Source organism: Daucus carota, chromosome 5, assembly GCF_001625215.2.
Source record: "Daucus carota subsp. sativus chromosome 5, DH1 v3.0, whole genome shotgun sequence".
In the NCBI taxonomy this organism is placed as follows: domain Eukaryota; kingdom Viridiplantae; phylum Streptophyta; class Magnoliopsida; order Apiales; family Apiaceae; genus Daucus; species Daucus carota.
In genome coordinates, this window is record NC_030385.2 from 13,600,460 (window position 1) to 13,744,638 (window position 144,179).

At 35.0% G+C, this 144,179-nt stretch overlaps 10 protein-coding genes, 2 long non-coding RNA genes and 3 other non-coding genes across 26 annotated transcripts; 10 read left to right on the forward strand and 5 right to left on the reverse strand.

Annotated features, from left to right (window-relative positions):
• Window positions 1-2,978: 2,978 nt before the first annotated feature.
• Window positions 2,979-14,343, forward strand: LOC135146823 (uncharacterized). 2 transcript variants are annotated; one of them, XR_010283912.1, is made up of 3 exons: window positions 2,979-4,079; window positions 6,918-11,208; window positions 14,044-14,343. It is a non-coding gene; the product is annotated as an uncharacterized LOC135146823 (long non-coding RNA). The 2 variants fall into 2 exon arrangements; XR_010283913.1 differs by lacking the exon at window positions 14,044-14,343 and adding an exon at window positions 12,996-14,023 and having other exon boundaries at window positions 2,981-4,079.
• Window positions 14,344-14,502: 159 nt separating this feature from the next.
• Window positions 14,503-15,147, reverse strand: LOC135152745 (uncharacterized). The gene has a single exon (XM_064093833.1). It carries the CDS (start codon window positions 15,145-15,147, stop codon window positions 14,503-14,505), a length of 645 nt encoding a protein of 214 aa, XP_063949903.1.
• A 1,129-nt stretch (window positions 15,148-16,276) lies between these two features.
• Window positions 16,277-16,383, forward strand: LOC135146925 (small nucleolar RNA R71). The gene has a single exon (XR_010284018.1). It is a non-coding gene; the product is annotated as a small nucleolar RNA R71 (small nucleolar RNA).
• Window positions 16,384-22,057: 5,674 nt separating this feature from the next.
• Window positions 22,058-25,519, forward strand: LOC135146716 (acidic leucine-rich nuclear phosphoprotein 32-related protein). Its single transcript, XM_064092828.1, has 2 exons — window positions 22,058-23,446; window positions 24,868-25,519. Exons 1-2 carry the CDS (start codon window positions 22,331-22,333, stop codon window positions 25,162-25,164), a joined length of 1,413 nt encoding a protein of 470 aa, XP_063948898.1. The 5' UTR covers window positions 22,058-22,330; the 3' UTR covers window positions 25,165-25,519.
• A 215-nt stretch (window positions 25,520-25,734) lies between these two features.
• LOC108222633 (uncharacterized) lies at window positions 25,735-26,429 on the forward strand. Its single transcript, XR_010291786.1, has 3 exons — window positions 25,735-25,875; window positions 26,039-26,123; window positions 26,200-26,429. It is a non-coding gene; the product is annotated as an uncharacterized LOC108222633 (transcript).
• Window positions 26,430-27,040: 611 nt separating this feature from the next.
• On the forward strand, window positions 27,041-31,748 carry LOC108222631 (uncharacterized). 6 transcript variants are annotated; one of them, XM_064092826.1, is made up of 7 exons: window positions 27,121-27,177; window positions 27,641-27,735; window positions 29,248-29,342; window positions 29,436-29,570; window positions 29,656-29,778; window positions 29,939-30,061; window positions 30,298-31,748. In XM_064092826.1, the coding sequence occupies exons 3-7, from the start codon at window positions 29,265-29,267 to the stop codon at window positions 31,522-31,524; spliced, it is 1,686 nt and encodes a 561-aa protein (XP_063948896.1). In that variant the 5' UTR covers window positions 27,121-27,177; window positions 27,641-27,735; window positions 29,248-29,264; the 3' UTR covers window positions 31,525-31,748. The 6 variants fall into 6 exon arrangements, with proteins under 6 accessions (XP_017252009.1, XP_063948897.1, XP_063948896.1 ...); XM_017396520.2 differs by lacking the exon at window positions 27,641-27,735 and having other exon boundaries at window positions 27,041-27,177; XM_064092827.1 differs by lacking the exon at window positions 27,641-27,735 and having other exon boundaries at window positions 27,041-27,177; window positions 29,948-30,061.
• A 475-nt stretch (window positions 31,749-32,223) lies between these two features.
• On the forward strand, window positions 32,224-36,146 carry LOC108222630 (putative proline-rich receptor-like protein kinase PERK6). Its single transcript, XM_017396517.2, has 9 exons — window positions 32,224-32,360; window positions 32,734-33,384; window positions 33,790-34,287; window positions 34,543-34,626; window positions 34,737-34,807; window positions 34,894-34,970; window positions 35,136-35,283; window positions 35,421-35,582; window positions 35,692-36,146. Exons 2-9 carry the CDS (start codon window positions 32,844-32,846, stop codon window positions 35,866-35,868), a joined length of 1,758 nt encoding a protein of 585 aa, XP_017252006.1. The 5' UTR covers window positions 32,224-32,360; window positions 32,734-32,843; the 3' UTR covers window positions 35,869-36,146.
• An 8,779-nt stretch (window positions 36,147-44,925) lies between these two features.
• Window positions 44,926-47,269, reverse strand: LOC108221366 (protein FAR-RED IMPAIRED RESPONSE 1-like). The gene is made up of 6 exons (XM_017395249.2): window positions 46,926-47,269; window positions 46,314-46,590; window positions 45,949-46,222; window positions 45,660-45,856; window positions 45,365-45,544; window positions 44,926-45,279 (listed from the first exon to the last, which is right to left on the reverse strand). The coding sequence occupies exons 1-6, from the start codon at window positions 47,267-47,269 to the stop codon at window positions 44,926-44,928; spliced, it is 1,626 nt and encodes a 541-aa protein (XP_017250738.2).
• Window positions 47,270-47,331: 62 nt separating this feature from the next.
• Window positions 47,332-49,613, reverse strand: LOC108221367 (protein FAR1-RELATED SEQUENCE 5-like). The gene is made up of 4 exons (XM_017395250.2): window positions 49,574-49,613; window positions 48,309-49,179; window positions 47,696-47,972; window positions 47,332-47,604 (listed from the first exon to the last, which is right to left on the reverse strand). The coding sequence occupies exons 1-4, from the start codon at window positions 49,611-49,613 to the stop codon at window positions 47,332-47,334; spliced, it is 1,461 nt and encodes a 486-aa protein (XP_017250739.2).
• A 4,628-nt stretch (window positions 49,614-54,241) lies between these two features.
• Window positions 54,242-57,980, reverse strand: LOC108220473 (formate--tetrahydrofolate ligase-like). Of its 2 annotated transcripts, XM_064092864.1 has the most exons (8): window positions 57,684-57,977; window positions 57,088-57,138; window positions 56,661-56,814; window positions 56,236-56,554; window positions 55,637-55,804; window positions 55,142-55,516; window positions 54,992-55,054; window positions 54,242-54,713 (listed from the first exon to the last, which is right to left on the reverse strand). In XM_064092864.1, the coding sequence occupies exons 5-6, from the start codon at window positions 55,740-55,742 to the stop codon at window positions 55,158-55,160; spliced, it is 465 nt and encodes a 154-aa protein (XP_063948934.1). In that variant the 5' UTR covers window positions 55,743-55,804; window positions 56,236-56,554; window positions 56,661-56,814; window positions 57,088-57,138; window positions 57,684-57,977; the 3' UTR covers window positions 54,242-54,713; window positions 54,992-55,054; window positions 55,142-55,157. The 2 variants fall into 2 exon arrangements, with proteins under 2 accessions (XP_063948934.1, XP_063948935.1); XM_064092865.1 differs by lacking the exon at window positions 57,088-57,138 and having other exon boundaries at window positions 57,684-57,980.
• A 785-nt stretch (window positions 57,981-58,765) lies between these two features.
• On the forward strand, window positions 58,766-65,061 carry LOC108223222 (U1 small nuclear ribonucleoprotein 70 kDa). The gene is made up of 10 exons (XM_064093209.1): window positions 58,766-58,953; window positions 59,465-59,579; window positions 59,843-59,922; window positions 60,630-60,705; window positions 60,805-60,869; window positions 60,959-61,021; window positions 62,889-62,970; window positions 63,061-63,223; window positions 63,711-63,776; window positions 64,553-65,061. The coding sequence occupies exons 1-10, from the start codon at window positions 58,852-58,854 to the stop codon at window positions 64,872-64,874; spliced, it is 1,134 nt and encodes a 377-aa protein (XP_063949279.1). The 5' UTR covers window positions 58,766-58,851; the 3' UTR covers window positions 64,875-65,061.
• A 3,058-nt stretch (window positions 65,062-68,119) lies between these two features.
• On the forward strand, window positions 68,120-76,504 carry LOC108223987 (ATP-dependent DNA helicase DDM1). 4 transcript variants are annotated; one of them, XM_017398491.2, is made up of 17 exons: window positions 68,126-68,256; window positions 69,486-69,760; window positions 70,014-70,114; window positions 70,399-70,656; window positions 70,746-70,832; window positions 71,191-71,537; window positions 71,716-71,905; window positions 71,995-72,170; window positions 72,715-72,784; window positions 72,871-73,060; window positions 73,330-73,425; window positions 73,502-73,596; window positions 73,683-73,802; window positions 74,571-74,690; window positions 74,880-74,978; window positions 75,070-75,180; window positions 75,964-76,504. In XM_017398491.2, the coding sequence occupies exons 3-17, from the start codon at window positions 70,043-70,045 to the stop codon at window positions 76,201-76,203; spliced, it is 2,271 nt and encodes a 756-aa protein (XP_017253980.1). In that variant the 5' UTR covers window positions 68,126-68,256; window positions 69,486-69,760; window positions 70,014-70,042; the 3' UTR covers window positions 76,204-76,504. The 4 variants fall into 4 exon arrangements, with proteins under 4 accessions (XP_017253983.1, XP_017253980.1, XP_017253984.1 ...); XM_017398494.2 differs by lacking the exon at window positions 69,486-69,760 and having other exon boundaries at window positions 68,120-68,256; XM_017398495.2 differs by lacking the exon at window positions 69,486-69,760 and having other exon boundaries at window positions 68,129-68,256; window positions 69,985-70,114.
• Window positions 76,505-76,830: 326 nt separating this feature from the next.
• TRNAE-UUC (transfer RNA glutamic acid (anticodon UUC)) lies at window positions 76,831-76,902 on the reverse strand. The gene has a single exon. It is a non-coding gene; the product is annotated as a tRNA-Glu (tRNA).
• A 611-nt stretch (window positions 76,903-77,513) lies between these two features.
• LOC108220350 (uncharacterized) lies at window positions 77,514-91,268 on the forward strand. Its single transcript, XR_001806727.2, has 3 exons — window positions 77,514-77,849; window positions 81,550-81,805; window positions 90,811-91,268. It is a non-coding gene; the product is annotated as an uncharacterized LOC108220350 (long non-coding RNA).
• Window positions 91,269-102,062: 10,794 nt separating this feature from the next.
• LOC108220768 (cholesterol 22-monohydroxylase CYP90B51) lies at window positions 102,063-108,410 on the forward strand. Of its 2 annotated transcripts, none has more exons than XM_017394624.2 (8): window positions 102,063-102,550; window positions 102,820-103,144; window positions 103,233-103,385; window positions 103,555-103,821; window positions 103,913-104,005; window positions 104,644-104,722; window positions 104,860-104,966; window positions 107,983-108,410. In XM_017394624.2, the coding sequence occupies exons 1-8, from the start codon at window positions 102,351-102,353 to the stop codon at window positions 108,259-108,261; spliced, it is 1,503 nt and encodes a 500-aa protein (XP_017250113.1). In that variant the 5' UTR covers window positions 102,063-102,350; the 3' UTR covers window positions 108,262-108,410. The 2 variants fall into 2 exon arrangements, with proteins under 2 accessions (XP_017250113.1, XP_017250114.1); XM_017394625.2 differs by lacking the exon at window positions 107,983-108,410 and adding an exon at window positions 106,608-106,799 and having other exon boundaries at window positions 102,200-102,550.
• The last annotated feature ends 35,769 nt before the right edge of the window (window positions 108,411-144,179 follow it).

Below are 144,179 nucleotides of genomic sequence, written 5' to 3' on the forward strand. Positions count from 1 at the left end.
AATTTTAATATAATATTGTTCGCACAAAATCACGCAAGTGTACGTGGTCACAAGTAATATAGAATATAATTCAAGTTCGTTCCCACAGAGACTGGTGTATTCAAAAATATGCACTTATGCACCAATGTATGATTATTATTCAATGCTTAGACAAGTATCAAATTGGGTTTTGGTTTTCTACTTAACTAATTCGATTCGAATTATGAAACTAAGAATTATCAACTAAGAGAATAATAATTTACTAATGAGAATAAAACATGGGATTCTAGCTTCATTAACAACTTCATTCAGAGTCCTACCTTTATTCGATTGTAATGGTTGATAACTAATCAGATAACACGAGACTGATACACGCTAACTGTCGTTATACGTGCACCATACTGCTACACATCCACAATTAAGATAGAAGGTAAACAGACACCAATTATGCTTAGACCCTATATGTCTATAGAATTTGAAAACATAATGATTGAAGAGCAAGTTATCTATCAAGATTACATAAGGCGATGCAAGATGGGTAAAATCACATCACAAGTCATGTTATCGAACACGAAACCTATGCTCGCATGGCAAGTTCTAAATCAATATATTCACTGTCGCTTAAATAAAGATTAACAAGCAATTCTAGATGTTAGCTACGCATCCAAGACGAATAAGCACAACCAATACGAGGAAATCAAACCATCACATATGAACAAGGCAAATTAACTACTGAAATTCATCGATAAATCCGCTAAAATCCCATGACAATGATTAGTTCATAATCGAACTTCTCATCATCATGGGAATAAGAGTAAACATGGTACTGAATAGTCTAAACAATATCAAAAGAGTAAAACAAGAGTTTCGAAACAAATCCGAATGAGCATCCAAAGGTATCACCTAATTGGAAGAAGACAAAAGAAAACTATGAATCTAGATCTTCTCTGTAGCCGTCACGTGCTCCTTAGAATGTTTCTAGGTTGTGTTTTAAGTCCCCCAAGCCTTCCCTTAAGTTTCCCAGCAAACGGGCCTTCAAACGGATCAAAAACGGGCCAAAATTCCCGCTCAGGTCGTGGGGCGGCCGCGCCAAAGTTGGGGCGGGTGCGCCAACGGGGTGGCCGCGCCAAAGTTGGGGCGGCCGCGCCAAAGTGGCATCCCCCCCGTCCAGGAGTTGGGGCGGCCGCGCCAGAGTTGGGGCGGCCGCGCCAACGGGGCAGCCCTGACATCCAACCTTTACGCGTCCGTATCTTTCTCCTCGAGCATCCGATTGCTTCACCGTTTTTTTTCAATGAAAGCTATGATTCTCCTCTTCGTTCTCCTTCCAAAAAACCTACACAACACAACACTAAAACATATCAAAAATATCAAAAGCTTGAGGCCATTCCATCAATTTAAGTCAAAGCGAAGGCTTCCAAGTGGATATAAAATCCACTTATCACACCCCCAAACTTAAACCGATGCTTGTCCTCAAGCATAGACACACACACAAATACTACTAATGCAATGCATGAATGCAACTAAATGCCTACATCTAATCGAATCATAAAGTGTAATCCTTGTTAACATAAAATCCTCAGAATATGCAACATTCTCGGCATTCATCTCTTTCACATATTAGCCATGTATTCTTCCACTACAAGTGTGAAGTGCATCGTGTGTGCTAGCATGCTCTCTAGTGAAACAAAACAAAGACTATCAAACTTCAACAGATTCCTCACCTTGAGCCGTTAATCAGAATAAGGTTTAAACACTTATTTACTAAAGAGCCAACTACAATTTAGGGTCACCAAAGTAATTCTATGCCTTTCCTACTTTTCTATTTTTTTTTCTTTTTTTCTTGCTAAGTCTAAGGTTGGGACGCTTCTCAGTGTAAGTAAGTCACGACCGCCATTCGACTTTGCTTATTCTCTCTTTTTTTTTCTTTTTTTTTAATCAAGTAATTCTCCAGTAATCAAAGGTTGTGAAAAGTCACCAAGAATTTGCTTATTCTAATACATTTGCACTTAATACCAGCACAAGTACATGGATCGTCCCTTTCACATGACATTGCATTCTACCCATTGATCTCAAAGGAGTATTTGATAATTTTTTTATTCCTTTTTCCCTTTTTCTTTTTTAGAAAGGCATATTCATCCTTTAACTCCCCCAAACTTAAGATTTACAAACTCTAAGTTCAAAAAGGGAATAATCCTAACTCTACGCCCAACTCAACGCAAGGACTCAAGAAATAAGTTAGTCTAAGTCTTATCTCTAGAGCATAAGTGTAATTACAATTTCCACACAAGCAGTTTCCAAGCAAAAGGCATCACATATAATCAAGACTACTAGCCAAGACATTATGCACATAAACTCATCATAGGACATCAACTTGGAACACAACTTCACGATTCATGTAAATTCAACTATATGAAACTACTAACACATACTAAACACAAGTATATATAAAAAAACACGTAGTAATATGCAAACAATATGAGATGATATGTTAAACTATATGCATCATGCAACCTATATGAACACACACTACTACTACTAATCCTTAGATTACCACCCCCAAACTTAAAATATTCAATATCCTCATTGAAGGTGATAATAAGGATAGAATGTACCTAGATGTCGGGAGGATCACCCTCCTCGGGTGGAGGATCAGATGGTGAATATACCATGCCATCTCCAAACCCTGGCCAATCAACCTCAACACCAATGGCTCGAAAAGCACTCCCAAGAGCTTGAGTCAAATCCTTTGCAAAACGGCGATGAATGTCATGCATGTCATCTATGCGCCGTGACAACCTTCTAAGCTGCACATCACTTAAGAGATCCGGTGGTAGTTTGAGTTCGATTATGGGAGCTTCTTCAATAGATGGTTTAAGATGCTCCTGAAAATTTCTAAGCTCTTCTACTCCTTCATCTTCGAAATCAGAATCCCCTGTTAAGACGCTCTCTAAGGTACATGGCCTTCGCTTTTGCTCTGTAATAACCCGGATTTTTAAAAATATTTTTCTTAATATTATAAATGATTTTCTTAAAAAGAAAGGAATAAGATTTAATATTTTATTCCAGTTTAATGAGTTTTCAAAGGTTTATATTTAAACCCCGGGTTATTGTGTTATTGATAGATAACTGTATTTTCAAAATGGATTTTTATATATTATTTTGAAAATTCGGTATGAATATTATGTGAATATATGTGTTATGTGATGAAGTGGTAGTGGTGAATTTGTTTGTTAATTAGTTATGATTAATTATTAATATTATATGATTAATATATGAATTTTTGTGAATTTTATATTATCTAGTTTATTGAGCTGAATGCTCGTATGTGTTCGTAATTGAGATATTTCAATTTCTATATGCTCAGGAGAAAATATAGTTTATTTGGATATTTTTATATTGATTTATGGAATGTTAGATGATTTTATAATCGATTTACGGATTTAATTGCGTATATTTATATTTATTTATTAATTATGTGACTTCCGTAAAACCGTTCACTCGTAACGAGGTAGCAAATTTTCTTCCCGGAAGTTTCGAGAAAACTCACCATTAGCCTAATATCAATATTCCGGACATTTTTCGTGTTTTGACTTTTTCGATCCGGAGTACGGTTTTCCCTGGAGCCGGTCCGGCGGAGCTTTTCGGTATTCGATAATTATCCATTTTGTCTCGATAAACGTGAACCGAGATATTTTCTTCATCCTTATCATGTAATAATTGCAATGGGACCCGCAGACCAATAATTGAGTTAAAAAGCCCCGTTTTGATGATTATCTTGAAAACTAGTACCGATTGGACCCCACTTTCTTAATATAAAGTTATTAAATACGTATTTTCATGCCATATACGATCCAAAGGGGTACCAATTATTTGTAAATATAAATATACCTTTCTAGAGCTGATTTTCACCCGTAAAATCATTTCACCAGTTTCTCTGCACGAATACCGAGAGAAACCGAGCGGTGTTCTTCGTGTTCTTCATATTCAAACGTGGATTTGAAGGCGTTATTGGAGTCGGAATCAAGCGTGCGAGTAGTCAAATCGAAGATATCGAAGAGTAGAATCCATATCAATGATCAAAAACAACATGAGATTCACAGGTAGGGAGTAATTGAGGTTTTAAAATTCGAATTAATATGATTTAAATAGTGAATTTTTGCAAACGTGATTGTTTGATTGTTTTGATGATTCCATGTTGTAGAGCATGTTTTTCTCGTCGTTTTGGTATATCATATGTCCATTTTTGAGTTCAATAACACCTCGAAAAGTCAGTTTAATCTTTGAAATTGAGTGTTCTTGGTGTTCTTGCGTTTTTCGCCGGAAAATATTGATTTTTGGCCGGAGATTGCGTTCTGTTAATTCTGGGTATGCATGGCTTATACCATTAGAAAGAGTGTGAAGAGAGGAATCATTTGGTGGTCTCAAAAAGTATGGAGGTTTCGTTTTTAAAGCACGCCGGAGCTTGAAAGCTCGCCGGCGGCGAAAGAACTTTGGCCGGATTTTACGGCCAATTTATACCTTGTTTGATGATTTTGATTTCAGAAACGAGTTGTGGGTAGCATATAGAGGTTATCTGGAGGTTTTGGTGTCGAATGGACGCCAAGAACGCCGAGTCCGGCGAAGTTAGTGGTGGCCGGCGGCAAATTGCCGTTTGGCCACCCAACTTATGAAGATGGTGAAGTTTGAGTACTGAGGTTTTGAAACTTACAAAACACCCCCTGGAACTTTTGGAAAGTTACACTTTAAACCCTGGACAAAACTTTCAAAAGTTTACAAAATAAACCTTTTGATTTAATTTTCTAAAATTGTTTTATTTAATTATTTTAAATTCCAAAAATAGTTTTTAATTATTTCTTTATTCAAAAATAAATCTAAATTAGTTTATTAATTAATTTTAATTAGTAATTAATTATTTTAATTAGTCAATTAATTTAAATATTAATTGATTAATTATTTTAATTAATTATTAATTGATTTTAATTGATTAATTAATTGGATTTAATTAATCCTTTTTGATTTAAAAATTCCGAAAAATAGTTTCGAGCTTTAAAATATTTTTCTAAATTATTTTCAAGGCTCGATAATTGTTTATGAATGATTTCAAGTCCAATTTCAAGTATTTGGGACTTGATTATTTATCCGAAAAGTGATTCTTTTATCGATTTTAATTCCGAAAAATGTTTAAAAATTCCAGAAAATTCCCGAAAAATCATTTTTAACCCAAGACTTGATTTAAGATCAATTGGGATGAGAAACCTTATGTGTTGTGTGTTGTCTGCTATTGGTTGGATGTCTTATGTGTTGATATAAGAGTGAGAAAACGGTTTTGGTCATATCTTTTGATCCGTAAGTCGGAATCGAGTGAAACGAAAGAGAGATGAAAGCTTATAAAGTCTAGTTTGATATGTCATAATAATATGATGGAGTTGAGAATGTGAATAATTGTGGTTAAATGTGCAGAATGTGATTATATGTTATTGGATTGTTATTAATTAATGATTACGTGATATATATGTCTATTCCTGATATTATATACGTGATAAATGACTTATATGACATAGTGTCATGATTTGATTAATATTGGATAAGGACATATGGATTATAGTGATTGGATCTTGTTGGTTGATTGTTGATTGAGATAGGATAACAGGTGGATAGTCTAATAAATAGACGAGACGATGTCGGATTTTCGATAGGATTCATATGATAAGTGATTGGTAATATGTTATGTGGAATATGACTTGACTATATGGTAGAGTCAAAGCATGATTACGTGTTAAGTGATATGTGATAAGTTTAAAGGGGTATATAAGTGGGTATCGATATACGTGATATGTATATGCGATATATTGTTTAGTGACTATAGCATTATCTTATTCTCGTAAAGGATTTGGACGAGACGTGTACGCTCGAAGACGTCAGAAAGTCAGAATGGTATTGCAAAGCGAATAAGGGATGATTGAGTAAGCGAAGCGAAGTGGCGAATAGAGTATAGCTAGAGATGGTCTAGAGATTACGAGATGCCTAGATTGTGAAAGTGGAAAGATGAGATAGAGATGTGAGACTGGAGTCAGATTTAAGGCAAGTATCCTAAACCTTTCTCTTGGATATATTGCAAATACTCTGATCCATTCCTTTGGTATCTGTTGCAAGAATTTGTACCTTCCCTTTTTATATTTAAAAGTGCATGTGTTCAGATCCATTCTTTCTATTCTTCAAGTTTCTAAAGAATTTTCGTTTTATTAATTAATTCGAAGTTCAGATTGTCATTGAAGCATGTGTTGCTCAGTGATAGTTAGAGCTTTGAATGAATTGGGATCTTCTTGATTATTCAACCCGCCATTGTCATGCTGGTTTAGCAGGCTAAATTCAGTTGCTTAGCCGATAATGGAGGATACTGAATAGTTGAGGATTTCCTGAACTGTGATTTATGAAATGATGGATCATAATTTATGAATAGATTATTATCAAAGTTTGATTTGGAATTATTCTGTTGTTGATGATATTTATGATGATGTTCTGTTAATTTACATTGGCTTCTTGAATTGAATTATAGAATTGGATTATTGTTTTTATATAAACCTGTGGACCAGATTCGTGGTCATGTTAGGCCAATGAGTGCCTTGGATCTAGTGATAGAGCATGGCGGGGCCTGCTCGGGGTTAGTGCGGAACTGATCAGCTGCCTAACCTTGGTTTTAATTAAAATGTGATAGTCCAATTCAATAATTCTTTTGGAAAAATTGAATTCCTCATTATTCAATTGCTGCAAGGTATTGTGAACTTCTTATACGATACCATGAACTCATGAACTCAGGTTGAATTCTCTTATATCTTGAACTCGTGAACTTCTATTATATAATTTCAGAACTATCATTGTTTATTATTACTTGCTGAGCATTGTTGCTCACCCTTGCTATTCCTTTCTAAACATTTCAGAAAGGCTTAAAGGTGAGATGATTGATTGAGATTGTGGATAAGGCTAATGCTAGGCGAGGAGACAGAGTTGAGGATCCAGTGGTCAGGGAGTGGTGAGGAAAGTTGATGAGGTTGGTGCAAGCTGGAATAGTTGACAGTGATTCTTCTTATCGAAGATGATCTGACTTGGTAAGAAATATTGTATAGTATTAGTGGTGGATTCTAATTTCAATACTGTAACCTGGAAGCGATCCTGTTGTTTTTGGGGGTTAAAATGTTCTCTTTCGAGTCACTTATTGAAGTTTAAATGTTCTCTGGAAATTCTTTTATGATGATTTTCAAATTTAAAAGTCAGGTTTTGAAATCATTTGATTTATGTTCTCATTCAAATCCTTTATTTAATGTTTTCAAGTTTTAAATTCTATTGGATCTTCATTAATAAAAATATTGCAGGTTTTTAAAGTGTTTTAAAAATGGGTTTTATGTGGTGACGTCAGAATCCAGACCCCCGGATTCCTGGACTGTCACAGTTGGTATCAGAGCAACAGGTTATAAGTATTTGAAATTAGAATATAGATTTTAGTTTTAAGTTCTATTGATGAGGAATGTTGTGTGACCTCATGTAGAGGTATTGTGAGACTATTTAAAAATAGTCTAGAGATGCGATAGAGGTATAGAATCTGGTTAGATGATCAAGTTGAGTGTATAGGTTTAGAGAGATTTTGATTCTTAAGTTTAGACATAGGATTTCTAGTATGTTGACTAATTGAGATGATGAATTGTGTGAAAGGTCAAGATTAGACCTAGATAGAAGAGCTTGATAGTGAATGATTGTGTTGAGAATGGTGAAAATGCAGAGTTCAGAGTATTCTGATTATACTGCATAGTTGAAAATTGGATTATTGTATTGATTAGAGGATGATATAAATGCATGGTTCATAGTATGTTGACCATGTCAGATATTTGGAAGATGTATATTATTTTGAGTGAAGATATGAAGAGTAAGTGTAGAGTATGAGTTGTATTGGATTAGAAGGAGAGATTGGTAGATAGAGGTTGATAGGTGAGAAGTGAATGATAGAAAGTATGTGGAATTGAGTCCAGTTATTAGAGATGATGTCTACGGTCAAGTTAGAACGTTAGTCCTCGACGACGACGCTTTAAGTAAGCGGGACGAGGTGGGCCATAACCCACAGGGCGATGATTCAGAAAATCGAAGATATGCTACGTGTTGTGTTATGGACTTCAAAGGCAACGGGATGAAGCATGAGAACGTGAACTACTTGGGCCAGAGTTATTACGGACGATAACGTCTACGATGACATCTTACGAGGCTAATACGAGTCAAATCGATTGATCATCAAGAACGTTGAAAAGAAGACATATATCGTACAATGATTTATTGAAGTAGAGTCGGAATCTGAGAAGACCTTGGCAATACCTCTATTCAACTAAAGATTCTTTTGATGGTTTTTTTTCATCAGTAAGATATTATCATGATATCTTTTCTACAAAAGTTTTGATAAATGAGATCTTCAATTTCTCAAATTCTACGATGACATTGATATTGATTATTGGTATGAGTTGGAAAGCAAAGATGTGTGATAAAGGTTTGTTGTGAAGAGATAGTGATGTTCCTTGATATTGTTTGACATTTCTTGATATTCCTTGATATTCTTTCATCATCCTTGATATCCCTTGATATTCTCGAGATTCTTTGATATTCCTTGATATTCTCTGAGATTCCTTAACATTTCTTCAATTTGACTGGGATGAACAACCCTATTTATAGGGGACACAAGGTATACCTGTCTGTGTGATAGGAGTTGGATGGGACGCCATCACTTGTGTGTGTTGTGATTACAAGAAGGTTAACAACCTTTAGTAGTGTCTAATGTGGACACGCAACACCAAGTTCATTGATCATATAGATCTCTCAGTCACTCCTTTATTCAAATATGATCTACCTTGAAAACATCTTGTTCTGTTCAAAAATTTCCAAAGATGGATTCGTGGGAAATGAATTCTGCAATTGTGAAAGTTGATTCTCAAATTTCTTTAAAGTCAAAGGTATGCCAAGGCCGATCAAAGGTGAATGATGATACGTTATTACGAAGCGTATAGTGGAATCTTACAAGTGATACGTTTGAGTTCTCTTTGCGGATTCCGAGGACGGAATCCTTATAAGGGGGGTAGAATGTAATATCCCATATTATTAAATTCAGATTTGATTATTATAAATCTATTCGTCTAGATATTATTGTTGTCTCTAGTGGAATATTGATGTGATTATGTGAATAGTGTGTATGTGATTATACTTGTTGTGTGGATTGATATGGATTTTACAGATTATGCGTCCTCCTTCTTTCTCTGATTCCGAGGACGGAATCCCTATAAGGAGGGTAGATTGTAATAACCCGGATTTTTAAAAATATTTTTCTTAATATTATAAATGATTTTCTTAAAAAGAAAGGAATAAGATTTAATATTTTATTCCAGTTTAATGAGTTTTCAAAGGTTTATATTTAAACCCCGGGTTATTGTGTTATTGATAGATAACTGTATTTTCAAAATGGATTTTTATATATTATTTTGAAAATTCGGTATGAATATTATGTGAATATATGTGTTATGTGATGAAGTGGTAGTGGTGAATTTGTTTGTTAATTAGTTATGATTAATTATTAATATTATATGATTAATATATGAATTTTTGTGAATTTTATATTATCTAGTTTATTGAGCTGAATGCTCGTATGTGTTCGTAATTGAGATATTTCAATTTCTATATGCTCAGGAGAAAATATAGTTTATTTGGATATTTTTATATTGATTTATGGAATGTTAGATGATTTTATAATCGATTTACGGATTTAATTGCGTATATTTATATTTATTTATTAATTATGTGACTTTCGTAAAACCGTTCACTCGTAACGAGGTAGCAAATTTTCTTCCCGGAAGTTTCGAGAAAACTCACCATTAGCCATATTATTAAATTCAGATTTGATTATTATAAATCTATTCGTCTAGATATTATTGTTGTCTCTAGTGGAATATTGATGTGATTATGTGAATAGTGTGTATGTGATTATACTTGTTGTGTGGATTGATATGGATTTTACAGATTATGCGTCCTCCTTCTTTCTCTGATTCCGAGGACGGAATCCCTATAAGGAGGGTAGATTGTAATAACCCGGATTTTTAAAAATATTTTTCTTAATATTATAAATGATTTTCTTAAAAAGAAAGGAATAAGATTTAATATTTTATTCCAGTTTAATGAGTTTTCAAAGGTTTATATTTAAACCCCGGGTTATTGTGTTATTGATAGATAACTGTATTTTCAAAATGGATTTTTATATATTATTTTGAAAATTCGGTATGAATATTATGTGAATATATGTGTTATGTGATGAAGTGGTAGTGGTGAATTTGTTTGTTAATTAGTTATGATTAATTATTAATATTATATGATTAATATATGAATTTTTGTGAATTTTATATTATCTAGTTTATTGAGCTGAATGCTCGTATGTGTTCGTAATTGAGATATTTCAATTTCTATATGCTCAGGAGAAAATATAGTTTATTTGGATATTTTTATATTGATTTATGGAATGTTAGATGATTTTATAATCGATTTACGGATTTAATTGCGTATATTTATATTTATTTATTAATTATGTGACTTCCGTAAAACCGTTCACTCGTAACGAGGTAGCAAATTTTCTTCCCGGAAGTTTCGAGAAAACTCACCATTAGCCTAATATCAATATTCCGGACATTTTTCGTGTTTTGACTTTTTCGATCCGGAGTACGGTTTTCCCTGGAGCCGGTCCGGCGGAGCTTTTCGGTATTCGATAATTATCCATTTTGTCTCGATAAACGTGAACCGAGATATTTTCTTCATCCTTATCATGTAATAATTGCAATGGGACCCGCAGACCAATAATTGAGTTAAAAAGCCCCGTTTTGATGATTATCTTGAAAACTAGTACCGATTGGACCCCACTTTCTTAATATAAAGTTATTAAATACGTATTTTCATGCCATATACGATCCAAAGGGGTACCAATTATTTGTAAATATAAATATACCTTTCTAGAGCTGATTTTCACCCGTAAAATCATTTCACCAGTTTCTCTGCACGAATACCGAGAGAAACCGAGCGGTGTTCTTCGTGTTCTTCATATTCAAACGTGGATTTGAAGGCGTTATTGGAGTCGGAATCAAGCGTGCGAGTAGTCAAATCGAAGATATCGAAGAGTAGAATCCATATCAATGATCAAAAACAACATGAGATTCACAGGTAGGGAGTAATTGAGGTTTTAAAATTCGAATTAATATGATTTAAATAGTGAATTTTTGCAAACGTGATTGTTTGATTGTTTTGATGATTCCATGTTGTAGAGCATGTTTTTCTCGTCGTTTTGGTATATCATATGTCAATTTTTGAGTTCAATAACACCTCGAAAAGTCAGTTTAATCTTTGAAATTGAGTGTTCTTGGTGTTCTTGCGTTTTTCGCCGGAAAATATTGATTTTTGGCCGGAGATTGCGTTCTGTTAATTCTGGGTATGCATGGCTTATACCATTAGAAAGAGTGTGAAGAGAGGAATCATTTGGTGGTCTCAAAAAGTATGGAGGTTTCGTTTTTAAAGCACGCCGGAGCTTGAAAGCTCGCCGGCGGCGAAAGAACTTTGGCCGGATTTTACGGCCAATTTATACCTTGTTTGATGATTTTGATTTCAGAAACGAGTTGTGGGTAGCATATAGAGGTTATCTGGAGGTTTTGGTGTCGAATGGACGCCAAGAACGCCGAGTCCGGCGAAGTTAGTGGTGGCCGGCGGCAAATTGCCGTTTGGCCACCCAACTTATGAAGATGGTGAAGTTTGAGTACTGAGGTTTTGAAACTTACAAAACACCCCCTGGAACTTTTGGAAAGTTACACTTTAAACCCTGGACAAAACTTTCAAAAGTTTACAAAATAAACCTTTTGATTTAATTTTCTAAAATTGTTTTATTTAATTATTTTAAATTCCAAAAATAGTTTTTAATTATTTCTTTATTCAAAAATAAATCTAAATTAGTTTATTAATTAATTTTAATTAGTAATTAATTATTTTAATTAGTCAATTAATTTAAATATTAATTGATTAATTATTTTAATTAATTATTAATTGATTTTAATTGATTAATTAATTGGATTTAATTAATCCTTTTTGATTTAAAAATTCCGAAAAATAGTTTCGAGCTTTAAAATATTTTTCTAAATTATTTTCAAGGCTCGATAATTGTTTATGAATGATTTCAAGTCCAATTTCAAGTATTTGGGACTTGATTATTTATCCGAAAAGTGATTCTTTTATCGATTTTAATTCCGAAAAATGTTTAAAAATTCCAGAAAATTCCCGAAAAATCATTTTTAACCCAAGACTTGATTTAAGATCAATTGGGATGAGAAACCTTATGTGTTGTGTGTTGTCTGCTATTGGTTGGATGTCTTATGTGTTGATATAAGAGTGAGAAAACGGTTTTGGTCATATCTTTTGATCCGTAAGTCGGAATCGAGTGAAACGAAAGAGAGATGAAAGCTTATAAAGTCTAGTTTGATATGTCATAATAATATGATGGAGTTGAGAATGTGAATAATTGTGGTTAAATGTGCAGAATGTGATTATATGTTATTGGATTGTTATTAATTAATGATTACGTGATATATATGTCTATTCCTGATATTATATACGTGATAAATGACTTATATGACATAGTGTCATGATTTGATTAATATTGGATAAGGACATATGGATTATAGTGATTGGATCTTGTTGGTTGATTGTTGATTGAGATAGGATAACAGGTGGATAGTCTAATAAATAGACGAGACGATGTCGGATTTTCGATAGGATTCATATGATAAGTGATTGGTAATATGTTATGTGGAATATGACTTGACTATATGGTAGAGTCAAAGCATGATTACGTGTTAAGTGATATGTGATAAGTTTAAAGGGGTATATAAGTGGGTATCGATATACGTGATATGTATATGCGATATATTGTTTAGTGACTATAGCATTATCTTATTCTCGTAAAGGATTTGGACGAGACGTGTACGCTCGAAGACGTCAGAAAGTCAGAATGGTATTGCAAAGCGAATAAGGGATGATTGAGTAAGCGAAGCGAAGTGGCGAATAGAGTATAGCTAGAGATGGTCTAGAGATTACGAGATGCCTAGATTGTGAAAGTGGAAAGATGAGATAGAGATGTGAGACTGGAGTCAGATTTAAGGCAAGTATCCTAAACCTTTCTCTTGGATATATTGCAAATACTCTGATCCATTCCTTTGGTATCTGTTGCAAGAATTTGTACCTTCCCTTTTTATATTTAAAAGTGCATGTGTTCAGATCCATTCTTTCTATTCTTCAAGTTTCTAAAGAATTTTCGTTTTATTAATTAATTCGAAGTTCAGATTGTCATTGAAGCATGTGTTGCTCAGTGATAGTTAGAGCTTTGAATGAATTGGGATCTTCTTGATTATTCAACCCGCCATTGTCATGCTGGTTTAGCAGGCTAAATTCAGTTGCTTAGCCGATAATGGAGGATACTGAATAGTTGAGGATTTCCTGAACTGTGATTTATGAAATGATGGATCATAATTTATGAATAGATTATTATCAAAGTTTGATTTGGAATTATTCTGTTGATGATATTTATGATGATGTTCTGTTAATTTACATTGGCTTCTTGAATTGAATTATAGAATTGGATTATTGTTTTTATATAAACCTGTGGACCAGATTCGTGGTCATGTTAGGCCAATGAGTGCCTTGGATCTAGTGATAGAGCATGGCGGGGCCTGCTCGGGGTTAGTGCGGAACTGATCAGCTGCCTAACCTTGGTTTTAATTAAAATGTGATAGTCCAATTCAATAATTCTTTTGGAAAAATTGAATTCCTCATTATTCAATTGCTGCAAGGTATTGTGAACTTCTTATACGATACCATGAACTCATGAACTCAGGTTGAATTCTCTTATATCTTGAACTCGTGAACTTCTATTATATAATTTCAGAACTATCATTGTTTATTATTACTTGCTGAGCATTGTTGCTCACCCTTGCTATTCCTTTCTAAACATTTCAGAAAGGCTTAAAGGTGAGATGATTGATTGAGATTGTGGATAAGGCTAATGCTAGGCGAGGAGACAGAGTTGAGGATCCAGTGGTCAGGGAGTGGTGAGGAAAGTTGATGAGGTTGGTGCAAGCTGGAATAGTTGACAGTGATTCTTCTTATCGAAGATGATCTGACTTGGTAAGAAATATTGTATAGTATTAGTGGTGGATTCTAATTTCAATACTGTAACCTGGAAGCGATCCTGTTGTTTTTGGGGGTTAAAATGTTCTCTTTCGAGTCACTTATTGAAGTTTAAATGTTCTCTGGAAATTCTTTTATGATGATTTTCAAATTTAAAAGTCAGGTTTTGAAATCATTTGATTTATGTTCTCATTCAAATCCTTTATTTAATGTTTTCAAGTTTTAAATTCTATTGGATCTTCATTAATAAAAATATTGCAGGTTTTTAAAGTGTTTTAAAAATGGGTTTTATGTGGTGACGTCAGAATCCAGACCCCCGGATTCCTGGACTGTCACATGCTCCATCTCAGACTTTTCAACAGCTTCTAGTGGCTCCACCCTAAAGCATTCTTCTTCGTCGGTTGGAAATTTCATTGCGTTGAACAACTTAAAAGTGACACTCTGATCTTGAACTCGCATTGTAAGCTCTCCTTTTTGCACATCGATCAAAGTTTGTCCTGTAGCTAAGAACGGTCTTCCCAAGATGATGGGAATCTTCTTATCCTCCTCAAAGTCTAGAATGACAAAGTCAGCAGGGAAGATGAGCTTATCCACCTTAACCAAGACATCTTCCACTATACCTCTCGGGTATGTAATGGACCGATCAGCCAGTTGTAAGTACATGTTTGTAGGTTTCGGCTCTGGCAAACCAAGTTTCTTGAAGACAGATAATGGCATCAGATTAGTGCTAGCTCCCAAGTCACATAAACACTTGTCGAATGACAACGGTCCAATGGTACACGGTATTGTGAAACTTCCGAGATCTTTAAGTTTCGGAGGCAATTTCTGTTGCAGCACCGCACTGCACTCTTCCGTTAGAGCAACAGTCTCCAAGTCCTCAAGTTTCAGCTTCCGAGATTGAATATCTTTCATAAATTTAGCATAACTCGGCATTTGTTCTAGAGCCTCCGCAAAAGGTATGTTGATTTGTAATTTCTTGAAAACCTCTAGAAATTTAGCGAATTGCTTGTCGAGCTTATGCTTCTGAAGTCTCTTCGGAAAAGGTGGAGGTGGATATACTTGCTTGGCCCCATTATCAGTTTTCGGGCTAGACTTTTCGGCTGAATCCTTGCTTGCTTCCTCGTTGATTTTATTCTTGTCAGCTTCAACAACAGCTTTTTCACTATCAGACTGGGATGAGAGCACGGGTGTTTCAACCTGTTGATTACTCTCTTCCTTGTTTCGCTCTGTTGTTGATTCTTTTTCCTTCGTAACCTTTCCGGACCTCAAGGTGACAGCCTGTACCTGTTCCTTCATCTCTTTCTTACCCGGATTGGCCTCGGTATCACTAGGAAGAGTTCCTTGTGGTCTGTTTATCAACGCGTTAGCAATCTGCCCAATCTGATTCTCCAAAGTTTTGATCGACACCGATTGGCTTTTAACCATTAGTCTTAATTCTTCCAATTCCGATCTTTCATTGGAAGATTGTCCAGCCACCCCATGATTTTGTTGCGGGAATCTGGGTGGATGGAATTGCTGCCTCGGTGCAAACTGTTGTTGAAAACCAGAAGGGTTAAAAGGTCTAGCTCCTTGCTGCTGAAACTGTTGCTGCTGTTGTGGCATATAGTTCTGATTATTGCTCCAGCTGAAATTCGGATGATTCCGATTATTGGGATGATAAGTGGCCGGAGCTGGCTGTTGCGACCTCTGAAAGTTGCTCACAAACTGAGCGGATTCGCTCGATATAGCACACTGATCCGAAGAATGTGCTCCAGTACAGAGCTCGCAGACTGAAGGTGGCTGCTGATTTCCTAGATTTACCAAAGAATCCACCTTCATAGTAAGAGCCTTAAGCTGAGCAGCTATGGCTGAAGTAGCATCAACATCTAGAATTCCTGCTGCTTTGCCCTGATGAAGACGCTGAGTAGGATTCTGATATTCATTCGCAGCCATCATCTCGATCAACTCATAAGCCTCATCATAGCTCTTAGCCCATAGAGCTCCACCTGATGCTGCATCGAGCATTGGCCTTGATTGAGGACCCAAACCAATATAAAAGCAATTAATAACCTTCCAATCAGGCATCCCATGATGTGGGCACTTTCGTAGCATCTCCTTGTAGCGTTCCCAAGCTTCACATAAAGTTTCACCAGACAGCTGTGAGAATTGAGTGATAGCATTCCTGATTGCAGCTGTTTTAGCCATAGGGAAGAACTTAGTGAGAAATTTCTGAGCCAGATCCTCCCATGTCGTAATAGATCCTGCAGGAAGAGAATGCAACCATCCTTTAGCTTTATCCCTCAGAGAAAATGGGAATAGCCTCAATTTGATGGCCTCATCAGTAACCTCATTGAACTTGAAAGTGTCGCAGATCTCAATGAAATCCCGAATATGCATATTAGGATCCTCTGTCGGAGAACCCCCAAACTGCACTGAGTTCTGTACCATCTGAATAGTGCTCGGTTTGATCTCAAAAGTGTTGGCCTCGATCGCTGGCCTAACAATGCTCGACTGAATATCATTGATTTTAGGCTCAGAGAAAGCCTTAAGAGCCTTAGTATCATTCGCTGGTGGTCGATCACCCATTGTAGTGTTCACTATCGTTTCTTCCTTAACCAATGCTTCCTTACGAGCCTGAGAACGTGTTCGCATACACGTCACTCAAGTACCTGAAACACACACAACGAACTAAAGTGAGAAAAGAATCCAAGTCACTGAACTTTAACGACCACTAATGACAAGCACATAAACTAAAGTAAACACCGAGTCCCCGGCGGCGGCGCCAAAAACTTGTTCGCACAAAATCACGCAAGTGTACGTGGTCACAAGTAATATAGAATATAATTCAAGTTCGTTCCCACAGAGACTGGTGTATTCAGAAATATGCACTTATGCACCAATGTATGATTATTATTCAATGCTTAGACAAGTATCAAATTGAGTTTTGGTTTTCTACTTAACTAATTCGATTCGAATTATGAAACTAAGAATTATCAACTAAGAAAATAACAATTTACTAATGAGAATAAAACATGGGATTCTAGCTTCATTAACAACTTCATTCAGAGTCTTACCTTTATTCGATTGTAATGGTTGATAACTAATCAGATAACACGAGACTGATACACGCTAACTGTCGTGATACGTGCACCATACTGCTACACATCCACAATTAAGATAGAAGGTAAACAGACACCAATTATGCTTAGACCCTATATGTCTATAGAATTTGAAAACATAATGATTGAAGAGCAAGTTATCTATCAAGATTACATAAGGCGATGCAAGATGGGTAAAATCACATCACAAGTCATGTTATCGAACACAAAACCTATGCTCGCATGGCAAGTTCTAAATCAATATATTCACTGTCGCTTCAATAAAGATTAACAAGCAATCCTAGATGTTAGCTACGCATCCAAGACGAATAAGCACAACCAATACGAGGAAATCAAACCATCACATATGAACAAGGCAAATTAACTACTGAAATTCATCGATAAATCCGCTAAAATCCCATGACAATGATTAGTTCATAATCGAACTTCTCATCATCATGGGAATAAAAGTAAACATAGTACTGAATAGTCTAAACAATATCAAAAGAGTAAAACAAGAGTTTCGAAACAAATCCGAATGAGCATCCAAAGGTATCGCCTAATTGGAAGAAGACAAAAGAAAACTATGAATCTAGATCTTCTCCGTAGTCGTCACGTGCTCCTTAGAATGTTTCTAGGTTGTGTTTTAAGTCCCCCAAGCCTTCCTTTAAGTTTCCCAGCGAACGGGCCTTCAAACGGATCAAAAAGGGCCAAAATTCCCGCTCAGGTCGTGGGGCGGCCGCGCCAAAGTTGGGGCGGGCGCGCCAACGGGGCGGCCGCGCCAAAGTTGGGGCGGCCGCGCCAAAGTGGCATCCCCCCCGTCCAGGAGTTGGGGCGGCCGCGCCAGAGTTGGGGCGGCCGCGCCAACGGGGCAGCCCTGACATCCAACCTTTACGCGTCCGTATCTTTCTCCTCGAGCATCCGATTGCTTCACCGTTTTTTTTCAATGAAAACTATGATTCTCCTCTTCGTTCTCCTTCCAAAAAACCTACACAACACAACACTAAAACATATCAAAAACATCAAAAGCTTGAGGTCATTCCATCAATTTAAGTCAAAACGAAGGCTTCCAAGTGGATATAAAATCCACTTATCAAATATATATTAGTGATAAATTAATTAAGATTCTACCGATAATAATAAATATAATGATAATTAAGAATAATATAATTTAAACGAGGAAAACACTTAAAAGAATCTCAATAAAATATTTATAACTCTATTCATTAAGGGGTTCTTTAAAATTTTTCATTCGAATTATATATCTATTTCAAAAGCTTGTGCACAATATCTTTTTCAAAGGTTTGTGCACAATATCATTTGTTATTTTTCAAATATAGTTTAAAATATAAGGTTTTGACGAAAAATCTATGATTAAAAGTAGTTGAAGATTATAATTTGGTTAAAGATGGCAAGGTATAATTGAGAGAGATTCGTTAAAGTGTTCGTGAATGGAGTGTTAAGAATTATGCATTTTCATTTAATTTAAGTTGAATTATTATTTTTATTTTTTAAATACATAATACAACCAATAATGTCTCTTTACCATCCGTTAAAAGTAGATAATATTTTTCTTAAAATTTTAGATATTGACGTTATTAAATTTTAAAAAATAAATACTTCAATAGATATTCAAATTAATCTCTCATAAATTTATTATTATTTAAAATGTGAGAAAAATTATCTGGACTTTTTTGGGAAGGTGAATAGAGATTTGAAAAAGTTTGTATTAAGGATTTAATGTTTTAATTTATATGGAGATTTTATAACGTGTTCGTGGAAAGTGATAAAAATAATTATATATTCTAATATTAAAATTTACAAATTTAAAATTAAAATAATATCAATAAGGTCTACTTTTAATATCTGCAAATTCTTTTGTATTTATTACTATTCTGAGTTAAAGAAGAAAATCTCATTCTTCCTTTACTGTTGTAGTATATTTTACCTACTAATTTATATCTTTTTAATATTAAATTACTAAGTTATTTTTACAAGATTCTTTCTGGTGTTCCTTAGATACATGATAACAATTTCATGATCAAAATATCCAATTTTATTAAAAATTGGATGACAATGTATAAATATTTTAAATTATTTAAATAAAATTTATATTAATGCATGAGTTCTTCACCAAAAATGTAACATATCTTATGGAATAACTTATTTTTTCAAATTTTTTCTTACTGATTTCATAGATATTCTTTGAGATGTTACTTATGAATACGATAAAAATTGCACCTTTGTATTTTATTTAATTTTAGATGATAAATTTAAAAACAAATAAATTAATTCATTAAGTGTCCTGCTAATTTAAAATTCTCAAATATTAATTCAATATCTTCTTTCGTAGAGATTCTTTAAGGTGTTGCGTATCCATATAATAAAAATATATAGTTGTGTTTTTTTAAAATTTATTACTTGATTAATATGGAGATTCATTAAGGTGTTCTCAAAAATACTAAAGTTGTAATGAGAGATCTAGAAACTTTTTTTGCTCGTAATATTTAGGTTTGTGCATAATATATAAATTATTCTAATATAAAATTTAATATAATTTTTTTGAGTAAATATTGTGAATTTTCAATTTTATACAATTTTCATATTTGTTTATATTTTCACTTATTTTATCATGGATTCATTTTAGTGTTCCGGTGTAAGATTAAATATTTGAATATTGTAGTATAAGATTGAATAACCTCTATTCAAGCAGTTTATGTACCTGCAGACGATTTGACCAACCCTGCGCCCGCTACGACATTTGCACATTTGGATGCTACTACTGTACTATCAAGAGGATTAGCCGCCAAAGGTATCTATCCAGCAGTAGATCCTTTAGATTCAACGTCAACTATGCTCCAACCCCGGATTGTTGGTGAGGACCATTATGAAACTGCCCAAAAAGTTAAGCAAACTTTACAACGTTACAAAGAACTTCAGGACATTATAGCTATCCTTGGATTGGACGAATTATCCGAGCCTGGCTTCTGAATCAGATTAGTGAGGAAGAGGAAGGCAGAGTCATTAAAATAGCTACTGTGCTCTGGGGAATATGGTTTGTCAGAAACAAGAAGCTTTGGGAAGGTAAAAGTATTACGTCTGCTATTACTGTGAAGTTGATCAGTTCGACACAAGTGGAGGACTGGCAGTCTGCAATGCACAGGAAGGAGCTTTATTCTGCTGGGTTTAGTAGGACTGAGGAGCAAGATTGTTCCAGGTGGAGTCGGCCACAGGAAGGCTGGGTGAAACTAAATGTAGATGCTTCTGTTTTTAATGGTGTTGACTCATTTGCCGTAGGAATGGTGTTGAGGGATGATAAGGGCGAGTTTATCAGGGGTAAAAACTTGCGGCATGCAGGTACGGTAAATGTCATGGAGGCAGAGGCTATTGGTCTGCAGGAGGCACTAGCATGGCTGGAGGATATGGGTGTGCAAAATGTAGTCATCGAGTGTGATTCACAACTTGTTACAGATGCTGTGCAGTACAACAAAGAATATCAACTTGAGGTTGGTAATGTTCTTGAATTCTGTCGTGCCAAGCTTCGTCAAAGAGCTGATTTCATTCTCCAGAATATTAAAAAGCAAGCAAATAAGGTGGCTCATTACATGGCTAGGATTCCTTGTTTGGTTGGTTGCTACAACATTTTTACGTCTCCTCCGCAAGATGTGTTGGAATCTTTGTATTCGGATATTTCTCCTATTTAATAAATTATCCTTTCCTCAAAAAAAAAAAAAAGATTGAATATTTTATTATTTGAGAATAATAATTCTATTAAGTTTTGTAATTTTTTTCTTTTGAATAAAAATTTGATGTTTGAATTTTTATACACAAAAAAATCTCAAAAATAAATTACGAAATTATGTTTTAGAGTCTTAAAATGTGTGTCAAATTGTGAAAAAAACTGTAAAGAAATGAGGAAAAACGTATAGGGGATATCTTTTTATAATTTGGCCTTTTCATTTGTGATCAAATTATCTCATGATTCGATTCTTTGCATGGAGTGAACAGAGAGAGTGACTTTGCACTCGGCAATGTCTCAGTGTGCTAAAAAGTCAAACGTCCTATATTAAAAAACAGAAGAAGTACTTAGGAAATTAGGAAATTAGGAAATTACTGTATCTTTTTTTTCAACTTCATCTAGGTTTTTTATAAACTAATTTAAAAAGTTTGTTTAATGAATTATAGTTACTCAAAATAACTTAATAGAATTGGGGAATTATATACGCCGTCTTATATAAACACATATTTGATACTCCAAGTCTGCAACCAATATATAAATAAAAAACAAACTTTTATTGGATATATTATCCGAAAGAAGGAGTTCCATCAAGACAGATTTCCAACCAATTATCAAAAAACAAAGGCATCGAAATGTGAAATGGCCCATGGCCCAGATTACTGTGATGGGTCAGGTGGGCCTCAACCACTCTCAACAATCTTTGACGGTCAAACAAGATAGTGGCATGTATGTAATAAAATCCAAATCCAGTGGCTATACCCTTTTCTCTCTTTCTCGATTTTCAAACAGAACTAGGTGACGTGTCCTACTCACCCAGCACAAGAAACTCTACGTCCTTCTCAAAAACAAACACACAATCCTCCAATCCCGACCGTCCATTCATCCACGTCATCGATCCGCGCCTCTCCAATCCAACGTTCCAAATCATACCCCCTAACACAAGTAGACAAATAAACTAACCCTGGTTCGGGTTAACCAACCCGGAATAAACCCTGGTCACATAATTGACTCGGGCTCGAGTTAACTCGCCCCTTCAATATCTAGATATAGAGAGAGAAGTGAACATAACCTGCGTTTTTAGAGAGAGAAAGTTCAGAGAGAGATAGCATTGTTGGTGAATAATTCACATATCAAGTTAGGGTTTTAGCTGCTATCAATTACAAATTTACAAACTTTAGGGTTTCTTATCTTCTACATATACACAAAAATATAATTTTATTTATGTTTATTTAATTATCGTTGGTTGATTATACGTGCATATACTTTGGGAGTGTTTATCGGATATATAAAGGTGTGATTGATGGATGAGATCTGGGAGAGAGCGGTTGAAACGGCGCTGGATGGGCAAAACGACGTCGCGTCGGTACGAACCCTAACCCTAGATGGCGCGGTCAAGTGTGTGCAGGGGCGCTTACCCCCACCGCCGCTGTTTGAGAAGTTTGTGAACCTGAATCATCTTTCGATAGCGAATATAGGGGTTTCGTCGTTGGAGCAGTTTCCGCGGTTGAGGAATCTGCAGAAGTTGATTTTATCGGATAATCGGATAGCTGGAGGTTTGGAATTTTTGGTTGAGGCTGGATTGGAGTCGTTGAGGGACCTGGATTTGTCGAATAATAGGATTCAGGATATTGATGATCTTAGGCCTCTTGCAGAGCTGAAGCTTGCGTCGCTTGATCTTTATGAGTGTCCGGTTACCAGAGTGAAGGATTATCGATCTAGGGTTTTTGGATTGGTCAAGTCGTTGAGGTATTTGGATAAGATGGATGCGGATGGGAATGAGAGGCCAGAGTCTGATGACGATGAGGAGGAGTCTGGTGATGAGGAGGGGGAGGAGGATGAGGGGGAAGATGAAGAGGAGAATGAGGATGAGGATGATCCTGGGAGCGGGGAAATTGACGGGGAGGATAGGTCAAATAGGATGAGTAATGGACATAGTGTTGAGAATGATGGCGTTGTGGATGTCGATGAGGATGAGGAGAGTGATGCTGATGAGGAAGAGACAGAGACTGTTAGGAGTGGGAATGGGTTGAACGGACACTCGAATGGGTTTCGTGTTGAGCCTGTTGGTGGAGAGGAGGATGAGAACGAGGAGGATGGAGAGGAGGAAGAGGAGATTGATGAGGAGGAAGACGATGATGATGATGAGGATGTGATTGAGGTGCATGAGATTCTGGATAGTGATGAAGAGGATGACGGTGTGGAAGATGAGGATGAAGACGAGGAGGAAGTGGACAATGATGAAGGGGACTTTGCAGAACCTGAGAGCACCGGAAGGATTACAAGTACTGAAGGCGAGATTGATGCTCATGAACAGGGGGAGGACGATGGAGATGATGAGGATGACAATGGAGAGACCGAGGAAGAAGAGATGGGGGTCGAAGAAGGTAATTATGAAGAAGAGGAAGCTGAGGATGAGGTAGTGATTTCCTTCCTTTACTTGATATATATGTGTGTTTATATTGCTACTAATGACTGGATATATGTTTTTTCGTTTCTTTATTTGTGTGTTTATATTTCTTCCTTGGATGCAAATTTGATGCATGTAACTTACATTGCTGGAACTAGTAGAGTTTTTTTATCTGTCGAATTTCTGCATATGTTTTTAGTAGTGTTATTGATATAAGTAGACAATTTAAGTGCACAAATTGCTGGTTGTAGATTGAAGTCTTTTTGAAACCCTATAATTGGTGTGCTTGTTGTTGTATATTTTTTTTGGGTATTACAGTCTCGGATTTGCATGTTTTTTGTTAAATTATGTGTCAAACAAATTCGTAGTAAAATTAAGTATTTTTTAGTTGTAAAGCTTGTGTTTTTATATCATTATTGTTGGATGTAGAATCACCTGATGTTTTATGTATGGTTAGCTGGTAATAACATTGCCAACAGATTATCCTAGCTGCAGGTCTGGAAAGTCCATGATTATGTGCTTGTCTATTATATTTGTGTTTATTTTTATAAGTTTTGACTTGAACAAATAGAACTTTGTTGCAATTATATCTGTAAGTATGGCTGTTGGGCAAAATAAATGTGCTCAACTCCAAATTTCTAGTACTTGAGTTGTTCCCTAGCTTATAATTAAATGCTCTGTAAATTTGTATCTGTAAGTATTGCCGTAGGGCAAAATAAATGTATGTTTTTTGATAGGTTTGATTTTAATTTTTTCCAAAGTGTTATTCAGACTGAAAAATGAATTCTTGTTTTTTTGCTCTGTAGATTTGTTTTTTGATCGACTTGGTGATTTGTAGTCGCTAAGTTCTTGCTTCTTTTTTTGTTCTGTGGGGAGTGTGCTTTCTTTAATTCTAGAATTTTGTTATCTTTATAAGTCTCTAATTGTGTGTGTGATTTTATATTTTTTCAGACTTGATAATATAGTTATATGTGCTGATCAATTATTTTGTGTTCTTGTGTAAATTATGTGCTCTGCCATGACATAATCAGTTTATAGTGTCATTTGGAGCCATTTTGTTGTATCTGCTTCACTGTTTGTAGATATGGTTGCTGATGGTGGTTTTGGGGGTGGGTAAGGTGTGAGATTCAGTTATGATGATAATAGCTTTCTGTTATATGTATCTATGTGGAATGTGTATCATGCTGTGATTGGAGGAAAGATGCAAGTTTTGATCATGTATTATGGATTGTAGGATGCCTGTCTTTTTCTGAAATCTGAATTATTATTTTACACTTTTAATTGTGTTAAGATTTCTATTTGCTGGAGTTGAGAGAATGATCAGCAGACTGTTTTGAAAGTGTTAATCATATGTTGTTTTCTTTAATATTGTTAGATGCTCTTTAGTGAGTAGTAGTATTGAAGCTGAAATCTTGTGTTTTGTTTGTCAGTGGCAGGAAGATGACGACAATGGATACTTGCTGCAACCAGTGGTTCAGCAGGTGGAAGTAGATGCTAATGAGGGTAGTGATATGGATGCAAATGAAGATGAAGAGGATGCTGAATTGGAGGAAGAAGTTGAAGATGAAGAAGAGGAGGATGATGATGTTGGAGTACAGGCATCAACTTCTTTGCACAAGAGGAAAAGAGATGAAGGTGAGAGTGATGGTGACAGTGATAGTAACGAGGAAGATGATGATGAGGATCGTGCGTCTAAGTTGAGCAAGTCATCGAAGCCTCATTCGTAGGTATAGTGATAGTAGATGTTTGGGGTGGTTGATGCAAAGGATGATGGAAGCTGGAAGAAAGAGAGTTGTGCTTCCACCACCTCTATATTAGTTAAATTTAATCTTGCACTGGACAAGTGAAAATGGAGGGAAAACCTGTTATGGAAAATGGATGATGATGATGTTTGAAAAGTGGTTAGAACAGAGAGAATTCCCGCTGGGTAATGGCTGCCTTACTACTACTTCTACTTGGGTTTAGGGTAGCCGTTGCTTTGTTATTTGAATGATGATACTTTGTGAGTCGTAGTAACTCAGTGTGTCTGTCTCGTTTTGCTGTTGGACTCAGTTTTTTGAAATGTCTGCTTTTATTTTACAAGTGGGTCGAACACTCTGGTGAACAAAGGGAAAGTAGTCGAGTAAACTCTGGGAAAAAAAGAAAAAGAAAAGAAAAGAAAAGAAATATATTTGAATATTTTTTTTCTCTTGTTAAGACAATGCTGTCCGGAATAGAATTTAATTGGCTAGTGAAAAAGGCTGGCTTGCTTGGGTGATGCATGCGTCGTATCTAATCAAAACTGCGGATGCATACTTGAGCCACTAGTGTCCCTTAACCTAATTCAAGTCGCGTGTCGATCAACGCATCATCAGATCTGGCATATAAATGATGATTTCTCTATTTACAAGTGGGGATGGGAAGAATATCACTTCTTAAGCATCGTCGCGTCGCGTAGGGTGTGTACCGTCCTGTTTCTCATGTCGAATATAGTAATAAAATTTACTATTAAAGGCAAAATATGTTTCACAAAAAAATTATATTATTATTATTATTATTGACTTATTGCCGGTACCAATTAATTTATTTGTACTTGTTTTTGGCTTTTTTGTGATTGGTCAGGAGGCTTACATAGCAAATATCGGAGGCCCACGGCACGTGCATGAAAAGGAAAAGTTTAAAAGAGTTGAAGCTTGAGATAGATAAGGTTTGTTTAACTGGTGTTGATCATACCCTGTTTCAATCAAATAACCTGTTTTCCTTGCTTTGCTTTGAAATTGCAGATACAGATCCATCACATCCCCAGGACTCTTCCAAGGAAAAAACAAAACACATCGAGGATCTGGTTCATCTGGGCCTGGTGTTGAAGCCAAACAACAGTCGCGATGAAGATGGATGTGGCATTGCAGCTACTGAGCTAAATAGAATTATAGGATGATTGTCATTTCCAGCCACCCTTTTGAGTAGTATTTGGTTTTCATCTCTTGAGGAAGAAGAATGCTGCTTTCCATTAGCAACCACCAGCAGCTTAGCTATCATGTGCATTTTACACCATTATCAGTCTTTTTCATTACCACCACCTACCATGTGCATTGTCTTTTTCTCAGACGCTCACCACTCTTTTTCACATTTCTTTTTACTATTTTTTGTTTCTACACCAATTGGCTGCGTTAACAATTTTTAACTACCCTCCACAATTAAATCCAAAGTTCGAAATTTTCCGTTGCCTTGAAATAAGTTAAATTTGTACTATATGCATTTGGAGTCTTTCTGACCAACTAAAAGTATTTTGTTACTAAGGTAAAGCATCATAATTTAATAAGATAACCTATCGACTTTGTAAATCATTTTTTAAAAACTTAACTTATCCTATTTACTTCAAGTTAATGCGCGAATTAATTCTCTAAACACAAACCAAATTCTCAATAACTGTAATTCCAAACGATAAGTAACTCATAGGCGTTTCTTGGCCACCAAGCTACAATTTATGTGCTCACAAAATAATTAAATTCCTGAAACTATACAAAAAGAAAATAGACTTGTCCGAGTAATAAACTAATAATATATGCTTGACCTGAGTAAACTCGTGATCATCCAATACATTTCAACGAAAAAAAGACGAAAGGTCCTTTAAATTCTATACCACTTTCCACGTCTCTTGTAATCACCACGCTACTTTCACTCAGTAATAATTCAAGTACACGTACATACAATTATCTCTCCCAAAGCACATAAACTCTCTCTCTCTCTCTCTGTGAAAGGTACATAATTTCCATTTTTATTCATCGTTGTGCGTTGTAGTTTGTATAGTTTGTTTGTAGACACTGATAGTGTGTCTATGTTATCACTGTCTCAATGATCGTATGCACAGTGTACTAGGGTTTGGTTGTGACTTGTGAGTCTTAACCATATTATTCATCTCTTCGTGTTCTGTTTTGTTTAACTTTGTTTCCTAATTGCTTTTTTGTTGTTCATCGATCATGTCTTGTCTGATTAGTTGACTCATTGACTTCACTTTTAGTTTCTTCACTTAAACAAAATTATTGTCTTGTTGTTATTGATTATTTTATGTCATTACATGATGTGTGTGCGCGAGCGCATATGTTATATACTTGTCGCGCGTATAATTAAGTTCGAGCTCTTGATCACTTCAGTTGTTTGCGTCTACTTTTTGTTTTGGTTATTATATTCTATGTTTTCATTCTGTGTTTTGGTTTCGTATAGTGTGATGAATTCGTTATGTCAAGTTGTAAAGACGAGTACTCTTTCTTTATGGATGAATTTTATTGCGCGGAGGTTTTGTTAGTCAGGGGATGAAGGTATACAGAGCTATGAATTTAGGAGCGAAATAGTCTGTGTGTTGGGAGGGAAGTTTCTATATGCATTATTGCAGTTTTGTTTCGTTAGTGTCAATGTCACAATTATTTGTTTTAGACATGTAACACTGTCCACAGGCACCTTTGCAACTGCAAAGATTTTTTTTTTTTTTTTTTTTTGCAGTTTTTGTTGAGAGCCATTAACATTGGTTTTAAGGCCTCGGCTTTTGGCTCAGAATGTGACATGAGTGAAGCTGGAATCTGACATAATGATACAGATGTATCGTTTGCTCTTTATAGAAAGCCTTTTATGGAACTACCCATAATATTCTTTTATGGATGAGCAACTTGACATCATATTCCTCTTCCCAAATTTTGTGAGAGAAATGATTTTGGATTGTTGTTCAGTTTCCCCTCTTTTCATGGTCTAGCATTGCATTTGCATTACGATAGCTGCAAACTTAAACCTTTGATCGGTTGATTATGTTTGAAAGATTCATTTGAATTTTGAACTGGCTTCCTTCCTGGCTAGCCACCAAGCTCACATCAGATGAGTTACAGCTGAACTACAACCTTGAATGAGGCTCTAATTCTTTACTCTGGAAACCAATTCCAGGCAATATATCAATTTTATTCTATGAGTTTACGGAGCACTAATCTTAAAGACATTTCAGTACTTTGTGGACACTGTATACTTATATATATATAAAAAAAAAAGAACAGTATATCTTCCCCAACTAGACACTTCCATCCACACAAATAGATATCGTGAGTAGTGACACACATTTTGCTTGCACTCTAAAATGATGCTTTTTGTAAGCACATAATGGCATACAGATCCTAAAGGGATTGAAGCTTTTGTTGTATATTATCCCATTTGTGTATGGCAGCCTTTAAAGTTGTCACAGTTTCCATTTAATGATACATTATTCATCATGTGAATGAAGTCTCTTCTCAATCCTATACCCTGTGCGCTTCGATCAGTATGTCAAGCAGAATATCTTCAATTTGACTCCAGATTATAATATTGAACTGAAGCGCTTCTAGTATGAGATATCAGTCCTCATACATTACAGTTTTAGCATCTCTTTGCTGAGTTAGACTTTCTCTATTGAGCTGATTGATTGTATATTTTTCTTTATCTCGCACTACAATGGCTAGGATGTTCTGAAATGTAGCCTCTGTTGAATTATTTATCTGTTAATTGCTAGTTTATTACATTCACATTCATATATTTTCTATTGCAAATGAGGAAGTCATAGGATCAAAATATCTGACTAACATATTCTTTTTAGTATTAGCCTATTAGGCTATTAGCTCTCTAGTTGAAGTGTATTATGCATGACTAGTATTATACTTTTCACCCTTTAAGGGTCCAACTAAATTTGCAACTGCAGTAACAGACAGCTCCTTGACAGCATAGATGTTTTAGTGTCCGTTACCTTCAGTTTTATTTGTTTTGTTGGATGTTGATGCTGATATACATTTACCTTCCAAAATATATACTGGTTTTAGTTTTAGTATCAAGGATAATGGTGTTGCAGCGCGAGATGGATCAAAGTGATGATGATGACTCGTTTGAATTGGTGGGATCTGATGATTTGCATATGGTTTGTACCAGGACCTTGTTTACATTTTTCTTTAATTAAATATTTCTAATAAAAACTCTGTGACTAATAATCTTGTGTATAATACTGTGTCAGGACCAAAGCGAACATACCGATAGTGAGTCTTTTGAAATTATTGGTTCTGAAGAGCTGAATTTTGTAATGAAAAATATGAAGGAAGTGGATATTGGTATTTTAGATACGGGCGGGGGCTGTGATTCTTCTCAAAGCGTATGATTTATGATCTTTAAGTACTCGTGTTTAGAAGCTGTTTTTTCTTGGGGGATTAATGATGTCACAACCTATATTTTTTCAGGATGAGCAGCAGTTAGACAGCGTGAACAGGTACTCCGATAAATCAGTCGACTGTAAGCAAGGATTTTCTGCTGGAAGCACATATCCATGGGATTCATTATCCATTAATGAGCCGGATGATAAGGTGTGCAAGTAATTTACTAATGTGACTTAAATCTTCATACTGGGACACTGTGTTTATAGTTCAGATCCATGAGAAAAATACCTACCAAATATTTCGGTAATCATGTTTGAAGCTTTTTTTTTTAAAGATTGATGTTGTAACAATTTATGATTTTTTTTAGAATGAGCAGTTGTTGGACGACCTGGATAGGTACTCTGATAAATCACTGGACTCTGAGCAAAGTTTTTCTGATGGAAGCACGTATTCATGGGATGCAACACCCATTAATGAGCTGGGTGATAAGGTGTGCAAGTAATTTAGTTTGGTACATAGATAACAATGATCTAAAGCTGTGTTAATTTATAGCCCCCCCACCCCCCAAAATAAAAAAATCTTCGCAATGGGCAATTTGTTTACAGTCAAAATTCTTGACAAAAAGTACCTGCCATATTTTAGTAAGATTGGAAAAAATATAATTACTGAATTTTGATGTGGCTATCTATATGACTCCTTATAAGCTCTATATTTTTTAAATGGCAGCACAAAGGTTCAAAACGTAGAGATGTGGTGTATGATATGGATGGAACAGCATATGTGTTCCGTCCAAATATCACGGTGAGAAAGGACATGGAAATTAAAGATGTGGCAAAGGACTATATTTTGCCTTTCCTCCCAGCAAAATCCCTTGTGAGATTTAGGGCAGTTTCAAAAGACTGGGATAGTTGGATATCACATCCATTCTTAGCTCATATGCAGACTCTTTGTTTCCAGGACATGTCTGGTTTCTTTTGTCAGGATGGTTTCAACCAATTCTTTGTATCTCTCGACCATGATGCATATGGGATTCCTGAATCTTCTTTGTCATTTCTTCCATGGACGGTTAAGATCAAAAGTTCCTGCAATGGATTGCTTCTCTGTCAAGGAGTAGGTGACACAGATAGTGTAAATGAATACTATGTTTGCAATCCGGCAACTAGGGCTTTCCATGTGGTGCCTCGATCTACTTACTATCATGGGCCTGAACCGAATTTAATACTTGCCTTTGAGCCCTCTCTATTGAACATTGGGGAAGATTTTAAGGTAATATGTGCCTTTGACATTTACAATGGTCCTCCGATGCTTTGCTTTGACATTTATAGTTCAGAGACGAGGTCCTGGACCTGCTGTAATGCTGTCTGTTCTGAGCTTGGGGCGCCATATTTGAAAGATAATGGCATATACAAAAATGGGGTGGCATACTGGGCTACCTCAACAGGTGAATTGCTAGCTTTTGATACTGTTAATGACATCTGTGGAGTTCAACCCATATGTTCTGATGTTAAAGATGGATGGGGTATTTTGACATTGATTGATGAGGAGCTATCTTATGTTCAGTCCTACATTGAGCCTTCTTACCTTCAGACTAGCATGCGGATTGGTAATTTTTGTGATGGGAGCGAGACTGGAATGTTTGGTGGTGTGACAGATACTAATATTTTTTGTGATGAGATTGAGGATGTGAAGAATAAGTGCATAATTGAGATCTTTGGGGGTGTTAATATGTGCTTGAAGCGTCGTGATGTTGTTGGACTTGATATGAATATTTGCAATGCGTGGTCCTTTAAAGTGTTGTTCGCTGTTAAGCGCAATCACTTCATTTTCAATATCGATGACATCTTATATTCCTGCGATGTGAAGGAAGAGAAATTTGAAGTGATTAGGAGAGGGAGGATCAAACCGAGTACAACATATGTCCCCTATGTGAACAGCCTCGTATCTTTGCCCTGAGCAGTCACATGTGTTTGCCGGACAACCTCATCAAATTCCATCCACTCATTGCGCCAGCTTTTACTCCCTTTTTATTCTGTAATATCTAGTCTGTCTTTATTGAGCAAGAACAGGATGCTGTTATACTAATATTTCAGTTTCAGTATTACTGTGAAATGTGGATGTTGGTTCAGTTATTTGAACATGTTACTTTACTTATTGTAAATACCTTATTTTACTTTGTCTTTGTTAGTGTTACAGTCTTTCCTCTCCTATGCACGGTGCTTCCTGATTTTTTTTAATGAGAAATAAAAAAAACTCTCTGAAGATGATGAATTTGCTCTGTACTTAATTTACTAATATCGTTGTTAATGGCAAATTTATCTGTTAAAAGGCAGCTGGAATGTTGTTCAAGTCAAATATTAATATTTCAGAAAACATCCGGACTGCGCTTTGACAACTGAGCACCTTTTGGACAATTGGAGAGTGAAAGAAGCTCAACTGTGGAAAATACACCAGCAATTGCGAGGTATGTATGTATGTATGTATGTATGTATGTATATTATATTTACTAAACATAGGAGTTGATTGAAGGCAAGAATTGGATGAAGCAGCGAAAAAAGATACGAGAAGATGGAAGAGAAAGAGAAGCATGTTTGTAGGAAGGGAGATAGGCAAGTGGAGGAGGGAGAAAATGAAGTGCAAAATTCAAAAATGAAACTCCTTTTCTCTCTCTCTACTTTGAGAATTGACATTCTCCCAAATTTTTTCTTTCTTTTATTATCAGAACCTTTTGTATGCCCTGCCCTGTCTCTCTCCCCAAACCCTAATTTTATATCACCCGTACGCAGATACAGGTTAGTTTTGTCTTCCCTTTTTATTTTCTTCACATAAAATTAGACAATTCATGGAACTTAGAAACTGTTTAACGTTATGTGCATGTAAAATGTGTGCATATATATATGATAACAACTTTGATTGTGTTCCATTGGATGAGGTTCTTGAAATATATGCATAATTAAGAATCAGATGGATGCAGGTTACATGTATCTGATATAACCCGAAAATACATGATGTCATTGATTAAATTCATGCAGTTGCAACAAATGTGATGACCTGCAAAACAAATTTGCATATAAGCTTCATTTAAGCTTTTATTGTCATGATGATTTGACGCATTATAACTGTAGATATCTATGTGTTTATATTGTCTGGCATTTTGATATATAGGGGTGCTGAATTGAAGTGGCGCGTGGTTAGGGGAGAGCTGTGTCAGGTTAATTTCCGGCCTGTGTCAAAGCCTAATACTTGGCCGGAATTGAGATTTATATATTTTGCAAATGGCTTCTTCCCCTGACTCTGCTCCCTCTGGTAATAATAGCACTAAAAGTTCACCACCACCACCTTCCTCGGGAAAAAACTCTTCTCCACCCCCATCTCCACCATCTTCACCACCACCACCATCCTCGCCGCCACCATCATCACCCCCACCAAAAAGTCAATCCCCTCCGCCATCAGATTCCAAGTCCTCACCTCCACCCGAGGGGAAGTCACCTCCACCATCAGGGAGAAGTCCATCGCCTCCAGCTGCTGTCATGTCTCCGCCTGCACCTACCACCCCGGAAGTGCCTGGTGTTTTTTTTCCCCCACCTCCAATAGGTAATCCTGCACTCACACCAACAGATGGACCGGCTCGTAGGTCACCATCCAGTGGGTCGAGCTCACCATCGAGTGGGTCGAGCCGTCAAAAATCATCATCAAATGACAACGCAGGAAGTATTACAGGCGGAGTTCTTGGTGGTTTAGTTATTCTGTCTGTTCTAATGATTGCTTGTGCAGTGTGTTGCAGGAAAAAGAAGAGAAAATCATACCCCCCTAAAGGTACATATGCTACTTACTGTGTTCTCAACTATAAAGCACATTTGGAGTGTTCATGATATGAATGGACATCTTAAAATATCTCAGCATGAAAACACGCCTGACATATTTAATTTGCAATACAATTATGAACCTGAAGACTTTCATGTTGAACAATGCATTTACCACATGTTTGTCACAAGAAAAATTGTGAAATGTGATGATTCTATGTCCAACTATTATATATTGTTGGTGAAGAAAGTTTCATTCTAGTTTTGACTAAAGTTGTGTTCTCTTTCGTTTACCGGGGATATCATTATAAGTATATATTTCTTGCTCTTAAACTTCTATTGCAGAAAGTAGAACTTTTTGTCATATGTCTTCACGAGATTTATTCAATATTCATGAAATATATTTAAATTGATCCAGGATCACATGTTCAATATTACCAAGGTCGCCAGGAGTGGAATGGTCCTCAAGACCATGTTGTGAAGCTACAACAACAAGCTAATGCAGGTGGCTGGGGAGCACCGCAGAGCGGTGAGCACAGCTCCAACTATTCAGGAACAGTTCCAACACCCCGTGGACAACATCCTGCAAATATGAGTTTAGGATATAACCAGAGCCAGTTCTCTTATGAGGATTTAGCCTCAGCTACTGGTGGATTTTCTGAAGATAATATGATAGGACAAGGTGGGTTTGGTTATGTTTTTAAAGGTGTGTTGCCTAATGGTCGAGAGGTTGCGGTGAAATGCTTAAAGACTGGGAGTGGGCAAGGCGAGAGAGAGTTCCAGGCAGAAGTTGAGATAATAAGCCGTGTCCACCATCGCCATCTTGTGTCACTTGTTGGATATTCAATTGCTGATACAGAGAGGATGCTAGTTTATGAATATGTTCCCAATAAAACCTTGGAACATCATCTTTATAGTAAGTTGGTTTGTACAGTAATTAAGTCCTGCAATCTATCTGACTAATTCATTATTTCCTTTTTCAGCTCGGACTGTTTATTTACATCGGATTAAAAAGTGTTTGAGATGCAAAATATAATAATGCTTTCATGTCGACTCTGATAGTAGGACGTGTCAATCCTATAAACTCATAACATTGGCTTTGTGCCGGTTTAGATAAGTTTATATGTGATTTTTTCAAAACTTTAAAGAAATTATTTTATATGATTCCCAGAGAGCGGAACAGTCATGGATTGGCCAAGCAGGCTTCGCATTGCCGTGGGATCAGCAAAAGGACTTGCTTATCTCCACGAAGACTGTATGTATATTTATGCTTATCGAGCACTATTCTGCCACATTCTAATTCTATCTGAAATCCTTCCTCTTTTTTTCCCCTTTCAACTGACATAATCTTTTGGCTGCTTACAGGCCACCCTAAGATTATTCATCGTGACATCAAAGCAGCCAACATACTCTTGGATAACAACTACGAAGCTATGGTAATATACTTTGTTTGGGAATTAATTTCATTATTTTGTACAAGCTTATGTATAATTTATGCTGAACATATTTCACTCTGCATCAGGTAGCTGATTTTGGTTTGGCTAAACTCTCTTCTGATAATTTCACTCATGTATCCACTCGCGTGATGGGAACTTTCGGGTATTAAAGCAAGTTGTAACTTTGTTAAATGTAGTGAATACAAGTGATACACATAAAAATAATTCATTATCTCTAGAGATCGAATGTTAAAAATAAATGCCATTGAACCCTTGAATCCGCATAATTTTAGGGTTGCCATCATTGTTATTTGTTTGGAAATTGCAGGTACTTGGCTCCAGAGTATGCACAAAGCGGAAAGTTAACAGATAAATCTGATGTTTTTTCATTTGGTGTCATGCTCTTAGAGCTCATAACCGGAAGGAAACCATTTGATCCGGCAAGCAAATATTCGGATGATGGTTTGGTAGATTGGGTGTGTGTTAATATATATGAATTCAGATTCTAGTATATTTAGATATCAGAATATGCTGGCATTTTATACTTGGTATTAGCTTTCATAAAAGAAACTTGAATAAAATTATATATGTTTCATGTTAAATGTTGAAATAGGCGAGACCACTTATGGCCAAAGCATTGGAAGATGGCAACTACAGTGAATTGGTGGATCCGCGCTTGGAGAATAACTATAACCCTCAAGAAATGGCACGCATGGTTGCCTCGGCTGCTGCCAGTGTTCGCCATTCTGGTAAAAGACGACCAAAGATGAGCCAGGTATCATTAAAAAACAAATTTTATGACAAGCAAGAAAAAGTTGACATTCTATCATCTTATAGAAGAATGAATAAGAAATGGTTATAATTGGCAACTGCATTGATAACAGATTGTTCGTGCACTGGAAGGAGATTCGTCGTTAGATGACTTGAGCGATGCTGGCTCGAAATCTAGCCAGAGCTCCACATTGACAACAAGTCAGATTTACGACACTGGTGCCTATAATGCAGATATGTTGAAGTTCAGGAAAATGGTACTGGACAGTGAAGAATTCACCAGTGACTAGGCATCAACTCTTGTAAGATTCTGGGAAGATGAGAAATTAGATCATGTTTTCGTCGATTGCTAAAATCATTTTTCATTATAGCGGTTGCTGCTATAATTTGGTTGACAAACGAAAATCATGGACAGGGCACAGGTACTGGCTACTGGTACTAGATATAGAGTCATTGATTGTATTATTTTGTGTACTAATTTTTTCTTGTTCCAGAAAAAAAAAGACACGGTTGTAACATTTTATTACGGAGGGAAAAGAGTTGGTCGAAGATTCAGATGCATCTATTATCTCTGTACGGAGTATAATTTATTAAAGAACTTGTTAACTAGTTAGGTTGTCTAGCTTTCCATTATGAACCGGGAAGAAATATAAATTGAAAAAATGCGTGCAATGCATAATTAAAAAAAAAAAAAAAAATTCTTGCTTATAGTTGTGCGAAAAAATATAAAAAAAATTCTTGCTTATAGTTATACAAAATAATAAATAATGCCTTATTTTAAAAATTAAATAAGCCCACCCGAGATGGTAATCTGGAGGCTATGGAAACTCTGTGCTCCGTCGATACGGGCCACTCTGAAAAGTTCTGCAAATGCTAAGGCTGATGATGGAATGTTTATTTTCAGGAGATGCTCCAGTTTCAAGCTGGGGCACCAAATAGACCATGCACATGATGTTGAGGACGCCAATTAATTTCAAGGCTGAACTATAAGATGCTCGCATCATTCACCCTACACTAACATTACAAAATTACGTTAAAATTAGATTGATTAGATTACTGAATATTTCAAAGATATTACACGATCGGCTATATTTGGAAAAGATTAGAATTTTCTGATTTTTTTTTACTTTTAAATCTACGTCTACTAAATTCGGATTAAATGTACTAAAGTCCTAATATATATATATATATATATATATATATATATATATATATATATATATATATATATATATATATATATATATATATATATATATATATATATATATATAGGGCATTGCTCAAAACAGAACACCCTTAAAAGAAGAACAAAGAAGAACACTTTAGAATCGAACATAGAATCTCATCTAAAACTTGAATTAAATTCTAACTTTAAGCTAATTAACCATTTATTATGAATAATAATAGTATCTAACATGTTTAACAACAATTATGGATTAAATATAACATGAATCTATGTGATATTAATCATGTAAAGAATATATACATGATTCTATTATGGATTCTGTTTTGGATTCTGTTCTGGATTCTATAATGTTTCATATTAATAATTTGGATAGATTTGGATGTTAGATTTTCATATATTAAGTTTAGTTAGTGCTTAACTATGTAATTATAATCATAACAAATCATTTTTTATAAAAGAAAAGGTGTTATGATAGTGTTCTGTGTTGTTCTTTTTTTAAAGTGTTCTGTGTGGAGTGCAACCCTATATATATATATATATATATATATATATATATATATATATAGTCTTACTCCAATAGAAACCTCCTTATCCTAGAAACTAAAAACCAAACTAAAATATCACTAAATCATAAAGCAAATATCACTAAATTCTTAAACAACCTCATCTCCATCTTCATCTTCACCAAACACACCTCCATCTTCACCAACCCCATCTCCACCGCCACCACCTCTGTCGTCGCCTCCTTTATAACCACTACCACATCTATGCCGCCCGCCCCCTCCATAACCACCACCTCCATCTCCACCTCCACCTCCATTATTTCTCTAACAACACAACCTCCACCTCCATCTTCACCAGCCCCATCTTAATCGTTGTTTCAATCTCCTTCAGCCCCGTTCATACTTCTTTCTCCACCTCGACTCAACTTCAAACGCGGAGCTGCCATTATTCCGGCAACGCTCCGACCTCCTAGTTCAAGCCGCCCAAACCTCCGCTACAATCATCTTTTCTTCATCTCCACCTTCACATCCACCATTTCCACCACTATCACCACCATCTGAATCGAAAACGTGAACAGATCTGGAGATTTTAAGCTGGAACATATCTGGAGATTAAGTTTTCACTAATTCGTGCAACACAGATCACTAAATCCTAAAGAGAATATCACTAAATTGTACTGAGAATATCACTAACTTGTATTGGTTTCTAGTTTTTATTTTAAGATCGGTTTCTATTTGATCATGAGCCTATATATATATATATATATATATATATATATATATATATATATATATATATATATATATATAACTACTCTAATACAAATCAAATTAGAATAAAAACTAAAAACTAAAAACCAGCAGCCCGGTCCAACAGATTTAAAGCCCAGCCCAAAAAAATTACAAAGCAGCGTCTTTTTTTTTTATGAAAATAAAATTAAAAAAAAATTATTACACACGATACACATGCACCCGTTACTACTCTCTCTCTCTCCACTCTCTCCACAATTCATCACCAACGAGCTTCAGGTACTTTTTTAATGGCCGATTTGTGAAAGTTTAAGCAACATTCCGACTCTAATTCATCTTTAAACAGCTTTTTTGAAGAATACAAAGGCGACATCACTAAATTTGAATCTGACATTCAAGCTGAGCGAAATCAACAGTAAAATCTTCGAAAACAGGTACGATCACTTAGTTCGTAGCAAAATTTCTACTAAAATATGTTTTATGCATCTCGTTTAGTGAATGCATGTTTGATTTTTCGAATTTCTAGGGTTTCATAATATTTTGTACTAAATACTGACATTCAACTACTAATGTTCTTCATAACAGCTATTATATAAGTTTATTCACTGTCAAGCTACTTAGAAATGGGTAAAACTAGAGGAGGTATGTTAATTTAGGGTTTTATGTTTTTTTCTAAGGTCTGTAATTTTTAGTGATATTTGTATGTTGATTTGATGATTATATACTTGTTTATAAGTTAATTTTATGTTGATATGTTGATTTCGGTTGTGAAGGTGATTTCATGATATTATGTTGATTTGTATGTTTTCATTCAGATTTGCTTATAATTGTTGATATGATGTTAGCATTATGATGGTAGTGATGTTAGTAAAATTAGTGATAAAATTAGTGATGTTAGCATCATGATTTTAGTAAAATTAGTTATAAAATTGTTGATATGATGTTAGTGATGTTTAAGCTGATTTCGTGATTTCATGATTTTAGAACGATGCAATTAGCTAGTGTTTTCATAATGCTACTAGTGGTCCACTAGTAGCATGAATTGTTGCTCAGACTAGACTTTAGCTAGTGTACAACTTCTTGTGTTAGAACGATGCACTTAGAATGACTAGTTGATTTTAAATGATGCAAGTAGCTAGTGTTATTGATGTCACAATTACCAGCTTAAGTTATACTAGTGCTTAACTTAACTTAAGATGAAGTGATTATAAGCTTATTTTACATGTCAACACATAGATTTTATTTAAGCTTATCGGATATTTCTATATATGTTCTTATTAGAGTAATTGCAGTAATTTAAGCTAGTGTTCTCATTGGAGTAAGTTTATATATCACATAAACTTTTGGAGAATTGTCTATATAGCTCCCCTGTAGTAAGTCATAGATACCACTAAAATATAGCTGTAATTCCACTAATCCAAACTAGTGTTACTACTACATCATACCAGGTATACCACTAATTTAAACAAGTTATATAACATAATTTAGAACATGTATCACTAAAAATTTGATTCTACCTGCAGTTTCCACAAATTTATCAGGAGCACCTATTATTACTCATAGCTTTTTATCTATTAAATGTTAAATGATAGATTTTACATGCATTTGGAAGTATTGCGAAAAATGCAGGTCACCTAATTCAAGTTCGCAGAAGTTCAAGAATCCGCCAACAAAGTTTTCCAAAAACAACTTGGTAGACTCTGACAACGAAAACGAAATGAATACTAATCCAACACAACAAAGGAACGATCGTGTACGAGCGTATCCACTCTCTAATAACAGAGTAAAGATAACTACTGGAAGACCAACTAGTAGTGTATGTTTCACACTATTTACTTGTTACTTTTGCTATTTCTTATATGTTTTAAAGGATGCTTTTGCAGCCTAAAGTAACAAATTTTTATTTCAAACATTTTAAAGGTTGAATCTGAGGAAGAAGACCAAGATCAATATGAGGATGAAGCAAATCAAACTGAAGGACAAACAAATCAACCAAATCAGTCTCAGGACCAAGAAGAAGATGAATCTGAGGAAGAAGAATTTGAGGAACAAGCAAATCCAGCTCAGAATGAAGAAAATGAATGTGAAGATGGAGATCAGGATCAAGTTCCCAATGATCAACCAAAGAAGAAATTTACTAAATTCAAAAGAAATAAGATATAATAACTAATTCTCTTTGTAATTCATAAAAGATTCAATTGCACTATCTACTATGATAGACAATTAAAATATTTACTTAACAGGAAATTGCATTAGAAAATGGACAAAGAAAAAGGAAGGCAGGAACACTTTATCCAGGTTTCAAGTATTTGAAAAAGGATGTTCAGGTATCACATCACTAAACTTGCTCTATTATTCCTAAACATCTTAAACAATTGAATGTTATAATTCACTAAACTTCCTCCATTATTCACCATATTATTCACTAAACTTTCTGTCAATATTCACAAAAACAAGAAGGAGCAAAACATATTCATAAAGAAAAAGATGAAGTTAAAATCAGGATTTCCCCAAGACATCTTTATGAGATGATATACTTTCTCACACCAGAGCAAAGGCAATGGGTTAGGAGAACTGGTTTTGGATTTCTGTTGGATTTTCAACTAGAAATGTTGGCAGCAAAACTTGCCTACAATGTCCTACAAATATTTGATCACAACACAGTCTCTTTGAATCTTAAGGATAATGATATTGAAATTCAAGAGCAAGACGTGTGTGACGTGCTTGGCTTACCATATGGAGGATCGCGAATTATATTCGATTCAGATGAAAAATATTTGGAAAGAACAATCAACTGGCATGCATAATTCAACACTCACAAAGATGATGAGCAAATCACAACTCAAATGATTGTTCAAGTGATGAGAAATCAAGAAGTTAATGATAATTTCAAATTGAACTTCATTCCAGTAATGGAAAATGTTCTTATTGGAACAAGAGGGGCTTAATATATTGACAAGCAACTACTGAAGATAAATGATAATCTTGACAATCTGCAGAAGTACAATTGGTCAGAATATCTTATTAGTTATCTTGTAGTAGCTACTGAAAGTTGGAACAACACAACAACAACTTTTTTTAGGGGATCTCTCATTTTCCTAACTGTAAGATATCATTTTCTTAAACTATCTTTTTCTTGATATCTTTAATTTATGATTAATAAATTTCCCTATTTTATTTGTAGCTCTTCTATGTTGACCGTGTAAGACCCAAAGCTATAAAGCTAGTTGAACGACAACTTCCTTCTTATATTGGGTGGACTGAAGAAATTTTGAAGGAAAGACAAGCTATTGAAGTTTTTCATGGTCCATTTGGAGTTGGATCAATTGTACCTCCACTTAGAGAGTTTATACGTCAAACTGAAGCTCAAGAAAGCAAGGTATAATTTTGTATAGCACATTATATATATACCTACATATTATATTCATATGTGTATATTCATATTAAATGCATGTCTTATTAAATGACTGAATTTCTTGAGAGTTTATACGTCAATGTCTTAATTTTTCTTAATTATTGAAAAAGGATAAGAACAATGATGAGTGGAATAATGATGACACTTGGAGACAGATTGATGAACTTGTGGAGAAATACAGTACGAAAAAGAAATCACCATCAACAGATATCCCACCAGAGCCTTCTATTGATGCAGCGTATAATTCTCCACCAAGAGAGGGTGAACCTTCAAATGATGCTGCATATCATACACCACAAAGAGACGCTGAGCCTTGTACTGATGCTGCACATCATACTCCACCAAGAGAGGCTGAGCCTTCTACTGATGCTGTACATAATACTGCACCAACAGAGGCTGAACCATCATAGGAGGCTGAACCATCACAGGAGGTACATACTTATTCTACAATATTATTCACTATATTATGAAATAGTATTCAGTAAATAATATGTAATAATTCACTATATTTTGCAATAGTAATCACTAAATGATATATGTAATAATTCACTATATTATGCAATAGTAATCACTAATAGTAATAATTCACTAAATAATATGTAATAATTCACTATATTTTGCAAAAGTAATCACTTATATAAACTATATATATCACTAAAATATTTCCATAACTATTCGTTCTTAATGACTAAATTTTTACTATATTCCTCAGGATATAGTTGAGATCTTGCGTAGAAAAGCACAAGATCTTTTGACAGCAAAGTTTGAATTTGATGATGAGTTGAAGAAAGCAAAAGAGGAATTCCCTGATAATGAGGACATCAAATCAATTGATGAAATGATCAATGAGAATCTCAAGATCAGAAAAGATGATGATTTTGTTCATCAGACTTATTTTGATGTGGAAATGACAAAGAAAACACTTGTTTATGTAGACCTCGTTGAATATCTGCAATCAACACGCCCAAAGAATAATATTTTTGATACTACCGAGGATGACAGTAGGTATATACCATCTTTCTCACTTGGATTTGAGGATGGAGGAACTCGCGATCCTCAAGATTATGTAACTCCAGAGCCACAAGTTCGAGAAAAAAGCAAGCGTCTAAAGAAAGTTGGAACTTTTGCAAAATCACCATATCTTAACCGAGTGATAGATATAAAGTCAAAATTGAATAATTTTGACTTTGGTTTATGCATGTTTCCGGTGCGAAATCGCGATGATTTGTTGTAAGTATACAATTAATTTCCTTTTTGTTCCGCATTGTTTTCCCTATTCTATAAATGTTAATAATATCTATTTACAGGGAGCCTGTATTCAAATGGAAAGAGGTGCAATGCATCAAGGAGCATCTACAAACACTTAAGCCAACATCATCCGTCTATTACTCTGTAATAGACACATGGGCTACAATGCTTAACGACACAGAAAAGTACAAATCTGACAAATCGCCATTGAGACTTTTCTGCACTATTGGAGATTTGGTAATATATACTCTTTCATAATATTTTACTATATTCAACTAAATGTATTCCTAAATTTGGACTTCATTCAACTGATATAATTTTTTAAATATCATAAAGATTTTCAGCCTTGATGAAAAGAAAAGATTCCCTGAGACTTTTCATTCTTTCTCGGACAAAATTCTTGAGACTTTCTCTATAGACAAAATAGAGAACACAGACATGGTAAATGTACAACATTTTCTTCCTTAGATTCATATTAATATAACATGAATAGTGTATAAAATATGTACTTGCATGCTTATGGGTCTTCTTCCCAATTAACAAGTTTCAGCACTATTACTTGATATGCTACCATCTAAAGCATCAATCTTATTACTTAATCGACAACATTAAGCGTGATGGAGACCCCAAGCCATACTACAACACGGTACCAGAAGTATTGGTAAAATTTTGTATAATATTGCCCTATAACATTTGTTTAATATAAATATAAGGTCATATTAACATATACTGATTATTTCCTAATTTGTTGTAGCACTCACACTTCTGCAATTATCTGACTGATAAAGTGAATGCTACTTTTTCAAAAAGAATCCGGAGACTTAAGCCTGTTTATTTGACAATGCCATGGCAAACTGTGTACAATTCAACTGATTGTGCGGTTTTCCTTATGCGGCATATGGAAACATTCAAAGGCGATCCGAAAAATCGGAATACTGAGTTGTCAGTGGAAGGGGTAAGAATTTAATGAATTTATAATTCCTTCTCTCCTTAGCATCTATATTTAACTGTCTTCGACTTGAAACTATAACCTCATAGCACAAATTAATAACAAAAAATCATTAAAATTATACATTGATCTCTAAGATTCATTCATGTTGTGCAAATTCGAGATTTAATTCCTTAAAGAAACTAGGCTCCTGACTACTAATTATACTATATTTCGATCTAATATCCTCAATACTATTTCTACTTACAGGCCCATCAGCACAATTAACTTATGAAGATGCGAGTAAAGTTCATTACAGCAATCCTCACATCACACCTTAATGAACTCAGAGATAATATTATCCAAGAAGCTTCTGGTATGTTTGTAAAAGCAGCATAGATGAATCTTATCAATTTGGTAATATCTGCAACACCAGGAAAACAGCTATAAAAAAACACACCAGGATCAGGAAAGAAATCTGTGCATTTTGCAGAGCCATTGATTTGTTCTTTTCATGAAGTCGCAGTGGAGGTCTCTCAATCTCAAGAAGATGAACCAGAAACTACTGAAAACAATGCTAATGAAGGACAGTAGATGAATTTAGATAATCATTTTACTACAACTAGTAATCAATTATTGTTAAAATTGTAAAAGTGTTGCGATGTGGAAGTTTAATTGTTGCAGTTGGATTGAAATTGAACAACTATTGGCTTTTGGATAGTTTGATTGATGTATCTAGATTGGTGGTTCCAAAGATTGGTGGTTTCAAAGATATATATAGATTGGTGTTTTTCAATTGTTTTTTTTTCTTAACTTTAAATTCTTTATATATAGTATTAAATGTTGTTTGTCTTCCTTTCATATATAGATTGGTGCTTTCAAATGTTTATAATGCTTCACATATAGATTGGGTTTTTGTTGTCTTAAATATGGATATTATACAGGGAATACTACTAAATTGACATGGCTTTTCACTAAAAATAACATTGCATATCACTAAATTGTACATTGGCTATCACTAAAATATACATTCAATACTACTAAATTTTGCATACTAAATCTCTGAAAATAAAAATTCAATACTACTAAATTTTGCATACTAAATCTCTGAAAATAAAAAGAAAAATCACTGTACTAACTAAACTTTTAAATTGTATGACATATAATAAAATCATATAACATGTACTAAACTTATAAAATGTATATCATCTACTAAAGTTCATAACGCAATTCATTACTAAACAACCTTAACAAACAAACACATTGATATTTTTCACACACTATCATATAATACTATGCATCTTCAATAAAAAATCAAGATTGGTTCTCAGCTCTTGCATCTGTGCTTCCTGTCTTCTTCCTCGGACAAGTTCTTGAATCATGATTCGTGCCCGAGCATTCCTTACACCTTCGGATCCTTTTGTTCGCTTTGTTCAATGCTTTCTCTCTCTCTCTCTCACTAATAAGCCGTTTAAAATAATTTTCCTTATTCTTGCAAACATTCGGCACAAGTATACTTACATCTCCAACAGGCTGTTCACCAACCATGGCAGCAATATGATCTCTCTTACTAAAATCAGCACCATCTCCACCAGAATTTTCGAGATCAGAACTAATCTGCTTTATGATTTTACGCACATAATCAAGCTTATCCATTTGAACTCCAGCCTTGTTAAGAGTTTGCCGAAAATCAAACCAAAAATTAGTCAATTTCAATGACACTTGCTCCATTTTAAAAAAAATCAGAAGATACCGCAACTGATTGAGATAAAGTCCCGCACTCTACAATCTTCATCCACCGATTAAGCACAAGACTTCGAGGAAATTTTATGACACCTATTTGCTTCAAACCACAAAACGCATGTCTACAAAGAATTCCACACATAACAAATTTTTTGCATGAACATACAGCATGTGTTTTGCTAACAGCTACCTGAAAAGGCAAATTAACAACAAATTTAGATAATCTATATTATAATGAACTACACAGAACACATTATCTTTAACTTACTACACATATGCAAGTTTTTAAGAAAGTTTCAACTTACTTTGAAAAGTTTATCTTTAACTTTCACGTCCTTTATATCCAATTGAGTTACACCATCAACCTCTTCACTCATCCTCTTAATTTGCATTTCCAAGCAAGACGCCAAAATCTCTTCTTGTACTTTGTAAAAGATTGTCCGTGTAAACAAGTCAGCAGCATCATCTTCAAGAAACCATCTTGACAAAGTATTTGGTTTGCCTGAGTTGACTCATGACCTAGCCGTTCAGTCTCATTCCGCTGCCTATGCATTGCACTCTCAAAACGTAACCAGAATTCACATAATGTATCACCTTGTCTGTGAAACTGTCCAAAGAAGAAATTTTCACTTTCGGACCTTGAAGTAGTTCCCATCAAGCCAAACATAGAATTGTCCCTGAAATATGAAGGAATCCAAGACTTCCTTATTTCATACATATCAGCCAACCATTTATTATCTTCCAAATTAAATTCTTTTATAACTGATTGCCATCCATTTTCAAATTCTTCAATTTCCAAATTTGACGACCATATGTACTTTTTCATTTTTTCCATGAAATCTGTTTCTTTACACAATCGATTGACAACCTGCAATTTTATAAACAAATACATAAATCAAATGGCTACTATAATATGAACGTAATTGAAATAAAATGTAACAAAAAACATAAATAACTACCTTGATTGGAAATTTTTGCATAATATGCCACATACAAAGGCGATGTTTACTCGGAATCAAATCATTATCTCCACAAAATGAAACCGACACAGCTACTTTCATTGCTGGACACTGATCAGTAATAAACACAACGGGATTTCGTCCCATAGCTTTGACAAATTGTTTAAAAGCCCAATTATAATGACAAATATCTTCTTTTGATAACAAACAAGCAGCAAATGTGACACATCTATCATGTTTGTCAACACCAGTAAAAGGAGCAAAAATCATATTATACCTGCAAAACATAACACATAAAAACAGTAAACTACAAAATCACTTATATAAAAGGGTAGTATCACTAACATACATAGTGCATATCACTAAAGAATACACCACATATTACTAAAAAAAACAAACTATACATGAGTCTCTGTGAAGCCAATAATAGACAATTGCTCCTAACTTAAACATAAACATCATCAAATAAAAAGGAAATAGTATACATGAGTCTCTGTAATTATATAGTGACCAGATGACATATTATATTACAATAGCAGATACACAGCATCAAATGTTACAATAGCAGATACAATAGCATAGTATAGTCTTTAATATTCAATATAAACTTACTTGTTTGTATCAAATGACACAGCATCGCCATAAATTTCAAAGTTTCTCCTCCCAACTGCATCAGCCCAGAAAAGCATAGTTAAGTGACCCTCAGCATCAACTTCATGAGCAAAATAAAATGATTTGGATGTCTCCTGCATTATTCTAAACTCGTCAATCAACATCTGGCCATCCCTCTCTCCAACAAACTCATTTAAATCCCTGTCAAAATTCCTAAAATCGCGTAATGTAGCACCAACATTAGCATAGCCACCAGTCATTTCCTTGACCAAACTAAACGTCTTGCTGCAACCAATATTAACCTTTGCAGCATCAAATACTATACTCCTCAAACCAACTGTCATCTCTCTACTAGCCCTCAGAAATTGCCTACTAGTTTCACTCTCCGACGTATGATTGTGAAGTTCTACAAGCCAAACATAGAATTGAAGTAATTTTCACTTTTGGACCTTGAAGTAGTTCTCATCAAGCTAAACATAGAATTGTCCCTGAAATATGAAGGAATCCAAGACTTCCTTATTTCATACATATCTGCCAACCATTTATTATCTTCCAAATTAAATTCTTTTATAACTGATTGCCATCCATTTCCAAATTCTTCAATTTCCAAATTTGACGACCATATGTACTTTTTCATTTTTTCCATGAAATCTGTTTCTTTACACAATCGATTGCCAACCTGCAATTTTATAAACAAATACATAAATCAGATGGCTACTATAATATGAACGTAATTGAAATAAAATGTAACAAAAAACAGAAATAACTACCTTGATTGGAAATTTTTGCATAATATGCCACATACAAAGGCGATGTTTACCAGGAATCAAATCATTATCTCCACAAAATGAAACCGGCACAGCTACTTTCATTGCTGGACACTGATCAGTAATAAACACAACGGGATTTCGTCCCATAGCTTTGACAAATTGTTTAAAAGCCCAATTATAATGACAAATATCTTCTTTTGATAACAAACAAGCAGCAAATGTGACACATCTATCATGTTTGTCAACACCAGTAAAAGGAGCAAAAATCATATTATACCTGCAAAACATAACACATAAAAATAGTAAACTACAAAATCACTTATATAAAAGGGTAGTATCACTAACATACATAGTGCATATCACTAAAGAACACACCACATATTACTAACAAAAAGCAAACTATACATGAGTTTCTGTGAAACCAGTAATAGACAATTGCTCCTAACTTAAACATAAACATCATCAAATAAAAAGGAAATAGTATACATGAGTCTCTGTAATTATCTAGTGACCGGATGAAATATTATATTACAATAGCAGATACACAGCATCAAATGTTACAATAGCAGATACAATAGCATAGTATAGTCTTTAATATTCAATATAAACTTACTTGTTTGTATCAAATGTGGCATCGAATGACACAGCATCGCCATAAATTTCAAAGTTTCTCCTCCCAACTGCATCAGCCCAGAAAAGCATAGTTAAGTGACCCTCAGCATCAACTTCATGAGCAAAATAAAATGATTTGGATGTCTCCTGCATTACTCTAAACTTGTCAATCAACATCTGGCCATCCCTCTCTCCAACAAACTCTTTTAAATCCCTGTCAAAATTCCTAAAATCGCGTAATGTAGCACCAACATTAACATAGCCACCAGTCATTTCCTTGACCAAACTAAACATCTTGCTGCAACCAATATTAACTTTTGCAGCATCAAATACTATACTCCTCAAACCAACTGTCATATCTCTACTAGCCCTCAGAAATTGCCTACTAGTTTCACTCGCCAACGTATGATTGTGAAGTTCTACAAAATTTAACACATAATATCTATTTTGATTCGTAATCTTAACAACAAATTTGGCTTTACATCCACATCTACGTGTTACAGTACGTCTTCCCCTAACTCCTTTAGCTACAACTTCATCTGAATTTCCAAACTTAACATCATTAAAACCTTCTTTACTACAAACAAATTGCTTCAATATTATCGTACCATCAGAATCTTTCTTTTCGGTTGCTTTTCGTACATCAAAACCACCCAATCTGCCATACTCCTTGTAAAACCGGTAAGCCTTTTCCAAACTATCAAATACCTGATTACAAACTTGAGTATCAACTGCATCAACACAACTAGGTATATAATACCTCACACCACCAGGTGAAACAGTGTAATCTACCGAATCATTACTTCCAGTTGAACAAACAGCACGAGAAACTTCTACAACACTAATATTTGATGAATCACCACAACTTGATCCTGAACAATAACAATTAAGCACAAAATCAATAACTAAACACATCACAATTCTGAATAATTGCTCGCTAAATACATATAAAACTGAATTACAACCTATATCATTATAAAACACATTACAATGACTAAATCACAAAATTGAATAACTGCCTAAATCATTACAAAACACATCACAAAATTGAATATCAAAAAGTACGAACCGCATCATATTTGCTACTCAACAAGGATGAAATCAGAAATCTAAATATGAATTATAAATCGAAAGCAACAAAAAACATAAATCCGAACATATTCAAAAATAAATCGAAGAGATGTAGATGTACAACAACGAACATCATAATCAAACATTAAAAGCAACTAAAATATACAAATTAGCCAAAAAAAACCGAATCTTTACCTTGATTCTCACTGATTTTAGATAAATCCGATATAATCATCTTCAATTCAAAATCGAGCTACGAGATGATGCAATTTAATGACTAAATCACTGATCTCGGATGATGATTTTGTCGATAAGCTGCTCAAGAGAAGCTAGAGTGAGAAGCTGGAGTCGACTGATTTAGAGAGAGAAGTTGTCGAGAAGTAGTTGAAACCGTTGTAGAGAGAGAAAGTTCTAGCCGTTATGAGAATCAAAAACAAAATCCTTGTCTTTTTATATTTTATTAATTTTACTAAACGTACGGCTGTGGTTAAAGTAGGGGTCATTATTTTAGTGGCTAGGATTAGTTCCTAGTTTTTATTTTAGATGAGGTTTGTATTTGATCAAAAGCCTATATATATATATATATATATATATATATATATATATATATATATATATATATATATATATATAGTAAAGTTCTATGGAGACCACTTTTATTGGAGACCGTAGAGACCACTTATGTTCTGCAATCAAAACACTATAAAATACATTATTTTGTGAAGTATGTTCAACAATATCATGTATTTATTAAATCCCATTGATTTTGGTGGGATTTCAAAAAACTTAAAATACACCGAAGAATGTCACAAAATCCATCATTTTATGAAATCCAAAAAAATCCATCAACATTTGAATACCATCAGATTTTAATGGATTTTAAACAATCTCAATTGAATACCATCGGATTTTAAAGTATAATTTAAAATCTCAATTGAATACCACCAGATTTTATAGCATAATTTAAAATCCCAATCGAATACCTCAAGATTTTAATGGATTTCAAACAATCCCAATCGAATGCCCTCGGATTTAATGAATGAAAAAAAATGTTTTAGAATCTCAATCCAATACACCCCTCTAAAATTGACGAAATTATTGTTATAAGATGCTCCCATCATTGACCCTACACTAAAATTGACGAAATTATTGTTGTAATTTAACATCAAAAGATGATTTGATACTAAAATATTATCATGATTAGTTTCAAATCTTAATTTTTTGAATCAGTATTTTGAATCACACTTGGAAGGAACAGCTAATGAAAAATAGTTTTAAGTCAACTTTACAAATAAAATGCATGTATTTTTAAATTTGAAGTAATCATCATATCAACCCAACCAACCACCTTGCAAAAATTGTCAAGTTGAGGACAAGTATTTCATGCATTGAATATAATATAAAAAATGATGTGTCTTATCCCAACTATATATTTAATATTTTATTATTAAAAATGTTCTTTCATCATAAAAGGACCATATAAAGTAGTGAGAGAAAAGGGATGTGTAATAATTTATTATAAAATATAGGATATGGCAAGGAGAGAGAAGCCTTTAAAATAAGGCTCGAAAATGTTGTTCTAGTGATATAAGGCAACACGGGGACATAATTGGATCAACTTTTCTTGTCAAATGTCCTAAATCTTAACGTAGGATATCATATAAGGCATATAAAACATCTCTTGTACTTGCTCTAAAGGCCCCTTTTGCATATTACAATTTGAAAAAGTTAAAATCTATTTGATAAATTTAAAATTAGTTTTTTCAAAATAAACTGATGTCCCTAGATGTTTTTAGAAAAAAATATTTTTTAATTTTTACAAAAAGTTATCATAAATTTATATATTAAATCTTACTAAAAATCTTTTATATTATAATTTAAAAGTATAAATATCAAAAAAAATATCAGAAAATATTCTGATTATTGCATGAGTATTTTTTTAACAAGCATATATTTTAAGAGCACATCAATTTTTGGATAGCCCTCCTAAACAAACCCCATGACCCCCTAAAATTCTACTCTATATAGTTTCTCGTGTTTTTCTCCATACGAAAAACTGATATAAGCAGAGATCACATGTCAATAGCATTTTTGTGTATTAATTCTTTATTAAATTTCTAGACATTTTTTTAAGAATTAAAATTTCTCATTATCAAGGATATTTTGTAACAACATCTCCAACAATTAATTCAAAGGAGACAAGAAACAATTATAGCTATTTAATAGACAGGAAACTCTAGTCATAAGGTGAGCAATCTTGGTTGTTTGCTTTTTGATGTGACATATGGTTATATCAGTCCTATGTTTGAGCTTCGACTTGCAAAACTCTAGGATATGACCAATCTCCAGATAGCATGTGAATTGCATTCTCAAACAATTCTGAGTCACATTATATGTTTATTTGAGTTACACCCATTTCCTCAATCCAATGAAGCGTCTCAAGAACTCCATATGTTTCAGTCCATAACTGTTGCAACCCCCATATTCTCATATTCTTTTACTTTTTTGCATCCTGTCATTCGACCACTTGTTTTGTGTTGATCTCCAACGTCGCCAGGGGATTAATTTGTTTGCCCTCCCACACCTTATTCCCAGTAAACCAAATGTCATATAATAGAGCAACTATCTTTGAACTCTCTTTGATGATATCGTCGAGTAGCCATTCTAAAGCTGATTCAACATCTCGCATTTTAAAATGTAGCCCGACCTTTTGCCAACATGCAGTAGCAAACTTACAGTCGAAAAAGAGATGTAACATGTGTTCAACTCTTTATTCCCTCACACACCAGACAAATTATTGGAGTAGCCACTCCTCTAACCTTGAGTAAATTTCTGACAAGAACATTGTTCTTACAAAATCTCCACATGGAAGTTCTGAACTTAAGAGAAAGTTGCACATTCAAAAGTCTTTTCTAGCCTTTTGAATGTGAAGCAAAAACAATATTATCATTTCGTTGAGCCCAGAACTGATACCCTGTCTTTACTTCTAAGCTCATGTAGTCAACTCGAGCCAAGCAACTTTATCTTTGCCATTACATTGAGATATTCTCAATTGGAGAATGAGTTGAATATCATCTTCATGAAAATTGTGTTGAACGTTTTACACGTCTCAAACTTTGCCATTTGGACAGAAGTAATCGCATACATTTTCATTCCTGATGTTACTCAGATGATATTCTCCATGCAGTAATCACGTTTCCCTCAAAGCCAGAGATCCTTAAAAATTGATGAGATACACAATGATTTTGAAATAAGGAAACAAGACATACTATATGATGAGATAAATTGAGCCACGTTTCTAACCATAACAAATTTCCCAGGTTTTGATAAAAGTTTATTTTTCTGGTCTTAAACTTTTCGCGAAAATCTCTCTTTGACAAAGTTAAACACTAATTTCTTTGACCTACCTATGAGCAACGATAAGTCCAAATACTTGCTATCTTTCAAATCATTATCGACCTCCAAAATGTTCTTGATATCATGTTGTTTGTCTCTTCTAACTGCGCTAAAGAAGATGCCATACTTTTGTTAATTGATGACCTGACCTGACCGACTCATGTATTCATTTGCCAGAGTTATCACTTTTTGTAGCTTTAAAGAATAAAAAGCTATCATCAGCAAAAGAAGGTGTTTTATTTTGGGACGTTAAAACAACCTGGCATCTTGTTACATTACCATAAACAATAGCTTTTATGATCTTGTCAGACAGCACTCCAACACATAACAAGAACAAGTAAAGGGACAGTTGGTCGCCTTGCCTCAGGCCTCGACTAATTATAATTGGACCAACTGATTTGTCATTAAACTACACCGTGTAGCTTACTATCGTAACGCATAACATAACCCACTTTATCCGTTTCCTCGTGAAACCCATGCTCTGTATTCTATTCTTCAAGTATCGTCAGTCCACACACGATCATATGTCTTTGAAATATCAAGTTTTAGTGCCACATCTCAAACCCCACCAAGACATTATCCGGGATATTTCTACTCGGGACAAAAGATGATTAGTTCTCTTCAAATTTGTTAACTTCTTCCTCTATACTTCAAAAACCAGATCTTCATTCTTTTCATCCTCTACATTAAGACTTGCGAGCTGCTCACTGATGCTTTGGTACCTAGCCATTCAAGAAATCACGCGAATATGCGATCTATAAACAGAGAGAAAAATAAACTTTCAATTTAAAAGAGACATGTGCTTAATGGTCGAATCATCCTAATTCTAATACACTAATAAATTATTTTTTCGCTTTCGTCACTTATCTTTGGACATTTAAAACGATCACTCAATATATAATTTTATATTTATATATAATTCTTTTTCATCGTCCACCAATTCTTAATCATCTTTGATTCTCGTCCAATAATTCTCTTCTTCTTATTTCTAGTTTCCCTATTATTTCTCAATATCATTCACACAAGTTAATTTATTTCAAATTATTTGATAAGCATTAAATTTTTATTTTCAGTATTTACACAATACTTCTTATTTTCGATCACTTGACTTTTTCTTTTTCATAAATTATGATGTTATGTAAAATTAATATGCTTTTGAGTATCACCGTCGGGTTGGTTATAGACAGTTGGCTATATCGGACGTGTAAGATATTATGTAAAACTAGCATAATAGCCCGTGCAAGGCACAGGCATTTCTAGATTTCAATTTTTAAAAATAAAAAATCATTTAAAATCTTTTTGTTGAACATATTTATACTTGTAAAATAATTGAATGCGTAAGTATTTTTTTTAAAAATTTGTAATTTGTTGTAATTCATGCAAGGCGCGCACCACATACTACACCTAAGTCTCTAACTATGTAAAATTGTATGTAAAAATGCAGTATAGGAGGCCTGCAGTTGCAACTGAAGAAGGAGACCATTCTACACGTGTTTATTCTTTTTTACAAAAATATGTGGATTACAAAGAAGGATTTAATTTGTCTATCATTTTTCAATAGTCTCAGTCTTTGAGGTACAACTAAGAGTAAAGACCATGGTATATACACTTCCCGTGCTTGCTTCCATTAAATTCACGAAAGTTTTGGCAGGCAACCTGAAAGCATTATCGATCTATACACTTCTCGTGCTTGCTTCCATTAAATTCACGAAAGTTTTGGCAGGCAACCTGAAAGCATTATCGATCTTTCCCTGACTGCCGAGGTCTCTTCATCTGACTGCTAGTCTTGACCCTATGACGCCTCCACTGGGTCTAATATTACCTCCAGATACCAAACTGATTGTAGCAGCGTAAAAATTGACTGAGCTAAAACAACTGAGTTTTTCCCCTCAGCAACAATTCCCCTCGATTCCTTTCATAGTCAGCTATGACAAGAACACTACCACATAGAGACACAAATCACCTTAGTAGGTTCGAATAAGTAAGAATTTTTTTTTCTAATAACAATTAGTGTAGCGTGCAATAAACAACAAAAAATAATGTACGGAAAATTGATAGACTTTTAGGACTCCAAGATGAGTAATAATAGATGTACAATAAATCCTGAAGAGACATTTTTATTTTTGTGTCCACTTTCACCATTAACACAAATGAAATATAATATTATTTAATTCCTTATCCTCTTTAGAAAATCTTGTATTCACACAAAGAAAGTACCTGATCTTGAATAGCAACAGCTTGAGAAGATAGATGAAAATTCTTTCATGTAAAATTAGGTACCTGCCCAAGTCCCAAGTAAAAATTATAGTGCAGGTAATCCAAGCTTTTCAAAACGCCTGAACTTGAAGTCGCTAAATTTTCTTTTACCTTCTTTGTCAGCAGCTCACAAACGGTTAAAAAGCGCTTTATCACTTTGTGTTGATTCCTGAAACATTCGTGCATCAATGGCAGCAGCCAAAAGGTTGTTTGCAACTGTTATCGCATGAATATCCCCTGTTAAGTGAAGATTGAACTCATCCATTGGAATAACCTGACTATATCCGCCACCTGGTGCACCTCCCTTGATTCCAAATGTTGGTCCTTGTGATGGATGGCGAAGACATGTAACGACCTTTTTATCAAGAAAAGGTCCCAAAGCTTGACAAAGACCAATAGTAGTAGTTGACTTCCCTTCTCCAAGTGAAGTTGGAGTAATCCCTCCAACCAATACATAATACCCATCTTCCCTTCCTTCGAGTTCATCTATAACAAGCAGCAACACCTTAGCTTTATACTTGCCATAAAGATCATAATGATCAGGACTAAGATTAAGCTGCTTAGCAATCTCAGAAATATGAAGAGGGGCAAAAAAATTAGCAATACCTATATCAGCAGGCTTCTTCACTCTTTCCCTCCACTTGAAGTTAGAAATCTTATTTATGGTGAGTGTGATGTGAGGCACCATTGATTGACTCATAATGTTGTACATAATTATTCAATTGTTGGCGGATATTCAAGACTTTCTACACTGAGTATCGCAAAATCTGGAACCTACAGACAAGATATTGATGGATTATTGGATTATAACAAATCTTCAATCAAAAATATAAAATATAAAATGTATATTATATAAATCACTGTTTTCTATATTTTTATTTTCCAAAGCTCATCAGTTCGTGTTAAATAATAAATGTTTGGTTGGGGATCAGGTTGAGTTCACAAATGCTGTTGAGAATTCATAGAATAAACCATATCTTTCGGAAAACAAAGCACTGGTCAGTCTCATGCATTACATCTGAAAAACTAAACTCCATGTGACTATATTTTGCACAACTTATTTGCAAACCTTTTTTAAAGGATTCTAAGCCAACTTGTAAAAGACATCACAAAGTAGGAATATAAATGCACACGTCACAGTTTAGCAAAACTAATTAGCAAAAAAAAAAGGCCTAAATGCTCATCAAAGAAGTGTTTCCTCATACCTTGAAAGTTCTTGGCTTGTTTAACTTCAAGTCGAAGGTCAATGCCTCCCGAAAATGCATGTGGATATGCCTCACTTCTATAATCGCTTAGCTTCACCAGTCTATAAGTGCTGATGAACTCTTTCACCTAGCTTCTATAATTGCTTAGCTTCACTAGTTTAATTTTTCAATCACATCTCCATCATCGTGCTCGACACTTATCTCATATCCTTTGCAGGGGGGAACCCAAACAGGTTTAGAAGCACGATTGGGTATGGAGCAGGTAGGATTGGATATGGTATAAATTCAATTAGGAGCATGGGTACTCATGGAAAATAATCTGAAAACAGGTACAAACTAATCAGTTGTCATATTTCATTTTAGACATATATATTGTACCACAAACTGATAAAATAAACAATTATTTAGCGTGAAGCAAGCCATACCTTTGCTACACTCGAATTCTATTGCCTCCGATACTCCTCCCCAAATCACAAATTTGTCCACCACTACTCAATCTAATAGCACTTGCATGTGTTTGGTGTTGAATCAGGTGGCCCTCGATGATCCTTTCGTCTCAGCCTCGCTACATGATGGTAACTGAAAGAAACCGCAAAAACATATTATAAGCAATGGTATAGCTGTAATTTTTAATCTCACAAGGATATTTACGTTATTTTCCAATCAATTTTGTGGCATATTTTGCCCCGGGTTCTTCTTTAATATATGTAAGTAGATATATGATGATATGAAGTTATTTAATCTACTACTATGCCTCCTGATGCCATGGGAAAGATAACATATGTTGCTCCGACTGGTCAATATTCACTAAAGATTTGAACCTGATCCTTACATAAGTTATTATGTTCATACCAGCTCTGTTGTGGCTTACTCGAATTTCTTTCTTTGTGGCAGTTTGCTAATCTGTAGATTGAGCGAGGTTCAATACTCATGATGTAAAAGTATATTTTACAATTTCAAGTATATATTTATTATGCCAAATATCATCTATTCTGTCTAACGCAAATTATATAGTATTAAGAAATCTACTTGCACTAATAAATTTAAACCATCTTGTTTGAGCACCACGTCACAGTCATCATCATCAATATGCAGGCACACTCACTTCGTCTGTACAATCACACAATACCAACCACCTCCTCTTTGCTCGAACTTGTATACATCTTTATACACACATCTAAAAGCACGCTGTATTAAAATGTGTCAACGCACTTAAATAAAAATATAGGATGGGTGCCCCGCTGAAGCCATCATTGTATGTATTTGGCTCGGGCAAAGCATCAAACAGTTTGCGGGCGCGAAAAACATATATACACGTAAGACATACATATACACGTTTGAGTGAGAATTAACAGAACTCTGCAAAGAATACTAATCCATTCAGATAGCCTAAATCATAAATAAATCAAAATAAAGAGCACAATTAGGCGGTGAATGCACAATATTACCTCTGAAGGGTAGCTTCTAAGGCTTATGTTTTCTTCTGCAGAATCCCTTACTCTCTTAGGTTGCCGATTTTCCCACGAATCCGCTATTGCGTAATCTGGCGTTAGCTGTTGATGTGAATCGAGAAGAGAAAGGCTGGGCGGAGGCAGGCTATAGGTTGGGTATTCGCCGTGACAAAGATTTGTTTAGAAGATTGCAGGCTCGGATAGGTAATTGAGACTCGGGAAGGCTTGTAACAAATATGTGGTCATGAGTTTGGCTCGGAATCAAGTAATTTATTTGCTCAGGAGTTAAACTTGACATGTACCTGTTCTGCTATAATATATACTAGCCTTAAACCCGTGCAAAGCACGGGCGGCTATATATTTGTATATTTATTATTTATAATTTTAAATTTAATATTATTTTATTAGTGTTTTAGTATTAATGAATTAAAATTTTATTAAATTATATTAATTAGCTGATTATATTCACTCCTGAAAATTTAACTAATTATAAATTATATTTAAAAAAAGAATTGTGGAGTTTTTATCTCGTAGTACATGACAAAGTGTTTGTAATTTAAATAGTATGAAACTGTTTGATGATGCAAGGGGGATAGGACTCTACTTGTTGAAGACTTGTAGTTATGAAGGAAATGACCGAACCAAAATTTTGGACGATTACAAATTATATCTATGTTGCCTTATTATATTATAGTATAGTATAGATAAGTAGATTTGTCAAATCTATAATACATTGTGCTTCAATTGTATAAGCTATATTGATTACTTATATTTTAAAAATAATATATAATTATATTTCAAATTGTTATAAATAAAAAATATTTATTTTAATATGATAATTAGATGAGGGGAAATTAATACTATTGGTTAAATATAGCCAATAATCAGGTTGGCAATAATGAGCAGTGAAATTTTTTACTTTTTTTTACTTAATCTCTATACTTTTGTTTTAAACGTATATTAAGAATTTTTAATCAAGAATTTTATAGATAGGATATGCTCTTGCTTATATTCTAAATTATTTTTTATCTAAATTAAAAATAAAATATAATTATAACATCAGAACTGATCGCAGTTCTCCATAAATACAAACACGCGCAAATTGGTACAAAACAATCATCGTCTAAACAAAGATACAAATATTAACACCACGCATCAAAATCTCATGGGGGATTACAACGATTCGTTCATGCGTAACGGCGCCAACGTGCAGGGCCGCGTTAAGAATCAGAATCAGAATCGTGCTGATGTTTTGGAGGCGAAAGCGGTATTTTATTATTAACCCTAATTATAGATTTTTGTTAATTTAATTTGATTTGCGAGTTAGGTTTTTTTTTTAATTGTTAGGTTTTGTATGTGATGATTTGGTTTATGTATTAGATGGTTTGGATGTTGAATAATTAGATGGCTATATAAGTGAATTATGTATGTGACTGTGATGTCTATTGTTATTGTTATGCTGTATGATGCGATTGTATCGGCTGGTTTATACTGACTACGAATATCGTTATGTGGATATTTCGTATGTTGATTGTATCATAGGAGTGTCGAATTGTAATTTTTTTTGGACCAGTTGTCATGGGGTTATTTTTAGTTTTGTAATAGATGGTCAGAAAATTGGAAGTTGGAGGGCTTAGAGAATGATTATGATAGTGTAATTTTACAGAATTGTGCGACGGGGAGAAGGGTTGATTGTTGTGTACAATAAGTTGCAAGTCATTTGCATTATACTTTGATATGTCAGTCTTTCTTATTTACCTATACTTTCACACGTGCAGCTTGCCTCAGGTCATCCAACTGGTTTGACAAATAACCTTTTAAGGCTATTTGAGCCAAGGCCCCCACTTGAGTACAAACCACCGTTGCAGAAGAACAAATGCCCGCCATATACAGGTTTGTCCTAATTTTCACCCTGTCAATATATTTATATTGATTAATAACTCCCTCTGTCCCTCTAGGTTGTTTACCTTGGGGGATGGGTGCTTGGCACACATTTTAAGGCTCCAATAAACTGTAGTTTTATAATTTATGTTAATTATTTTTCTTTTGAATAAAAATTTAATGTTTGAATATTTATACAAAAAAGGAAAAAAAAATAGAAGTAAGTTATGAAACTATATTTCGATTGCTTATACTATGTTCTTTTCGATTTAAAGGAATGGCGCAGTATGTTAAAGATTTTGCTGAGCCGAGTCAACCAGATTATGCCAAGCCATTGGAGAAGAGTGAAACTCCTGTAAGACATGCATTGTGCAATTTTACATGTTATTACAATCTGTATGAATCATGTGTTTAAATATTATGGTCCAATATTACACTATAAGTTGTTACTGAATTGTTGATTAGTAGTCTTATTACAGAGCTTTGACTTTGTCGAACTGACTGAATCAGTCCATTATATTTGTTTAAATGATTAACCTGCTCTTGCCTTGTATATGTACTAGGGGATGCTACCTTGTTCCTTTTTTTTTTTTGCTAAATACTACCTTGTTCCTTTTAGTTGAAGGGGAGTACGAAATTAACTATCTGGATTCGGAGGTATAAATAATAGCCTTATTTATACCCCTATCCTATATTATTTTGATAGTGCACATTTTGCTCTATAAAGACAAATCAAGATTTTGCTGAGCAGATAGAGAACAATAAAACACCTACTAACAAATGGATATGTTAATCTAAAAAGGTCATCCTCTATTATTCGATACTACAATATCATTACAGTACTACGTACCCTTTGGATGATTATTGTTGTACTAATTACTATAATTGGCCTATTGTACAATACCCCAATTGATTGATACACATTTTGAACTTGTTTGCTGCATTAGTTTTTAGGGCAGCTCAATCTCTACATTATCAGATGAAATTTGTATTCAAGTGTGTCTTTATTTCCTTCGAGGTTTGTTTTTGTAAACTGTGATTGAATGTGTCCGGTTGATCCAGGCACAAAGGAGGGCAAGGGTCCACCAGATAAGGCTGGTAGCAGGTGCAAAAAAGGCTGCCGAGGAGCTTGAAAAATGTGACTGACTCTCTCTATATATTTATATAATTGTTTGTTATTTTTACATGTTGCCTAGCTTCCTTGTTTATCTATGTTCTATAACTATTAATTTTGCAGATGATCCAAGTAATGATCCAAATGTTTCTGGAGATCCATACAAGACACTATTTGTGGCTAGGCTGGTAAGTATTATCATCATTATTAATTACCTTCAGAATTTTTGGTGATTTTTTAAGTTACTGATCCTTTTATATGCTTTTTATATTTCTAGAACTACGAGACAACTGAAAGCAGAATCAAAAGGGAGTTTGAGGCTTATGGTCCAATTAAACAGGTAGGTATTGTAAAAGTTTCTGAGAAGAGGCTCAACTTTGCCTTTTGGTTCGGTAAGAGGATGGTTTCTGATGTGCAATTCTTTGATGTTGTTAAGAGTCATTTCAAAATTAAAAAAAATGTCTTAATCAATGCACGGTCCTAAAACTCTAATGTCGTGTTTGATTGAAATGAACCAAATGAGATGGAACGGAATGAAATTTAAACTAGAAATTGGGTAGAAGTTTAAAATTTTCATTCCTAAACATGCACACACGAGCTTAAACCATTATGAGAAGGAATTTCCCAATCTCAATCATAACCACTTGTTGGCAAATTCTACATAAGAAATTTGCACCTACTTATCATTTTTTCCCCAAAGATTTTCCCTTGTATCTCCATTATCTCCTTACAATTTTATTCATTTCATTTTATTCTCCCCAACGAAACACAACACAGATATTTCATCCCTGACTTGTGCATTGCCAACAATCTTTCAAATTAAAATGATCTATTTCTAAGTGAAGATATATTGATTATTTTGATTAAGTTCACTTCTTATATCTCCTGTCCTGCTTTAGATGGATACAGTAAACCTCGATAAGCCATTTTTTTATTTTTAATTTTAGGATACTGAAGTAAAAAAAAAAAAGTATGTGTTGTTTTTAATGACATGATTTTTATATATGACTAACTGTTGAAAATTTAATTTTTTTTCCTTTGTTCATATTTCCTAATTTTTGATGCGTGGACCCATGAGGTTAGATCTTCGGCTTTATTGATTTGAAATTTCATTTGTTTGTGCCAATACCCTAAACTTCTAATTTAGTTAAGGTGGTTGGTCTCCCCATAATATATTGGAAAGATTAGATATATAATATCAGCTACTTTGGAGGATGATGTGCTCAGACATTCCATTAAAAGGTTTGTATCAGGTAGTAGTCTATTTATTACTATAAGTATTTTAAGTTTTAGCAATATATTATGAGATTGGTATACCTATTGTATATCGGAAAGAATGGATATGTAATATTACCAACTTTGGAGGACGATGTGCTTATATCCATTTAAAGGTTTGTATCAGGTATCAAGCTATTTATTATTATTATTTTAAGTTTTTTGCTTATCCTCTACTTTGTCTCTTTATCCATCATTGGGTTCATTAGATTACCCCCAAGACTTCGGGTGAAAATTACTACATTATTTTGACAGTGTGTATCTATTATAAGGAATATCTCTGGTAAGTGGGTAAGTATGCTACTACGGTACTCTATTTGGGAGCAATTCAATTGCAAAGATAATGCCTCATCCTGCATTGCATTCAGTGAAAACTTATGGTGAAGGAGGCAGTGAATCAATGTTGCATTGTGCATAATACCAATATTCACAAGCAGCCATTGAAGAATGACGACTTTTCCCCAGTGTTGGGTAAAATATATTAGCATCTCTTTGAGTTTCCAAATTAATGCTTAGTTTGTGAATTTACTGACACTAAAGTTTTTAGTTGTGATCTAAAGGTAAGAAAAAAAAACGTGTCCAGTTTTCCGAGGATTTTATGGTATTTGATATAATTTATATATTATATAATATATAAAAATATTCCCTGGTAAGGGGGCTTAGTATGCTGGACTGTATATCGGCAACCATTTTCCCACAATCCTAGCAAGGCGATGATTCATGCAGCATTGGCAGCCATATTCTTTTTAAGGTGAGCACGGCTAATGAGGCATAGCGCCTGTCCGCCGTGCCTTAGGAATTTATAATTGCTAAGTTGTTTAAATAGAGTTCAGTCAGAAGAGTGTTTATATTTGATAATGTTATACTCTTCCGTAAGCACGGTTATTTCTTGATTGTATATGGGCATAAATGTGATACTGTTTGTGTTTCAGGTTCGCTTGGTTGCAGATAAAGAGACAAACAAACCAAGAGGCTATGCTTTTGTAGAATATAGGCATACAAGAGATATGAAAGGTTTTCTAATTTTTTACCGTGTTTGTGTCCTTTGTTTCTTCTAAAACTTGCGTGCTCTTTTTTTTCCTGAGATCTGTACACTTGTAACAGCTGCTTATAAGCAAGCTGATGGAAGGAAGCTTGATAATCGAAGGGTTCTAGTTGACGTTGAGCGTGGCAGAACAGTTCCAAATTGGCGACCTCGTAGGCTTGGTGGTGGGCTTGGCACAACTAGGGTTGGAGGTGAAGATGTTAATCAGATGTACTCTGCAAGGTAATGTCCTGATGCAAAGTCATGCACTGTACTAGCTATTAGATATATGTAGGATAAAATTTATTTAGAACCAATGCTTAAGAAGATAATAGTGTCAAGACTCAAGAGGATTCTTTTATTGTTTGGTCCCTCTCTTAGGTTGCCTCATATTAAAATTCTTTGGATGTGTTACCTTTTGAACTCTTTAGGTTGGGGGGGGGAGGGGTGTTGTGTTTGGGAAGAGGAGAAGGGAGTCTTTGATAAACTCATGAAGTGACAGTAAACTCAGTTGCGGCAGTTACATAACTAGAACCCATATAACTTCAACTTTAACTTAATAAGTGTAGACACAATTACAGAGAAACAGACACATGGACTAGCACTTGTGTTTATAGGACACTAAAGCTTAATGACAACTTATTCTTTCCGTATAAGCTCTGTAAATATATCTCTTCAATTTATTTTATTTTGAATACTTAGCTTATGTATGTGGTCATTCATTTATCAGAGCTCAACATCGATCAGCTGGACCACCTCGATCTGAGGAGCCAAGAGTTCGAGATGACCGCAAAAGGTAAATTTGCACCAACAGTTTTATATTATTTCCTTTTTCGTAGTCATGCAGTGTTTAAGAGTCTTCTTTGTCATCCTCAGACTCTCTCAATAAGATTATAATTGTAAAGTGAGTCGCTATTTATAAACTAAAAGTAGGTTCCAATTTCAAGGTTCTTATATGCAATTGTTGACTTATTAGAATTGGAAACATTTCAAGGTAATCTGAGTATAAGTTACATGAAACATCAAACATGTGGTTAACTAGTTATCTAAAGTATAAGCTCTTAGTGTCCTGTATTTGTATAGCCTTACACCCTGCTCCCGAGTTTTAAACATGGAGGAAAGCAAGTGAAGAGGAAGTAAAGTTATTTAACTTTCACTCCTATTCGTGCTCTCGAGTTTTTTAAACGGACGAAAGCAAGTGAAAGTGAATGCAAATATAGCATAGTTTCACTCCAAAACTTTCACTCCGAAAGTGGGATGCAAGTGAAAGCACATTTGCTTTCACTTCCATTCACTTGCTTTCTCTCCTAAAAAAACTCGGGAGCAAGGCCTTAATCTTGGAAGTTCAAATCGTCTCTTAGGCAATATATGTTTTGCCTACAATGTCGACAACAATGTTACTGTTCTTGAGTACATTTGACTTGCCATATAAGTACCTTTCATGTCAAATTTGCAAATGGATTATAGTGTCTAGTTTAAATATTCAACACCAGGAATCATTACACTATTCACCATGGTTGTTTATAGCAGATTATATATGAAAATAACTGTAGAGACTAACAGAAGTTTCAGGGACAGGGAGAAGTCTCGTGAAAGAGGTAAGGATAGAGTAAGGGAACATGATAGGCATAGGGAACGTGATCATAGGGATGATAGACACCATAGAGATCGTGGAAGGACCAGAGAAAGAGACATCGGTCGAGATCGGACTAGAGACCGAGACCGTGGTAGAGAACGTGAAGATCGTGATCGTGGTCGTGACCGTTATCGCGAGGAGAGGGATAGGGGTCGGGATAATGAATTGACAGAGGATCGTGGTCTCTCCCATGACAAAAATTATGATCACGACCGTGTTGAGGTTCTGTCTGTGGACTTGCAGCGGGGGGGATGGTAATTTCTGGTTATATACATTATAAAAGTAAGGTGGAACTGTTTTGGTGATTGTTTCAGGTTGAATCATTACTCTTTTTACCTTGGTCTTGTTTTATGTTATATTGTGTTTGTGTTGGAACCCAAGCTTTGGTGATGAGAACCATAATGCAAATTGCTATTTTTTTTAATAGTATATGATATTCAGACTCTATGGTACCTTGATAGATCTGAAATGTTATTTGAATTAGCAGCACTCTGTTCTGATATATTTTTATGGCACTGCCTAACTAAATCAGTTTAGAATAAAATTTGAATGAGGTTAACTTTTTACTAGCTGGCTTCTAAAACTATATATTCAAGTTAAGCTTATGGTGCAGAGTTGCTGTCATGTTTATCAGTCACAATTTACAGGTGTATAACTGGTCATTCCTTTTTCAATTAGTTGAGGATTGAGAAATGCTGTGATTGTGAAACGGGCTTTCAATTGGTATGTTTTGGTAAATGTACTATATATTTGCTATACTTTGGTTTGGGTTTCAATGGCATGTCGAGCCACTTGGGGACTGTTCTAGGTTGTTAATGGGAAGAGGTTTGATGGAAAGTGTTCTGTGGTCCGGGTATACTTGAGGGATTTGATAGTTTGGAAAGAGGACTACAGTTTCAGACTTTCAGTGGAACATTTTTATATTTGTGGTGCTTAAAGGGTAGCCCTGTAACTTTAGAGGGTGCGAGTATTAAGATGGTTGCTCACTTGCTTGCTTCATTCTTGAGTTCGACTATTATAATGAGAGCAACTGTTTATTTTATATCTTGCAAACATCCACTATATGGAAGTTTACAAATGTCCTGGTTGATTTCACAGTATACACGAGCAACTTTATAATATTAATATGTACGTTTGCTTTTCCCGTTGCTTTATTTGGAATTTTCAACTTTTGGATTTGGATTTCATTTGAAATCCACATATTCAAATCTTAGTATAAATCTGAAAATTTGAAATGACAACTCAAAATGAAGTGCATGTTTTCAAACAGCCTCTAAAAATTGATTAATTACCCTGTCGGAGTTGTAAATTTAGAAATGGGTGTACGCTGTTATCATAAAAGTGGTATTGGAAGTTATTGTTATAATTTAATATTGAATGATTTTTGTTATTAAAATAGTACAATTTTTTAATATATTAATATATTATAGATATATGTTGTTACCGTAAAAGTGATATGTGACCTTCGAACAATTCACGGCTGTGTTAAATATATTACTTTAAATCTTAATTCAAATTTCACCGTTTTTTCCACCACAACACAATTTTAAATAACTAGTTGAAAAACCGCGCGTTGCGACGGCCTATAAAAATTATATTAATGATTCAATATTAATATTTACAGAATAAAATAATTTTGTGGTTGTCGATAAAAAGTATATTAATGTTTCAAAATTAATATTTGTAGGATAAAATAAATTTTATATTATAAAAATCTTGATGTAATACCAATACTAATATATAAAATTGTAATTGGACTATAATTCATGGTGAAAAAATGAAAATAAATTTAGACACGTAATTAGCAATTTAAAATACGACGAATCTTAATTTTATTTGTGTTTTTTTAAAAAGTAATCATGTTCTTACATTGTCACCTTAATCCAATTTTTTTGGATTGATTGTGCACAAAACATCTAACTAAATCCGTAAGACAGGGGTCTATAACTTTCATGTATACAAAGTAAATCATATAAAGATTAACAACAACAAACATGTCCGAAGAACAAAACAAATATTATAAAATAATAACCAACAAACATATATCACTAACAGTTAATTTATTGATATCATCCATCAATATAATGTCAAAAATTATATTCTTTTTCCGTGTTTGGATTTGTCGACTCTAATATAGCGGTCTATAACTACCTTTGCTTACAACAACTTTTATATTTTTAATATTGTATAAACAGTCTTCACTTATCGTTGCAGAAGAACGACACCACCGAGTTAGAAATCGAGCAAGAGAACTATCACCAGAGAGAGCTAGGGTTGTGGTATTGAGAGAGAGGAGGTTGTGTTTAGATGATCCAAAACCCTACAATTTATAAGGGTATTTATAGGTGCAGAGAGACTTGTGCTCCTCTTTCCATAATTAAATAATCTGAAACAAAATCAGATTCTGAAACTTGCTTCTAATATACCCGAAACTAAAAAAGGTAGTTCTAATTTTTGATATTTTTCATCCAAAGATTCCAAAAAATTAGAAAAATAGAACGAAGCGATGTGAGAGGCGCCACATATACGCCCCTCGCTTCTCCTTTATATAAGTATATTGATGATTGATTATCGTTGTTCGGGGTTCGCGGTCGAATCTTATACCACTCTACATCGTAACTAAATAGTAAATATTATTAGTCGCTGTGACTCAAGAGCAATTTGAAGCATGAAAAATCTTTTAGCAAAAAGTGAGTTGACATATTAAAAATAAAAAATATAATTAATGTTTTTAAAATGTCACACTCCAATAATATTTTATGGATGAGTATCAAAACTCTACAAAATGATATGTAAAAAGATTGCAAACCACTTATTATTATGTTGAAATTTTTTATTTAGGTAATCTTTTTTTGATAATAATCCATTTTTACTATTTTGTTTCTATAAAATTTTCGATCAATGACATCTCATATACTTCTCTCTAGTATAAAATTTACTCCTTTCATTTCATCTACCTAAAAATTAAGAAAAGATGGTGAAAGGAAGGGAATATTAATATTTAATTAATAAATATAAAAAGTTGGATAAATATGACAAATAAAAATTTATATGGATTTGTAAATCAATAATATTACTATCTAAAATAATAAAAAACAAGAAAAGGCACGAGTATAAATAAATTTAGTGAAAAACTTTGAAAATATTTTTATTATTATTTTGTTTCTGTAGAAATTTCAATCAATAACATGATCTATGTACTTCTCTTTGGGGGTGAGTATTCGGGTAAACCGGATACGAACCGAGATTACCGAAATATTTCGGATGATTAACCAAAATATTTTGATTTTTAATTCGGTTGTAATTTTTTGTGTATTTCGATTTTTAGTTTTTTCGATCTTTGTACCGAATTAACGGGAAAAAACGAATAACAAAAATATTTAAATTATATATATATGTATTTATTATACTTGAAAGTTTATTTTTTAATACATTAAAACACACTCACCAATGACCAAGACATCATTCACCTCTTTCTACTTCTGTCATTATTAGTTTAATAACCTCTTTCCACTTCTGTCTTATGGGTTTCGATGTTTCAACACATCTCCACCCAACATATTCCTCGCCCAGCATCTTCTTCCTTTCTTCACCCGCTTAAACCACAGACGTCATCTTCTTTTGTTCATCATCGATCAAGGTATGTGGTGTTAATTTGTGTTCATGAATACTTAAAAGTGATATACTAGTTTAATGAATATAGTGATGTTGGTAGTTTGCCTCCCAAAATTTTCTTTCTTCATTATTTTTGTAATTTTATTCATTGTTATAAAATTTCAGTTTTCATTTATGTATTCAGTTTTAACCGAAAAAAATTCAATTATAATTTTTGAATTTATTCAGTATTTAATTTATAAAGTAGAATCATACTTATATATATAGTTTGTGTAATAAATATATAAATTAAATTTTAAGTTGAAGTCAATAGGTTAAAAAACTCCAACTTATATTGATTTTTAAAATCTAATCCTACAAAAACTACATGTGTATAAGTTAATTTAGAAAGATATTCTATAATATATCATGATTACATTACTAAATTTATATACAGTAATTTAAATATTACTATTCAAATTAATAAATTAAAATTCGCGTTTTACTAATAACTGATAAGTACTTTGTATTTTATTATTTTTGAATGTGCTACATGTATTTTATTATTTTAAAAATATTAATTTTAAACATAGTTATCATGAAATAAGTAATTTCGTAGGTATTAACTCTTTATCTCACAATTTTAAAAAGTAATGTTCAAATATCATATTCTGAAAAATAATCTCAAATATAACTCTAATATTATTTTTAACATAATTATATATACATCTGCAATTTTATCATTTTTACAGTTTCCTCTAAAAAAAACTGAAAATACTACTACTATAAATTGGATTTCTGTTCAAAACAAACTATGTCGAAATGCCTTTTGTAAATTGGAAACACCTACGTCCTAATCAATTCTATACAATTTCATATTCTATACAATTTCATTTTTCGGATGCGCTATCATTTGTATACATTCCCAAAATAACAATTACTACACCCACTACATTCTCCCACTATCTTCATTATATAATAATAATAACACCATTACACTCGTTACTTTACTCCAGTATCTTAAATTTATTAATTAAAAAATAAATGGGTTCCACCACTTTACTTATTTTCTATATAACTTTACTCATTTTTTATACGGTCTCCGTATCCGATCCCAATATATATAATTTATCGGGACGGATGGAGTACAGGTTTTTAAAAGTAAAACCTCGTGAGAACGCGAGAGTTTTTTTTTCAAGCCTGACTGACAGGCTGACAGCCCCTCAATAAACTCGTAAACAACCACTAACCCACTGCTATAATCATGCACTTTAGCTCTGTATACAGCATGGGCCGCAAGAGTAATGACAGTGCCTGTATGCCCGCACCATTGGCCCACTAAGCCTTCCATTCGACACTCGCCAGATGGACAAAGCAGCGGCTGAATCGTAAATAAACACATAAACCAAGGGCCCTTGGAATCAACAAATTCCCGCCCAAACCAAACATAGTGGGTTACAAATACGTTTCATATTCTCAGGCCCCCTTTTCACTCCGCCCTCTATCTCCGCCTCTCTGTCTCTATCTCTCTCTAATTCCATCTAATTCAAGTGAGTAACTAGCTTTTATTTTCACAAATTTCAAGCTTTATTTACAACATTCTTGATTTACAGCATCTATTGCAAGCTCCGATTGGACATTCCTTGTGTGTATTTTATAAATGTCAATTTTGTAAACCCTAGTTTTTGTTTTGCCTAGATTTGTTGAAATTGATGGGCTGGTGGTGCTGAAAATGTGTGCTTGCTGTTGTTTATGTGTGTGTTGTTTGATTTAGGTGAGTAATTTGGCTGTGGTTGGTTTTAGGGCGTTTCGATTACGAATAGGTTTCGAAAATGGGGGATAAGGAGACACCAGTGAAGGAGGAACCGGTTGTTGATTCTCCTACTTCTGTGCTTGAAGAAGAGGTTTGTTTCTTTGTTTTTGTCTGTGTGTAATGTGTTTTGCGTGTTTTACTAATTACTACTGTTTTCTTGTCAACATGCGGAATGTGAGCGGTATATGTTGTGATGGGGTTATTTTGAGTGTAGATACTTACATTTAAGCTGTGAAAAGAAAGGATGGTATTGGTTGTTGTTATATTATTTAGGGTTTAGGACACTTCTTTTCTTTTTTCTTGAGTTTATTTGGAGTGATTGTGGCTCGTAACACGACTAACACGTAAAGTTTTAATCTTTATTGGTGTTCGAAGGATACGTGTAAGGACAAGGTTGGGGTAAAACTGGAGGAAGAAGAGTTTCTTGATGCGAAAAATGGCGATGTTTCTCTAATTTCGAGTGAGATGGCTGCGGTGGAAAAAAAGCTTAAGGAAGAGAATGCAGCTGAAGAAGAGGAGGTGAAGGATGTACCGGAACTCAATGACTCCCAGTTTTCTAAACTGGATGAGCTTTTGACACAGACCCACCTGTACACAAAATTTTTGCTGGAGAAAATGGATGACATCACTGTGGTATATCTTATGCATTGTTTTAAAAGCAAATTTAGAGCTATAGATATTGCTTGCTTGCTAATTAAGCATGTTATGTTATGATCTGCTAGAATGGAGTGGAAGAAGATAGCAAAGACTCTAAGCCAAACAAGAAAGGCCGGGGTTCTAAAAGAAAGGCAGCTTCAAACTACAACACTGTAAGCATACCTTGTTTAGCTTACTGTTAATGCTGAATTATTATGTTCTGTTCTATGAATTCCTTTCCGAAAGAGAAAAGATGACAGGATGGCATATGATTTCTTAATCTGAATGCTTGGAATGCATTTCACTTTTTCTTTTTTTTTCCTTTTTCTTTCCAAACAACCCTCTGCTATTCCACGGTCCTGATAACCAACAAATGATTTCCTTGTTGTGATACCATGCTTCTTTGTTGCAATTAGTTGCAGTGCATTATTTTTCTTCTATATGTGTTACTACTTTTTACGGAAGACTATGTGATTGGGTTTATGAAATATTCTGATATTATCCACGGCTTTAACATCCTTGAACCTCCAGAGGAAGGCTAAGAGAGCTGTGGCAGCTATGCTCACTAGATCAGAAGAAACCACTGCTTCTGAAGACCCGAGCCTCACTAAGGAAGAAATTATTGAAAAGGAGCAGGCTGAACTTGTTCCCTTGTTGACTGGTGGTCAATTGAAGCCATATCAGATAAAAGGCGTTAAATGGATGATATCGTTATGGCAAAATGGACTCAATGGGATCCTGGCAGATCAAATGGGGCTTGGAAAGACAATTCAAACTATTGGTTTTCTTGCTCATCTAAAGGGGAAGGGGATGGATGGACCGTACCTAGTCATTGCTCCTCTGTCAACCCTTTCAAATTGGGTGAATGAGATATCCAGGTAGACGTCTTTTACTCTCGATAGTCAATAAATTATTGCACTCTATCTTATTGGATCCCAAGTGACATTATTATGTTGTTTTGATGATTGTATGATGTGGTATCATAGATAAAGGCCCTATCCTTTCACTTCTGAAACTATGTAACTGGACTTCTGTTTTTAATATTTGAATTTTAAGGTTCACACCGTCAATTAATGCAATCATCTACCATGGGGATGCAAAAGCAAGGGAACAAATTAGGAAGGAGAGTATGCCCCGGTCAATCGGCCCCAAATTTCCCATTGTAGTTACTTCTTATGAAGTTGCAATGAATGATGCAAAAAAGTATCTGAGACATTATAGTTGGAAATATATTGTGGTCGACGAGGTAAATTTCCCTCTTTATTTTGTCCTCATATTTAACTTTTTTTTTTTATGATTATTTTCTATAAATGTAACCTCACATTTTTGTTGCAGGGACACAGGCTGAAAAATTCTAAATGCAAACTACTCAAAGAATTGAAACATTTGCCTGTTGAAAATAAGTTACTGTTAACTGGGACACCTCTGCAGAACAACTTGGCTGAGCTTTGGTCATTGTTAAACTTTATTCTTCCTGATATATTCTCATCTCATGAAGAATTCGAATCATGGTAATCCTGTATTTATGAAATATCATTTTCCTGTTACTAATGTGTTCTTGAGTTAGATATACCGAATGAGGATAGTTTAGTAGATGCTAAATATGCAGTTTCTTTAACATTTATACATAGAATCTTGTGGGAAGTTCTACATTTTTTTTACCTGTTTGTTCAGAACAAGAAAATGGAAGCTTTCACTATGGTAGGGCGTTTGAGTAGATATCACAGTTACTAGGGAGTATTGAGTATTGACAAGTTGTTCCATAAACTTCCATTACCCCCGGCTTGGGGAAGGATATTATTAAAAAGCGAAAATGGAGAAGTGGGAGTCACACTATTGTTTTTCATTGTTAATTAGTTCTCTTCATCCTATGCATGAGTATTTTATAGGCCGTGCTTGAGTTGAATTATGTACTCTTTTATTGTTATAAATTGGAATAAGTGTAGATGTAAATTGATTGTTTCCCTCATGAAACTGAAAATGCAAAATCAGTGAGCATATGTGTGTGTGTGTGTGTGTGTGTACATATATGTGACTGCCTTGTCTATTATCTAGGTTTGATCTGTCTGGGAAATGCAACAATAAAGCTGGGAAGGAAGAACTGGAGGAGACACGACAGTCACAAGTAAAATTGCATTTTTGTAAATTGAATTTGTAAAATCAGAAGTTGTTTTGTGCCCATATCACTATAACGCTCAAGGGTAATTTCAGGTGGTGAGCAAACTCCATGCTATATTGCGTCCTTTCCTCCTTCGAAGAATGAAAGAAGATGTCGAACAAATGCTTCCTCGAAAGAAGGAGATTATTCTGTATGCCACTATGACAGAGTATCAAAAGAACTTCCAGGAGCATTTAGTTAACAGGACACTGGAAAATCACCTGCTAGAGACAGTTGACACTGGTAAGAAAGTTAATGTCTTTGATTGGGAAATATGGATATCTAATATAGAAGGTGGAAAGAATAAGTAAGCAAGTAAAAACTTTACTTGACAGTCCTGGTGAGCTTGTATGATTAGGTTATGTTGAGTTTAGATGAATTCTTTTCATTTTCCTGACTGTATTATGTTGGGAGAATGGCTCTTTCATGATTGACTTGTACAATTATATATCTTACTAAAGTTACTTAACAACATATATTCAGTATTTAATGTTTAAGATAAAAATCTGCAGGACGTGGCTTTAAAGGGAGGCTTCAAAACTTGATGGTTCAACTTCGTAAAAATTGTGCCCACCCTGACCTCTTAGAGTCGGCTTATGATGGTTCCTGTATGTGTGCTAATGTTCATTAATGATATCTAAATAATCATGTGAGCCAACTTTAGCTAACTTCTTATCTTCTCAGACTTCTACCCACCTGTAGAGCAGATAGTTGGACAGTGCGGCAAATTTCAGTTGCTAGACAAATTGCTGAGAAAGCTATTAGCTCGCAAACACAAAGTATGTTCTTATTGCTTTTCTTACTTCTAGTTTGTATTCTAATTAGAAGTTTTTTTGTTCTGGTTCTCATTGTTTTTCACAAACAGGTTCTAATATTTTCCCAGTGGACTAAGATTTTGGATATAATGCATTACTATCTAGAAGAAAGCGGTTTTGAAGTTTGTAGAATTGATGGCAGTGTAAAGTTGGAAGAAAGAAGAAAACAGGTGACATCTGCAATTAGATTTTTGTAACCTTCGTGTTTCTTATTTTCACAATGCTATATTTCTTGCTCCAATATAGAATGTCTTTCTAGAGTAATTGTTCCATTTAAATTTATGGTCTTACTGGTTCAAGCTGTGGCATATACATATATTTTTCTGGGTAAGTTACTTAATTTTTGGAAAAGCAACAGATGATACCTTTATGGTACTAAAGCTTCTTGTTCTTTTTTTTTTTTTTTTGCAGAAACATTTTTAATTGACTAGTGACAACACACTTGAAACCAATGTAAAAACATCAAACAAAGTCTAATAGTATGTTAAACTAGGTGACATGTCCATACACATCTTATATATTTCTGTAACATGTCCAATGCTGTCTTCATTTGTGATTATCCCCATGAGGTGAGAGTTCTTGAGGATTAAATCGAGCATGTTAAATATCAATGGCTCACTGCACTAGCCATATATCCTCCTCAGCAGTATTATCCATTTAGTTGTTTTGGTTTCCAATCAAGAAATAGCATGCTTGTGGCTTTTTTGTTATACAAAGGAACCAGTCTTCTGGTTATTAGCCTATTATGTGGTGTTTTGGTGTTTCCAGTACACATGACAGTTGTACACTTGTGCTTGCCTATTTACCAATTACCACTAGTTACTTTTTTATTTGCTTTTTTTTATTTTTTAACATTAGACATTAGTGCATCTTGGCAAGCTCCCTCTATGAGATAAATAATTTGTTAACAACGTTACTGTTTTCTCTTTGGTATTCAGATCCAGGAATTCAATGATTTAAACAGTAAATATAGAATATTTATTCTAAGCACTAGAGCTGGTGGGCTGGGGATCAATCTTACTTCAGCTGACACTTGTATTTTGTATGACAGTGACTGGGTGAGCACTTTCTTGAAATACATCGTGTTTTCCTGTTGTATTCTACATTTATTTTTTCCTGTTGTATTCTACATTTATTTTTTCAAATACACTTTCTTAGCAATTTGACATTTGCATATAAGTTTTTACCTTTAATAGAATTCTATGTACATTTAGGTGAGATTGACCTAATTAATAATTGCTGTGCAGAACCCCCAAATGGATCTACAGGCAATGGACCGCTGTCATAGAATTGGCCAGACAAAGCCTGTTCATGTTTACAGGCTTGCAACTGCTCAGTCCGTTGAGGTAACTTGAGACACTTTGCTTGTTCTCAACTTTCCATGTAAATTGCATTTCTTTTATCGGGACAAAGAACTGAAATTGTTCTTCCTGCCAGGGTAGGATTTTAAAAAGAGCTTTTAATAAGTTAAAGCTTGAGCATGTGGTGATTGCTAAGGGGCAGTTTATGCAAGAAAAAACCAAAGCTGATACTGCAGATATTAATGAGGTATGACTTATCTAATTGCATGATACTCCTACTTGATAACTCATCATAACTCATCATTAAAAAGTTTCCACAGCAGTGGCTTCTGTTCTTTTGAGATTTCTGCTTGTGCTTGACTCTAGGTGCCAAAACTGTTGTGTGCAAGCATAACTAGGCCTTTTACATATGTTTCTCCCTTAGTTTGATGCCTTTCTTTAATTTTTTAAAATAAATTTTGTTTTCAAATAATTTATAGATAGATTATGAAGTACAGGAAAGATAAATGCAACATAGTAGGGCCTGTGATTGCTTTATTGCTAATATTATACTTTGAGTTTAGAGTTGATGCAAATTAATAGAAGATATCCCAAACGAAGTAATAAAAATCAAAAGGGTTGCTGGATAGGTTTCAAGCTGGGGATTGTGGGTAGTTGAGGATGTTTTGAGGAAGTGGTAGAGGGGTGTGGCAGCATAGAACTGGACACGTTCATGCTACTGCAAGCTTTACTTCTGATTCATATGAATTCGTGCAATGTCAGTATCAACATTACAATTTAATACTTCAACTTACATTTGTATGATCATATCCCCATTCATGTTCATGGGCCATTTTGTTTTATGAGAAAAATCTCTTCATACTGTAGTTTTATTTTGTGTATTAGAATGCCAAAAGAATCTACTTCCAAGAGCAACAACATGCTGGTGCAGCCAACCCTGCCATATCTGAATAACATGTGCTGTATTGCATAGAGTGTCAATTACCAAAAATTAGTATTGCAACCTTACCAGTGAGATGTCTCATTTCAGGAAGATCTACTAGCCCTTCTTCGCGATGAAGAAAATGAAGAAGATAAGATGATTCAGACAGACATAAATGATGAAGATCTAGAAAAGCTATTGGACCGCAGCGATCTTATGGCTGGTGATACTAAAATGGCAGATGGAAAGCCTCAATATACTGCGAGTGTGCTACCTTTGAAAGGACCTGGTTGGGAAGTGGTTATACCAACTTCAACTGGGGGTATGCTTAACACTGTGAACACATAGTTGCTTTATAAGTTAAGAGTGGGGGTGGGGTTTCAAGGTGGACAATTGTATTTTGGGTGCTGGTTGTGGGGGGCTGACTGTCTGAAAATGCCATTTTTAGGAGAGCATATATGGTAGGGCTAATAGACACTACCTTTTTGGATAAGCTCTCTATTTAAATGTATCTTAGCTGAGAATGTTTGTTTTGGATGATAACTTTTAGTAATCCCAGTCGTTTACCAGGCTGGGAGTATTACCGGGGCACTAAACATTGTAGCCAATTTTCCAAGTATTTGATGTTGGCTCTTGCAGTTTGCTGTTACATGCCACTTTGCTCTTGATATTAGTTAATTAGAGCTCCTGGGAAGATACCAGATAGCATTGTCTGGTTAGCTATCACTATAACAGTTCCCAATATAGTTATTAAATTCGTCTGCACTCTGCAATCTAATAGATATGTCACTGTTGTTATACTATTCCCAGGTATGGCTATCGAAGTCCCAGTAATCTAATCCAGTATGAAATGTTATAATAAAATGATATCAAAATGTCAAAAACCGATCAGTGTTGTCTATACTAGTTAAATGTTCAAGATAACTTCGCATGGGAAATTGTTGCAATACTCTCAGGGCGAACAGCAATAAAAAATTCCATTGCCAGGAATCGAACCCGGGTCTCCTGGGTGAAAGCCAGATATCCTAACCGCTGGACGACAATGGAATGACGAATGAAGTATATGTAAGTTTTTATATGTCGTATCTAAGTAATTGTGCGATGCATTTTTTTTTTTCTTTCTTGACAGTGCGATGCACTTGAATAAATTACTCCATACCTACTTGAAATATACTCTGACCTTTGGCTCTTCGAAATCTTCTTAATTCCTATTCATTTTTGATAAAGGTCAAATAATTTTGTATTATCGTTAGATATCTTAAATATCACAATCTAAAAAAATGCTTCTGATACTATTTATTAATCGTATTTTGTGTAGCGTTTGTTGGGTTTAAAAGAATAGAAAGCTGTTTCGTGTGAGGTTAAAAAACAAAACGCCAATACTACTTTTTTATCTATATTATTTTGATCATTATTTGTGTGTTATGGTTAACTTAAAAGAAGTGTTTGTAATTTTTATTTGTTTGTTTGAATAATTTTTTAGTGTTTATAGTTTTTTGTATATATAAATTATTAATATAATGATAAATATATTGTACATAATTTTTTTTAAGTGGACTTGACATATACAGTACAGGGGGGTGACAATAGTAAGACAACAATACATACTAAATAGTTATTCAGAAAAAGAAAAAGAAAAAATATATAAATTGTTATCCTTTTGGTGAGATTAATAAAATAACAAAAAATATGCAAATGATGGGCGATTTTCTCCAGGTGTTAATTTAACAAAGACACGACTGAATCTGCTGCAGCTCCTCCTCCACCTTGACGTTGAAATTAGTAGCGGAGGAGTAACAATAATCGACCGGACCTCCCCCAATTGTTTGAATTATATATAAATTCTTGGGGGGCTGGGAACATTTTACACACGCATATGATAAAATGATAACCCGTGCTAAACTGGTAGAGCAACTTCGTGAATATCAGATCCGCTCTCAACACAAGTACTCCGCTCTCGTTTTCTTCTCTCCTAAACCCCAGATTCGCACTTGGTAATCTCTCTCTCTCTCTCTCTCTCTCTCTCTCTCTCTCTCTCTCTCTCTCTCTCTCTCCCTCCCTCTCCCTCTCATTTGTATAATATATATCCTGTATATAAATCTAATCAGAACTCAGTGCTGGTTCAATTTCAATTCAAAGCAGCACTGTTTTTTCTCAATTTGCTACATTAGAATTGCTTCTGGTACATAATTTGTATGCCATGGTTGATTAATTCACTATTAGTTGTAGTAAGAACGCATGATTAAAGTAGCAAATAGTAATTAACTTGTTGGACGATGTAACCTGAATGTCCTCATATGCGGCTCCATGTATTAGCAAGGTTTCGTATGATCTATTGATTGTTTTGTATGTCAATATCTATAGAATGGGAATGTAAAGTTAGTCTCAGATAAGACATAGTTTCCTCCGGACCTTCTGGAATGTCCAGGCAGTTGGTCAACGATAGAGGTGGCCAAACGGGCGGTTCGAACAGCCCGAACCGCCGTTTAACCCGCTTTTCGCATGACCAACTACGTGCCGGTTCAAACCGGAAACGAACCGTAAGTAACAAGCGGGCCGAATACGGTTCAAGAAGTTCGAAAGCGTGAACCGGCACGGCACGGTCCGTGAACCGAACCGCACGGGCCGGCCCATGAACCTTGAACCGGCACTGCCCGTGAACCGTGTGCATAGTGTGTATTGGATTCATGTTATTACCTGCCATTCTGCCAAGTTTAGAAGAATCAGACTATAATAATAGGTGTTGGCTAATTTAGTTTGTTTTTATTATGATTTTGTTTTAGAATTTCATTTGATTCTGTTTTAATTCGATTCCATTTTAGTTTTTTAATTTAGATAGATTGAAATTTGATTTTGTTTTGCAAATTATAATTTATCTTATTTTGTTTTATCTCACATTATTTGTAAAAATCTTTTTCTAATATATAAAACTTATGGGAGGTACCGTCATCTTTTTACCAAAACATTATTTGTTATTTATTAGCTTACAATTTATTAATAGGTAAATTAAACCATAACTGAAATCGAATTTACAATTTACAAACTTTTTAAAATTTGCAATGAAAACTTATTAAAATTTACAATTTACAAACTTAGTAAAACTTAAAATTAAACATATATTCCGCGCTTGAGAAAATTCTAAAATTTGAAACTTACAATTTAAAAACATATTAAAACTTAAAATTTGATTTTGTTTTAATTTGATTTGGTTTTGATTTTAAAACATAAAAAATGAAAAACAAAATGGATACAGAAAGCAGAAAACTTGATACACTGAACCGTGAGAAGAATACTGATTCGTGATTCGTGAAATGTGACCCGCTAAACCGTACAAAACCCGCTCAACCCACAGTGCCGGTTACGGTTCTTCTCCTCCTCAACCCGGACCGTCTGTACAGCCGTGCCGGTTGGCGGAACAAGCACGGCCCGACGGTGAACCGGCACGGTACGGCATGAACCGCCTGTTTGGCCGGCTCTAGTCGATGAGCTATTGCGAGCCCATAATAGTATATATAGAAATTTATGATTTATGCCTTTTAAATCATAATATGTTACTTATAGATACCAGCATCTCGTTAACATAAATAAATTTCGTTTTGTTACGGAAATGTTATTTTAATTAAATCTGTGTTTTGCGTAGCACTTCCAATTTTCTTATTAACAGAACTACATTTTGTTACAGATTAAATCCGTTTTGTTAAACCTTGCGATTCGCATAGCACTAACAATTTTCTTATTATCATTACTATGGCGTTGTATATTTCCGATTAATAGACCATAATGCCCATATAAATTATTTAGAGGATTATAAAATTAGTGATACCTTTTGTACGAGTCTACATTTGGTTCAACTGCAAATGTGATATAAGTCTGCTCTAAAAATTTGATTTAAAACCGCGCCCCGTGAAAATAAAGAAGTTTTTTTAAAAATATTTTCCAACTTTGATCTATTAGATTGGCTCCAAGTGGATTGATAGAGTATTGTTTAGAGGTCAAAGTAACTGATACACTACCTGTTTTGATTTATTTGTTTTTTGATTTGCTGGCAATTGGCACATGCTGAAATTTACAAAATAATATGTCATGTTCAGTTTTAGATTTTAAATTTTCACATAAAAAAAGTTATGCCATATGGTCATATTAAAATCTGGACTAAATTGTTTATAACTGGCTACATGGACAAATCTTCTAAGCTCCCTTTGCTTTACAGTGCATCATATACTGTTGAAAGGTAACTTAGTTTTTTTTGTTTGGATGATGGGGCATGCAGTTTCTTAAGCCGCCTTGTACAGTTAGATTGATATGGCACACAAATCTACTGTATAATTATATTATGTATAAGATGTAAATCAGCTATAAATAAATCTGCACATACTTTATTTTTTGGGAATTGCTATTTCTAGAGCAGAGCTTTTAGTTCTAAAGCAAATTAGGGCCTGTTTGGGTTACCTTATTTTTCAGAAATAACTTACCTATTTCTGGAAAAAAGTATGTAAATGTGTACTTTTTTTCTGAAAGTAACCAATTATTTCTGCTAATAAGAAATATTAAACACCCGTTAAATACTTACTTAAAAAAAAAATATGTACTGTGAAATTTTTACTCGAAATAAGTCCTTATTTTTGTAAATTAAGACCTGACAAACAGTACCTAGGTGTATTAGAGTTTCCCTCTTGTATGCACAGGAAGCATACAGCTCTAGAAGTAACATTTCCCTACTTTTACTAACATTATCAAAACCAATTTACACCTCTCTCATCTATCGACTTGTATAAATGTATTATGTGTAAAGGACATGATTTTTTTTTCCGTGCGTGGTACTATCAGCCCAATGACAGTTTATGCATATATATTACATGCCTAAACTATGTGGGATGGACCTTATATCAGTAGTTAAACAAAAATTGTATCAAACACATGCTATTTGTAATTGTTGATCACAGCTCCTTATCTGACTTTGACTTGTAATTTGTGCTTGGCATTGTCTCCGGGGTGCTTATTCCAAAGCAAATATAACTTGTACTAGAGACGTATATGAACCAACTGCTATTCAACTGTTGCAATTCTTGCATCTTCGTAATGGTTCCATTAGTAAGGACTTTATCACAGTTTCGAAAACTTAAGCTTCGTGATTGTGTAGAATACTTTCTTTTTTTGAGAAAGTGTAGAATACTTTTGAGAGTATGAATCTGAAGGGCTTTGGTGTTAGAACTTGCTTGAGTTGAAGTAGTGAAAGCGTCTGAGCTAGTAAGAGCCATCTGTATAAGATATAAGAGAGTTTAGTGTAAAAATGAAGGGAAGAGAGATTTCGATTTACGGAGTTCAAAATTCTAGCTATATTAATTTTTTGGTCAAACTATATCCCCTCCCCCAGAAAAATGAAAAGAAAGAGGTTGCTATAGAAAGGTAGCCATTTACAGTGATTGGGATTTAAGAGGGTTGGAATGGTTAAATTCTAGAAAGTAGCTGTTGAGATTACCCTGCCAGTTCCTGAGGACAGGCACTATCTGACAAGTTCTTCGCCCTAATTTTTTTCCTTCAATTTTTCAAGGACCAGTTTTTTTGTTTACATCTACCTAGAACTTTTTCTTATTTTTCCAAGTTTAGGATTTTTGTGGAGCTATGCACTAGTTCTTTATTAGCTCTTGATGTTTTTGTATTAAAATTATATAGAATTCTGCTTGTTATATGCAGGGCTGATGTTACTGTGGCTATCCTGCTTCTAGCATTGTTCAGCATCCTTGTAATCTCATCATTAGTAACCCTCTATTTCAGACACTTCTGGCTTTGTTTGTCGATTATATGTATCGGTATTTTTATTCCATTGCGTTTGCGCAATTCTCGGAAATCACTTGCAAGGAAAAGGGAAAGAAGAATGTTATTACCTCTGTCTATGTGAATATGAGCATCCAATTACAATCAAAAGTTTTGCCAGTAATCCCATGCTATGGTATGATTCTCTATTCTCCCTCTTCATAACCGATATGTAAATAGTCATTAGCATTGAGCATTTTCTGAGAAAAATCCTTCACATGTAAAATACCATCTGTATAAGCAGAATTAAAGGTATTATAATTGTAAACATTCACTTCTTTGTTCTCAAATCCTACAACATGAAGGGTATTAAGTATTAACAAATCATCTTTAGTAAGCAAATTGAGTAGAATGTAGATATTGACCTACTAAATATATCCAAGTCAAATGGAGATAAGGGAAAACAATTTTTTTGTACCTTAAGCTATAGGAATAAAGAAGGCTATATTGGTGGGAGAAAACAGTATATGGAACTTTACAAGCCAAAACATCATAAGGGGTGTATTCGAGTACGTAAATGGGCGGATTTCTACTTCTTATTGGAAGTGAACAAACTCCTTTCCAATACATCTAATCTTGTTATTATAAAATGTGAGAAATAGTTATAATAATCTCATATTATCTTTGAGAGATAAATTATCATTTATCAATATTAGATTTATTTTTAAGGTAATTTCTATATTCTTTTATTTGTAATTGCTGAATTATATAATGAATGATGTTATTCTTTCCCGTGAACCTTTCCTTTTTTTTTTGAGAGTGTTCTGTGATCTTTTCCTGGTTGGATGCATATGTACGTTTGTTGTTTCATTTTTCTATATTAGTTATTATTATTAATGGTTGAGTCCGTGACACTGACTCTTTACCCAATTCCCGACCTCCTTTAAAACTTTTAATGTTCGCTAGATCATTGGCAGTCCAATTCAAGCGAACAATGCAATATACAAAAGGAATTGACTTTGTTGTAGTCATTGTTGTTGAGTCGCTCGACTAGTCGTGACTAGTCGAGCAGTCGCTAGGAAAGTCGCTAGGAAGAGGTCGACTGGGCAGTCGACTAGGTGAATGTTAGTGTTTCGCCCAACTTGTGTTCGACTAGTCGACTAGTCGGGTCGACTGGAAGACCCAGTCGCTCGACTATACTTTAATTTTAAGAAAAACAACAGCCCAACAAAAGCCCAATACCCCAGTTGACTAAAACATAACATTCAGTTGTATTAAACCTTAGAAACGAAAGCCCAGAAGCCATGGTTGTTACGTCGGTAAGTCGAGTCGAGTCGACCAGACTCTCCAGCAAGTCGAGTCGTGACTAGTCGAGACTAGTCGTAGACTAGTCGACACTAGTCGACAAGGTATAAAATTAATAATATATATTATATATACTTATATTTATATGTGTAATAAATTATATATGTGTGTTCCATATTTCCAGCCCGGATCAGTAGATTTGGCATCCCTTTTGGGGTCATTAGACGGGTCATAAACAAACCTCGTTCGATGCATCAGCTATTCTGTAGATTAAACAAAGCTACTGTAATTGTGTGTGTGTCCTGGCATTAAACAATGGCTAGTACAACTAGTGAATACTGACTACTGAGTACAAAGTGTGCAAGTGTGTGTATCAATGTGCAAGTAATAACAGAGTGTGTAAGTAATAACAGATTAAACAAGCTATTGTAACTCTGTAAGTGTTTGTGTGTATATATATTACTGTGTTTGTGTGTGTGTGTGTGTGTATGATATATCAGTGTATGTGTGTATATATATAAGTGTGTGTGTGTGTGTAAGAGGAGAGGATGAAGAGCTGTTGGAATCGACCGGAGGCTGCTGGGCTTTCATTTTTAGGTTTTAATACAACTGGGTTTTATGTTTTATGCAACTGTATTACTAGGCTTTTGTTTTTTTTTGAAATTGAACTCCAGTCGACCGACTAGGTCTTCCAGTCGACCCGACTAGTCGACCCAGTCGACCAGTCAGTCATCAGTCAAGCGAAATACCTACATTTTTCCAGTCGACCAGCCCAGTCGAGCCCTTCACACCGACTGCTCGACTAGTCGACGACTAGTCGCGACTAGTCGAGCGACTCAACAACAATGCCAGCAGCCACAAGTCGATTCCAAGTCGCTGTTAGTCTTATGGGTCATTTGTTAAATCTGAACGATATTTTCTGGACAGTTAAAAATCTGGATGAGTTACAAATCTGGATGGAAGAAAATAATATCATTTGTTAAGCAAATTTTAAAATTATCTGAACGATAAAATTTATACTTTTTTAGTGTTTAATATATTATTATAGTTGCACATATTTATATATTAATTAATTGAAGTATTTGAGAAAAAAATATCTTTGATCTAATTGAATGTAAGGTTGGTTGGATTATTTATATATTCAAAAAAAAAAATTTAATTTTATTGCTTCAAAAAATTTAGTTATTTTAAATATTTTATAATTCTAATTTATGTTATTGTCCAAATTTTAAGTTTTTATAAAAAAATAGTGAACCTTCCTTTTGCATAATATCAAAAATTTGATATTAATAATATTCATATGTAATTTTTATCATTTTTATATTTTCAATAATAATATACTGTTTTGATATTAATAATATTATTATTGATAAAAGATGGTGTAAATTATAATATGTGATAATAGTATAATAAAAAATAGAAAATTTACATGTCTTTAATTAATTGATATTGCCAGTGTCACGAAACCCAAGTTTTAGGGTTGTAGTAGACTTATGAACGACACCTGCTACCTTTTGTACGGTCACTCGTCCAGCTACTTTTGGCTTCGTCCAGATAAAAAAGAAAGTTGCCAAACAATCTTAATCAAAGATGAGCGAGTCGTTCAGGCCATTCTACTTCGTTCACTCGTTAACAAATGCACCCACACACACACACACACACTTACACTTGTATATATACACAGTTGCACGCGCACACACTTATATACATACACAAAAACACAGTTATACAAACTTATGCAAAAACTGCTATACACACTTATAAACACTGATACACACACACACTTACATATACACATAAAGTAATCACTAATTAGTAGTCACTAGTTGTCTTTATCTTCTAGGTTTAGGTCTTTAAGATCTCTTACAAGTATAAATAAAAGAAAAGGAGAAAAAGAATTGTTAGAATTGAGAATTTAGAAGTTAAGACACACATATATAATTTAGTACACATATAAATATAAGTATATATAATATATAATTATATATTATCAATTTTATACCTTGTCGACTAGTGTCGACTAGTCTACCGACTAGTCTCGACTAGTCACGACTCGACTTGCCGGATAGTCCAGACGACTCGACTCGACTTACCGACGTAACAACCATGGTTGTAGTCTCAAATTAATTTAAGGCTTTAACAAAGTCATATTTGTTGCCCTAATTTATCCTCTTATTAATAAGATAGCTCTTTTTCAAAGAAGTTTATATAAACCATGTTAGAATAGATAATTTAACTTTGAACAATAATTTTGTCTGTTGCCTTGTCCTGAAAGGATTTATCTATTTATGTGTTACTGCTTTCAAAAGGTGACCAAATAGCACCACATATTCCAAGAGCATAATAAAAAGAAGTGGAAAGAAGAGAGCCTCTTCCCCCTACTACTGTGGTTGACCACAAGTTTAAAAATAACGAAGTCAAACTAATGCTATGATTTAGAGGGTGTTGCTTTTAATCCACATGCAAGAATAATTTGATGTTACATTCAAGAAGTGTTGTTAGGAGAAGTAGATTAGAATCATTTGATGTATATACTAAGAAGGGATAAGGAGGGATAAGAAGAACAAACATTCTTTGAGCCTTAAGTTTCTTTTATGATTTTTCGCATGGTATAGCTATTTCCAAAGTTTGTTATGCATTCAAACCCATGCACGAGGACAAATGTTAATTATTGTTTACTACAAACTTTTGGGTGAATTTTTCAAAATGTGAAGGAGTGCCATACAAAGCAAGAACTTTAAAAAAATGTCAAAAAGAATCGTATTATTTGATATAATTGTTAAGGAAGCTAGTCCAGAAGTATCGATCGTTACTAGTGCTTTTCTTTCCGTTGGTAGGCAATAACCCTAAAATGAGTCAATTTGCCCCAGGTATAGCCCCATAGCCCCCCCCCCCCCCCCCCCCCCCCCGCGCATCAAAAATTGAAGGGTCGTTTGGTTAGGGTAATCATCAAAGAGAAAGGGAAATAATTACCTTAGTCCCTTTGTTGGTGTTTGTTTTATAAAAACTATAATTCTCTTTGCCTCTTTTTGGTTTTAGGTTTACCCAACATCCTTCATAATCCATTCACTACCCTCGGTTAGGTATTTCTTTTCCCCTTTTTTGGTTTTTTTGTAATTTTCATTTATAATTTATTTCAGACATCATTAAAAATGAGGGCAATATGTAAAATATTTTTGAAAATCAAAAATGATTTTTTTTGATAAATGAGTATTTAATAATAAAAAGCCATACGATATCTACATACACAGTCGCGTCGAACAAACAAAACACGGAAACAATCACCGATTAATCCATTCTTGGAGATAAAATTACGTGATTTGTTGAAGATGATATATACACATGCTTCGCAACTTTCGCTTCCGCCATAACCGGTTTGAGCTATCGACTGAGAATGCAATCGCCGAACAACTTTTATTACTAAATCAAGCACCAAACTCACACAAATGATGAGAAAATAACAAACTCACACGAACGGTGACACAACAAAAAATCCTAAACCAAACGTGACAAACTAGCAACCTTAGTTTTGCAAATGCGTAAATGAAATACTAGCTAAACCAACGCAATCCTTAGATTTGAGAAACAAACCGGCAAAAACAAGATAGTCACTGGGAAGAACGAGAAATCCTTAGTTGCGTGGAATTGAGATCTAAAAAAAGAAGGCCAAATTGGAAAAGGCTTTGAATCCATAGATCCGAAAAAACAAACAAATGCAAAAATTTAAGAAAAAAACAGACTAATCTTATCTAACAAGGAAGATTTTTAGGGAACTCAAAATTTTAAAACAACTTTATTGAAAAAAAAATACAAAGGAAATAAAAGGTTTTGGGGTTTTCTACCGGTAGAGATCCGGTGGAAGCCCTGGCGGCTGCTAAGCAAAAGAAAAGGAAAGAGAAGCAGCCAGAGAAAAATAAGGTTTGGGGAGGGAAACGATCAATCTAAACTATCATATATCAACTTTGATTTTTAATTTAGTTTTTATAAATTCAAAATAAATTTGGTATAATTTATAAGTCAAGTTATTTAAAAATTAATGACATATTTGAATGATAAATTATATTCATTTATAAAAATATAAAAACGTTATGTTATTTATAAAAATAAATATATTTGACTTTTTTGATACTATATAAAATCTGCAAAATTAGATATAGAGATAATCATATAATTTTTCATTCCGTTTCGGGATCAAAACCAATCACATCATTCAATTTCATTTCCCTTCTGAATTCCATTCCATTTACCCAAGTCAAACCAAACGCCCCCTTAGAGTTAATGTCTTCTGGCAGAAAAAAATATGTTTGGCGGTATGTTGCATCAATCGCTTGTCAAGGACCGAGCCCATTATTAAAAGGCAGACAAATTAATTAGAATCTGAGTAATTTTTTTACCTTATTTATGGGTTCTTTTCATTCATATATTGTATTTTTAGTTCCGCCAATTAGTTTGAAGATGAGGCTTACTTTAGGTTCTTATTATGGCTGGTTGTTTCTGGGATGCACGAAACTACCATATCAATTGTGAAGTAAGATCCTATGTATATATACATATATCGGCTAATGATCAAATATAAACCACTAAATGCAAACGTCAAATGTGAACCAAGAGAAACTAGACTTATATGTCATCACCTATCCCCTAGGTATCATCTCCCACCCGGGGCCCACTCCCTACGCCACTCAATTCACCTCGGGCCACTAAAGCCTCACTAAGGCTCCGGATAGGACCCTGAGAGACTCCAGACAAGCTCAAGAGCCAATACTTTACCCCATCTCCTTCCCACTAGGGCCCATCCTCGTCCACTAGGCCCCACCTTGGCCTTGCCAAGGCACACCTCGGGATCCATTCTTGGGGCCCACAAACCTTCCCATATTTTTAAAAGCATTGATTCGCATTTAAGTTTGTACTGGAGTAAGACACTATTTCATATATAGGCTAGTGTTAGAATATAAACCAATCTTCAAATACAAACTACAAACCGTATGTAAAAATAAACAAAATTGATACATACACTCTAAATTCATTCTCTCTCTTCACTTAGATCTTATCTCTCTGTATAAAAATTCCTCTCGTCTATTACATCTCTCTCTCACTTCCGTATTTCTCCCCATCTCCATCTTTCTCCCAACTTCCGATCAGTAGCCGCTGTCAACCTTAGTGGTTTATGAATCCTCCGTCAGGGATAGATACACACATATAGATATCATTTAGTGATGAAGATGCGATGATTTTGATGTGATGGTGGTGGTACGATAGTGGTAGTAGTGATGATACAGCGTTTTCGCGGTGGTGGTGCGATGATAGGGGTGAAATTGGAACTTTAATGAGTGGTGATGCTGATTTGATGATAATTGGCGATTTTCATGATACAAAATGGTGATTTTTGTGATAGAAACTGGTGATTATTGTAATATAATTTAATGATTGGAGTTGGAATCTGGTAATTTATCTTCATATATAAAGATTAATTTTTAAATTTTATGATTGTTTAAAAGTAATTACTAATTAGTGTTCCGCTCGAAGAAAGTAAGCGAAGATAGTATAGTGAAAAGAAAAAATCATTAACAATAATGATGATAATATATTTAATATAGATAAATGTATTTATTAAAATAAATAGCTAAGAAATGACTAAATTAAATTATAAAAATCACTAGTTTGTAGTTTGCTGTGGAGTAAGACTATATGTATGTGTATGGAAGTTCTATACAGACCACTCTTCTATCGGAGACCACATATGTTTTGCAATCAAGACATTATAAAGTTTATTGTTTTGTGAAACATAAATACCACTATTTTATTGCATTTATTAGAAATCATTCATGTTCAACAAGCCGAATATACATGTTCGGTAAGCTGAACTTATGTTTTGCAAACTGAATATGTTTTGTAGAATAATACGTTTTGCAATGTTATGTTTGTTGAATATGTAGAAATTTCAAAATTTTCAATAAATTGATATTTTTTATGGAAAAAAAAAATGATTCGCAAAAAAAAAAAAAATTTGTAATTTTTTTATGCAATATTTTACTTGCAGAACTTATATGGTCTCCGAGTATCCAACGAAAAATGGGTCTCTATAGAACTTAACACACACACACACACACACACACTCTCTCTCTCTCTCTCTCTCTATATATATATATATATATGTATGTATGTATCTATGTATGTGTGTGTGTGTGTGTGTATTTATGTACGTATATATGTATGTGTGTATGTAGATGTAGGCCTCTTTTTTTTTTAAAGATGAGCAGGCTTTTCTGGGTAAAAACTAGAACTGGATGGAGTTGTCCTTGACTCCTTGGTAATTACTACTGCCTACTGGTTAATAAAGACTAAAGAGGGAAAATGAAGGAAAGCAATACGCTGATGCCTCTATTATTGTTTTATTAATTAATATGTTTGGAAGCTTTAATCTTTACTGTAAACATGATGACCCTGATAATTTTCTTCATTTTCTTTGATAAATGGTATTGTCTGTGTTTATGCTTTGTCATACCAGGTTTTAATAATTAAACGCATCTGATAACAGAAACATTCGTGCTCATAATTATTGTTAGCACTTCTTAGAGGGAAATATTTTCAGTACGGGGAGGTTAATGAAGTTTATATCAGTCTGGCAACTTCTTCCATTCATGTTAGTTTACCTTGACACTTAATCTTATGGTCCCCCGTTGGACCATCTCACTGCTTTTCTCAGTGGAGAAACTAGAATTGAGTAAAGAAGTGCAGATTGTAATGTATGGCCTACAAGAAACATAATTGTTCTCAGTTAATGAGTATATACCCCCATTACTGTTAGACACTGTCCGACACGCACCTTTATGAAAACACCATTTGTACAGTTTAATGAAGAAATGACAGGTATTCTAAAAATTGTGAAGTAGATGTAAGTGGTTGCCTGGTTGGGGGAGATCCTATTGCTACGCTATCTAGGTAGTTCCCCCAATTTTTTTGGGTGGTCTTATAAATATTTGTTTAGTTTGTGTTGATGCATATTTTGTATACCCAGATATGTAAAAGATATGATGCATGCAATTTTTTAATTGAATATAGGGAAGGAGGGGGGGATATTCTGTTAGGTATAACAAAAAGCATTCTTTATAAGTGATAAAATGCTTTGTTGACTAAAGGAAAATAACTTCAAGCAATTTGAAGAAAATTTAGTGAGGACTGCCCAAAAGGCCAAATTCTTTTAGTTTTTTTTGTTGCCAAGTAAAGTTCTTAATAGTTTTGTAGGTTGTTCTGGTGGTGAATTATATGCAGCCTATCAAAAATTTGTGATCATCTGTCGATTGTTAACTTTAGGCAGATTTTATGTTCAGTTGTTTGAGCTACAATTGGATTTGCATGAATTAGATTCCCTCTAGGAAACCATTTATGTCAAATAATTGAGATGCTTAATTAATGTCTAAGCTGTATGTAAAGCTTCTTTCTCGTGATTGAATCTGGTGTGTAGCATGTGAGTTGTTATCTTTACCTTTGCTAGGCACCCAGATGTTGATTATTACTTTAAGGCTAACTAAAGATTTTATTTATGTCACTTTACATAAAGTTAGAGTTTATAGATTGCTTCAGTCTGAATTTCGCGAGCCCTGTCAAATTTCTTCACATAGTACCTGTTTAATATCAAGAAAGATGGTAATTTTGAAGTTAAAATCATCTAAGTCGGATTCATGTGAAGACAGAATGATTCTTTATATGTATGCTTCAAAGGGAACATCTTTCTGGCGCACTTTAGATAATCTGAGCTTGATGTACTCTATACACGGGATAACTTTTCAAATATTTGGTACTGATTGATATTTGTTTTATTAAACAAAGGTCTATAGATTGTTCTGCATCTTTAATACTTGACCTAATACGCTGATTTGAACTTTTTTGTGCTAGTTGGCCCTTCCTTTAAGGAGATTAGACAAGGAAACGATGAGTTCCACTTGTGCAGAAAGCTGGAATTTGTCGGCCAATCAAGACTCCACTAACTCCACAATTATACTACAAGAAGTTGTATTAGGGTAATCTTATTTGTGGTCCCACAATTGATCAAGATTAAAACTGAATGATGCTGATGATTATCACTCCATGTTAATGATGCATGAACCCTCAAAGATACACCACAACTTGGTTGGAGGGGGACCTGAGGGTCGATGTGACATAGCCGAAAGCAAAAGTTAGCTAGCCTGAAGACCATATGGTTACTTGCCTTTTTTCATGCTTAGCTTTCTTACTCTGCATGCTTCTTTGCTTTTATTCAGCACTGTATAGAATCATTGTGTTGCCCCTGCAAGTATTAAGTGATTGTCTCGAGTTCTCGAACCATTTAAAAGTGAAAGATAGTTTTTTTTTTCCTTGTTTTATTACGTTATTTTTCCTATCATCCACAAGATTCCTGTTTCGTCTTTCATTTCTATTCGAACAAGAAAAAGTGCTGCCCCAGTATGAGTGCCAATAGGGATCATGGTTCAGTCCTTAGAATTGACCTTGATATATAGTTCAGCCCTTGAACTTATGTAGATTCATAGTACTACTTCATTAAGGTGTATAGAATTGTAGGCTTTGTGGTCGGCAGATCTCTTTGAGCTTTCAGACAGAAAGTTTGGCTTCTCTGCATTAAGTAGTGTGTTATGAATATATGATGCCTTGGTTGATAGATGTAATATACACGTTTGAAAAAATTTGTTGTCTGCTAAGCCAGTAGTCGGCAAATTTTAGTGATTTACTTACCTACACTCAGTAATGTTTTACTTTGTGGTGTCAATATGTCCTTAAAGGCAAGAGCATAATCATCCACAAAGCTTTCAGTTTTTTGTGTGTGTCAAGCCAAAAGAGCTTTGTACAGTTGAATTTATATTCCCATCTTCAATACATGTCTTCCCTTTCTAATGTTGTATTTGACGAACTGTCCCTGTATTGTTTGATTTTAATTTACTCCGCAATAAGTGAGGACGGTAAGGAGCCGATGATGCCGAGTCGGAATTTATTTATGTTGTGCTGTAGCTCCTCGGTGGTGTATACGACCGGATTGGATGAAGGGCATTATTATTCTATTGAATACTCTTATCCTTGGAGTATCAGAAATAAGTACTAAAATCATTGCTCGTTTATATCAAATTAGTCACCCGTTACAAAATTCATTCAATTTGGTAATTTGGTCTCTGACTTATAAAGTTTGATCGATTAAATGATTTGTTGATGACGATCAATATTTAACTTTTTTTTATGTTTCCAAAAAAAAAATATTTAACTTTTTTTTATAACAATAATAACAATTCAAGTTCACAAGTGAAATGTGTATAGGACTCGATAAGATTCCACAATCAAACTTATAAAATAAGAATGATTTTATATTTTTAATCGTATAGCGTTTTGATATCATTTATAACATTTCAATTTTATTACACACTAGATTCAATAATCTATATATCTGTCCAAAATTGATAACAAATTAGTATATAGTTTTTTATTCATGTGTGATTTTTAAATTTTGAAATACTCTTTGTTTAATCCCGAGGGTAATGTAATTTGATATAAATTTCAATTTTGGCGATCATATTGGGTTGTGTAACGAGTGACTAAGTTGTTTTGCAACGTGACTAGGTTGATATATGACGACGAAACGTGTTATGAACTTATGATTCTAAAAATTATCTTTAATTAATGAAAATTGAAGAAGAATGAGCCAGAATGATATGGCTAGGATAACCCCACCTGGGTTTGCCTCGGAGAGTGATGTGTAAACAGAAACTCTGCAAGGAGGAGAGGAAGAGAATTTGTCGGTTCACACAAACAGGATCCAAATTATGTGTTCAAATATTAATGCGAGGGGAAGGGAGAGTAAATGACTCACTTCTTTCTTAGAAACTTCTTTCGAGGTCAACATTAACGCAGCAAAAGATATACTCATGTTTTTTTTCTGAAATAATATGTGCCCTTTTTTCATTATATTTATTCTTTAAAATATCGATCGTTGACTTTTTATACGTATTTTTTTAATTATTTGATTGTTTAGCTAGAATTATTATTATTTTTAAATAAATGTATATAATTAATATTATAACTCAGAAAAAAAATATACAATAATAATCTTATTGTATAATTAAAAGACTTAGAAATTTATGTCAAAAATCAAACGACATATATTTTAAAATATTGAGAATATAAAGTTTGCATGAAGGGTTGTAAAAATTAGCATACCACTTTTTATATTAAAATAATTAAATGAGAAACCATAAAGTTAGTTATAGGATGAGAAATGAATTGTGAACAATTACGTACAAAAACCAAATCTTTAGATGATCGGCTTGACCTTTTGTGGGGTAAGGTTTTAAGTTTGGTCAATGTCCATGTCTAATTAAATCGGGCGGTAAAGGACATTTATGTCCCTTTCTTACGCTTAATGTCATGCCAAATTGTTTATGACATTATGTAAATCTGAATTTTTAAAAAACTCTCATCTTAGTAATCGGTTGTCCGGGTTCAGAACTTGTTTGACATGGCTTATAGTCTCATGTTCTAAATTATTTCCGGCTTTAAATTAGTATAATTCACACACACATATATAATAATTGGAAGCTGACTTAAAATTAAAAATTAGAATTTAGGAGGTGTTTGATCGGGACTTAAAAGTCCGACATCTGGATTTATAAGTTATAAGCACTTATTCGTAGTGTAAAAATTCAAGAAGCACTTAAAAAAAGTTGGGAATAGTAGTTTTTGTTTCACAAATACTACTTATTTACCAAACACCTTAATCACTTATAAGTCTAAACTTGCTTCTAACTCCAACTTCACTTTTTTACATTAAGCAATAAGTACTTATTTTAAACTCACCCAAACGGCCCCTTAGAATGTGATAAAATGTACTTTTTGAAATAAAATAACTTTTTTATGAAAATTAATTTTATTACTCAAATAACTAACATATCATATTTATTTTTATTAATTGTATTTTCACAAAATCATATATTATCTATATAAAATTCTTTAAACACATAACCTAAATTATATATTCATCATAATAAATTATAATTATTTTTCTAAATTTATCCAAACACGAACAAAAACCACGCAACCAATACTAAACACCCAAGATATAAAATATATCCTTCCACGATTATTAGAAATGTCAAAATACTAATTTGTATCAATTTACAGGATACTTCTCCATCCCAAAAATAATGATCCTCTAACCTTTTGTAAGTATTACAATATCTTTTAAATTTTTTGTTTTGTCTAAAACTATTGCTACTATACTTTTATACAAAACAAAAATTTGAAACAATATTATTTATAAATACCTCTACCAACCACACTAAAATACTTGCAAAAAGAAGTGGCTCATTATTTTTGGGACGAAGAGAGTATATAAATTAATTAATACTCTCTTTGTCTCATTCATTTTTATACAATTTCTATTTTCAGGATGTCTTTTCATTTTTATAAATTTCAAAACTAAAACCCTGATCTATAATTATAGCCAAACCTCTTATAAATGATTATAATTGTCTAACCACTTCAGATCCATAACAAATGCCACATCATCCCATTACCATATTAAAACAATACATTTTATTTATAAAAATTTGAAATAATAATAACATACTATTCTTAAAAATATAGTCAATCAATATAGCTAATACCATCAAAGCAAAATTTCTTACAGGTTCAGTAAATTTTACATAATATCTTATGGGTACAATTTAGCCAAACATGGTAACTAATTCCATTATACTCTAAAACAATATGACACCCACTACTTTATTCCACTATCTCTATTATATAATTTATAAATACTATTTCACCCACTACTTTTTTTTTCACTAATTCTATTCTATAATAATATAAACACTTTTACACATTACTTTCCTCCACTATCTCATATCAATTACTCCATTTGTCACATTTAATTCTGTACGTTTTTCCACTACACGAGACACATTTCAATACTCTTATAAAATATATTTTTATAATTTATTTCTCAAATTTTTTTCTGAATAAAAATTTAACATCTAAATTTTTATTCATAAACGCAAAATATTAAAAATAAGTTACCGATTTATATCTTACAGGAGTATTAAAATGCACGTCATATCCTCGTCTTACAATATATACTATCAGGGAGTATTTAATATAAATAAGTCTCAATACTTTTTCATCCAACTTTACTTATTTTTTACCCATTTTCTTGTTCTTCCTGTCCAAAGACAATGCAGCCGTTTGTTTCTACTTCCGACTTCTGTTTTTCTTGATCCTTGATTCGTTTGCGTAAATAAGCAGAAACACTTTCAAGAAGTTGAAAATGTTACTTTTTTCTCACAGCTTCCGCTTCTTTTCCAAACACTCTATTAACTTGATTATTTCTCATTTTATTACTTTAAGCGAAAAATCACTTATCTTAAGTTAATCCAAACCGCGAGGACATATATAACCGGTGGAAGGGCAAGTAAAAGGAAAGGGCTTTGGTGTGCATAAACACAATTATAATAGGCATCAACACGTGTGGCGAGCGGCGCACGTGTGGTCCGGGAATATAGAGTAAAATTGTATGTAATGATTGGGTAGGCCAGGACGTGGAACCATCCGCACGAGTGGTTAGGGATGCGATGGATGAGATGGAATGGGATGGACAGCCTTTCTTTTATTTATCATCATCATACCTGCTTTGCTCACCCCCATTTACAGCTACCCAATCGCCCCACTCGCCACCTGCTTATCACTTTCTCTTTTAATGCCGCACATATTATTATATCACCCTCCGTATCTCCTTTCTTCCTTCACATCCTTATTTTTAACTAATTTTTCTCTTTTTATATCTCTAAATCGCTTTTTTATTCGCTCTCCGAAAGTGTTCCAGGAATCGTATTAGAGTTGAGCTAATCATGAATCACCACGTCAGTTTTATAAGTAAACACTTAACTTATGATTAGATCTTAATATAAATTTCTCATTCATCTTTTCTGGGAAGAGCTTTTGGTTAAATCACACATGTCAGAGCAACTTCATGGGTACCTGTTTTTGTTGGAATTATAAACCTGCAAATAATATATAAGTTTCTAAAGATATTTTATTGAAGAATATTTTATGCGTTTCGGGTTGTGCATTGAGCAAGTTATCTTTTAAAGTGTTTTTTCATAAGTATTATCCCTCTATTTATATTTATAGGCGTATCATTCACTTCCTCTATATTTCCTCTACCCTATAAAATGTAACCGTCCAAGACATTTAATACTCATAATCAATGTCATTATGAAATCACAATTGTAACTCCCACATATCCCACTTAAATATTACTTAATATTCAAATATACAAATAATTTATTTTATTTTTTTTATATTTGACAAACTAAGTCAAATACAACAGTTTTGGACCACAAAAATAATGGATATCTAAAATACAAGAAGTCAAAAAAATTATTTACCTCTAATAATATTACTACATTGGCTACATATATTTACAACATGATGTTTAGTTATTATTTTGAAATTAAAATTGTAACGGCTATATTGTAACATATTATATACAAGTGACATATTTGTTAGAATTCCCGGCAACTATCCAAGCATATTTAATATCATTTCACAAAGTCGAACAATATGGAATTATTTATTATTTATGAGTTAGGGATGACAATTAGGTCAAGTCATGTCGGGTTGAGTTGTATACGGCAGAATTCAAATTCAAAATCGAAACTTTTACTCATATCCGAACCCAAAAAAAATAATCTAAACCTGATCCAATGAATTGCACATTGAATTTGGGTATACTCGAAATTCGATTACTTGTTCAAATAATTAAACTTCGAGCTCAATTTCCTGATCATCCCACTAAATCAATCCGACTAGATAATGATGCTGAATTTATATTTACAACTTCTAATGATTACTGTATGTCAAATCTCAGTCGAACACCTGGCAGCTAGGGCTGTCAAAAAGGTCTGAAAAATCCGATATACGTCTATAATATCTGCATTCGTAACCAAGATAAAACGGATATTACAGGGATAAAGTTTTGCATTAATGAAATTATGAAATATCATGAAGTGACTCAGGATTAAATGCTATTGATCCGTGTACTAAACAGTGTGAATCTGAAATTCAAGAATTATTCATATGCAAAATATTGCTAATCAAATGCTAGATAGTTTTATTGATTCCAGAAATATTGTGAAATCATAAACACCCGCTGTTAATGCTCCGACTAGGGTTGAAATTCCTATTATAAAATCAAATCCTAAAGAATTGGTTAGTGATTCAAAGCCACGTAAGAAGCGTGGTAGACCTATTGGTATAAAAGATATTGTACCATGAAAATTGATTGAAATTGCCCCTGAAGTGGCAAAAGTTTCATAAAAATGTCATAAAAGTGGTATTGCCTCATGAAGGGTTTCAAGCCCCTGGAGTGGCTATAATAAAATATCCTGAAAACAAAATTACCCCAAAAGTGGCACATGCCCTGGAAATGGCAAATGCTTCCACAGAAGCAAAGGTACTTGGAAATTATGAGATCTTAATGAGTTATATACATAACAGAAAATTATTGGATCGCGAAAGTACTGAAATTGATGATGTGTATTCTTTTTTTGTGACATTTGATGTTATTACAAACTCTGAATATGAACCACAAAATGTGGAAGAATGTCGACAAAGAGATGAGCGGCCAAATTGTAAAATTGCAATCCCTAAAGAATTGCAATCTTTGCGGAAAAAGAATGTATTTAGACTTGTAGTCCAAACACCAGATGGTTTAATCCCAGTTGGGAAAAGATGAGTATTTGTGAGAAAATGAAATGAGAAAAATGAAATTGTAAGATATAAAGCCCGGCTGGTAGCCCAGGGATTCTCTCAGAGACCTGGTTTTGATTACCAAGAAACATACTATCATGTGATGGATGGAGTTACATTTCGTTTTCCAATGGGTATGGCTCGTACAAAAAAACTAGAAACACGTCTGATGGGCGTTATGATGACCTATATGGATCACTTGATATTAATATTTATATGAAAGTCCCTGAAGGATTAAAAATATAGAACACTAAGCCTCAACATCTATATTCTATTAAATTATACATAACGATCATTATATGGTTGAAACAATTTGGTCATATATGGTGCAACTAGCTTAGTGAGTACTTATTAAATGATGGATATGTTAATAATCAAGTATATCCTTGCATTTTCATTAAATATTCACCAACTAAGTTTGTTATTACTGTTATATATGTGGTTGACTTGAATATTATTGGTACTTCTGAATATATTATTGATGATGCTGACTATTTGGAAAAGTGAGTTTGAAATGAAAGACCTTGGAAAGACAAGATTTTGTTTTGATATACAGGTGGAACACTTATCATCACGCATATTTATCATCTAGGGGTGTGCATGGTGCAGTTTGGTGCGGTTCCAGACATTAACCGTTACCAAACTGATGAATGCGGTTCGGTTCGGTTAATCATCATTAACCGTAACCGCACCAACCAAAACGGTTTTTCGGTTGCGGTTAGCCATTAGTCGGTTGCGGTTTTTTTCCGGTTTTTCCACTATTATTTGCTACTCTTGTGCATAATGATTTTTTTTAAAAAATATAAAATTTTCATGAACATGTACAATATGTTCGGTTACTATTTACTATTGTTTCTATATGGGGATATAGGAAACATTACATACTTTCATCTAAAACAACTTAATACAGAATAAAAACTAAAACATACATATTTTGACAAGAAATTAGATGATATCAAGTCAATAAAATTACCCAAAATCAACTAATCATGAAATTCAAATAAAAAGTTTTCAAAAAGTACATAAATAAAAAAAAGTAGAATAGGTTTCATAATAAAATTTGATCAGCAGATTAACAACAGAAATATTTCTGCTTTGTGGCAAATCATAATAGTCCTAATTTTCGATCAAGCGCTCCTCCAAATATTTGGGTGCCCGGTTATTTAAGTGACTCAGCAAGTATGCAAGTATGGAAGAAGAACCTCCATATAAAATTAGATGTGAAGTTTAAAAATGACTAAAGTGCTTTATTATTATTATTATATTTATTTATATTTATATATATATTTCGGTTCGGTTAATTTCGGTGCGGTTTTAGCATAAAACCGAAAATAAAACCGCACCACTAATTTCGGTTTTTTATCTCGGTTATTTTCGGTTTTATTCGCGGTTTGGTTTTTTTCGGTGTGGTTTTTCGGTTTTATTAGGTTTGTTTTGCGGTTTCGGTTTTTCATGCTCGCCCCTAGTATCATCAATCAAACTACACTGAAATGATTCTTGATCGATTCCACACGGACAAAGCTCATCCACTAACCACACCAATGGTTTTTTTGATCACTCAAGGTTGAAAAGAAAAGTCCTAGAGAACAAGATGAAGATGCATTCAGACTCGAAGTTCCCTGCCTTGATGCAATTGGAGCTCTTATGTATCTTGTAAATAATACAAGGCCTGATATTGCATTTGTTGTGAACTTGTTGGCGAGATTCAGTTCTGACCCAACTAAAAGGCATTGGGATGGGATCAAACATAGATTTAGATATCTATGTGGGACAATTGATCTTGAATTATTCTTCCCAAACAATTTAAAATCACAGCTAGTTGGATATGCAGATGTTGGATACATGTCAAATCCTCACTTTGGGCAATCACAAACAGGTTACCTATTTAAATATTGTGGTACTGCTATCTCTTGGAAGTCTATAAAGCAGACTATGGCTGCAACTTCATCAAATCACGCAGAGTCGCTAACAATTCATGAATCAAGCAGAGAATGTATTTGGTTAAGGCTCATTCAACATATTCAAGAATCATGTGGATTATCAAGTATTTCAGACAGTCCTACAATTTTATTCGAGGATAACTTAGTCTGCATAAAAGAACTTAATGAAGGATATATTAAAGGAGATCGAACAATATATATATTGCCAAAATTCTTATACACCCATGAACTGCAAGAAAATGGTGACATTGATATACAACAAATCCGTGAATGTGATTATCTGGATGATTTACTTACACAGTCACTGCCTACATCAACATTTGAAAAACTACGAAATAATATTAAAATGACGAGACTAAAATCATTGCTACAAGAAAATGTCAAATTGTGAGATGCTTCATTCAGGGGAAGACTATACTCTTTTTCCTTCATCAAAATTTTTATCCCATTGGATTTTCCTTGCAAGGTTTTAACGAGGTAGTCAATCTTTGTGATAACTCATGTTTGACAATCAAGGGGGAGTGTTGTAATATAAACTTGGTTTGTGATTGTCAAACTGATAAGGCATAAAGAATCATGCATGCAAGTTCATCATAAATTCCCAAGACATATGAACTAAAAAAAACTTGTACAATTGTATTTCATTTTTCCATATACGGCTAATTAACTCTGAGCCAACTTGTATTCAAACGGTAACCTTTTTCATTATTGTGCCTATAAATAAAATTGAGAGTGCACATCTCATGTACACTAAAGTAAAACGAAGAAAACACTACTTCCTCAGTCTCCTCCGGGTTTAATAATATTAGTTTACTATTATTTTATAATATATTTTGTATAATTTGGCAAAAGGGAGGACAATATTTTAACAAGTTGAGATGCAAGAAAGTAAAGCCATGTCATATGACCTATTTTTCATACAAAAAAAATATCATAACCTGAATAAAACTAAATAAATTTCGATGGCAAAAACTCATGAGAAAGTAATGCTAACTAGAGCAAAATAATTCCGTAATAGTTTAAGTTATATATCTGGAAGAAAATTTAGGACAAATGAGATCATTGATCATCATATACTATTAAAACTGTATGTTCTTGCAAATTAAACCTCCCTCAATATGCAATACAATATTGAAGAACTTTTACCCTTTTTAAAAATGATCCATAATTTGTATAATTTGTATATAAGATATTTTTGGGAATTGCATATGAAAATTTAATATGTTTTATTATTTAGTCTAAAAAATACTAGGTGAGACATATTATTGATGACAAAATATACATGTTTTTTGTCACTAACATAACTAAGATTACTGCTTTGAATTAAAAAATAATTCAAAAATCTGTATAATTTCATTTATATGTCTAGACATAAATATTGATAATATCATGTTAGCACCACAAATTATATCTCCAATGTCTATATGAAAGATGAAAATTGACAATATAGTTGTAAATAATGACATCATGAGATTCATGACAGTGCAACAAAAAATTGATCATAAATAGCGCTATTTGCAATTGACATAAAGTTTATTGACGATATATATGAAGCTCATGAAAAATTAGGCAGAAACTGTGACAACATGAAGTATAAGAAATGACATCATAATTCACAAGAGCTTGACATTATTTACTTTAATTCATGATAATCTCTGCGAAAAATACTTATTATAACAAGAATGAAATATGTGTATATTGTCATAGATTTCACAATCCAAATTAGATATATTTTTGCAAGTAATAGTTGAAAAGTATCAGTCACACGTGAACTAAATTGTTGTAGACATGCTAGGCGGCACCGAAACATCCCGATTCGATTCTAGGCGGTGAATTAAACATTTTTTTTTACAAAAATCGGTCCTAGGCGGTCAACATCCCGCAGAGGCAGTCCACATCCTGCCTAGGCGGTCCAGGCGGCCTAAAACAAAAAAAAAGGTATTTGATTTAACAAAATCTAAAATTATGATTATGTTATAAGAAATTAGCTATTCACTTGTACTTAACTGATATCCTGTAAAATGACTAATTTTATTTAATATTTCTTACATTATTTATAAAAGACTGATTGGTATATATTTATTTAATCAATGATTTTGTATTACATGTATCAAGTATTTATTTAATATATAATATTATATTGTTAATCAGTTTGACTCTACCAGTAGTGAAGAATAGATTAAATTATTAAATTACATATAATTGTAATAATTAAAAATAATACATGTCTGATTAATCTTTTCAACTAATCCCCGATTTCTTGATTAATCGCTAGAAGGTACCGGGACCGTTCTGGGAACACCGTTCTAAACCCAATGAAATTAGGATCTCATTCTCTTGCTCAAAATTAAACTATACAGCTGACCCTACTCGTGGAACATAATAGTATAAATTTGGTTTGATTCAGGGCACCTTTTAGACATTGCAAAAGTAGAAGGGCATGCTTTCAGTAAATGCAAGAGGACTGTAGGTGGAGAAGCCTATAAATGCAGCTTAATTACAGAGGAGCTTTTTCATTAACTTGTCATTTCTTTCAAACTCCTGCTTAGTACTAAAAGATTTGCAAGAATACAGAGCTCTCTCTTTCCTACAGATCTCAAACAAAAGCCAAGTAGATATCTGCTGATATTATCAATTTCAGGTTACAAACTTACAATCACTGACCATTTGAAGAGAGCTAGTTTAGTTATCTAGCTCACTTCTTCCGTCATGTCTGACTTGCAGTTTTTTCTCTATCTTTTCCTCACAATTTCAACTCTAGTTTTGCTCAAACTTCTTAGAAGAAAACAAACCACTCTGAATCTTCCTCCTGGCAGCATGGGATGGCCATTTATCGGCGAAACCATGGGTTATTTCAAACCTTACTCTGCCACCACCATTGGAGCCTTCATGGAGCAACACATAGGAAGGTAACTTGAAAAGTCACACACAACATGTAATTTATTTCCTTGTACATATTTTGTGAGCAAGTCACAAGTAACACGAAAACGGCCTCACTCTCGTCGGGATAAGTTCTGCGTACATTTTATTCTCCCGTTTCTTGAACTGCTTCCTAATTGGGCATATTGGTTATTATTTGATTTTATAAGTGGTTTGTAATTAAAAAAAGTAGTCTACAAATATTCTTATAATTTTTGGTAAAATAATAATAGTATATTGCTAATTAAAATGGTTGCAGGTATGGTAAAATTTTCAAGTCAAATTTGTTTGGCGGGCCAACAATAGTGTCAGCAGATGCAGGTTTCAATAGATTCATACTACAGAATGAAGGAAAGTTGTTTGAATGCAGCTATCCAAGTAGTATTGGTGGGATTCTTGGCAAGTGGTCAATGTTGGTTTTAGTAGGAGACATGCATAGAGATATGAGAGCCATCTCCCTCAATTTCTTGAGCAATGCAAGGCTTAAAACTAAATTATTGAAGGAGGTCGAAGCTCATTCTTTGTTTGTGCTCAATTCTTGGAAAGACAACTCTGCTTTCTGTGCTCAGGATGAAGCAAAGAGGGTGAGTTTCTTTTACAAGCAGTGTCATTTGAGCACAATGGTTGTATACTACAGTGTCTTATTATCGCGATGAATTACTGAAATTGCAGTTTACATTCAATTTGATGGCTAAACATATAATGAGCCTGGACCCTGGGGAAGATGAAACCGAGAAGCTGAAGAAAGAATATATTACTTTCATGAAAGGGGTGGTCTCTCTTCCTCTTAATTTCCCTGGAACTGCTTACAGAAGGGCTCTGCAAGTAAGATTAATACATGCACGTTTAATTCGGACTGATAATTATTTGCATATGGTTTATTTTGGATATTGTTATTTATTTATGAATTTGTGAGAGTATGGAGTAGTTAAAAAGCGGGAGACTGATGATTTAACATGGTATCAGAGTCTGGTCTAACATAATTGATTTACAGTCGAGATCAACTATACTAAACTTCATAGAGAAGAAAATGGAAGAGAGAATGAAAGAGATGGATGAAGGAAGGCTAAACAAAGTGGATGGTGTGGGAGATGATGATGACCTGCTTGGATGGGTTTTGAAGCACTCAAGCCTTGTTAAGGAGCAAATTCTTGACTTAGTTCTAAGTTTGCTATTTGCTGGCCATGAAACTTCTTCTGTTTCCATTGCATTGGCCATCTATTTCTTGCAGGCTTCTCCTCATACTGTTGAACAATTAAGAGTATGTATGCTTAATTATCCTCTTAATCTCCACATCTGAATTTTTTTCAAAAATTCTGAAATTTAATATTCTTTCAATGTTAAAAATTCAGGAGGAGCACCAAGAAATTGCAGGAGCCAAGAGACAATTAGGAGAGGTGGGATTAAACTGGGATGATTACAAGAAAATGGGCTTTACTCAGTGTGTAAGTTCTCTGCTATTTCCCCAGCTCTACTACAATTACACATCAATTTTTATTTATTTATTTTGAAATAATTACACATCAAATTTATTCCATTAGTCTTGTCTATATTGATTTAAAAGCACCTGATATATTTCTGCCCCTCGCATGCGCACAATCGAGTACTGCAAGCCTGCAATTTGACTAAAGTTGACTCAAATTTATGTTTTATATTAGAAATTATTACATGTTCAGAACAATAATACCAGATGACAACTCAGAAGAATGTCATCTATTAAAGTTGGCTCCATTATTCTTGATGACTTGTTTTGCATGGCACAGAACTGTCCCCATTTATGATTTACAATTTCATTTATGATTTTGATGAATTCTTTTAGATTACGACAGTTTCAAATTTCAAATTGCAGATGATATGATTTGAGAATGTGCTGAGTTTCAAATGGAATTCTAAATCCAACTTTTTTTATCATATATTCAAATATGTAATTTGATAAAATAAATTCAGAATTTCTATACCGGTCAAAATGGAATTGGTTCGAGGAGGTTCTCAAGTTAGAGTCTAAAATATTTAAACACAATTTATTATTAAGAAATCATCATCTTTAAAGCAATTACTGAACTTTGTTAATTTGATTATGAAGGTTATTAATGAAACGCTAAGGCTGGGCAATGTAGTGAGGTTTCTCCACAGAAAAGCACTGAAAAATGTTCGTTACAATGGTAGGTGGAGCAACTACTTATTCAAAACTTAAAATCGATATGATTATGGATTATGGTCATTAGTAGGTTAGAAACTTGTCCCATCATTCACTTGTTAATTAAATTTAATTTGATTTATAAATGCTTAATAAAAACAGGGTATGACATTCTACGCGGATGGAAAGTGCTTCCAGTGATTGCAGCCGTGCACTTGGATCCTTCACTTTTTGACCATCCTCAACACTTCAATCCACGAAGATGGCAGGTCTGTCTCACCCCCTTTGCCCATAAAGTTCCCTACAATACTTGCATCTTTTCTATACACGTTTTTTACTGTTATGGCAGTAGGAGAAAAAGTGCATTTTTTGTATTCATGTGCCAAATCTTTTACTTATAATATACTCTAAGTAGGTCTATCGCACCATCCACTGGCAAACAATCAACAATGATCCAATCAAAATATTGCACAGATGAATTATATTTAAAGTAAACTTCAGAGTGGTCAAAATTTATACCGATTTTCAAAAAATTGGACAGTGTTTCAAATTCTCAAAAAGATTGCCAAAATTTGGTTCCGCTTTTTAAAAATATGGCTCCGTTAAATGTCACTAACGGAAGCCTAACCGGAGCCACATTTTTGAAAAGCGGGCCAAAGTTTGGTCACTTTTCTGAGAATTTGGAACTTATTTCTATCGTTGTGTCCGTTACTCTGTTAGTGACATGTAACAGGATCCACATTTTTAAAAAATGGAGTCAAAATTTGGCCATGTTTCTGAGAATTTGATCTCTGATCAACTTTTTGAAAATCGGTGTAAATTTTGACCACACTTTTGAAGTTTACACTTATATTTTTATTATTTGAGTTTCTTTCTCATAAAATTGTTCTTAGTTAACAAAAAAGCATCAAATTTTAAATCATATATATTAATTTTTTTACAAATTTTAATTCAATTATATTAATTTTTTCATAAGTAAATTTTAATTTTGGACCATTCATATGGTAATAACTACATTTTAGATTGCTCATATTTTATTCTCTTAAACTTTATATACATTATTTTCTCAAATTTTAATTAAAAAATTAATTAAAAAACCAAACCTATACGAAATTATATATGTAAACACTATCGACTGAAAATTTTAAATTATTTTGAAATAAAAATACAAATAGGGTATCATATTTACAGTTATTTTTTAATAACAAAAGAAATGCTCAAAAATATGATTTTTGAGGTGCATGGATATAGAAAATTGACAAGTAGGAAAGTCCTTACCACCACAAATAATAACATTAATAATAATAATAATAATATGAGTTGTTTGCATGATGAGCATAAAGGAGTGTCATGAACACATCATATAAAAAAGCTTAAACCTAGCAACTAAGAAAGCAATTAAATTTTACTAATAGAGAAGTCCCTTACCACATGAATCTTGCTACTTGTGTCTTGTTTAAACAAACTTTCTTTTTGTTAGCCGAAAGGAGTGTGTATATTTGGTAATAAGAAACGAAAAGAAAAAGGAAGACGACTCTGAGTAAATTATACGTGGGGAGACATGGGCCATTACATGTGGTGAAGAGGTTTACGTAATATAATTGATATCATATATCCAAAATAGTGAGATGATTGAGAGTTGGTTTGAGGTCTTTGTCCATTCAAGGCCGTCGGTTCGAACTTTAAATTCGGTTTCAGACAAAAGATCGTAGAATGCGCTTTTCGAATTAGGCGTGTTCGGCAATCTTTTTATGAATAGATTCGATTATAAATGTTTGCAATCGATTTTTCGGTACTCAGACTGACGATGACTTGTTAACGACACCATTTCACTCAAGCTTATCGGAGTTTGTTTTGGATCAAAGTCGTGATTTGTTCGAAAACACTAATGTTCTCCGCCGTGCGTGTAGGGAAGGGTGAACATTAAAGAGCATGCAGCAGTACTGAGTAGTGGTATTGATGATTAAAGTCCCCACTCTACATGTGGTCGTCGGGTTTCCACCTCCACGTGCATTTCGACTCGTCCTTTTCCTCTCTCTTTCTGCTCTCGCACCAACCATCCCATGCGCTTACATATTTAATCCACTCATGCTCCTCCGTTTGCTAATATACTCCCTCGCTCTCGGCTATTCCCTCTGTCCCTCTCATTTTTTTACAGTTACTATTTTGATGTCCCTCTCATTTTTTTATGTTATTATAAATGGTAAGTTTTCCCATCATTACACTCACTATCTTCTCCCACTATTTCATATTTAACAATAAAAACTACAATTACACCCACCACTTTCCTCCACTATCTCAAATCTATTATTAAATATTGATAGGTCCCACCACCTTACCCATTTTTCATCTAATTTTAATCATTTTTTATACATGGTCTTGGTTTTCGTGTCCCCCTCCAATGTAAACAATTGAGGGGGACGGAGGGAGTATTTGTTTATAAATGATAAATGATTTGCACATAATATATAAAATAGTGAAAACGAGGAAATAAAATGAGTAAAATAGTGAGATTCAAGTTAATCGTGTTGGCTAGTGTGTGGTCATCAACACATGCTAAGTGCTAAATTTGTTATATTTAACTTGTTTTGATTGGAAAAGATTTTGCATATAAAGGGGATCCATCGTTTATTAATAAGAAATATACAATCAAAATGAGTTAAATACATGAAACTTGGTGCTTAGCATGTACTCATGGACACACCATAGAAAAATGATTTTTAATAAATAAAAGGACTATAGTGGAGTAAAATTAGCGTCAAAATGGAAGAAAAATGGGGAAGTGATTAATCCGTCGACTATTTTTGATAAATTTTGAAATGTAAAGAATTGGATTGAACATCCAAAAAGGAAAGTGTAAAGAAATGGTTGGATAGAGGGAGTATTTTTTTTTTTATAAAATATTTAATTAGTCATATTATTTATAATTTAACTAGAATTCTCATATACTATATAATAGAAAAAAAATTAAATAATTATATTATTGAAAAGTATATCCTAAAATACAATTATCAATTCTTTAAAATAATAAATAATATTTCTAATATTATTTAAAAATTAGTCAATTTAAAATTTAGAAAATTAAAGGACACATATAACGAGGGACATAACCAGTGTAAATTCAATGTATATACACATGCACAAAGACGAACCAGCTGGAGCCTGGGACCCAAGTTTCGACTTATTTTTAAGTCCCATACAATTTTCATTATCAACACAAATGTTATTAGTATAAAGATGACAGGATTTTATAACTAATATCCGGTGCTGGTATGTTAAATGCAGAGCAATGCTAACGGATCAACATATTTGGTAGAATCAAATCCCACGACAAACAGCAACAATATCTTCATGCCATTCGGAGGAGGACCACGGCTCTGTACAGGCTCAGAGCTAGCCAAACTGGAGATGGCTGTATTCATCCACCATTTAGTCCTCAACTTCGACTGGGACTTGCTCGATCCATCCGATCACCCCTCGGCCTTCCCCTTCGTCGATTTCCCTAAGGGCTTACGAATCAGAGTCCGACGACGCGACACTGTAAATATCCTGCACAAAGATTGAATTTGATGTGTATATAGAATACAACATGCTCAGCCATGTCAAGTAGCTCATGAGTAAGGACATGGCAAATTTAATTATACGATAGAGACGCATGCATTCATGTATAAAGTTGTATATTTGTATGTACTTGAATAACGAAGTTTTGTTGATGATCTCGACTCTTGCTTGGAATTTTCCAACTGCCTTGACGTATGATTGCCTACATTGACAGACAAGGATACAGAAAGCTGGCCAGTGGCATGAATTAATCAAGTGGATATTTGGGAAAAGTGAAATATCAGATTTACATATCAAAATCTTTATTCTAAAATTCGGTGATTAATTACGATTAATTTTCGTTCCATGACTCGCCGAATTGATTAAATATTCGATTATTCAATTAATTATTCGACTAATCCCGACTAATTCAATTAATCTCCGGTTAATCTTTGACCTGTGAATTTATCGATTAAGTCTGATTCCTACTTTCTACAACATTGATCAAAATACAAGTTTAAGATTATATGATTTTTGTCCATTGCTGGACTCGAAAACTTCCGAGAGACTGCAAAAGAATCACTTCTACATTTACGGCTTGAATTCATAATTTCGACTGGGCTGCTGTTCAGATGTTAAAAACTCAAATCCAATTAAAATTTTGTACCAAAACTATAATACTGAAAAAAAGCGAGTTACGGAACTACTGATTATTAAGTACAATTCATCAACTCAGAAATCCAATTGCGAGCAGCATTGTGCCTGGCTGACCAATCCGACTCATCAAAAAATGTGTTGACTAGTCACCCCAGCAACACTAGGTGATTCTTAACGTTTATCACTATAAATATGTGCCACTTGTATTCTGGAATTTTCCTATATCTGAACAGGACCATTTCCATTAAACAAATTAGCTAGTTGGTCCCGAAAAGATACTGCAGACTCAAAAACGATACTGGGGTTCATTTCCAGATAGCCTGGGTCATCAGCATCATAATTATCAAAATTTACATCTAATCTCGATTACGATTGTCATCACTGCACACCCGAACCTCCTTTTAGATAAAAATATAAAATGATGCATTGGCGGAACCAGGATCAAATGTATAAAGGGACACCATAACCCTAATCACATAGTTCAGCTGGGGGCACCTGTTAATAATACATGTGAGACCCACAAAAATATAGTTGTTTTTTTGAAAGTTGGAGGGGCACGAGCCCCCTGGTGCCCTAATGTGGCACCGCCACTGAAATGATGGATGAATTTGGCTGATCGAAATTTCAAAGTTGTAATAAAATGATTAAACATTACATGTTCAAAAAAATTGAATGAGAACTATTTTTCTGAGGGAAAAATCTAGCTTTTGTTTCTCAATAAATGTTCATTAATCAATTTTTTATGTATTAAAACAACAAGGACCATCATATATATAATTCGACCACCTATTTTCGGTTTAATCTTTTATTTATTTGATTATGTCTTGGCTATATAAAATTTTTACATTATAATATATTTAAGGTTTCGATTCACTATGGTGAAACTACACATGCATTCATATATTATCGTGCACTTTTATTTTTTCTAAAGTATTGTCCTATACAAATTACTGATAATGGCCTAATGGGTATAAAATGTGGCCCCTGAACAAAATCAACGTAATCTTGCAAGATTACAAGTACATGTAGCCAGTAGCCGGGAGGTGTGAGGAAGAATATATAAGTAGGTTTGAACTAACTGAAACCAGGAGGGGAACTCAAGTACGTTTAGCTAGCAATTGAACGAGTTAGGCGATAATGTTATAGCAAGTGAGGAAATGTCCGGGGAAGAACCACGACATATAACGAAATGCCACCCCAGCCGATAAAACTCAACATCTAAAAAATATCGATTTGTTTGACTCGATATAAACAAAGTACGGTGGCTAGCTAGCTACTAGTATCACAGTTTTAGACTTGCGGTGATATATTATCATGAGTTTAATTATCAAACTTATCACTGAAGTTAATAAAAAATATCAGCTTCAAAACTGATCTCCACCATTGGCTCACTAAACTGATTTATCGATATTAAAATCATCATTGTCGTTAACCTTTAAAAGAAATCCATAAATAGGCTATGTAGGACCTCCGGCTAAAAAAGTAAAAAGAAAGTGGTCTCAAGAGTGTATATTCCTCATGACAACAACAATGAAAATTTCTAATGAGAGGTTGGGATGAGTTTTGCATCAATTGATGAGTTTAAGGAGATTGTTAGAAAGTATTGAATAAAGAGAAAATGACTGTGAAATTTGGAACCAGTGACAAGTTAAGATGTAAAGTGGTTTGTGAGGACAAATGCTCATTCTATATTTGGTGTAGTAAAATAGGAGAATCTGATAGGGTGCAGATAAAGACATTAAAAAATGAACATATTTACACTAAGCCTTATGAAATAGGCTTGTCTCTGTTAAGTACTTGACAGAGATGTATGCCTGTATGGTGATAGGGTTAGGGTAAACCATCCAATGGAAGGTAAAGGTGATGGTGGAGGTGATCAGCAAGGAGATGGAAGTTGAAGTTCCTAAAATAAAGTGTTTAGGGTTAGAAGTGTTGTAGTGAAGGGAGTTCATGATACATTGAAAGAAATGTATTCCAGGGTCAAGAACTTTGGGCATGAGTTGCTACTAAACAACCGTAGGAATAGAGTAGATATAAGAACAACCAGGATGAACGAGATGGATTTTAGTAAATTTAAAATAGTGTATATTTGCTTTCACTCATTTACATTAGGATGGGAACTGGGATGCAGACCTATACTCGAAGTGGATGGCTGTTTTTAAAAAAATAAAGTGTTTGTGGGGGGGGGGGGATTCTCTCAGCAGTAGGTAGGGATTGAAACAACCAAATATTCTCAGTAGCCTATGTTGTTATAGAGACTGAAAGTGGTGATAGTTGGAGGTGGTTTATTAGTCTTTTAAGAGATGACTTACAACTTGGAGATGGAGCTGGATATACCATAATTAGTGACCAGCAATAGGTACACATATCTATTCATTTATTTAAAATGTACAATCTTGTAATATCATGTCTGACACTATCACGTTTTCAGAGAGGCCACTAGATATTCCACATAAATCGAGAGGGAGGCCAAAAAAGTTGAGGAGGAGGGAAGAATGGGAGCGAGGATCTCGATGTAGAAGTAGCGAACAACAGTGTAAAAATCTTCAAAGATTCGGTAGTAGATGGAAGGTGCATTGCAGCAGATGTGGGGGAAGTGGTCATTGAAAGAATAAATGTAAGAAAAACATGACTATGGGACAACCTAGACAACATTATAATGAAGAAACTGGTGAAAAAGATGGAGACGCACAAACAAGCCAAATGGGGAAGATAACAGTGCACACGATGGTGATGCCAATGAAGAATAAATTGGAGGACAAGGTGAGGCTTCAAATGATGAACAAGCTGGTGGGCAACCAAAAGAACAAGCTACTATCCAAAGGCTTAAGTAATGAGAAAAAGATTGCATACGGTGGGAGAAAGGGATAATACTGAACAAGGAACTAGACATAAAAAGGGTGTTCGTAAAAAAAGTGGACAACTAAAGCAGTCTACCAATTTCAAAGTATTTACAAGAAGAAAGTTGCACTCGACAAGTGATATATATTGTTTGGATGGGAAAACATCTAAAAATCTGGAGGAGGAACTTAGAGGCCCTCTAATAAAATGATTACAAATAACCAATCGATTGTTTAAGTGCAGATGGTAGCATGAGGTGGTGGATTACAAGATTCGAAGAAACTCTATCTGGATAGGATGTCAGAACTCAACTTGGTACTTTTGCATAGGGCTGTAAATCGATACGGACTATCCGGTGTTTCGGCTCATATCCGGCTCGAAAATATGATACATGTCCTATATCCGTTTTGAAAACGATCCATATCTGGCGGAAAAATTAAGCCCGTATAATATATGATCCCGGATACGAGCACACCTATACCAGCTCAGATTCGGTCTCATTTAATTTTTCATAATATGATCTTACCTGTTAGGTCCTGGAACGATTGTAGAAGGGGGGGTTGAATACAATCGTCACTTAAAAATAATCGCGGCGGAATAATCTGTTTGAATATAAAATTGTTAATCAGATTTTAATTAATTAATATAACAATGTGAAAGTCGTTATATAATTAATATGGTTCGATTTAATGTCCACTAGTTCGTAGAATAAATTTGACAGAAAGTATTCTAACTCAGCGGAACAAAACAACCGAATGATCAAAGCACAGTAAACTGTGGATTTAACGAATAGCAAGTTTAGCACAACTTGAAAGCTTTACAATACTTTGAACAAGAACAAATGAATGAGGGAGAGCCATATTTATAGGCAAAACCCTTGAACTAGTAAGACAATGGTGGCAAAGACAATCCCTAGCTTGCTAAGACAATTTGGCACTTTGTCTTGCTACTTTAGACCTTGTAAGACAATTAAATTAATTGTCTACAACTAGTAAGACAATGAAATCCGTGGGCAAGACAATCTAGGGGTCGGTAAGACAATTGAGAAGTGCGGTAAGACAATCTGGGAGATTGTCTTACTGTTCTACAATCGGCAAGACAATCACAAGGATTGTCTTGCAAGCTACCAAGGCAAGACAATTGCAACAAGCGGTAAGACAATCTCAGAGATTGTCTTGCCGTGTAAAGGAAGAGGAGAAAAGTGGTAAGACAATCTGAGGGATTGTCTTGCCGCATTGTGAGAAGGCAACAGGCGGTAAGACAATCCTTTGGATTGTCTTACCTTACTTAAAACAGCAAGACAATCCATTGGATTGTCTTACCTTGCTTGTTTTAGCAAGACAATGCCTTGGATTGTCTTTCCTTGTACTTAAACACTTAGACAATCGATTAGATTGTCTTTCCTTCTTGTTTTTCAACTAGACAATCAAATAGATTGTCTTTCCTTGTGTATTTCAAGTAGACAATCCATTTTCCCTTTAATTAATTAACCAATTAATATTCACTTAATTATTTTAAATGCATAAATTCATAAATTAAATTAATTCGAGATAGAATTAATTTAATAAATAAATTACACATCCAATATAATTATTTTGAGAAGTGAAATAATTAATTAGATAATTAATTATCCTTTTTCTTCTTCAGCAGAGTCTTCAGTCTTCTTTAAACAATTATGATCTTCGACTTGATTGAACGACCACCTTCACTTGACTCAGAATATTTAACCGGATGAGCTGATACACAAATGTACTGTCTGTGTTAGATATAATTGATGATTACTAATGTTATTAAAGTTTGTTTTAGAACAGGAGTGATCAGAGTTTAAGCTGGAAGCTGATCAGAGTTTAGTAAAGTCTGACCAGAGTTTGATAAAGTCTGATCAGAGTTTACATAGTCAAGACTCGTCAGAGTTTACACGTGGAAAGAGCTCAGAAGCGGATATACTTCAAGGAAGGATAGAAGCGGAGGAGTGATTTGCTGACTATGGAAACTAAACAGAAAACTGGAGCAATCTTTGATTGATAGAATACATAGCTGATTTATAGGATATCAAATCAGAGATTGATTTTGTAACTGTGTCTATATAAACACAGATTAGGGTTACTCTATATGAGTTGAGTTATCGAGTACATTGTTAAGAACTCTAGCAGCTCTTAGTGATACAATATAAATCACTGAGAGAGTTTTTGTAACCATTAAAAGCTTTGTGAATAAGAGTTTATTACTTTCAATCTCTTATATTGTCATATTGTGTTACAGATTGTGATCACTATATCATCTTATTTAGTGAGTTTATAGGACCTAACAAGTGGTATCAGAGCCAGCTCTGTTAAGATTACTACAGTGAGATCTTAATCACAATCATGTCTGAAAAATCACAAGCTTCATCCTTCAGAGTTCCAATCCTTAAGGCATCTGAATATCCAGTCTGGAAAGAGAGAATGATCATATTCTTAGACTCTGTTGATCCAGAATACCTTGACAGGATCTATGATGGACCACATATGCCCACCAAGCTCTCTGTTGGGCTTGCAGATGAACCTCAGAAGATGGTTCCAAAAGAAAAGAAAGATTATACCCCTGAGGACATCTTGTCAATTGGTAAAGACTCTAAGGTGAAACACCTTCTGCACAGTGCCCTTGATAATGCAATGTCTAATAGGGTGATTGGATGCAAAACTGCTAAACAAATCTGGGATGCTCTGGAAACCAGATGTCAAGGAACTCAGGCCATTAAGAAAAACAGAAAAACAATCCTTACACAGGAGTATGAGCACTTTGACTCAAAATCTGGTGAGTCCTTGACAGATCTGTATGACAGATTTGTCAAACTGTTGAATGACTTATCTCTGGTGAACAAGGAATATGATCTTGAAGACTCAAACCTCAAATTCCTTCTGGCTCTTCCTGAAAAATGGGATTTGAAAGTCACCACAATAAGAGACAATCTTGATCTTGGAGAAATGTCTCTTGATGATGTTTATGGAAGACTGAAGACTCATGAACTTGAGATGGAGCAGAGGAGCAAACGTCAAGGAGGAAAATCAAAGTCTGTTGCTCTAAAAGTTCAAGAGGAGGCTGCTAAAAGCAAGGGAAAAGCTCATGTCACAAAGTCTGACATTGAGTCATCAAACTCTGATGACTCAAACTCTGATGTTCCCTCAGACTCTGAAGAAAGTGATGATGAGATGATGCAGTTAGCAGCATTGATGGTAAAAAGCTTCAAGAAGTTGGCCTACAAAAAGTTCAACAAAGGCAAAAGTTTTTCAAGGAAAGACAGAAACTCTGACAGAGTTTATGATAAGAAGAACTTTAGGAAGAATGAGAGCAAGGAAGGGAAAGCTGGAAAAGCTGACAAGTATACCTGTTTCAACTGTGGTGAAAAGGGTCACTCTGCATCTGAATGCAAGAAAGCCAAGAAAGAAAAAGAAAAAGCCTTTATCACCAAGAAGGGAAACTGGACAGATACATCTGATTCAGAAGAAGAAGTCAATTATGCTCTGATGGCAAACACTGACAACAACTCTGAATCTACTGCAAAGGTACCTCATTCTTCTCTTGCCTTTGATACTGAAGATATAACTGAGTTAAGACTGTTCCTTAAAACTTTGCATATCAGCTTTAGAGATCAGACTTTAGAGAATGAAAGATTAAAATCTGAAACTCTAAGTGTAAAGAAAAGGAATGATTATCTAGAAAAAGAATTGGTTCAGATGCTAGAAGTTCAGAAAGAAAGAGATGATGCTGTCATTGTCAAAGATGAATTATTAAAGAGGTATGCATCTCTTCAATCAGAACTTGCTAAGGAAAGAGACATTATTAAAACATGGACTAATTCAGGCAAAACCACTCAGGATATCTTAGGTAGTGGAAACTGGAAGAAGGGACTAGGTTACACTGATAACTCAGAAGCTGAGTCATCAAAAACAGAGTTTGTTAAAACTCAAAAACCTAAGGTTAAACCTGTTAAATTTGTTGCTGAATCCTCTAAGTCTAAACAGAATAGACCAAAATCAGAGATTAACACCAATTTAAAATCTGATAAGCCCAAACAGGTTAACATAGGACTGATGACTCAGAAACAGCTTAAACATAAGCTTAAAGAGGTAAAGTCTGATGACAAAAACAGGGAACCTAGGAAAAATAGAAATGGCAAGACTGGAATAGACAAGAGCAATAACTACATGCCTATTCCAAATGCACCTAGGAAGACATGCCATAACTGTGGGAATACTAATCATCTTGCTAATTTTTGCAGGAAGAACAAGGACATTAACTCCTTACCTACAAAGTCTGGAGTTAGAAAAAGTAGTATTAGATATAAACCACAAGATCCATGTTTTCATTGTGGTAGTTTATGGCATTCTATCTATACTTGCAAAGAATATCATAGTTTGTATTATGATTATTATCAATTGAAACCTTCTTTAAAGGTTAATAAAAACTCTGCAAGTACAAACTCTGTTTCTAGTACAAACTCTGTTACAAAGTCTGTTAGCTCAAACTCTGATAACAATAATAATTCCGCTGCAAAAGCTAACAAACTTAATAAGGCCAAGGGATCCAAGCAAGTCTGGGTCCTTAAAACTAACAATTAGTGGTCTTTGTGATTGCAGGGCAACAGGAAGAATATCCTAGTCTTGGACAGTGGATGTTCAGGACACATGACTGGAAATAAGACCCTGCTGTCAGAGTTTGTGGAGAAGGCTGGCCCAAGTGTTTCTTATGGAGATGGCAACATAGGAAGGACTCTGGGATATGGCAACATCAATCTTGGAAATGTCATCATATCAAATGTAGCTCTTGTTCAAGGGCTAAAACACAATTTACTCTCTGTCAGTCAAATCTGTGACAGAGGATATCATGTTGATTTCTATGAAGAACACAGTGAGATAGTAAGCAAGTCAACAGGCAAAGTGGCAGTGATTGCTCACAGACATGGGAATATTTATGAAATCCACTTGCCTACAAACTCTGAAGGAAAAGCAATCTGCTTGTCTACAAGAATCTCTGCAGAAGAAAGTTGGAAGTGGCACAAGAAACTCTCACATCTCAATTTCAACTCCATAAATGAGCTTATAAAGAAAAAGCTTGTGAGAGGACTCCCTGAATCACTACTCACATCTGATGGATTATGTGATTCATGTCAAAAGGCCAAGCAGAGAAAGACATCTTTCAAGAGTAAGACTGAATTCTCAATAAAGAAACCATATTATCTTCTACATGTTGATCTATTTGGACCAGTTAATGTACCATCCATTGCAAGGAAGAAATATGCTCTTGTCATTGTTGATGAGTATACCAGATACACTTGGGTATATTTTCTTCACTCTAAAGATGAAACAGCCTTGCATCTGATGGATCATGTGAAGCAACTGGATCATGGATCTGAAGACAAAGTGAAGATCATTAGAAGTGATAATGGAACTGAGTTCAGAAATTCAACAATGGAAGAGTTCTGCAAAGAAAGAGGTGTAGTGCAACAATTTTCTGCACCTGGTACACCACAGCAAAATGGTGTAGTTGAGAGGAAAAACAGGACTCTTATAGAAGCTGCCAGAACTATGCTTGATGAGGCTAAATTGCCTACTTATTTCTGGGCAGAAGCTGTCCAAACAGCTTGTTTCACTCAAAATGCAACCTTGATTAATAAGCATGACAAGACCCCATATGAGATGGTGAAGAAAAAGAAGCCAAATCTGAAGTACTTTCATATATTTGGGTGCAAATGCTTTGTATTGAAGACTCATCCAGAACAGCTTACCAAGTTTGATTTAAAAGCTGATGAAGGCATTTTTGTAGGTTATCCTCTAACAACAAAGGCCTTCAGCGTCTATAATCTGAGAACCAAGGTGATCATGGAATCCATACATGTGTCATTTGATGACAAAAGAATTATGGGCTTAACAGATATGGATGATCATGAAGAACTGCATTTTGAAAATGAAGAAATATTCTCTGATTCGACAAACTCTGATGAACAGTCAAACTCTGACTGTGACCAAAATACAGCAAACTCTGGTGAAAATTCACAAGTTCATGATGATGAAGCACTTGTTGAGGGGGAGCATCAGAATGTTTCAGACTCTACCCAAGACTCATCAGAGAATGCTGACTCAAACTCATCAGAGAATACTGATTCAAACTCTGATAGCACAAATTTAGGGGGAGCTACAGAGAATAATCAACAGAATCAGGAGAGCATGGATCAAGGGGGAGGATCCAATGATGAAAATGGTCAACTTCCACATGCAAGGAAGTGGACAAAATCTCATACACCTGATTTGATTATTGGAAATCCAGAAGCAGGTGTGCAAACAAGGACAGCTACAGCAAATGAGTGTTTACATCATTGCTTTCTGTCACAAACAGAACCTAAAAAGGTGGAGGAAGCTCTTCAAGATGCTGACTGGATACAAGGAATGCAAGAAGAGCTAAATGAGTTTGAGAGAAATAAAGTCTGGACCCTAGTACCAAGACCTAAAGATAGATCAATAGTTGGTACAAAATGGGTTTTCAGAAACAAAACTGATAGTGAGGGTGTCATTACAAGGAATAAAGCAAGACTTGTGGCAAAAGGGTATTCACAACAGGAAGGTATTGACTATGATGAGACATTTGCCCCAGTTGCAAGATTGGAGGCAATTAGAATCTTTCTGGCCTATGCTGCTCACAATAAATTCAAGGTATTTCAGATGGATGTCAAGAGTGCTTTTCTGAATGGAAAACTGGATGAAGAGGTATATGTTGAACAACCTCCAGGATTTGTGGATCCAAAACATCCAGACTATGTCTACAGGTTGGACAAGGCACTTTATGGACTAAAGCAGGCTCCAAGGGCATGGTATGAAACTCTGGCTCAATTTCTTCTTGAAAGTGGATTTACTAGAGGTACCATAGATAAAACCCTGTTTTATTTGAATCATGGCAATGATCTGCTTTTAGTTCAAATCTATGTTGATGATATCATTTTTGGTTCCACTAATGCTAAACTCTGTCAAAGATTTGCCAAGCTCATGCAGTCTAGGTACCAAATGAGCATGATGGGGGAACTCAGTTATTTTCTGGGTTTACAAGTTAAACAGACTGAAGATGGGATTTTTATAAATCAAGCCAAGTATACCAGAAATCTTTTGAAGAAATTTGGTATGCAAGACAGTTCAGCTGCAACCACTCCTATGGCAACAGCAACCAAACTAGACAAAGATACTGGTGCATCAGTGGATATCACAAACTATAGAGGAATGATTGGATCTTTGCTTTATCTGACTGCAAGTAGACCAGACATCATGTATGCCACATGTCTATGTGCAAGATTTCAGGCAGATCCAAGAGAGCCTCATCTGATTGCAGTAAAGAGGATATTCAGATATCTCAAGGGAACCACATCATTGGGATTATGGTATCCTAGAGAATCAGATTTTAGTCTAATTGGATACTCTGATGCAGATTTTGCAGGTTGCAAAATTGACAGGAAAAGCACAAGTGGGAGTTGTCAATTTCTGGGTGGAAGACTTGTTTCTTGGTATAGCAAGAAGCAAAAGTCCATTTCAACATCAACAGCAGAGTCAGAGTATATAGCTGCAGGCAGCTGCTGTGCTCAAATTCTTTGGATGAAGAATCAATTGTTGGACTATGGGTTATCCTTTTCTAAAATTCCTATTTATTGTGATAACCAAAGTGCTAATGCTATGACAGGAAACCCAGTTCAACATTCTCTGACAAAGCACATCAGTATAAGATATCATTTTATAAGGGAGCATGTGGAGGAAGGAACCATTGAACTTCACTTTGTTCCCACAGAACAGCAGCTAGCAGACATATTCACCAAACCACTAAGTGAAGCAACCTTTACTAGGCTGGTGAATGAACTGGGAATGATATCAGGAACTGAGTAAACATAATGGTCAGATCTTTCAAAATTAAATTGTCAATTTACCATATGAATTGCTCACACATGTGTCATGATATACTCTGATTGTTAAACTCTGATGACATTCTCTGTTTGCTATACTCTGATTGACATTCTCTGACGTCATTCTCTGACGATATTCTCTGATGTTTGTAAACTCTGAATCTTGATAAATGATCTCAATTTTTTATCTCTCTGAGACACATCACCTGTGAAGATACTATGAAGCATGATCTGAATTAGTAATCATGAATCTTAGTTTAGTTCCTTAATCTTGATCTCAATTTTGTGCTACTATTTTACACTATATGCATATTGATATCATTGAGACTCTCTTACTTCACATATCTTAATTATAAGTGAGACTGATTAATTTGCATTTTCTCTCAGTAAATTAGACAGTGTTTATAAACTCTGATGCTATACACATCCCTGGAAATAAGCATGGTACTCCTTTGAGATCTTAGATGTCTATATGACAGTGACTGGGAAGACCCAAACACTTACTGGTATTAAGTAATTGCCAAGATTTTATAATCTATGGTGACCAGTCACAATCTCTGATTACTGGAGAAATACTGTTGCAAAATTATCCTTAAAGGTCGTGATTCATTTACACTGAAAAGCGTCCTTTGAAAAAAAAAAAAAAAAGGGAGGGGGGGGGGTTAGTTTATTTTATATTTTCTCCATCAGTGTATGCCTATTGTCTATGTCTTGAGAGTTTAAATAAATTATTCTTGTCTACCTTATAATTACGAAATTGTGAAATTCTTAAGTCTCTGATCTCATATGTTAAATCACACACATTATTTCACAAGCACATTATTGAGCTATGGATTTTATAACAAACTCTGATTTATTGATGAATATTCTGAAAATTATGTCTTTATTCTGAGGTATTTAGAAATTTATTTTCTTTGATGTAAATCTCAGAGTTTAAAATTCGAGAGATTTGATCTTGATTTTTTTTTAAATCTTGTACATTTCAGGAGTTCAAATATACAGAGAATGTGAAGAGAGTGTTCCAAACGGATGTGTTATTAGTGGGTTTGCATGAAAAACATTTTAATAGGAGAACGTGTAATCAGCATTTACTACTGCACATGTTTTACTGCGCTCATGATTATTACTCTCGTTTCTCCATCCCACTAACATTCATCTACCAGTTAAAATCTGACAGGTGTCCAAGTGAACAAAGAGCCCAAGCGTGTACAGCTAAACAAAATCTGAAGAGTTTATCATCAGATTTTATTGCTTATTCTTCACTTATACACTTAATCTTTACACACACTCTCTCAACAAACTCTTACGCTCTTCTCTCTGAAATTCTAATCTTCTCTCACACACCTTCTCAAACACCTTCTTTCACAAACTCTGTTCTAATGGCCACTACAGCTTTTATCTTTGCAGGTGTGGAATTTGTTACCAATAACCATGCTGCCATTCTAAACACTGCCGACGCTCCAAGGGATTATCATCCCATGCAGCAATTTCTTGCACAGAGTGCCATTGCTACCGCCCTTACCGCTCCTGCCAGACTCTTAGGAAGCCAAATCATCAATTTTTGGAGGACGGGTAAGTATGACAATGGTGGTGAAGATGGATCACCATCAATTGTGTTTTCATATGAAGGGGAGAAGTATTTTGTTACTCCAGCCACAGTCAGAGCAGCATTCAACCTGCCAGAGCTCGACACTGCTTACATCACTAATGGAGATGCAAATCTTAGAACAATGATGACTGATTTGGGCTACAGTGAATCACTCGACAAATTGGGACAATTGAAGCGTCCAGGGCTCAGAAGAGAATGGAGTTTCTTCTTCGACTGCATCACCAGGGCCTTTCAAAAGAAGTCTACAAACTGGGATGCCATACCAATGGATATGCTGCAGATTGGGTATTCTCTGATCTACTCTACTAATTTTGATTTTGGTAGATTAGTTCTTAGAAATATTGGTGAAAGAATGCATGAGAATAGACAAGTCATATATTTCTCAAGATTCTGTCAATTATTGTTTAATGCTACTGTTGGTGAGGTAGATTTTGATGTTGTTGATGAGATCAAGCCATTCAGGCTTCATAAAAGAGTGTTTAAGGACCTCATCTCCAAGGATGAGAAGTATCCAATTCAGAGACCTCTTCTAATTCCAGCTCAAGTTAGAGCTAGGATGGATATGCCCCCAGTACAACAACAACAACAACCACAACCACAACAGCCTCAACCTCCAGTCTCTCCTACAATCCCCAAACAACCCAGAACTTCTGCATCCAGGTCTAAAAAGGCTACAAAGTCTGATGAAAACCCCTCTACTCAGAAGACCAGAACCTCTGTTGCAACACAAGTTCTGAAGACAAAGTCTGATAAAACAGCAAACTCTGATGCTGTAAACTCTGATGCCATAAACACTGATCCTTTAAACTCTGAAGCTGCTTCTCCTCAAAAGCAGAAAAGAAGAAGACTGGTTGCAGCCTATGATTATGATGATCTTGAACCTGCACATGCTGTAAACTCTGAACCTGTTCAGACCAGTCCTCAACAAAAGCCAGCTAGATTCAAAAGAAGGGCTCAAAAGCCTGCGAGGGCAAAGGTACCCATAACAGAGATTACAGATTTTACTCTTGAGGAAGAGCAAGCACCATCCACTTCACTTCTTGATTTATCACAAGCTCTGATGGTGCATCCTCTACAAGCTGTTCCAATCTCTACTGCCACAGCATCCTCTACTTCATCTGAAGTAGATGAGGAAATTATATGCAAGGAAAAAGATACAGCTGAAGCTGAGACACCAGTGTCTGATTTTAACATTCCATTATCTGATCATGGACCCTCCACTCCAATTCCTCATTCTCCAATGAAAATTCCTGAGGAGGCCTCATGACACAGCTCCAGAAAACTACAAGTCAGATGATGTAGTTGATGAATCTGATAAGGTAGCATTGGAAGCACTGGAGTCCCTTGCTAAGGCTGGTGAAGAGCCTAGCAAATCAAAAGCTGATGATCAAGAAAAATCTGTTCAAGAACCTGTTGAGAAAGTTGCTAATCCTGCATCTGATAATGATGAGGATGATGACAGTTCAAATGATGACAATGATAAAAATGATGATGAAGTCCCTCTGTCACATCTACAACAGAAGTGGGAGTCTACCAGCCAGTATAATGCCAGGCTACAAAATCTGAACACAGACTCTGAGCCACTTCCCAGGGATCTTCAGGTTGATCCACCAAGTGAAGTATGGGATAAACTCTGGCTGAGCCACCAACATTCTCTGGAGCCAGCAAAAGCTGAAGATTTTCTATCTATGGCAGAGAATAAAATCACAATCTCTGATGTCATGTCAAGCCTCAAGGCTACAGTTCTTTATTTAAAGACATTTCATCCTGCTCAAGCTCAGACATCTAAGTCTATAGATGGCCTCTGAACAGAGGTAGCCGGTCTCAAGGAAACTCAAACTATGGAGAAGAAAAGGAACCTAATACCTCTGAAAGATGATGTTCAGAAGCTGGTGTCTGCAAATGAATCTCTGGAAAAGAGGATGACCACCATTGAGTCTACTCAAGAGAAGATGTCCAAGCAGCTGGAAGCCATCCAAGCTTCCCTTTCTCTGATAACTTCTATACTGATTCCTGATGAGGATGATGTCAAAAAGGGGGAGAGAGTAGCTAAGGTCAAATGCAAGTCTACTTTTCAAACTCTGAAGAGAAAGAAGAAGGATGATGATGATGATGATGTGGATGACTTCACAAAGCACAAGAGAATTCAAGCAGGGACTGGTGGAAGAGTTTCAAACTCTGACAGTCAAAAACAGTCTAAGCAAAGCACAAAGTCTGCTCCAACACATAATGTCACATCTGGATCTAAGCAAAGACCAGTGACTGGATCAGATAAACCCATGACTGATGAAGAGCTTGCTAGATTGATTTTTGAACAAGAAAATCCTGAAGCCAAATTGGATTTGGAGTTGATTGCTGCAGAGGAAGCTGAGCTGAAGAAAGAACATGTTGAAGCTATAAACTCTGGAAAAATTCAAAAGCCTGCAAAATCAACTACCAAGCCAAAAGAAAAAGGGATATTGATCAAGGAAGCTACTGTTGCTGATCAGAGTTTACCAGTCAAAAAGGTATACTCTGAAGATGAGTATACATCCAAGGGAAAAAGCAAAGTAGATGAACACCTTGAGAAAGGCTGGGATAAGAAGAAGTCTACAACCTCTGACAAAGATCAAGTTGTAAAGGAAAAGAAATCAGAAGCTGCAATCTCTGACAAAGCTCATGTTGCAGAACCTCAAAAAGAAAGATTAACCTCTGACATAGCTCAAGTTAATAAGGATGCAAAGAAAGACACAACCTCTGACAAAGCTCAAGCTGTGTTCAAACCAACAACTACTCCATTGGCAGGATTTGCAAAGCCTAGTCTGATGACTGAAATAAACTTTGAAAAGGGCTCAATTCAACCAATCTCTCGTCAAAAAGCAGGAAGAGATAAAGGAGGGCTGGGATCCAAATATGAGAAATTTGATCAGAGTATAGGATCAATGTCAACAGACCCCTCATCTCTCTGTGCTCCCAAGACTGGAGCATTGCAAGAAAAAATGGACAAACTTGATTCAGTCCAGCTGGTGAAGAATGACAGAGGAGATAACATTCTTATCTACTTCATGTCTGATGGAACAGTGTTTAGAGTAATTGAAGCTGATCTGTATGCTAAACACTGGGAGGAATTGAGATATGTATCACACATATTTCAAGTAAAGAACAAGTCATGCCAACACATCCCCAACCTGCTCAAAGATCAAATCAGAAGAAAGATGGGTATTACAGGAAACAAAAATGCTGGACCTTTCATTCCTAAATACTTCAATCATAAAGGACAGCTGGTTGAGATGAAGAAAAATTCAGCAAAAATAGTGAAAATAGCTGGAATCAGTACTCTTGCATTCAATGAAGAGTCTGATAAAGCTTACAATATCAGGCTGGATAGAGACTTGAGAAGAAACAAGATCTATGATCTCAGAGCTACAATTTATCAAACTGGAGTTTCAGATCCAGAGCTGAGAGAGATCAAGAGACAGATGATTACAGTACTTGAAGAAGCTGAAAGAGAACTCCTCAAAGGATATCTAAAGACAGCTCATGGTGTCTATGAAGCTAGGGAGTAAAGTATCTGTAAGTTTTAAAAAGTTTTCTGTTATATAGCTAAACTCTGTTGCATTTGACTTATCTGTTTTGACATCATCAATTATCTGTTAACTTGCACATAACATATTTATGCACAAGTTGGGGGAGATTGTTAGATATAATTGATGATTACTAATGTTATTAAAGTTTGTTTTAGAACAGGAGTGATCAGAGTTTAAGCTGGAAGCTGATCAGAGTTTAGTAAAGTCTGACCAGAGTTTGATAAAGTCTGATCAGAGTTTACATAGTCAAGACTCGTCAGAGTTTACACGTGGAAAGAGCTCAGAAGCGGATATACTTCAAGGAAGGATAGAAGCGGAGGAGTGATTTGCTGACTATGGAAACTAAACAGAAAACTGGAGCAATCTTTGATTGATAGAATACATAGCTGATTTATAGGATATCAAATCAGAGATTGATTTTGTAACTGTGTCTATATAAACACAGATTAGGGTTACTCTATATGAGTTGAGTTATCGAGTACATTGTTAAGAACTCTAGCAGCTCTTAGTGATACAATATAAATCGCTGAGAGAGTTTTTGTAACCATTAAAAGCTTTGTGAATAAGAGTTTATTACTTTCAATCTCTTATATTGTCATATTGTGTTACAGATTGTGATCACTATATCATCTTATTTAGTGAGTTTATAGGACCTAACAGTCTGGTTCATCTGTAACTAGCTGAATTAAATATTCCTTGTCAATTAAACAATTAGGCGGTGGCTTGTTCGTCGATTCTTCGTCTTCTTAGTTCTTCTTCATTTGTTGACACAATATGGAATCTTCTGAATAAATAAAGTATTTAAACTTTATACCTTCTGATCTTCTGGACGTGCTACAAAAAATTATTTGTTCACTGAGGCTTGATCATATTAATGAACTTCTTCCAGTGGTTTGCAGCAGCATCCTGAAATTCTTCTGACATAAAATCTTCAATAAATCATTTGACGTTCTTCGTACGGATTCCGGATAACAGTACTTGCTATTTACTTGCTTTCTTATCAGAGTTGAGTTGATTCCTCTTAAATACAGATAGGCTTAACATATGCCTTTCAATCTCCCCCTATTTGTTTGTTAACATAACATGCAAATTATCGAGAGGATAACTCAACTAACTGATAAGACAAAGGATTAAACATTGAAAGATAGATAGCAAAAGTTTCTGGTATTCATTAGACATGCACCAGATTCAAACATATAAGTAGATTACAAAAGGGGTGTTCATTTAGAACATATATTACAATACCCTATATAAATCTACAGATCAACTTCTCCTTCTTCAGTATCAGAACTGTGAAGAATAGGAGTTGAAGGTTCTTCCCTGGATGGCTTTTCTGCAGTAGTGGCTTCACCACGTTTCTTCCTTTCGTTAGCCAGAGCCAGTTGATGCGTAACTTCCAAATCCACAGGGTCCTCCTGAAAGTCAGCAGGCTGAGTATTTGTGACTTGCTTCATCTTCCTTGTGTATTTAGAAATACCATTCCGAAGACAGTAGTCAGCTATTACATTATCAGCATCAGCCTTTTCTTTGGAAGCGAATCCCTTGGTTCGTAGGAGAGTAGATGCAAGAATCAGTTGGTTGACAGGATACTTTGGGAATGCTTCATCATTCAAATACACAGTATTTATGACGTCGTCATTGATGAACTTCAAACAATAAGGTTTCTTGACAATCTGAGGACTATTGAATTCAGCATGTTCCATCAGCTTGTCTCGAAGGAGTTCATTCAAATTAGAGCTTCTTTTAACTTTGTTACGAAGCACCCAGAGCTCAGTTACTTTAAATGACTTTAAGAATTCAACTGAGAGTCTGAATGTCCCGTTCCTCCTGGTGTAAATGATAAGCTCCCATTCATCTAGCAAGTTCCTGACAGCAACTGTAATGTACCACAGTTCAAGAGATAGGGCATGCATAAATAAATCCTCATCAGGGTTTACCTCCCTTAGATCATAGATCAAAGACATGAAATTCTTGTCGTCGAAGGGTTCCCTTTGAGGTCCATTGATGATTCTCCGTGCAATGTCCCAACTCTTACCAACTTTGTGCTTAATATCAAGATTCTTCTGCACACAGGCAGCATCATAGATTTTCTGCTTTTCCTTCTTGATTTCTTCTTCAGTAATCAGCTTGTCTTCTAGGAGCTTCTGAAAGTCCCTGAGCTTTCGCTTCCTAGCTTCATTTTCCATCTTGAACTTTTTCACCAACTCTTCATGTTCAAGATCTACAGCTTCCTCTTCTGTCTGGAACAGATAAGCTTCATCAAATACACCATCTTCTTGATTCTGACAGTAAGTGGCATCAAACACATCATCATCATCCATTTCCTTAGGAAAGGCATCATAATTGTCTTTCTGTTGATGCATGGGTTGCTTGCCTTTAGACTTTTCAGATTCTCTGCCAGGTGCAGAATCAGAAGTGTTGGTGTTTGTGTTCCCTTTGTTGCTTTGATTGGAGCTGTTTCCTTTGTCTTCTCCTCCCTTGTCTCTATTCTCCCCCTTAGTTGAGGGATCCTCTCTGGAGGTTGGATCTTCAGACTTGGAGTTACTGAGAAGTTGATCCAGTTTGCTGTCGATTTCATCAAATTTAGACATATAGAGCTCATGGTTGGATCTCATCTCGACAGTTAAACTCTGGATATCAGCTCTAAGCTCATCCCTGTAAGTACTGGATGGCTCCTCCTCTACTTTCTTCTCTAAGGTGACCAGTTGTGCACCTTTCAACCTTTCATTCTTAGCAATTATTCTTGCAAGTTCAGCTTGTAACCTTGCAATCTGTTCCTCAAAAAGAGCTGTGTTAGTGTGTGCACTCACCTCACGTACACTCAAAGCTGTTTCACTAGCCTCTCGTGCATGTGTATCGCTCGGTGTTTGCCTTTCATCACTCGAGTCACTCATAGCTCCAGATGTACCTGTATATACTACCAATGTTCCCTGAGATGGGTTCAAAGGTAGTGGAGGAACAAATTGTCCTCCGGATGCCATTGACGGCAGATGTACTTGCACATTGCCAAGCAGCTCCTGATCATTAAAGAAAGAATGATCAGCAAATTTTTCATACATAGTAAATTGGTTTTGAAAAACTGTGCTCTCAGAAAGTGTAGTAACCTGTGTATTGGCTTGATTTTGCACTAGCGTGAGTGCTAGATCAGTGCTTGACTCTGTACAGATTACCGTGGCTGGACGGTCAACTTCAATGGGTTCACTCTGTTGAGAGAATGACTCCAGAGACTGTATTGCCATATCAGTGTCCAAGCCCTTTTGAGAAGGCGAGGATGAGGCTGCAGTTGTCTTAGAGGTTTCCACCCTTTGCTTCTTTAGAGAAGACAGAGCTGCGGGTTCAGACACAAAAGCACTCCCACTCCTTTTCCGGGCTACTTTACGAACAGGTTTCGTAGTAGTGATGTTTGTTGTGTTTGGAGAAGAGAGAGTTTGTTGCAAAGAAACATCAACCGGGATATGAACCTGTGTGTTGTCAGGTTCATTGCTGGCAGGCTGACAAAACAAGTCAAAGTTACAACCATAATCAGATATATCAACATTAAAGTTAGATGAGAAGTCAGTAAGTACCTGAGCTACCTGTAAGTTATCTCTGAATTCCTGAAGTCCAGGGTTGATAGCAGATTCTGATGGTAGTGGTTGTGAGGTTGATTGTGTTTGTGGAGAGTATTGTGTTTGAGTGAGGGGTATTATAGGTTCAGATGAAGATGGATGATTTTCAAAGAAGTTGTATTGTAGAGGCTCATCTTCAACTGAAGGGATTTCTTGTTGGTGGTGGATAGGTGATTGAGTAGGTGATTGTTGAGGTGATGGTTGAGGAGAGTGTTGTTGTTGTGGTTGAAATAACTGTTGCAGGGGTTGTTGTTGTTGCTGGTGAGGTTGTTGTTGTTGCAGGGGTTTAGGTTGAGCCACATTAAACTGAAGAGGTGCCAATGGAGCGTTGAACATCTCTGACATGAATGGAGTGACTACAAGTGGAACTGAAAGGTGCTTTTTAGATTTAGCGAGCTTATTCACCAACTTAGTACTGGCCTTCTTGACCAAAGCTCGTTCACTGTTGAAGTAGAAGTTCTTATCAGCTTCCGTCATCTTGTCATTCAAAAGCAGCATTAGAAACCGAGGGTAGAAGCATTCAACTTTATCATTGTTCTCCACTGATCGACTCATCAGTGGTCCCATTTTCCTCAGAATCTCCTTCAGGATTATCTTGCCAAAATCAATTGGACGATTATAAGCAATGCAAAGTCCAAAAACCTGAAGGATGTTGGAGATGTTGTGGAAGTTTCTGCGATCTGTAGGAGAGAACACCTTAGCCAAGGTGTCAAAGAAAATCTCCCACTCAGGCTTCAAATGACCCTTAGACATCTTGGGCAGATTGATATCTCCTTGGTACTGTATGGTCTGAAAGAACTGTACCAACTCTGGTTCTTCAGGAACTTCAGCAAAGTTGCCCCTAGGAAAACCCAAAACACGATTAACATCATCAGATGTAATCAAAATACTCCTTCGGCCGTTCACATCACCAAGCCTTATATCTCCGATCATCCTGTACTCTTCTAGCAGTGTAGAATTCAGCGCGGTTGAGTAGAAGTCGTAGAGAGGCTGTATCTGTAACTCTGCAGATGCGGTGAGGGCAGTACTGGCGATACATTGTTCATTCAGAAATCTCACCCAGTGCTTGAACCGGCTCGGGCAAACCTCAGGATCCAGATAGGCATTGTAATTGGTCTCTTGGATTACAAATTTTCCAGCCATTTGTATAATTATGAAATGAATTAAGCGAGAATTTATCAAATTAAACGATACTTCTCAAATTTCTCGCAAAATTTCACTTAATAATTAATTAATAATTAATTAATTAATTAATAATTCGAAATATTGATTTAATCTCGAATTAAAAAATTAATTAATATAATGTGTGAAAATTCAATCCAACTTGAACCAAAACTCCAAAATCAGTTCAACTATCTCCACAAAATCCACAAAATTCGAAACCCAAGAACCCTAAATTCGAAAAACCCCTAAAATCAAAATCAAGGGTTTTGAATCACTTCCTCCTTTTGAAATGCAAACAGTCGAAAACAACACACACGGTAGATGAATCGCTAGTCCTTTAATCCACAAACCGAGTTTGAACTCCACGCAGTCGATTCAAAGAATCCGGCGAAAATCCGGTAGCACTTCGGTAGAAATCGAAAGTGTTAAGCCAAACCAGCAAGTTTTTGAGACAAAACTTGAAAAACTAACAAGAACACAGCAAGTTTATGGATCAAAACTTGAAAAACCCGAGAAAAAGTGTGTGTATATGCGCGTATAGGTGAAGAAGATGAAAGAAATGGTGCTAAGACAATACATATAATTGTCTTGGGGAGTTATGAAGTCGGTAAGACAATTCGTGTGATTGTCTTGCCGAGTTTTTACTCGGTAAGACAATCTATCGCATTGTCTTGCCGTAAGCGAGGCGTGCAGAGTAAGCCAAGGAAAATATCGGCAAGACAATTGAAATAATTGTCTTGCCGCGGTTTTTAACAGAAAATCAAAATCGGTAAGACAATTGTTAAAATTGTCTTGCCGCATTTAAAAATAAAATAGAAATAGAAAACCTGTTGAAAAAGCTCGGTAAGACAATTGGAAACATTGTCTTGCCGAGTTTTTCAACCGAAAACCAACGAAAAAAAACTTTAAAAATATGATTTTTTGATTTATTTTTGAAATAAAATGTTTTGCGCATTAAATCAAAAATCTAAAAATAAAAACAATATTAAATATTACACATATATTTTGTAAAATTCAACTTTAATTAAATATAAATACTTATGAACTTAACTTTAATTCATAAAAATGAATTAACTTAAATTCACATATTTATGCTTAATTAATTTTGAAAAATACAAAATAAATACAAATAATTATCTAAATGCTTAGAGAATAATACAGTGGAGTAATCAGGCATTTAGAAAATTACAGATAAATATATAGACATGCATAATTACACAGATAATTATCAAATAATATACAGACAATCATATAAAATCTAATAAAATACCTATAATTACACAGAAAATTCACAAAATTATATAAAAACATATAAAGCATATTAAAAATATATACAATGAGAATCATGTCATATTTAACATCCCTAGCTCACAAACCAACTTAGAGAAAGTGGATTCATCAAGTGGTTTAGTGAAGATGTCAGCGATTTGATCAGCCGTGGGCACAAAATGTAACACCACTGTACCATTCATGACATGTTCTCGAATAAAATGATACCTAATATCTATGTGCTTGGTTCTGTAATGTTGAACCGGATTGTTGGAAATGGCTATGGCACTTGTGTTGTCACAAAATATTGGAATTTTGTCGACAGAAATCCCATAATCATTCAATTGGTTTCTGATCCACAGTATCTGAGCACAGCAGCTTCCAGCAGCTATGTACTCAGCTTCAGCAGTAGAAGTAGACACTGAATGCTGCTTCTTGCTGTACCAGGAAACCAGCCGACGTCCTAGTAATTGACAGCTTCCAGACGTACTTTTCCTATCAATCCTGCATCCTGCATAATCAGAATCTGTATAGCCGGTTAAGTCAAAACCAGTATTCTTAGGGTACCAAATACCTAAACCAGGTGTACCCTTAAGATATCTAAAGATTCTTTTGACGGCTATAAGATGTGATTCTTTAGGATCAGCTTGGAACCTAGCACACAAACATGTTGCAAACATAATATCTGGTCTACTAGCAGTGAGATAGAGTAAAGAGCCAATCATACCTCGATAGCTTGAGATATCAACTTTCTTACCAGATTTATCCTGGTCAAGCTTTGTGGCAGTGGCCATGGGTGTCTTTGCCGGAGAAGAGTCTTCTAGATTGTACTTTCGCAGAAGATCTCTGACATACTTTGACTGGCAAATGAAGATCCCATCTTCCTTTTGGCTTACTTGAAGGCCAAGAAAGTAGGATAGCTCACCCATCATACTCATTTCATAATTGCTCTGCATTAACTTAGCAAACCTCTTGCACAAGTTATCGTTAGTAGAACCAAATATAATATCATCAACATATATTTGAACAAATATCATATTATTATCATGCAATTTGTAAAAGAGAGTTTTGTCTATGACACCTCTAGTGAAATTGTTTTCAATTAAAAATTCAGAGAGAGTGTCATACCATGTCCTTGGTGACTACTTGAGCCCATAGACAGCTTTGAATAAGAAGTAAACAAAATCAGCAAATTCTGGATTTTCAAAGCCAGGGGGCTGTTCCAGATATACTTCTTCTTCCAGCTTTCCATTCAGAAATGCACTTTTCACATCCATCTGATAAACTTTGAAGTTGGAGTGTGCAGCAAATGCAAGGAATATTCTGATGGCTTCAAGACGAGCAACTGGAGCATAGGTTTCATCGTAATCAATTCCTTCTTCTTGTGAATAACCTTTTGCGACCAGTCTGGCTTTGTTTCTTACAACAATGCCATCACCATCTAACTTGTTACGGAAGACCCATCTAGCTCCAATTGTAGACTTTCCTTTTGGCCTTGGAACCAGGGCCCAGACTTCTTGTCTCTCAAATTGATTGAGTTCTTCTTGCATGGCAAGAACCCAATCAGGATCAGCAAGTGCTTCATCTATCTTCTTTGGTTCTAGTTGTGAAAGAAAACCAGAGAATAGACTTTCATTCGTCGTAGCACTTCTAGTCCTTACACCAACATCAGGATCACCAATTATAAGACCAAAGGGATGATCTCTGCTCCAAATCCTTTCCCTTGGAAGTTGTGTCCTTGATGATTCAGCAGTATTGTCAGTAAGCTGATGTGTATGACTAGTTGATCCACCAGCTCCCCCTGAGTTGTTGCCAGGTTGACTTGATGATCCACCACTAGCATCAGTGGAATCTCCAGCATTATTGCCATTTCCTCCACCATTGCCTGGATCATTATCATTATTGATGACATCACCTGTTGCAACCTCAGGTGGCACATCATCATCTGAATCAGAATCTGGAAAGTTGTCAAACTTCAGAGATTCAGATGGATCAGCAGATTGTAAACTTGGTAGTTTAGTGTCATCAAATGTTACATTGACACTAACTTTCACTGACAGAGTATCAATTACAAAAACTCTATAAGCATTATTAGTATAGCCAACAAAAATTGCTTCAGATGCCTTTGGTTCAAACTTGTTCAAGTTCTCTTCACCATCCTTGAGAACATAACACTTGGCTCCAAAGACATGAAGATGTTTGACATAAGGTTTCTTGTTGTTATACAGATGAAATGGAGTTTTCATATGATCCTTGTTGATCAAAGTTCTATTCTGGGTATAGCAGGCAGTAGACACAGCTTCAGCCCAAAAGTACAGAGGAAGCTTTGCTTCAGCAATCATAGTCCTTGCAGCTTCAATCACTGTACGATTCTTTCTTTCGACGACTCCATTCTGCTGAGGAGTCCTTGGTGCTGAATACTGCTTTCTAATTCCCTTTTCAGAGTAAAAGTTGATTAGAGTTTGATTCTTGAATTCTGTGCCATTGTCTGACCTTACAGCTTTGACTGGCACACCTTTATCCAATTCAACTAACTTTATATGATCAATCACTGTCAACGGAGTTTCATCCTTAGCAGCAAGGAAGTAAACCCAAGTAAATTTCGAGAAGTCATCTACAATAACCAAGGCATATCTTCCTCCATCAATTGATGCAACATTTACGGGGCCAAACAAATCCATATGCAGTAAATGAAGTGGATATGTAATGGTATTGATGGTCTTGCCTTTGTGAGATGCTCTCTTCGCTTTTCCTTTCTGACAAGCTTCACAGAGATCATCAGTTGAGAATTCCAGGGAAGGCAAACCTCTCACTAGATCTCTCTTGACTAGAGAGTTCATGGTTTTGAAGTTGAGGTGTGAGAGTTTCTTATGCCATAACCAACTATCTTCAGCAGACGCTTTAGCGTAGAAACAGTGAACTTCGTTTCCTGGTCCTGAAGACAAATCAGCTACGTATATGTTGCCTTTCCTTACGCCACATAGTGAAGGACGCTTATCCTTGATATGTTTGATGATACATATCTCCTTTACAAAATGAACATAATATCCTTTGTCACAAAACTGACTGACACTCAGGAGATTATGTTGAAGTCCTTCAACTAAAGCAACATCCTCTATGATGATTCTTCCAATTTTGTACTTGCCATATCCCACAGTACGACCTTTGCTATTATCAGCAAAACTGACTGTAGGGCCAGCTCCTTCTCTTATGTCTTCCAGCAGGGATTTATTGCCAGTCATGTGCATTGACGCTCCACTGTCAAGCACCCAGGTAACACGAACAATTCCACTGGCACCCTGCAAAAGACAACTTGATTAAACATTCTTTGGGACCCACACTTGATTGGGTCCAGCAAACTTAAAGAACTGATTTCTATCAGGTGTAACAACAGAGCCTCTTGGACTGATACTTGGTTCTGATTTGACTGAACTTACTTCCTTAACAACAGCCTTATAAACCTTGGTTTTAGGCTTTGGAACATAAGTCTCCTTCCTAACACGAGTAGGACTAGCAGTCTTTGATCTAGCATGCTTGTTGTTTGTGTGTTGTCTAGGTGATGTGTTTTCATTTTTAGCATGCAAATTTTTAAAATAAGCAGACATCAAATTGAAAGCACAAGTCATACAATTATCAACACTACAAGATTTATGACATGCATCAAAAGCAGAAACAACAGGAGTATCAGTCATAGTAGTAGGAACATCAATAGATTCTACTCTAACCTTGTTATCAGATTTAAAGTTTTCAGTAGAATGACATCTATGGTTCTTGTTCTTACTATTCACAAAATTATTAGGCTTGTTGAATTTAGTTCTCTCAGAGTTGACACCTAAACCAGCTTTAGGCAACCTAACATTGCCTTTCACTTTGATTGGTTTCAGTGATGTCAGGATCTCATCTCTCTTCTCATTACTCTCTTTCAATTTAAGGTCTTCCTGTTTGAGTTCATATCTAATGACAACAGGAGTCTCTAAAAGAGGTTCAGCTTCTGAGGTTTTAAACAAAGGTTTAGGGGAATCTTTCAAAACAAAAGGAATCCCTCTCTCCTCAGCACTCTTCTTAAAAGGAGTAATGTTACTAGCCTTACCTACAGATTTGTTATAGTCAAAACCTATTCCAACAGTTCTCTTGATCTCTTGTTTATCATTAAGTTCTTTGACTATCATGGAGGCATCCTTAAAGGCTTTACATTTAACTTTCTCTTCGTCTAGCCGAAGTCTTAAAGCAATCTCACCTTTCTCTAGAACTTTGACTTTAGCACATTGTAATCCTAAATCCATCAATTGTTCTATTTTAGGTTTTAATACTTTCATCTCATTCATCTTATAAGCATGAATTTCTAAGACTAAAGTATCAATTTTAAGATTGGCAGCTTTCATCTTTTTAATAGCATCATCTCTTTCAAGTCCTAATTGCATAAAAAGTTTAGGGCATGTAGGATCTATCCAGCATTAGCCATGAGAGCAACATTCCCTATCTGCTCTTCTTCATCACTGTCTGTATCATCCCAGCTTTTCCCTTCTGCCAGATAAGACTTGCTTTTGAAACTTTGATTTCCAGAAGCACCCTGATGCTTTCTCACTAGTGCATCATACTTCTGCTTCAGCTCATCGTACGAATCTTTTCTCTTTCCTTGAACCTTGGGCTGTTTGCATTCAGTTGCAAAGTGTCCAGGTTCACCACAGTTGAAGCATTTGAATTTGCTTCTATCGACCATCCCAGTCTTGTATCCTCCTTTGCTCGTAGAAGATGAATAACCTCCTTTCTGACACCTGTTCACAGTAGGTTTGTACTTGTAAGAGGGGTTCTTCTTGAATCTCATGTTTCCAAATTTCTTGGCAAACAGTGATAGAGATTGATCTTCTAACTGTTCTAGCTCTTCCATTGTATAGAACTCTTCGTCACCACTGGAAGAGGCAGTCTGACCCATCTCAGGTACAACAAATTCCTGAGTGGTTTTAGAAGGAACAACAACATCCTTCTTTTCTTCCGGTGCAGGTGACTCAACAACTAGAGCTCTCGAATGGTTCTGTGTTTTACCCCAGCCATATCTCTGTTTACTCTGAACTTGCTCCAGTTCATAAGTTTTCAAAACTCCGTAGAGTCTTTCCAGAGAAATCTCATTCAGATCTCTGCTTTCCCTGATGGCAGTGATTCTGTGTTCCAGATGTTCGGGAAGTGTTAAAAGAAACTTCATGTTGACCTCTTTCTTGTCATAGAATTTCCCATTCAGATTTAAATTATTTATCAAATTATTAAGTCTGATAAACACTTCTGAAATCCCTTCTCCGGGATTGGAACCAAATTGTTCATACTGAGCCATCAGTATCTCTTTCTTGTTTTCCCTAACTTCTTCTGAGCCTTCATTTATAATCTCTAGTGTATCCCAGATTTGCTTGGCGTTCGTACAATTTACAACAGCATTGTACATCACTGGATTTAGAGATTTAACCAAAATTAGTTGAAGAGCGTCATCTAAGTTCATCTGTTCACTCTCTTCATCTGTGTACTCAGAAAGTTCTTTCGGAATGACCTGATGAGGTATTAACACACCATCCTCTTCGTGTGCTAATATGACATTCATCGGAGTAGCAACACCTTTGTCCAAAATCCCGATGTATTTTCTGTTCGCTGTTCGGAGGAATAGGAACATGTGCCTTTTCCATAGGCCAAAGTGTTCTTGGCTGAACGGTGGGATTTTAATGCTACTGATCTTTTGGGTACTCATTTTTAAGGATTTAAAGTGAATAGTGTTTGGATGAGAAATGGATTTTTGAATGAAAAATATTTTAAATCAAAATTAATTTTTAAAAAAAAATTAATTCGAATTAAAATATTTGGATTTGAAGTGAATAGTGTTTGGATGAGATTTGGATTTTTGAAAGAGAAATATTTTTAATCAAAATTAATTTTTGGAATAAAATTAATTCGAATAAAAAATATTTGGACGTTACAGAGTGTGTATAGGATCTGATACGGTAAAATGGTATCAACTGCTCTGATGCCAATTGTTAGGTCCTGGAACGATTGTAGAAGGGGGGTTGAATACAATCGTCACTTAAAAATAATCGCGGCGGAATAATCTGATTGAATATAAAATTGTTAATCAGATTTTAATTAATTAATATAACAATGTGAAAGTCGTTATATAATTAATATGGTTCGATTTAATGTCCACTAGTTCGTAGAATAAATTTGACAGAAAGTATTCTAACTCAGCGGAACAAAACAACCGAATGATCAAAGCACAGTAAACTGTGGATTTAACGAATAGCAAGTTTAGCACAACTTGAAAGCTTTACAATACTTTGAACAAGAACAAATGAATGAGGGAGAGCCATATTTATAGGCAAAACCCTTGAACTAGTAAGACAATGGTGGCAAAGACAATCCCTAGCTTGCTAAGACAATTTGGCACTTTGTCTTGCTACTTTAGACCTTGTAAGACAATTAATTAATTGTCTACAACTAGTAAGACAATGAAATCCGTGGGCAAGACAATCTAGGGGTCGGTAAGACAATTGAGAAGTGCGGTAAGACAATCTGGGAGATTGTCTTACTGTTCTACAATCGGCAAGAAAATCACAAGGATTGTCTTGCAAGCTACCAAGGCAAGACAATTGCAACAAGCGGTAAGACAATCTCAGAGATTGTCTTGCCGTGTAAAGGAAGAGGAGAAAAGCGGTAAGACAATCTGAGGGATTGTCTTGCCGCATTGTGAGAAGGCAACAGGCGGTAAGACAATCCTTTGGATTGTCTTACCTTACTTAAAACAGCAAGACAATCCATTGGATTGTCTTACCTTGCTTGTTTTAGCAAGACAATGCCTTGGATTGTCTTTCCTTGTAGTTAAACACTTAGACAATCGATTAGATTGTCTTTCCTTCTTGTTTTTCAACTAGACAATCAAATAGATTGTCTTTCCTTGTGTATTTCAAGTAGACAATCCATTTTCCCTTTAATTAATTAACCAATTAATATTCACTTAATTATTTTAAATGCATAAATTCATAAATTAAATTAATTCGAGATAGAATTAATTTAATAAATAAATTAATAGTTCATAGTTCACTCATTCATCACGTAGTTGCATTCATGCATTGCAATGTATTATTGTATAGTGTCGTTGACGCTTGAGGACAAGCATCAGTTTAAGTTTGGGGGTGTGATAAGTGGTATTTATACACACTTATAGGCCTTCATTTCCACTTAAATTGGTTGGTTGTACTTAAGTGTTTAGTGTCTTTTGATGTGTTTTTAGTGTTTTTCTGTGCAGGTCACGAGTTGAGGTGATGAAGTGATTTTCTCTCATTTTAGGTTGTTTTTGGTGCATTAATTGCAAGAATAGAGAATTGTGGATTCATCACGACTTGGGATTTTGTGGGTACATCTTCTACAAACCCTCACGAGAACACACTCGTCCACTAGAGCTGTCTAGGGTTTAAAGGGCTTGTTGCATGTGCTAAATGCAACCGTGATCACCTACGGAAGTGGTACTAGAGCGAGGAAGGGCATGCACGCGAGAACGAGCTGAAAACGAAGAAACGGACTGCCAGTGGCAGACACTAGCGCGCCCGCGCTAGTGTCTAGCGCGCCCGCGCTAGTCCAAAGTCAGGAAGCGCGCCTGCGCCTGATTAGCGCGGCCGCGCCCAGCCGAATTGTTCCGGGCCGATTTTTGAAGCTTTTCTGAGGGAATTGAGCAGCGGTCGAGGCCCGGTTGACTTGGTCAATGTATTTTATTTTCTCATGTGTAAAACCCTAGCCTCCAAGTAGTTTTAAGAAGAGAACAATATCATAGTTTAGTTTTTTGTAATCAAGCACATTATCAGTTTTGTAGTGGATCGTTCTTCGCGAGGAAGTGACAGTTTCGAGCGAGATCGTGAACATCAATTCTGTAACGTTGTGTTCTTTATTATTAATTCAAGCACTTTTATTCCGCTTAATTCTCGTATTTTATTTATTATGTTTTCATTAAAACCCATGATGTCGATTAGTTCGATTATGAACTAACCGCCTTCATGGGATTCTAATGGATTTATCGATGTAGTCTAGTAACGAATATTAATTAATTGATTATGTGACGTACGTTGATTTCTTTGCATGAGCCGTGCTTATTCTTCTTAGGAGCGTAGCTAACTTCTAAGTTGTTTGTTAATTCTTTCTGAAGCGAGAGTGGATGATTGAATTTAGAACTATGCCATGTAAACATAGGATTATGTGAATGAAACATAATTTGTGGTAGACTTGAACTATTTTTATCACCCTGTGTAATCATGATAGATGACCTGTTATTAAACCTCTCTGCTTACACTACCGCTATAGAGATATAGGGTCTGAGCTTTGTTGGTGTCCATGAGATTTCTGTCTTAATTGTGGATTTTGATTGGTATGATATGTGTGCAACGAGAGTTGGCATGTATTACTTTCGTGTTGTCTGATTAGGATCAACAGTCGCATGTTAATCAGTAATTTCAATTCTAGATGAATTCGATAATGAAGTTAGAATCCCATGTGTTTTCCTATTCTGATTTTGATTAGTAAATTTAGTTATTAGTATAAAAGAACACATCCTTGTTAATTGTCTTAGCAGTGAAAATTACTCATACATTGTTACATAGGTGCGTTTCTTAATTCACCAGTCTCTGTGGGAACGAACAAATATATTACTTGTGATCACGTGCGCTTGCGTGTAGATTTTTGCGAACAAGTTTTTGGCGCCGCTGCCGGGGACTCGGTGTTAATTAATTAGTTTATGTACTTGTCATCAGTGTGCATTAAAATTCACTGACTAGGATTCTATTCTCTTCTCACTTTTCTTTTCTTTTCTTTATTTCAGGTACTTGGGTCGCGTTTATGCTAACACGTTCTAAAGCTCGTAAGGAAGCAATTGATTCATCTTCTTCTTCTGATTCTGAAACAATGGATTATGCAAAGACAACAGTTGATGAGGCGTCACAGGAATTTTCTCGTTTGAATATAAATGATAATCAGGCCGACACAATTGAGCCAGCTATATCAGCCAGTGGTATTCGAATCAAGCCATCAACCATTCTCAGGTTGCAGGATACTATCCAATTCGGAGGGTCTGTTCTTGAGGACCCAAACCTGCACCTAAGGAATTTTGAGGAATTCTGTATTTCATTGGACTTCAATATCGGACCTAAAGATCTGGTGAAGCTGAGACTCTTTCCATTCACGCTACGTGATGTAGCACGATCGTGGTTTCTCTCTCTCTCGGCAAGCACTACTAATAGCTGGAACAAGTTGGAGAAAATATTCTGTACCAGGTTTTATCCTCTAATTAAAGTATCAGCTATCAGAAACACCGAAAGTAAATTCTCTCAATTCTCGGGAGAATATCTTTGTTTAGCTTGGGACCGGTTCAAGAAGATTCTCGAAAATCTCAATGAAGATGGCATGCCTCCTGGAATGGCAATTCATTATTTCTACAGGGGTCTTAATGGTCAATGTAGAGCGGTGTTAGACGTGGCAGCTGGAGGAAATCTGTGGAGCAAGAGCTTCGATGATGCTTACGAACTGATAGAGAACCTGGCTGCTGCTGAGCACAGAGACCTAAAGTGGAAAATTCCAAAAGAGAAAGAATCAGAGGATGATGAAGCGGTCGAAGTCACTCAGGAACTTCAGATGACTAATTGGCATAGAATTAGAGCTCACTCCGACTCAATTCCTAATGCATGTGGAGACACTTGTCCTCTACTTTCTACCAGTGCGAGTAGCCAATCTGTAATTCAATCACCTGCTGATTCAACATTGAATGAAGCACAGTACCGTAGGATAATCCGGCGTATTGACGCGGTTGAAGAACGAATCGGTCGCTTTGCTGATATCTTAACGGACTCTCTTGCTGAAGCATTCTTAGCACTAGATGTTAATGTTACTTGGAATTCGTTTGGTTATGGAACGAGGTATCCTCCACAGGATACTTCATCGGAATCGGATTAATTCTGGACTTCACGTCGAGCTAACGACGTTAAACAAGCGCTTCGTGGGAGGCAACCCGCGCATTGGAACCATGTTGTACCGTTGTAAACCTCAAAAACGCAAAAAACGAGAAAATTCAGCCCTGGGTGGCAGACACTAGCGCGCCCGCGCTAGTGTCCAGCGCGCCCGCGCTAAGTTGCTCAGCGTGCCCGCGCTGCACTTAGCGCGCCCGCGCTACTGTCTGCCCAGAAGCCCGATTTTCTCCCAAAAATATTTTCTTTTCAGTTTTTAAAAGCCCACAATCCTAATTTTGCATGCCTAGCCCGAAATATATCCTCCATAACCCTAACTCAGCTCTCAAAATCCTATATAAACACAAAACCCATCTCTAATTCCTATTCTAATTCTATAAACCCTACTTATATATATATACACATCCATACACACAACCACCATCAAATCTCTCAAACCCACTACACACAAATCTCTTGCAACTTTCGATCTCTATCAACGGCACCCAAAAGAGCCCGAAGATCACAAGGACCAAGCACCCAAGCCCCTACATCTAGCGATTCTTCCTCGATGGGTGAGGTTGAATTCACCTCCGATGGTGCACGAACCGAGTTTCAACGGCTTATGAATAAGTCGATAGTCAAGGAGAGGGGATTCTTACCCACAGCTGAAGATGGGGATCTCTTAAGCATGATTCAAGAAAGGGGATGGGAGTCTTTTTGCGAGGCTCCGGAGGCGGTTCCCTTGGCCATTATTCGCGAGTTCTATGCTAATGCCAAGGAGAATCGCGATGGTTTCACGGTGGTGCGAGGAACCCGTGTGGAGTATAGTGCGGAGGCGATCCGTAGAGTGATTGGGGGGCGTGCCAAGCGCCGTAATGAAGAAGATTGGGTTGTAGAGAGGATTGGGCGTGCCAAACGCCGGTTTGATGAGGATCCGATTGATCTTGATAGGTTGGTGTATGATATGTGTGTGCCGGATACGAATTGGAAGATGACGGCACCTCCTTTGCCGGCACATGTTTCTTTTCCGGCAGCCGCTTTGAACCGGTATGCGAAGGCGTGGAACGCCTTCATCTGTGCTAACATCATGCCATCTTCACATGGGCATGAGGTGATGGTGGATAGAGCTATTCTGCTCTTTGGGATTGTCTCGGACAAGTATATTGATCTGGGACATGTGATTCATCAGGGGATTCTGAGGTTCTTACAAGGAGGAACCACTGGTGCCATTCCGTACGGCACAATTGTTACGAAGCTCTGTCGATCAAGCGGTGTTCGTTGGCTAGCCAACGAGCAATTACAGTTGCCAGCAGCGCCTATTGATCATTCGGCGATCAGCCGGATGACGGAGTGGGAAGGAGGAGTTCCCCACCCTCGAGGCCTCGGGTACATATATGATGAGATGCCAGGGGGATGCTCAGGGTTCATTAGGAGGGAGCGGACTAGAGCTTCTGGAGCTGGTACTTCTCAGACGGAGAGGAGCTCCGAACCGATGGGAGATGTTCATTATCGCCGACTAGCGAGACGGATGGACACTATGCATGACATCCACCAGAGGTTTGCATTTGACTTGACACAAGCTCTGGGTAATGCTTTCCAGGCACAGGGGGTCACAGTTCAGTGGCCAGTATTCGGAGCAGGGATGCAGTATCCTCCACCTGATTCACCTCCAGCAGAGGAAGGGGAGGACTCGGACTCCGAGTAGGTATGTGGGTGCTCTAGCCTTTTTACCGCTTTCAATGGGGACATTGAAAATTTTAAGTTTGGGGGTGGTAATCTAAGGAAGAGCATATTATTGTAATTTTGTTTATTATTGCATGTGTTAGTTAGTTCATGTAGTTCACGTTTATTTTATTTACGTTTATTTTATTTTGCTTTGATTATTTCTCACGTTTTTTTTTATTTTTCTCACGTTTTTTCTATTTTTCTCATTTTTTTTATTTTACATGTTTAGTGGTAATTGTTGTAGTTAGTATCACGAGCATTTGCATGAATTATGAAGTTAAGCCAAGTTAATTGCCTATGATGAGTTATGTGTGTAGTTCTTGATTAGTAATTTTAATTGCAATGCTAGGTTAGTACTTGGAAATTGCTTGTGTTGGAAATTGTAATTCACATATGTTCTTGAGATAGGATTTAGACGAAATTCCATGAATTCTAGGATTGAATTGAGCACCCTTCAGCTTAGGTCTGTAAATCTTAAGTTTGGGGGAACTGAGGAGTAGATATACCTTTCTAGAAAAAAAAAAAGAACAAAAAAAAAATAGTAGTAAATAAATTCACAAAAAAATAAGTGGTAGAATTAACTAGGTTGAGCTCATTAGTACTCGAGTAATTAAGTCTGAGGGGACTTTGTGCCTAACAACCTAAAGCCCTTCGTGGTTTGGGATTGTTGACCCAACGCTCGCTACATGGGTACTAGTGCATAAATCTTTAGGGATCTCAACCATTGCACGGTTAAATAAACCACTAGAATAAAGTGAATAATTGGTGTGTGAAGTCTTGTGGTGTTCGTAACGCACTTACACTGCGAAGCGCTCTGACCTTAGACCGAGCAATGAATCACCAATAATAAAAAGAAAAAAAAAATAGTGAATAAAATAGAAGGGTGTGGACATTCTTTGGGACCTTGGCTTTTAGTTAGACTTGAGTGACGGGGTGTTAGTTTTAAACGTTTACGATTCTTGATTGGGATTCTGTGGGAGTAGTAGTTTTTGTCTTGTCTCAATAAAAGAGCATGCTTGCACACACTGGCACTCCACACTTGTAAATAGAAGAGTAATTGACTTAGTAGCGAGAGAAGTGAAATTCGAGAACATTAGCACAATCTGAGGTATTATAATTGGCAAGGCAATTACTTCATAGTTCACTCATTCATCACGTAGTTGCATTCATGCATTGCAATGTATTATTGTATAGTGTCGTTGACGCTTGAGGACAAGCATCAGTTTAAGTTTGGGGGTGTGATAAGTGGTATTTATACACACTTATAGGCCTTCATTTCCACTTAAATTGGTTGGTTGTACTTAAGTGTTTAGTGTCTTTTGATGTGTTTTTAGTGTTTTTCTGTGCAGGTCACGAGTTGAGGTGATGAAGTGATTTTCTCTCATTTTAGGTTGTTTTTGGTGCATTAATTGCTAGAATAGAGAATTGTGGATTCATCACGACTTGGGATTTTGTGGGTACATCTTCTACAAACCCTCACGAGAACACACTCGTCCACTAGAGCTGTCTAGGGGTTTAAAGGGCTTGTTGCATGTGCTAAATGCAACCGTGATCACCTACGGAAGTGGTACTAGAGCGAGGAAGGGCATGCACGCGAGAACGAGCTGAAAACGAAGAAACGGACTG

Bases quoted from the DNA above. Each gene is read 5' to 3' on its own strand.
- LOC135152745 (XM_064093833.1), bottom strand. From the start codon at position 15,147: ATGCCGAGTTATGCTAAATTTATGAAAGATATTCAATCTCGGAAGCTG.
- LOC135146716 (XM_064092828.1), top strand. From the start codon at position 22,331: ATGGATGAGATCTGGGAGAGAGCGGTTGAAACGGCGCTGGATGGGCAA. The intron at 23,447-24,867 runs GTAGTGATTTCC...TTTGTTTGTCAG, and splicing joins AAGAGGAAGCTGAGGATGAG to TGGCAGGAAGATGACGACAA.
- LOC108222631 (XM_064092825.1), top strand. From the start codon at position 29,199: ATGTTGATGCTGATATACATTTACCTTCCAAAATATATACTGGTTTTA. The intron at 29,343-29,435 runs GTTTGTACCAGG...ATACTGTGTCAG, and splicing joins GATCTGATGATTTGCATATG to GACCAAAGCGAACATACCGA. The intron at 29,779-29,938 runs GTGTGCAAGTAA...GATTTTTTTTAG, and splicing joins TTAATGAGCCGGATGATAAG to AATGAGCAGTTGTTGGACGA.
- LOC108222630 (XM_017396517.2), top strand. From the start codon at position 32,844: ATGGCTTCTTCCCCTGACTCTGCTCCCTCTGGTAATAATAGCACTAAA. The intron at 34,288-34,542 runs GTAAGTTGGTTT...TATGATTCCCAG, and splicing joins CTTGGAACATCATCTTTATA to AGAGCGGAACAGTCATGGAT. The intron at 34,627-34,736 runs GTATGTATATTT...GGCTGCTTACAG, and splicing joins TGCTTATCTCCACGAAGACT to GCCACCCTAAGATTATTCAT.
- LOC108221366 (XM_017395249.2), bottom strand. From the start codon at position 47,269: ATGACAGTTGGTTTGAGGAGTATAGTATTTGATGCTGCAAAGGTTAAT. The intron at 46,223-46,313 runs GTAGTTATTTAT...ATAAAATTGCAG, and splicing joins TGCAAAAATTTCCAATCAAG to GTTGTCAATCGATTGTGTAA. The intron at 45,280-45,364 runs GTATCTTCTGAT...ACTCTTAACAAG, and splicing joins CTTTATCTCAATCAGTTGCG to GCTGGAGTTCAAATGGATAA.
- LOC108221367 (XM_017395250.2), bottom strand. From the start codon at position 49,613: ATGATTATATCGGATTTATCTAAAATCAGTGAGAATCAAG. The intron at 49,180-49,573 runs GTAAAGATTCGG...GTTATTGTTCAG, and splicing joins TAAAATCAGTGAGAATCAAG to GATCAAGTTGTGGTGATTCA. The intron at 47,973-48,308 runs GTAAGTTTATAT...TATGTTTTGCAG, and splicing joins GCCACATTTGATACAAACAA to GTATAATATGATTTTTGCTC.
- LOC108220473 (XM_064092865.1), bottom strand. From the start codon at position 55,742: ATGTACAACATTATGAGTCAATCAATGGTGCCTCACATCACACTCACC. The intron at 55,517-55,636 runs GTATTGCTAATT...TGCTTGTTATAG, and splicing joins GAAGAAGCCTGCTGATATAG to ATGAACTCGAAGGAAGGGAA.
- LOC108223222 (XM_064093209.1), top strand. From the start codon at position 58,852: ATGGGGGATTACAACGATTCGTTCATGCGTAACGGCGCCAACGTGCAG. The intron at 62,971-63,060 runs GTTTTCTAATTT...CACTTGTAACAG, and splicing joins GCATACAAGAGATATGAAAG to CTGCTTATAAGCAAGCTGAT. The intron at 63,777-64,552 runs GTAAATTTGCAC...CAGAAGTTTCAG, and splicing joins GTTCGAGATGACCGCAAAAG to GGACAGGGAGAAGTCTCGTG.
- LOC108223987 (XM_017398494.2), top strand. From the start codon at position 70,043: ATGGGGGATAAGGAGACACCAGTGAAGGAGGAACCGGTTGTTGATTCT. The intron at 70,833-71,190 runs GTAAGCATACCT...TTGAACCTCCAG, and splicing joins CAGCTTCAAACTACAACACT to AGGAAGGCTAAGAGAGCTGT. The intron at 72,171-72,714 runs GTAATCCTGTAT...TCTATTATCTAG, and splicing joins CATGAAGAATTCGAATCATG to GTTTGATCTGTCTGGGAAAT.
- LOC108220768 (XM_017394624.2), top strand. From the start codon at position 102,351: ATGTCTGACTTGCAGTTTTTTCTCTATCTTTTCCTCACAATTTCAACT. The intron at 103,822-103,912 runs GTATGTATGCTT...TTAAAAATTCAG, and splicing joins ATACTGTTGAACAATTAAGA to GAGGAGCACCAAGAAATTGC. The intron at 104,006-104,643 runs GTAAGTTCTCTG...TTGATTATGAAG, and splicing joins AAATGGGCTTTACTCAGTGT to GTTATTAATGAAACGCTAAG.